Consider the following 144,179-nt stretch of genomic DNA (forward strand, 5'->3'; position numbering starts at 1 on the left):
CCTGTTCATCCAACAGAAACCTCTGCTTAACATAGTCAGCACTTGACCCCCCATTTCCTGAACTTGAGAAAACACAGGCTTCCCTTGCCTGGGTGCTAGGCCTGCCTGGCCGGCGCCTGAGGCTGCCCCCTCTCCGGTGCACCCAGCCCAGCAGGCAGCTAAGCCTCTGTGGTCAGGACCCCAGGGAGGCCTCCGGGTGATTTGCATATAATCACATACAATGCTGGGCACAACAAAGCCATTCCATACAGCAGAGCCTTCTCAGCTGAGTTTAAGGTTTAATCTCCTTAGTACAAAAGTTTCTGCTTTGCTTTGGAAGGCTTCTGGGACTCTTGCTAATGATGCTAAACAAATAATCACCCTTTATCCCCCTCCAGGATCTTTGCCCCTTGCATTGTGGCCCCACAGGCCCATGTTGTTGTGGTTTACGGGCCAGGCCTGCACCTGCACTGTTTGTGTGACATCACGGGGCACCCACAAAGCTCTTTAAAGGGAGCCAAGCACAGCAGCAGGGGAGAAGGCACCAGCCCAGGGGCTGCTTGAACCCAGGCCGGACACCAGCTCCAGCTTCCCACACTCCCACACCCTCCTGTTCTCCCTCCACCCAGCCACCCATTACCCCACTTCACTCACCCCCACACCCTCCTCCCCAAATCCACTCTTTTACTAATCTCCCAAGTTGATCCTCTTCCTCTTCCAGACAGTGCTCAGCCCCCTGCTTCCCCTCCCAGGCTCTCTCAGCCTCTCCCCTTAGGCCTTGGCTAGTCAGCTTTCTCTTCACTCCAGCACTTGGCCCAGGACTCACAGGGTTTGCCAAGCAGAGAGCTTCCAGGACATTTGAATTCATGCTTTAGTTTTGTCTCCAGCCCTCTGCCAGATCATTCTGAGAATGAACCATGATTCCTTGTCTCTTATATCATTAGAGGATATGGAAGTTGATAATCAGACAGTTATCTATCAATGTGTAATAACCCAAACCTAGAAGTATGAAATGACAATTACTTCATTATATCTCACAATGTCATCACTCAGAGACTCGTTTCCGGCAATTCTTCTCTGAGTGACTGACTTCCATGGGCACTGCTCATCAACGTGGCATTCAGCTGGCGAATGGGTTGGCTTGGCTGGGGCTGTTGACCAAAGGGCCTACAAGCGGTCGCATCAGCCTAGCAGTCTCAGGATAATGAGAGGCCTTCCATAACGGGTCAAGGCTGCCAGACAGAATTCCAAAAGCACTCGGCAGAAGCTGCAAGGCTTCTTATGACCTAGGCTCACAAATCCCAGAATCCCACTTCTGCAGGTTCCAGAGGAACGAATTTGCAGTTGTATTTACCTACCACACCAGCTAAAGTGGTCTTCTCAGGAGCCAGCAGACCCTGTGGCCAGTGCAGGAGCAAAATCCTGCACCCCAAGGCTGAATAGCCCAGCCTCACAAACAGAACCTCACAGTTAGCAGCCTGCAATACTGGGTGCTGGCATCATTCCCACTCTGTCCCCCCAGCCTCAAACAAACACTCTACCTGGCCCGGGGGCAGCATTCCAATTGAGCCACTGCTTGGCCTGTGGGCAGGACTTTTGTTTTTGTTGTTTCTTTTTCATCTACTGCCAGAGCTAGAACTGTCCTTTTCAAAGTTGTTGTTCACAGATAGCTGTAGATGGGAGAGTTAAGGAGGCTGAGTCCACTTTTGCAGAGCAAAGATGCTGCCACGAGATAGGGGAGTTCATGCCCGGACTTCAAATCCCAGCCCAGCCCTTGCAGAATAGCTCCAGCGACATGTCCCTGCTAAGGGGAAAGGTGGTCGCTATGTCATGCTCTGAGGCCCTTTGGGAGTCAGAATGTGCCTTGAGGGTGGGGGTGGGAGGATGGGGGGGAAGGAGGATGGGGAAGAGGGGAGGGGGTATAGGTTCCTATCTGCCACATCACTTTGGTATTGAGTAGCAATCACACAAAGCAATGCTGGTCAGACAGGCTCCGGCAGACCCATCTGGCCGAAACCAGCTGCATTTTTCCTGGCTCCAGGCTGTCTTTGCTCCAGGAGCTAGAGTGCGGGGTCATGTAAGTCACGCCAACATACAGGTCTTTTATATTTTCTGTATTAATATGTCTCAAGTTTTATTATGACACATTCATAATAAAGGAATGATGGATGCAAAAATAAACATCCCTGCACCCACCCGTCACCTAAGAAATAAACTGTTCCCAACACTGTTGATGTTCCCTGTGCCACATGTCTTTACAGGGCTCTGGAGAGAAGGGGAGGGAAGGGGTCTGCTCATTTCCACCCCGGAAAGGGGAAACTTGTTGATGGGGAAGAGAGAGGCTAACCTCAGCATCAGCAGTCACTGCTCTATCCAGAGAAGGCCGCTTATAAGAGCCTGGGAATATGTCTTCCTTTAACTTCCCCCCCACCCCCCCAGCTCAAACTCCCCAGATCCCACAGTTTGAATTAATCACTAGTTCCTTAGGGACTCCTCAGAGATTGACTCTTATGTTTCCATGTCCATCTATCTCCCACACTCGGCTGGAATCTTCATGATGGTGCATTATTCATTCTTGATCTCTGGAAAAGTTCTCATACAGAGGCAGGACTCTGTTGCTGAGTTGAATGTGATTACTTCTCAGGAAACCCCCATTGTCGGTGGGCAAGGAACACAAAACTTAACACACAGAGAAAGAAACAGTGGGTTGAAGAATAAGCGACCAGACACAGTTGGCCTCCAGAACCTGGTTTCTAATACCATTCTCTCATGAGAGGAACCAGGACTCCTGGGAGAAATGGTGAATTCTAAGATGGGGGAGGAAATATAAAAGTTGAGCATAGGGTATCTTCTAGTGCCAGAAAGGTTAAAAAAAAAAAAAAAAAACTTTTTTTTTTTTAAACCACAATGATGGGTTATGTCAAAGGACCCAGGAACCAACTGAGAGAGCTCCCAGTGATCAATGCTGGATCATTTTGAGAGGGGGGGGGGAAGGAAAGAAAGAAGGAAAGGAAGAAAGAGAGAGAGAGAGAGAGAACAAAAGAAAGAAAGAAAGAGGCAACCTAAAGTATGAAATCAATATCTATCAGTTCATTCTATACAAAAAAGTAACTGGCCCTGGCTGCTGTGGCTCCATTGGTTCAGTGTTTCCATGCTCCGAAACATCGTCTATTCAATTCCCGGTCAGGGCACGTACCCAGGTTGCAGATTCAGTCACCCCAGGGAGGCAACTGGTTGATGTTTCTTTCTCCCTCTCCATCCTCTCTCTCTCTCTCTCAAATTAATAAAAACATATCAATTACAAAAATAAATAACTGAATAAATAGGGAGAAGAGACACATTTCCCATGCAGAAGAATTCCATAGACTCTGTGTAAATCCTCCATGCACAGGGAGTTGGGGCATAGCTTTCTCCTTCTTACTAGCAAGTGTGGGCTGTACATAGTGACTTCTTTCCAAGGAATACAGTACAAAGGGGAGAAAAAGTAAAAGAATAATGTCACCATGGAGAACACCTGACAAACACTACCTCAGCCAGGTGATCGGTCGGCATCAGCAGGGATGTCTCATGGTGACAGCAGGCCCCCTCCATCCCAAGTGATGAAAACAGGGCTTTCTCTGTGGTCTTCTTCCCCAAAGCCCCAGTGCTAGTGCCATCATTAGAAAAGCATCAGCCAAATCCCAATGGAGGGACATCCTACCATATGCTTAGCCAGTGCTCCTCAAAACGGTCAGGGTCATCAAAAACAAGGGACAGCTGAGAAAATGCCACAACCGAGAGGAGCCTAAGGAGACATGACAACTATATATAACATGGGACCTTGGCACAGAAAAGGACATTAGGTAAAAACAAAGGCAATCTGAACAAAGTATGGACTTAAGTTAATAATAATGTATTGATTCCTTAATTATAACAAAGGTCTATCTCTCTATATAAAAGTCTAAGCTACAGTTACAGCGGAACAACCAAATGACCAGAACGACTGGTTGCTATGATGCACACTGACCACCCCAATCGCCTGATTGGGTCCTGCTGGCCAGCATCCCCATCCCTCTCCCAGGCCAGTGGGTGCCAATTGCCCAATGGGGAACCCGGAACCGGGGGGTGGGTGGCACCAGGCCAAGGTGGGTGTGGGCAAGGGGTGGGGCTGGCTGCTGGCAGCTGGGAAAGGAAGGCCCCTGCCGGCCAACCTCCAGGTCCCTGAAGGCTTTTGAAAAACCTCTTTCTGGGGAGGCTTTTCTCCCCCCCCCCCCCCTCCGCCCCCATCGGCACAATTCAAAGGCACTAGCTGCAGAGCTGCCCCCTGCAGCTCATTTTTCAATAGCACTTACGAACACGTGTTAAATGTATTAGAATGATTGTCTATGGGGATATGGAAATGAGACCTAAAAAATGGGAGAATAAATGGATTGAATAGGAAAGGGTTCCTGCCCAGAACCGAAATGAAAATGTGCCCTGAGCTGAATATGATTAAATCAAATCTCTACATGTGGTGTGTGTGTGTGTGAGAGAGAGACAGAGAGACAGAGAGACAGAGAGACAGAGAAGACGAAGACAAAGACAAAGACAAAGAAGAAGAAGGAGGAGGAGGAGGAGGAGGAGGAGGAGGAGGAGGAGGAGGAAGAGGAGGAGGGAAGAGGAGGGGGAGGAGGAGAGGGGAGGAAAGAGAAGGGGAAGAGAGAAGAGAAGAGAAGAGAAGAGAAGAGAAGAGTAGAGAGAAGAGAAGAGAAGAGAAGAGAGAAGAGAAGAGAAGAGAAGAGAAGAGGAGGAGAGAGGAAGGGAGGGGAGGGGAGGGGAGGGGAGGAGGGGAAGGGAGGGGGGAAAGGGGAGGGGTGGGGAGGAGGAAATCAGAAGAGCCATGTTTCCAAGAAGTAATAGAATCAGATTTTCCTCAAAACTGGAGGAAAGGCAGGAGGGAAGGAAATAGTGGGAAGGGAGAGTCGGGGATGCCAGAGGAGAAAGTCAGGAGAGCGGAGAATGGAAAGCCTAGTGGGGAGTTCTTTGTAGGAGGAATGGAGAAGGGGCGCATATCAAAGTGAACTGTCAACCTAGGAAGAGTGTTTTTGAAGCCACAACCTTCCCTGCCAAGTAGGACATTCTGATATTCGCTTAAAGGAACAGAAAAAGTAAATAAATATTGGTGCTGGGGCAAAGAGGAGAGACTTGGAGCTCAAAGGAAAACTAAGGTTCTAATCATGGTTTTGTGAAAAGTCACTGGTGGGAAGGTGGGTGCCTCATTCTGCCACCACCCAGTCATGTGTGTGACCTGTGAAAACCCCTTAACCTCTCTGACCTCAGTTCCCTCGCCTCTAAAATGAGGGTTGGAACCAATGTCTACACCCCCTTCTTTGATTTCACCAATTAGTGCAATTTGTGAGTTAACTCAGGAAGGACGAGAGCAGCATGACCTGACGGGGTTGGTGCCACACCATGGTCTTTGTCATCTACACTCCTGCTCCCGTTGCTTATTATGCCAACAAAGTCCAGGGACGGCCCTCTCTGTGTGTCCTTTCCTCATGCAAAGTCATTCACACACAGTAGCACATCCTTCACTATGCCCTCATCTGCCATATATACGGCCTATGGGGCCCGCACCCATTCGCATCTTGTGCTTTGTCTGGATTCTCACAGCGCTGGGGCAAGGAACGGAACTCATTCAATACTTTGTCACATACTTTGAAGTTCACCTATAGACCCAGCCAGGTTGCTCAGTTGGTTGGAGTGTCATCCTGTACCCCAAAATGTCAGGGCACATACCTGGGTTGTGGGTTTGATTCCTGGTTGGGGCACATACAGGAGAAAACCGATTGATGTCTCTCTCTCTCTTTCTCTCCCCCTTCCATCGCTCTCTCTCTCTCAAAAAAAAAAATCAATTAAAACATATCCTCAGGTGAGGATTAAGGGGGTGGGGGAGGGGGAAAGGAGTTCACCCATCTCCTCACAGAGGAAGGAAGGTTGATGAGATGAACCCACATTCTGCCACCTGGGAAATGTATGTAATTGATGTGGAAGGGACATGCTTGGGAGCCAGAATACCAGGGTTCTCCCCTTGACCTCACTTCCTGTTAGCAGTATGATCTTAAACAAGTAACTCTGCCTCATTGAGCCTCTACGTCTCACCTGATTAGATGGGGTTAACTGCAATGTCTGTCACACAAGATCTTTGTATCAAAAAGGATGGTGCATGTCAAAGTGCCTTACAAAACTTTGTTATATAAAATATAGTGACCATGGCTCTCTCTGAGAGCTTGTTAGGAATGTAAAATCTCGGGCCCACCCTAGTTCACCTTTAGTACTGAATCAGAATCTCCCTTTTAGGAACTCAAACAATTAATAGCAATAAATCAAATAACCCAATTTTAAGATAGGCAAAGGGCTTGAATAGACAATTCTCAAAAGAAGACATACAAATTGACAATAGATACATGAAAAGATGCTCAATATCATTAATCATCAGAGAGATGCAAATCAAAACCACAACGAGCTATATCATCTCACACCTGTCAGAATGCGTATCATTAAAAAGGACAAAAGATAACAAGTGTTGGCAAGGACGTGGAGAAAAAAGAACCCTTGTGCACTGTTGGTGGGAATGTAAATTGGCACAGGAATTATGGAAAACAGCATGGAAGTTCCTCAGAAAATGAAAAGTAGAACTATCCTTGGTATTAATCAAAAGGAAATGGAATCAATATGTTGAAGCGACACCTACACTCCCATGTTCATTGCAGCACCAATCACATTAGCCACGTTATAGAAAACCTGAGTGTCCATCAACAGATGAATGAATAAAGAATATATGGGATATGTATACGTATATATATACATATGTACATATCCTATGCAGAAATATGTTAATTAGCTTGACCAAAGTAATCATTTCACTGCATATCAAATCACCATGCTGTACAATTTAAATGTATAGAATTTTTATCTTTAAAAATGCATAAATAAAAGCAAAAACATAAAATTGAAATAAAAAATAAAAGATCCCCAGGTGATTGGTAGGGACAGCACAGTATAGCAGTACAGTTTTAGAGAATTGTTATAAAACATACACAGATGTTAATCTTAATTTCCACCAAAATAATTAAGGTAATGATACTCATTCACACACACACACACACACACACACACACTCACACACACTCCCTTGCAACTACATTTCCTCTTCTCCCTTCATCAGAACCCCACCACCACTAGCACCGTTTCCTGCAAGCTCACAGTGCCACCTTCTGGAAAGACAGGGCAGGACGACTGAGCCACTCCACAAAGCAGCCTGCGGAGGATGTGCTGGGGAGCAGGGGGCACCCTCAGGCCTAGAGGAGCCTGCAGGGAAGTGGCTGTGCTGTGGGACACGGTAACCACTAGCCACATAGGGCTACTGGGCACTGGAAATGTGCTAGTCCAAACTGAGATGAGCTGTAAGTATAAAATGGATTTCAAAGACGTGGTGTTAGAAAAAGAATATCCAATATCTTATTATTCATTTTATATTGATAACATGTTGAAGCAATATTTTAGATACGATGGGTTAAATCCAACATTATTAAAATTAATTCCACTTGTTTTCTTTTTTACTTTTAAAATGTAACTAGAAAATTTTAAATTACACATATGACTCACGTTGTACTCCTATCGGACAGCACTGAGACAAGCTACACTTTTTCAGAGGAGAGTTTCCCAGGGATCTTACTTTCCTCCCCCTGCAAAATGCCTGTACAGGGAGCCTTTACTCCCTCACCCCAATAATTCTCTTTCCAGCTTCAGCTTCACAAACAGCTTCCAACAATCCTGCAGGGCTTCTGGCACATTCTTGTAGGTCTCACCAGCCCCAGAAGAGAGTCAGTGCACAATAAGTATCTGTAGAATGAATGAATGAATGAAATGCCCTCAAGTAGAGGGACACCTTATCCTGAATGGGTGGGTCTCTTTTTAAAAGCAACCAAGTTTAAGCCATTCGGAGGAAGAAAATTTGGAGAATGCCATGGGACAAACCAATTCAGATACACCATTTATTATTGTCAAAACCAAGGTCTGAAGTACATTATCCATTCATCTGCTGATGGACACTCAGGTTGTTTCTATAACGTGGCTAATGTGATTGGTGCTGCAATGAACATGGGAGTGTAGGTGTCGCTTCAACATATTGATTCCATTTCCTTTTGATAAATACCAAGGATAGTTCTATTTTTAATTTTCTGAGGAACTTCTATACTGTTTTCCATACAACAAGGTCTCAGGCCTTGGTTCTGACAATAATGATCATTCAACAAATTCTCTGAAGACTCTCCGGACCCAGTACTAGTCACACTTGGAGTCAGAGGCCTCATTTACAAGTTCTTAGCTGCGCTTACAGGCTGGGTGGGCCTGCAAGGCTCAGTGCCTCAGAGCCTTTCCTTTGAAGCCACAGTTTCTTCCCAGCCACGCCTCATCCATTAGCACTTACTTCTGTTAGCACTTCATGGCTTTTCAAGTACCATCTCACCTCTTACTTGATTGGTTTTCACAACTGCTGTGAAGAAAGACAAGTAGTATTATTTATTACCACTTTTTTTACAATTGATAAGCCAACTGATTAATCAGTTTCCAAAGACAATAAATCAACAAGGCCGGGAACACACCCTTTTCTCTTCACTGGCTGTGTGCTTTATCCATTGCATCACTGGCTGTTTCAGTTTCCAGGTACTGGAATATGTGTGCATATTCATTTTTTTAAAGAAAAAAATGTTATCCTCAGCAAAGGATATGTTTTTATGATTTTAGAGAGAGAGGAAGGAGGAGAGAGAGAAAGAACATTGATGTGAGAGAGAAACATCAATCCGTTGCCCCCGTATATGCCCCAACCTCAAAGGGGGACTGAACCTGCAACCTGGATATGTGCCCTAATTGGGGATGGAACCGGAAACCTTTTGGTGTATGGGATGGTGCTCCAAACATTGACCCACCTGGCCAAGGTTCATGCATATTTTTTAGAGATTTGTCTGGGTGTGTGAATTTATAAAACTTCTCATCATGCTGATCTCTGTTTCCTTGTCTGCAAATTGGGAAGGTAGAACTAAATGATCTCCAAGGTCCTTCCTAGTGCAAATCAGATGGAGGTGAGAAACTTGGCTGACTGTGCACCAAAGCCAGAAGCCTTATGTTTCATTCTCTTTGCACCTGTCTTGCAGGATTTTGCACATACAGAATGCTTAAGTGAGGTTGACTGGCTTTGCCTTGAAAAAGGAGAGAGCTGGAATGTCCCTCGCCACCAGAATCCAGTTCTGCAGAGAGAGAGAGAGAGAGAGAGAGAGAGAGAGAGAGAGAGAGAGAGAGAGAGAGAGAGAGACCTGCTGCTCTAAAAAGGAAAAAGTGTGTGGAGAGAGGAAAGAGGGGAGTCAATATTTATGTTGTGTGAGCCCAAGCCTCCCAGAGGATCCATACCTCAGATTTCATCTTCATGAGATATTCATTGAGCATTTCTTGCAGCTCCCATGAGTGGCAGAGGCTGGCCTTCCTGGGTATTTCTCTCTGAGTGCAGATCCCGGGCCCAGACCTCCCTGTGCTGCTCCCATCCTGATCTTGTCCTCTCTTGCTGTTGTTCTGTCACTGTGTCTTTGCCTCCTTATCCTGTCTCTCCATCTGGATCCCAAAGGTGCCTGGAGGTCTTTCTCGGTGACCATCATGCCTGCCTCTCTCCATTCCACGGTCGCCCCTGCTCAGAGGTGAGGGTTTTCCCCTTTGGGACACGGGCCTGTGGAGCCATCTTCTGCTTCGTCCTCCAGAGCTCCACGTGCCTGAATAGGGAGGGTCCTCAGGACTGTGGGGATGAGAGGCCCTGTACAGAAGAAGAGCTGGACCAACCAGGATGTCCAGAAGGTTGGCCTGGGGCTGAATCTGCTCCAAAGGAGTTGGGGGTACAGTTGAGGAGTGAGAAAGAGAACCCGCTCTGAGAGGAGATGCTGAGGAGACACAGGCTGGTCAGAAGGCCCCCCGTGGGGAAGAGGGCAGTCAGGGACCCACGTAGGGCCACTGGGGAAATGCCCGGGGGACCCACAGCTCCCAGGAACTCAGTGTTAGCCCTAATTCCTGAGCTCTGTCACTCCACAGGTAGGCTCTGTCCTGGCCCACTGCCTGCTCCCTGTCCCCCCGGGATTCTTCACATGCCTGCTTTCCCTGTGGCTCCGAGGACACCCAGCCAGAAGAGGGCCAGGACGCATGCATCTGCTCAGGGCCTGGCCGAGTGTTCCAGGTGCGCCCTCTGGTAGTGGGACCCACGCGCAGGCTGAAGTCCCTAGACTGTTTCAGTCTCTACTCAAGTTCAACTCAGGTTGAACTTGACCAGGATTAGCTCAGATTTCCAAGTGATTTGGGGGTAGGGTTGCCATACAAAATGGGTGTGCCCAGTTACACTCGAATTTCAGGTAAATTATGGGTAAGTTGTTAGTATAATTATGTCTCAAATATTGAATGGGACACATTTATACTAAGAAACTACTCATTATTGAACTGAAATTCAATGTAACTGGGGACCCTGTAGTTTTACTTGCTAAATCTGGCAGACATTCATTGTTCTCCTCTAGGATCACTCCCAAAACGCACGCTGGCCCAACTCCTTCCAACTTGAACTTTTCCTGGAAGCCAACAGAGATGCCTGTGAATGCCTCCTTTTCTGTAACTCCTAAGTCTGCTAGACTAAAAGGGACCCTAGCCAACCTGTGCTGGGAACCTTCCCCTGTCTGACTCCTGTCCGGCCCTGTTGATCCTCACTTCCCCTCCCCTGCTCTCGTCTTCTGGCCCATCCCAGGCAGGGCCACAGTGTGCGGTTCACATTTCCTCCCTCTCCGACACCAGCCCAGTGATGGGCACTGCCCCTGCCTCCCGGACTACCAAGATGCTGGAGAGCCGAGGGGCTGTGTCCAGCAGGAACAGAAGAGCTGCGAGGATGGAGCCACGTGGAACCAGGAGGGGCTATGCTTGACCAAGGATCAATGGAATGACCACTGTGCCCACAAGGTAGGAGCTGCCAGTATATTGCAGCCCCTGCACTCTGGGCCCCCAACTGCTCGCTGCCCAACCTCCTGGCTGCTGGGCTCGGTCCACGAACCCCTCTCTGGAAATGGAGACACCTGTGCTCTATACTCTGAAACTGGGGAGAACTGGGGGGACCTCTCCCAGGGAGGCATCCCCAAGAAATGAGAGTCTTTGTGCAGGTGTGTGCCACACCAGGAGATGCCCGTGGCTATGACCCAGGCCTGGGCTCTGTCTGTGCTGGGAACAGCACTCAAGTGGAATGTGTGGCTCCCTGTGCCCAGGGGAACAGAGACACGTCCTACGGCTCAGCTGCTAGGAGGGCATCCCACAGATTTCCACCACTGAAGACCCGGGGGCCAGTGCAGTGCGCCCTGGGGTCCAGCCCCACACTGCGGGGCCACTGCTAAGAGCACAGGCCCAGTACCTCTGCCTCTGCCTCCCAAGGGGGGGGGGGGGGTTGTGTGTGTGAGATGCGTGTGCACGGGGACAGGTCCTGCTCATTGACCCACAGCATTGGCACAATCTCTGCTACCAGAGAAACGGCCCCATCGTCGATTCGATTTCATCCTATAGAACCCCTTGAAGAAGTCATCGCATTCATTAAAGAGGGGGCCCCATCATGGAAATCTTCCCACATGAGCACGAGACGTCACTGAATCGTGACCGCAGGTTGCACCTGCCCATGGAGCTCTTAGACCTATTCCCCCAGCCCTCCCTCCAACAGGACTCAGACGGGGCCGGAGAAACCTGTGCTCTCCTTACCCCGGACAATGTGCGACACCCAGTGTCCCATGGGAAGAGCTGACGCTGGACCTCCTGTTCCCAGGAGTTGTACCTTCTGGACAGGCCCTCGTCACCACACGCAGTGGGCCATCCCTGCAACTTGGACCAAAGGCAGAGCCTGTGCCTCTGTACGTGGTCAAGATGGGCGGTAAGAGAGCTAGACACAGGGAGGCCCAGGGAGGCCCACAGCTCAGGACCAATGCGGGCCAGCCTGCCCGTGCCCCGGGGAAGCGCTGCCCCTGCAAGCAGAGGCTGGGGGTGTTGGGCAGCACCTCGCCCAGGAGGGCTCCCAGGAAGCACACGGGGACCTGACCCCTCAGTGCTTTAGACAGCTGAATCCTTCCACGGGGAGATCAGGATGGACAGTGTCGGTTGTGTCCACGGGCCAGGAGAGCTCACTCCCAGGGCCCGGCAGGTTCAGGAGAGCCCTGACTTGCTCTAGGGACTGGCTGCCCGGGCCTGACCAGACCAGGCTGCAAACTGCTACTCGCCCTCGGCCTGCCCCTCGGGGAGCCCAGGCTCCCAGGCCAGCATGCAGCTGAGTCTCCCCATGACACCCTGCTGCCTCCCCCATCCCTTCCCCCACCCTCCCAGGTCCTGGCATGAAGCCATCTGAAGAGCAGCTGTTCTTCCTCATGTTCTGAATCTCACCAGGAAAGTCAAGGGAAGGACACCTGAGCCCTGCCTGGTCACCGAGCCTCAACTCCACACGCCTTGAGGATCTGTCGCCCCCAGAGCCGGGCATCCAAAACCCCACGGTGCCTCCAACTCAAAGATGCACTGGCCTTCCCGGTGAGCCGTGAGCATTACCCCGAGTATGACCTGTGAGCGTCCAGAGGACCAACCACACCATCGAGGCCTTGGAGGGAATGCTCCTGCGCCTGCAGCCACCTCTGGGAGACAACACCCCCTCCTTTCTATGTCCCCTGAGACAACACCCCCTCCTTTCTATGTCCCCAGGGGCCATAGAAAGGAGGGGGTGTTGTCTCCCAGAGGTGGCTGCAGGAGCGGGAGCGTTTGACTCTGGGGGCGTTTGACTGGGGACACTTCCGGGTCCTGGCGGAGGAGGCCCGCTCCATGATCAGAGCCCCTTCCTCCTTCTTCAGCAGTTCCAGCAGCCCGGGGCCTCTGTCTTCCATCAGAGCAGCCATCGGCATCGGAAGATTGTCTGTCTGTGATGGTTTGCTTCATTTAAGACATTATCCCTCCATCTTCTCTCCTTAAAAAGCACTGCCTCGTATCCATCCCAGGCAGATCTCCAGCCAGGAGATGCCTCCACCCAAGTTGCAGTCCTAACAGTTCTGGGGATGCCAACGGGCCGCGCCACAGTAGCCCAACCTGTGGTGTGTGAGTAGGGAAGAGAGTGGGCATAAAAACAGAATGTGCATGTGAGGACATCAGAACATTCCTCCCTCACAGCCCTCACTCCATCCCCCGTCCCACCCCCTTCCATCCCGAAGGCACACATCCCAGGCCCATCCACCCAGGCTTTCACTCCTGTGACCTGCTCGTGATGCACCACTGGCCCGGGCGCTCTGTCCTGGTCACACGCAAGATTCAGTGTCTCAGCCACTTCTAAGGGGCTGTGCTGACCCAGCCCAGGAGCATGCAGACCACTCCCCAGGTCTGACGTGAATTGTTTCCAGGGGAAACCAACTTCTGCTCCCCCAGGTTTGCACCAAGACCTGGACTAGTCAGTTAGTGTTGACAGGCCTGGGTGCCCAGTCTGCCCCTGGCCAGCCTCTGGCAGACAGCGGGACAGAGGCTGAACAGACTTCTTTCCATACAGTACATCCGAACCCTCCCACCAGGGGGCCGGTGCTTTGGGGAAAGGTTCTTTGCCCCCACAACCCCCAGGTATCTCACCCACACTGGCATCACCAGGACCCCGAGCCCCTGAAGAGGTCTGACTGGCCAGGAGTCCTGGGAGAGAGTGCCCTGCTCCTGGGGCTCGGCCTGCTTCTGTCAGTGAGTAAAGCCAGACAATGGACATCGTCACCACCACACCAACCCCGAGCACACGGCTCTGCCGGTTCCCTTATACAGTATATAGATGCTATAGTGGGCACTAGAATCGTTGCTAAGATTCTAAGGGGATGAGGGTATAGACTCCAGTGGGCAAAGCTTAGTAGGGAGAATATAGACAAGGAAACAAACAAATGTTGGGGAGTGATGGCGAGAGTGTGTCCAGAGGGACCTGGTTGCACAAAGGAGGAAGCTGGCTGTCCTCCCTGGGGGGTCAGGACAGGCTTTTCAGAAGAGGTCATCCCTGAAGGAGGCTTGCAATCTGAGAAGGTAAGAATGCAGCCCTTGTACTAACAAAGCCATTGGTGAGTGGGAGGTGGGAGGGTAATGCACTGGGAAGGAGGGGAGGGGAGGGGAGGGGAGGGGAGGGGAGGGGAGGGGAGGGGAGGGGAGGGGAGGGGAGGGGAGGGGAGGGGAGGGGAGGGGAAGGGAGTATTATGAGCAAAGGCAGGGAAGCATGGCACAGCATTCACCTGCTCAGGGAACCAAATGTGGTCCCCGGAGACTGCAGCTTAGGGGGCAAGGACAGAAATCGGGCTGAGATTGGGAGGGAGACCAAATTTGGATGGTCATGTGGGTCCTGCTAAGACATTTGGACTTTATCCTCTGGCATTGGGCATCCATTAACAATTCTGAGAAAGGGGGAAACCTTGGTAAGACTTATTTTTACTTTAACAATAAGGTGGAATTAGAGAGGAGAAAGCCACAAAGAGGTATATGGGGCACTCCCTAACCACAGCTGAGCGGGGATCTTCCTCCTCTCAAGACCTTCAAAAAGGATGCTTGTTCCCCACTCCCCTCTTTCCTTCACATCGCCCCATTATGTTCCCTGCAGATTCAGTGTCACAGCCTGAGCTGGGCCCGAAAGGCCGCTCCCCCCCTCACCTGGATGCCTACACTTGTCCAAGAACTGAGATGGAACTGGGATCAGTGAGGAGAGGGCGATCACACCAAGACTCGGATTCCCCCAGGGATGAGGAAGGTCATGGTGAGTGACAGACTTGGCCTAGAATCCCAGAGGAACCCCCAAATCCAAAGCCAGCTCCTGCTTCCTTTGGTCATCTTCCTAGATTACTTATTGTTCCATTCCTGTCCATTCATCCATTCGCTCAATAAATATTGATTTGGCTCAATGGATAGAGAGTCGGCCTGCAGACTGAAGGGTCCCAGGTTCAATTCCGGTCAAGGGCATGTACCTTGGTTGCAGGCACATCCCCAGTGGGGGATGTGTAGAAGGCAGCTGATCGATGTTTCTCTCTCATCGATGTTTCCAACTCTCTATCCCTCTCCTTTCCTCTATGTAAAAACTCAATAAAATATATTTAAAAATAAATAAATAAATATTTATTGAGTGCCATACACTGCCAGATTCTAGGAGTGCACAGTTTAAAGGGGGATAGAGACAGCTAAATACAAACTTTCAAAAAAAGGTAGTATAACCATGTACGAAGTAATCAAGTTATGAGATAGCCAGTACTTCCTAAAGGAACAAATTGCAGAAGACATTACGTGTCTGTCATGATGAGGTGTTTGACCTGCTACCCTTGCTACTTAAGAGTACGATCCTCAGATAGCAGCCCTGGAATTCTTTTGTTTGTCTCACACTTCAGAGTGATTACCAGATGCCCGGGGCTCTTCTGCTGCAATAAGTGTGGGGTGGGGCCTGGAATTGTGCATTCCCAATGGCTTTCTCAGCAAAACCAAGCTGCTCATCCAAGGACCACACTTTTAGCAGCACGACTGTTTTCTAGACCATTGCGGATCTGTAGGTAAGTTCATATTTGCACGTCAGGAGGGTAATCCTGCCTCCCATCCCTGCGTAGGTGGGAGCTGGGAGGCTGAGGAGCAGGTGACCTGGAGTGCTTTGACACAGAAACCTTCTCTGGCAGTCTGACACTGACTATTAAACTCAGCCAGGCCAGACCAAGGAAGAGGTAAGGGGAGAAGCTGGACAAGGAAGTGGAACTGGAAACAGATTCGCCTCTGGGAGAATTGCTTTTGGAACACAGAGCCTAAAGAAATCCTCAGTCATCAATAATGACTCAGAGAAAAGGAGAAGGGAGGTAGGAGAGTTCAGAGTAAATGTAAGATGGAGCTGAGAGACCTAGGGCCTCAGATCTCTCCTCAGGTCCCCATTCCTGGTCCTCAGTCGTCCAACGGGGTGAGCAAATTCAGGCAGCAGATGTAGACACTGGGAGCAAAAGAACACACTACAAGTTCAAGTATGGAAACTGGGACAGGGGTTCCCCAGGCGGAATTTGCAAGCTGGAACTTGCCAGGACCTGCCTCAGCAGGACTTGGGCAGGTCCTTACGCATTTTGCCCTCTGGAGTTCCTCCACCAACGGGTAGTGGGGGCGGTGCGGTCACAGCAGCCACAGTGGCTGGTGGCTCCAGTTCACAGGCTGCTCCACCCTGTCCCACAGCTCAGACTCCTCTGCCTCAGTCTTGTGAGTGAAGCCTGTTCTCTCCGGCAGCTCAGGGGTGCTGGGCGAGGCACCCCAGTCTTCATCGATCAGCTTCTGGGGAGTCCTGAGAGGGAACAGCAACAGGTTGGGCTGGTCCCCTTGCCTAGATGTGGTCACCGTGCCCCCCCCCCCCCCCCCCGCCCAAACACACACACACACTGAGGCCCAGGCTTTGCCCTGAGCAGCTCTCCCACCAGTTCAGCTCCCAGGCCCCTGGGTTTTTAGGCCCACCCCACCCCTGGGGATTTTCCCCCCCTTTCCACTGCCGCCATGCCAGCCCAGAATGCACTGCAGTTCCCAGGAGAAGCTGGGTGTCCAGTGCCCGAGGCTGCTGTCCTGGCCACTGTAGCCCCTGCAGATAAGCCTGCAGTTGTCTCTGACCCCAGGCTGCCGAAGCAGCTGCCAGGGCTGCAGAGGAGAAGGCCAGGCAGAGGGGGCACCTGGCAGATGAGTGCGCAGCAGCCGTAGGCACCAACTGAAGCTCCTGCACCAAGACCTCCATGCCAGGCAGGAGCAGTGGGCCTCCTTCTGCTCAGCACTGCTGGTGCCTCGGTGGCTGCTGGAGGCACAGACAGACTCCTGCCGGCCTGCGAGGTCCTCCCAGGCTGGGCAGGGCCCACAGGGTGTGCACCTGGCGAGTCTGAGTCAGACTCAGTGAGACCTGCACCAGGGGAGGAAAGAGTTGGTTTCACAGGTCCTGGAGCTGACCACCCCAGCCTGTACCTTTCCCACCTGGAATTGCCACACACACACACACACACACACACACACACACACACACACACCGCCCCCATGAGCCCTCCATGCCACGCAAGGAAATCCCCCAGTTGGACGCTGTGCTGGGCCACCTGTCCTGGGCCCTGCTGCAGGAGGGCCACTGTCTGAAGGCCTGGGGTGTCCTGGGCACAGGCCCGGGGGTGGAGCTGCTGCAGCCAGGAGAGCCTGCTCAGTTTCAACCAGGGCCCAGGAAGCCTGGCCCTGCCTCCAGGGCAATAGGCCCTGCCTCCAGGGCAATAGGCCCTGCAAACTCAGTTCCACGCCCCGGAGACACTCTGCAGGGGAGGAGGGGAGGAAGGGAGGCGGGAGGAGGGGAGGAGGGGAGGAGGGGAGGAGGACAAAACAACATGGAAACCCCCAGGTCAGGAGGGGCTTCCTGTGGAGAGCTCTGGGCGAGTCCGATGTCACAGAAGAGGGAGCCTCAGAAATGGGAGGAACAGAGAGGGAAACAAACAAAACCACCAAAACGCAGAGCTATGTGTATGAGCAACACTTCCTGAGAGCAAAAGCCTGGGGATGAATGCAAAGGCCACACCTGGGAAATGCCGGACGTGCCTGGGGAGGAAGAGTGGGAGAGACCCCGTGGGCACCTCGTGGGCCTGCTGAGCTCAGGGCGTCCCCCAGCCCCATGTCACCACCATCTCCCAGGGCTGTGCCAGCTGCTGCGGCCTGTAGTATGATGTCACGGTGCCATGTTTTGAATGTGGAGTCCCGCCCTGGACTCAGCAAAAGAGGAGATCCCCTGCCCTCGGAAGCACCTGCTAGGGGTTGCGGTGGGCTTCTTGCCAACTCCTCCCAGTCACCTGCCACAGGGCCTCTGGCCTGCTTCGCTGGCCTCAGCCCAGGGGACTGAGCAGGCCTTCGCTTTTCTGCAGCTGCCGCAGGCCCTGAAGGGGGCGCTGATGACATCAGTGTGAACCCCGTCACCAAGTCCATGGTCCCTGGCCCCATTGCACAATGCTTCCAGCCAGTGGCCACACAGGACCCATACCCCCAGACGACTTCATCCACCTCAACCGACACTGGCAGGTGCTGCCTCGGGCTGGAAATCTCAGATACGATCTGCAGGCAGCCACCCTAGTGTCCACCACTGACTTCTGTCCGGGTGAGACCCTGACCACCAAGTCGCCCCCATGCAGCCCAGGCTCACTGGGCCCTCTGGAATGAGTCCCTGGGGCACAGCACAAGGAGCAGGGCTCTTGGGCAGTGGGGCTCAGTGACCAACTATAACATGCTTGCTGCAGAGGGCGCCCTGTCAGGGAGCTGCATCAGCGGTTCTCAATCTGTGGGTCGCGACCCCTTTGGGGGTCCAACGACCCTTTCACAGGGGTCGCCTAAGACCATCGGAAAACACATATATAATTACATATTGTTTTTGTGATTAATCACTATGCTTTAATTATGTTCAATTTGTAACAATGAAATTGGGGGTCACCACAACATGAGGAACTGTATTAAAGGGTCGCGGCATTAGGAAGGTTGAGAACCACTGTGCTAGATCAAAGAAAACAGGTGCCCCAGGCCACTCTCTGCCACTGCTCTGCAGGCAAGGGAGGGAGGCTGGCATGTCTAGGGTCAAAACGTCTCCCTGTCTCCTTGTCCAGGGGGCGACTGCACATCAGAAGCTCCCATCCTCCCTGATGTGCCCTATCCAACCTGCCCCACCCCAGGCTCCCCTCCAGCCACCAGTCTGCCAGTCCTGCAGCCATGGAGGACCTCATAGCTGGGAGCCCTCATGACAGACCCCGTTACAGGCATCGAGGTACCCGTGCTGGCTGTGACTCTGCACCCCCAAACAAGGCAGCGGCTCACTCTTGGAGGGACATACTGCAATCCCCTCACCAAGACCGTGGCCCCTCTGGAGTTGGGGGCCCCGTGGAGGATCCAATCACAGGAGGCATCTCACCAATCCTGGGAGTCGGGCTGGATGAAAACACAGGTCTGGCAGCCCTAGGTGCTGTCCTCCCATCTCTCCTCCCTGCCTGGCCCGGCTTCCCAATCCCCCTCTCAGCCCCCTAGACCCTTGTATTCTGGCCCAGGCTGCAAACTGCACCCCCGGCCCCACATTTCCACCCACCACCCCACCTTCCCTCTCCTTGCAGGCTCCCCTCCCACTTCCCCACCTGAGGCGCAGTGCCCCAGGGAGGAAAAAGAGAGCTGAGCTGATTCTGCAGTCAAAGTAAACGGATGTTTTCAACCAAGAAGGGGCATCATTCCCTCTCCTGCCACCACCAGGCACTGTCTCCCTGCTCTCTCCCTCACCCTTACTCTCCCCCTCCTCTGCTGCTCACTCTGCCCTCAGGCCCTGGTTCTCCCTCCTGCCTCATCTGCCCGGCATCTCTGTTGCATCCCTTTCACACCTCAACCTCTTGGGTTCCCACTTTGAGGTCAGGTGCTGGCACTGGGAGGGCTGCGAGTTGCCTCGGGGAACCTCGTGCTGCCTGGTGACAGCTTTGTGGGCCGCTGAGCAGGAGGACAGTCCGGCTCCAACGGGCTTCCCCACAGGAAGGCGGGACCTTGCCCCATGGGGAAGGGTCACAGGCCCTGCTGGATGCCAATGTGCTGGTGGCCCAAAGGCAAGTGATTGCAGTGCTATGACTGTACAAGCAGAGGCCAGTATCAAGGGGACAGGGGCTTCAGGAGGCTGCCATCAAGGACATGAGACAGGCACTGGCCTTGAGTCTGCACCAGGTCCTGCAGCAGGCTCGGAGACTGGAGAGACGGCTGGAGGCAGCGCATGGCATCGAGGCCAGTGGTGGCAAAATAGGTACATGCTGACCTCGGCTGAATGCTCTCAGGACCTGAAACCCCAGGCCCAGCATGACCGGGTGCTTCAGTGACCCTCAGCCTATAAGCCCGGGGACTGGACTGCAGCCCTGCACACCGGTGACCCACACAAGAGAGGAGAGAAGGAATTCAATGACTTCATGCCCTGACCCCATGAACACTTGGCTATATCCCTGTCATTTAATCTCTTGCCAACACCACTGGGTCTTACACTTTATGTTTATAAAGTGTATATTCTCATTATTCATATACTCACCAAACACCATAACAGGTGCTATGATGCCCATTTTATTGGGGAACCTGAACTTCAGGGAGTTCATGTGAGTTGCCCAGCCACAGTCTCATATCTAGTTGACAGCACAGCCTAAAGCCTGAATCTCCCGAGTCCTTAACTCTCTTCTCACTTTGATGCCTGTAACAGCCTTCAACTTCCCATCCACAAATTCAGGAAAGGAGCCCACCCAGCTCCTCCAGCTCTCCCACAGCACTAATACAAGGAAGGCTAGGGGGAGGAAGTAGGAAATGGCATCTTCCCTCCCTCTTTCTAGAAGGCCTTTCCTCTGTCCAGGGTATGACAAAAAAGACCCAGGTTTGGGGTCAGAACTGACTTGAGTTTGAAGACCTTCCTCACCATCTTTGACCTTCGGCAAGTTACTAAACCTCATTCTGCCTCTGTTTTACCATCTTTTAAAAAAATATTTTTAAAATTGATTTCAGAGAGGAAGGGAGAGGGAGGGAAAGATAGAAGGATTTATGATGACAAAGAATCATCGATCAGCTGCCTCCTGCATGCCCCCTGCTGGGGATCCAGCCCACAATCCGGGCAGGTGCCCTGACCGGGAATTAAACAGTGACCTCCTCATTCATAATCTGACGCTCAAACACTGAGCCATACCAGCTAGCTTGTTGTATCATCCTTAAAATGAGGATTAAAATAGTACATACTTGAAGGCATTTAGTTGTGGGACCAAATGTTATTTATATTGAGTCTTAGCTCAGTTTCTGGCACATGGTAGGCACTGACAAACGTTTGTCCTCTTCTCTTCCACCTTTGTAGTGTGGCCTAGAAATTGTCCCCAGCTCCCCCCAAACCCTGACACCACTCAGTTCCTCCCTCCTGAAGCCTCTCTGGTCAGAGATGTAGCCCTCTGAGCCTGGACAGACCTTCCATGTGGCACTTAACCCTTAACTTCTCTTCCCTGGGCCCCTCCCCCTGTGTTAGGCATGATGTGCTCTCCTGGGACAGAGCTATTGGTTCTGGTCCTGTTTGGGATGGAGATTCCAGACCCTGAGGGCTCTGGGCCCACGGTGCCCTTCCTGGGCATGGAATGTGATGGAAATGCTACTGATGCCACACTCTTGGCAGATCCAATGGAAGATGCCAACGGCAAAGGTAGGAGGAAACTTGGAGCCTCTGAAAGTCCTAGGAATGTGACTTAGCCCAGGAGAGAAAGCCCAGTAAATCTCAGGAGTACAACCAGTCTAGGAATAGGATCATTCTGATGCTTCTGCTAAGGCTGCTGAAACCCAAATTAAGGTGTTCAGAGATTCCACAACCACAGGACCCTATGTCTTTAATCCCCCACTGAGAAAACTGAGTCCTTTCAAAGACCAGTGCTTCAGAAACTCACTACCCACCCCCACCCTCAGGGTCTGTGGCCATCAGGAAGCCCTCCAATCCAGTCCCTCGAAGGGTAAGAGGGTTCTGAGGGCTTCTTCAGCTCCCTTCCAGCCACCTTTCTTTCTTCCCATGGCTGCCTCTTCCTTCTTTCCCCATCACTGGTTGCTAAAGCCAGTGGTGGTCTTGGCATCCCACAGGCCTTGTCCCAATCTCTATTGGGGCTCAAGCTGTAGACCCCTTGACTGAGGAACCTGGTCCTGTCATTGGTGCTTGAACAGATCCCTCTGCTGGAGTGGTGGTACCCATTGTCCAGGTGCTGGAGGCCCTGCTCAGGGAGCGAGGGACCCTTGGCTGGTATGTAGGAGGAGTTTGCTTTATCCACTTAGCATCTACATATGGAGGACCTTCTATGTTCCAGCACTGTGTTAGGTGCTGAGACACAAAGACAGCTAGACAGAGCTCCCCTCCTCAGGACTGGTAGGTTCCTTCTGTGATTGTGGTTTCCAACGGTGTTAAGGGAGCTCAGATGAGAGCCATCTAGATGACATGGAGAAGCACTCAAGGAAGGTCCCCTAAAGAGGCCACACCTGGGCTAAACTTGAAGCAGGCATCAGAGAGAGGCTGCAGGAGCCAGCAAGTGCCAAGGTGGCAGGTGTGAGACCACAGATGCTCCAGGAGAATGGAGGAAGGGGTAGGGGCAAAGCAGCAGGTGAGAACAATGAGGAAGGCAGGAAACAAATTAGAAACAGCCTTGTGGGCTTGGCTGAGGCCAAGAAATACAACTTTTATCATGAAAGCCATGGGGAGCTATTGAAAAATTCTAAGTAGATATAGGGCATGATAAGATATGAATATTTTCAAGACCTTTAAATTTGGAAAATATGGAACAATACAAAAAGAAAATAAGTTACTCATAATCCTACCACATTTTAAAGTATGTACATGAAGAAGCAAATCTCCCTCCTCCCCATTCCTCACTCCCTCTGCCATCAGCACCCCATATCAGGACTCCACTCACTCTCCTCCGGTCTCTCCCACCAAATGCAGTCTCTAGTAACAGGTTGGCACACTTCCTCTCATACAGTTTTATGCGTATGCATGTGTATAAATAACCAGCATTCCAGAAAGTTCCCTCTAGCAGCAGTGCAGAAGATGCAGGGGAGCAGGGAGCCCATTAGGAGGTTACTGCAGTAATCCAGCCCTTGGCAGATCTTCAGGAAATGAAAATGATTGAGGGTCCTCCCATACATTCTCAATCTGGTACAGCTTCAGAAACAAAGATGGATATGTTGTAGAATGTAGAAGGTCCTGTTAGAAGCCAAGAAATTTACATTCAGGCCCCTGTCCTAGCCAGTTTGGCTTAGTGGATAGAGCATCGGCTTATGTACTACTAAAGAGTCCCAGGTTCGATTCTGGGCAAGAGCACATGCCTGGGTTGCGGGCTCAATCACCAGTAGGGGCCATGCAGGAGGCAGCCGATCAATGATTCTCTTTCATCATTGATGTTTCCATCTCTCTCTCTGAAATCAATAAAAATATAAAATATAATTAAAAAATAAATCAATGAATAAATTCTAGCCCCAACTCAGTTTCACAGATGAACATGAAGGGGCGATACAAGGAAGTGGGAACAATTCCCCCTGCCCTGTGCTCATCTCACCTGGCCTCCCAAGAAGAAGCCGGGAAGAGGGCAGGGAACAGGTGACTGCAGAGTCCAGGTGTTAGAAGGAGGGAGAGAGTGGGACTAGGAGCTTGAAGAAGATTCATGGTTATTATTTTTCCACTTACAAACAAGTCAACTGCCTCACCAAGCTTAGTTGTGGATGCCCAGGGGTGGGGGAGACCCATGTCTTGAGCAGCTTTGGGCATCTTCAACCAGACCACCTGGGGCTGTGAGGAGAAGCGCTTAGGAGCACTCAACGAGCTGCATGTGGTAGCTGGACACCCTGGAGCGGGAGCTGAGAGCCCGGGAGCAGTACTGGCGCCACCGAGAGCAGGAAGAGGTGTGGCTGGCGGAACACCTGGGTGGACCTGAGCCAGGGGCTCCTCTCCACTCCAGGCAAAGAAGCCAGGCAGCAGGTGAGACCCAGAAGCACCTCCTCACGGTCCCCACACACCTGTCGGCCCAGATGGCACACGTTTTGCTTGGAAGTGTGGAGCCCTTGTCTCCCCCTGACCTCAGGAAGGGAACCCGTCTCAGGACAGACAAGGCTCAAGGCTCCCCAGCTCCAGGTCTTAGATTTCAGTCACACCTAAGTGTCTGAGCAGGATGGCGAAGCCGGGAGGGGCCAACATGAGATGACCCAGCCAGCCCAGGATTCCTGCCTTCTCCGTGGCCCGTTCCTTTGTGCTTCCTGTCCTGTGTAGCTGAGGGCTGTTGAGGACGCTTGCCTAGCCCTGGAGTCCCGCTGCCTGCAGGAGACAGAGAGGAGAGACGAGCCCTGAGCCCACAGAATGGCCCAGAGCAGGGCCTAATCTCCCGAGGTGCCAAAGCATCCCTGGGCCCAGATCCCCGAAGCAGAAATCTTCTGGGAGTGGTGCTATCAGCCTCAGCTGCCCAGTGAGGACTCCTCCAGCCCTCTGAATGGCTCATCTCCCCGGCTCCCAGCCAGGCCCTGGCTCTGACAGGCAGCTTCCCCTGCCCCAATAAACTACTATCTTTTCTTCTCCTCCCTACCCCCGGAAGTGGCCACTGCCCTGCAGCCCTTCTTTCTGTCCCGGCAAGAAGACAGAGAGGAGTGGGAGCAGGAGGCGCAGGTGGCACTGGCCATGTGGGAAGTCCTGCAGAGTTTAGGACAGGCAGCAGAAAAGCTCAGACAAGCAGTTGGCCGGCTGCAGGGCCAGGAGAAGGAGATGTGGCTACAGCAGAGCCACAGACCTGGAACCGGCCCAGGCAGCTGCGGCTCTGAGGCTAAGAGGACCCATGTGGGAAGAGCACGTCCTCCCACATCATCAACGTGGCTTTTCAGGGCAATGTAATACTCAGGGGTAGGTGGGCCCAGGAGCAGTGGATGGTCCGGGAGGGGCGCAGGGGGAAAGAGAAAGAAGTTCCATTTTAATTTGGACATTACGTTTTCTGAGTTCCAGGTGGTTCTGCGTCTCTCTGATGAGTTTCAGGCAGTGGTGAGGGAAAAACAGACTTCCTGGATGGGGCCCTCGGTCAGTTGCAGTACCAATGGGAACTGAGCCGTCTCCAGCTCTTGCACATCCGGGTACTGACCTCTGGACACGGCACAGGTGGCACTGGGCATGAGGAGATCTGTGCATCCATCTCTGATGGGGGCATCAGAGAGAAGCTCCCCAAAAAGCCACGTGGGACAGATGCAAACCAAGCGTGGAGCTAAGATTCTATTTCATCCTGGATTGTTGCCTCAGAAGCCCCCGTGTGTTTGGAGAATTGCCCTGGAAACAGATTTTATGGAACAGTCACCACCAATTCCCTCAGGGACCAGACTACCGCCTCCCCATCATTGATCCCATTCCTGAGGAGCCTCACCGCAGCACTAGTGGAAGCTCAAGACCAAGGCCTGGGATTGGCGAATCGGGGGCCAGAAACAGGTAAGGCTGCTCACTGGCCCCACATTTCCTTCTGCTGCCAATCTGGGTCATGTTTTGCTAAAGTTCTAATGCTAAATGAGGGCTTCAGACACCATAGGGGTGTGGCCAAAATGGGTTCTTTAAAAGGAACATAGAGAAACCTCATGTATTAGTTATACATTGCTGCATGACAAACTAATCCAAAATTCTGTGGCTTAAAACAGCAAACACTTACTACCTCACAGTTTTGGTGGGTCAAGAATCTAGGTGAAGCTTAGTGAGGACCCTGGCTCAGGGTCTCACACGGGCTACATCCAGGTGTCGGCCAGGGCTGCAGTCATCTCCAGGTGTACCTGGGGAGTCCAAGTTCACTCTTGTGGCTGTTGGCAGACCTCAAGCCCTCATTGGCTGTTGGCCAGAACCATCAGTTCCTTGGCATGTGGGCTTCATAGGGCAGCTCACAACATGGTAGCTGACTGCCTTCAGAACAAGCAAATGGGAAAGGGAAAAAGGAACCAATGGAAGCCACAGTCTTGTTGCATACTGATCTTATCACCTTTGCCTTATTCTATTCATTAGAAGTGAACCACTACATCCAACCCACACTCGGGGGGTGGGGCATTTCACAGGGGCATGATGCACATGGGGGCAGCCTGAAGGCTGTCTTAGAGGCTGTCACACCCCATGCTCTGTCTGGCTCTTTTAACTTTGGCCACAGCTCTCTGCCTTACTGCAACAACTATTTTCTTCTCCTCTGTTCAGATGCAGATGAAGTGGACATCATGTGGACCTTACCACTCGTTTCTATCCTGAAGAAACTAGGCATCCGGTCCCAAGCCTGCAAGGAGGGAGCTGAACTGCAAGGACAAGGACATCCTATTACCAATAGCACCCCGTGGAACTGTGAGTCAAAACAGAATGTGGCTGGCCTTCCCTGAAGAGCCAGGTCTATTTCAACTTACCCATCTCCCAAGTGAAAGAGGAGTAATAGAAAATCAGGGCATTCTTTTCAGCTGACTATGATGCAGGCCACTGGTAAGCACAGCTCCATGAACATCTTTGAACTTGACCAGGGGTCAGCAAATTATGACCCACGGACCAACTCCAGACTTCTATCTGATGTTGTATGGCCCACAACATAAAAATGGCTTTAATTTGTAAATAATGCAAAAAAAAATGTCAAAAGGAAGAATAACATTTCTATGGAGTGCTATATAATATGCCCTATGCAGGTCTAAATCTTTGGATAAATTAGCACATTTAATCTTTACAACAACCCAGTGAGGTAGGCACTATTACTCATTCTATAGATGAGGAAAATGAAGTTTCTGAATAGGTCAAGTAGGTAGTGAAAATTATATTGCTCATTAGCAGTTCAGCTGGAATTCAATCCCAGGGACTCTTACCCCAGAGCCTGTGCTCTCAACCTGCGTCCCCAGATGAAAAATGATCCAGCACTAGGAAGGCAGTGCCAACAGGGAGATGCAGATACCATATGCTGGTGAGTTCTCAGGAAGGCAGGTCACTGTGTATCAGAGAAGCAAGGGATGGTATTGTAGATGAGTTCACATGATGATGGGGAGCAATAAGGGTAAACCCCGATTTTGTCTCTTGGCTGGCACAGCCTAATATATTTACTCTCTGACCCTCTACAGAAAAAGTTTGTGGACCCCAGAACTTAACCAATCTTAGTCTTAATTCTGCCTACGTTTGGGGGAAACTAAGCAGATGATGGGCAGAGAGGTAGACCCTCCTTTGAGAGCTTCCCCCACTACTTCAACCTTCTTTGTCTTACGAATGACATTGACTTTATAATGTTGAAAACAACTTTGCATACACTGTCTTGTTTACACTCAGAAACCTTGTAAGGTAGTGAAAGATTATTAACTAATTTTTATATAGATGATAAAACTGATGTTCCTAGAAGTTAAGTGGCTTTCCCAGGGTCTTACAGAACCTGGGCCAGAACTCAGGTCAGTCTTTCCTACGCCATGCTACCCCAGCCTTTTGTCCTTGTGCTCTCACGAACAAAATAAAAATAGAAAATGTTTAAAGAGCCAAGGCCCATTAGAGACAACTTTAAGGGGAAGACTAATACAGCTAACATTTACTGAGTGCTTACTGTACACCAGACACTGTTCTGAATATAACACATTTAATGTCCCAAACAACCTTATCAAATAGAAGAAACACTGTTGCCATCTTTTAGGGACTCTCATTCTGCCATTCTGGCTCCTCTGTTCCAATTGACTGAGACTTGGTCCCTTTCCATGAAGATGGGCAGGAAAGCCTAAGGCACAGCGCGTATGTAGCACAGGATGATGGATGGGTGGGTAAGTGGATGGATGGATGGATGGATGGATGGATGGATGGATGGATGGATATACACCTTTTCCCAAGCTGAATTGTGTTGTTGTTGTTGTTAATATATCACCACTGCACACAAAAAAGTTAGTGAAATCATTACTGGTTTCTCTTGATCTCTGTAGCCCCACAGAGCCCTTTGAAGGATTTCCCAAAACCTCAGAAAATGCAGAAGGAAGAGCTGATAACTGTGAACCCACAGACCTTTCTGCCAGGGAGTTTGTGGTTTACCAGTATGGCCTTTCCATCCTGCACCTCCTCATCCCTCAGCTTCATGTAAGTGTGGCTTCTGACCTCTCTGCGGAGTTGTCATCTTGGAGCCAATAAGATCAGGTGACCAGGAAGGAAGCTTTGAGGTGGTAGCTATTCCTTAGGATTACACACCTAGAGCAGGGAACTTGCTAGTCTCTCCTTCAAGGGGACTGACAGGAGTCATTTTACCAACCTAAAGGCTCATCTCTCAAATGATATTCACAATAAATAGAATGAATTAAGCACTTTGTACATGTCAGGAAATGTTCTAATAATTTACATGAATTAACTCTTTTAATCTTCATAAAAACTTATAATATAGATACTGTTATTTTTTTCTCATTTTAAAATTGATGGGGAAAGATACAGAGTGGTTGAGTAAACCTACCCAAGACCACTCAACCAAAAGTTTAGAGCCAGGTTAGAATCCAGGCATCATGTCTGGGGAGCCTTGATGCCACTATAGCCTACATCTATTTAGGAAAGGAGTAAATTAATTCTTGAAGTTAGCATAAATGTCAAACACATAACTAAATATTCTTTACACTTCCCTATAGAGCAGGGTTCCTCAGACTTTTTAAACAGAGAGCCAGTTCACTGTCCCTCAGACCGTTGGAGGGCCGGACTATAGTTTTTAAAAAAACTATGAACAAATTCCTATGCACACTGCACATATCTTATTTTAAAGTAAAAAAACAAAACGGGAACAAATACAATATTTGATTTGCATGTGGCCTGCAGGCCGTAGTTTGAGGACCCCTGCTATAGAGTATACTGAATCGACTTAGCCTATTACAATTTAAATTGATATTCCAATGCATTTACTTCCCATTTGTTTGGTGGTGCTATGTAGATGAGCTGCATGAGTATTTTTAGCAAAAGGATGGGTTTTGTTTTCTTTGTCTCTTATTCTTCCCAGGCTCCATAAATAACACTGCAGGTTGCTTCCCATCTTCCTGCCGCAGAAGCCTCAGACACTGCCTTCCGGGGTTCCTTCTTCTATCAGGTGCTGCAAATTGAGTCCCGGGTGTGGGGTTATAGAGTTCTGGGGTATATAGTAAAGATGGAGGCAAAAAAAAGTTATAAAACATTTTTCTCTCTCAAGTACTGACATATTGCATTCCCTCTAGGAGCAGGGAACTTTCAAAGTCATTTAGCTAAGGCACAATAAATGTCAGCATGGAAGACCTTTCTCCAATCAGTAAATTGAATACATCCTGGCTTGCACCCAGTGAATCATAGTAGCTTTGTGCCTGTTAATGACTCTCTGTCATTGTCCAAGTCAGTGGTCCCAGACTCATTTTTCTCATAAGAGTTCTGGTTCCAGCTCCAGGAAATCCTGCACAATCAGCATCTTTTTACAAAAGGGAATCTAAATTGTTCCTGTCCCAGTAGTTCCTCACATGTGTAGATTGGCGGTGCCTTGGTGGAAACTCTAAGCTGGTGTATGTAGACCTGAAACACTGGTGAGAGTACATTGGTAAACAAGGATTGTGGGAGGAGGAACTGCTAATCAATGTTAAAGGACTAGGAAATGGCTTATATTTGACTAGTAGGTTGTAAGGGGATTTAGTAAGACCAAAATTACTCATATATGGTACTTTCCAGGCACTATTTCAAGTGATCTTCAAGCAATCTATGAAGTAAGCAAGACTTTAATCCCATTTTACTGATGGAATTCATTGATTGCTGTGTGCCATGCACTTGGCCATGTGCCTACATGCATTACCCTAAGGCAGCGGTTCTCAACCTGTGGGTCTCGACCCCTTTGGCGGTCAAACAACCCTTTCACAGGGGTCGCCTAAGACCATCCTGCATATCAGATATTTACATTATGATTCATAACAGTAGCAACATGACAGTTATGAAGTAGCAACGAAAATAATTTTATGGTTGGGTCACAACGTATTTAAAGGGCCAGAAGGTTGAGAACCACTGCCCTAAGGGGTAGGCACTCTGGTTAGGTATTCATTTTATGAATTAGGAAACTGAGGCCCAGAACTTGTCCAAGATTACATTGTCAGCAAGAGTTTCAACTTAGGTCCAGGCGTATTTGACCCAAACTCATTTTTTTTTTTTTTTTAAATATTTTATTGATTTTTTACAGAGAGGAAGGGAGAGAGATAGAGAGTTAGAAACATCGATCAGCCGCCTCCTGCACATCTCCTACTGGGGATATGCCCGCAACCCAGGTACATGCCCTTGACCGGAATCGAACCTGGGACCTTTCAGTCCGCAGGCCGAGGCTCTATCCACTGAGCCAAACCGGTTTTGGCCCAAACTCATTTTTTAACCACTAGTCTGTGCTGCCACCATAGCTGATTCCAGGAACAGCTCTCAAACTGCCTGATTCCAAATTATCTAAGGCTTTTCCAGGCCAACCTATTGCCTCTTAAGAGAATGAACGAGGGAGTTATTTCAAATCAATGAGGCAAGACAGGAGATCTGAGAGCCTGATTTCAATAAGGGCATGAAAGACAGAGCCTGCGAGCCCTCTAGGACAACGGTTCTCATTGTGTGGTCCTTGGGCCTCCTGCAGCAACCACGGAGGAGCTTGGTGAAAGTGGAAACGCCGAGGCCCCACCTAAAGCCCCTAGAACAGAATCACTCCCATGTGATTCCTATTCACACTGAAGTTTGAGAACCGTTGCATAAGGAGACGGTGACTAGAGGATATTGATAAAAGAACAGATACTTGAGTAATTGGCTCTGAATTTCCAAAAGTTTGTTTTCTATAAAATGAGGTTGGGTAGCAGAAAATCTGGGAGACATTAGAGAAAATGATTTATTCAGAAAGTTGAGCTAAAACAATCATTTATCCTTTATCTTCCGATTCTTCACTTCAGTAAACTTCCATTAGCCCAGGGAGTTATTCAAAGTTATTTTAGATTCTATAAAAGTAGGGAACATGAGTCAGGGGAGCGGCTGCCTGAAGTGGACATCTCCGTGTTTGGGTATTTTCTCCATTCAGAGTGCTGAAAACACGCTGCTTATTGGGAGAGAGTGTTTGGCATCTGTGGGAAGCTTCCTCCTGCTGTTGATTCACTGCCTGGCCCACATCACTGCCGAGGACTTCCACCAGAACTCCAATCCCTCCTTCCTGAGGTCATTTTATAAGGTATTTACAACACACACGGGGCTGTTTGCTTCTCTTTCTCTGTGACGCAGACTCTATTTCCCGGGATCGTCAATGATATAAACTTTGCAACATGTCAAATGGACTGAAGTCTTCTTGGTAGCCTATGGTTCCTACTGCCAGGCCAGAAAGAAGATTTCCTGACAGCATCTAACAAAGCGCATGCACCACTCTGTAAGAATTCTGGAGAGAAGCGGTCTTCCTATGAGACCTGCTTCCCATGGCTACTTCATTGTCAACACATAAGCCTCACCACAATTGCAAATGACAGTGGTAACCCATGGTGAGGACAAATAAGCATGATACATTTCAAACCCCATTTTTCTTTCAAATATTATTTTAAAGCCTTAATAGCAATTGCCTAAAAGTGGCACTGAACTACCCCTCACCGTGTCCTTGGCCAGGGGTTGAAGGCCTTTTTCAGGGAAGCGTTCCCTATCACACTGCAACTATCAGCAGCTTCCCCGGACAGTAAGCTGGACCACAGTATAAGTGCTAGCCCGCTGGGAGAGCAGCCCAGCTCTGAAAGAGGAAGTGATGTTCTCTCTAAACTCATCAAAAGGAAAGAGTCTCACTTGGAGCCCGAGGCATCAGAAAGGGTAACTAACTAATGTACGTAGCACATGGTCTTGATTAAAATGGACTTCATCACAAAATCAATGCTTTATTGCATGACCTTTTCAAATATTTCTGACCTCCCCAGGTGGTACACTGCCATGACACTCTGCCTGCTTCTCAAACCACATCTGACAATATTTTTTTAAATTCTCTGTTCAGCAGGGAAGACAGTGGGTACCTGGCTCTTTGAATCATGTTAGTGGCTCCATGTCCCACTCGCACATTGTCAATAAGGAGGCAGAATCCCACCTATAAAGCTCACTGTGATTCAGAGACTAAATTCAAATGCCCAAGAGTAACCTATCTACCCAAACTGACAGTGTGCTGTTTTCTGTGCAAACTAGACAAAGATGTTCTTAACACTGTGTTATTTAAAGCACTTTGAGGAAAATATGATCTCAGCTTTTTAACTATTAAAAATAAAATATCGTAAAATTTAAAGCTATGATCTTAAAAAGCTCATCCTCCAATAAAGGTCAATTCCTTTTTAAGTTATAAATAAGAGCATATCTTTATTCATTATTTTTATAAAACTTCATAACTTTCAAGGCACCTTTATATATATTGTCTCATTTGACCCACCCAGCAATCTCAGTAAGATACATGTGTGTAGTCACATTTTGTGCCTAAAGGAGAGATTAAGTAATTAGCCAGAACCATGGAGCTGTTTGTAGGGGTAGGGCTGAGACTGGACTCTAGATCTCCTGACCCCTAATTTGGTTCCATTTCTCTATAACCAAATCTCCACTAGTTAGAGTCAGAGATGTATTTTGTGATTGTTGATGCTGATGGTGATGTTGACCATAGATCACAGAATTCTGTTACACCCTAGTGCCCACAAATCACAGGAAATGGTCAGTTCTCTGCCCTCATCTAACAACAGCAATTGGCACCCCTGGCTACTTTCTCCTCCTGCATTTTCTTCACCGGGCCTCCTCCGGTTTTCCTCCTACCTCTCTGGCTGTTCCTTCCCAGTCTCCTTCACTGATCCCTCCTCTTCTCCCTGGCCTCTCAGGGTTGAAGGGCCAGGATTAAGTCCTGCCTCTTTTCTTCTCTGTCTATATTCACTCCCCTTGAGTATCTCATCCAGCCTTCAGCTTTAAATTCCATCCGTAGATCAATGACTCTTAAATTTTTATTTCTAGCCCCAACCTAACTTTCTAACTCAACTCATGTATCCAGATGCTTACTGGCCATCTGCACGTGGATGTCTACTAAGTACCAAACTGTAGCAAACTGAGGATGCCCAATAAATATCTCAAACTGAGCATGCCCCTAATTTACCCTATTTCTAAACCTGCTCCATTCAAAACCTTCCCTGTATCAGTTAACATCAACTCTTTTCTTCTGGTTTTTCATACCTAAGTCTTCCTTGAAACCTCTCTCTATTATATACACCCCACAACCAATCCATCAGGAAGCCCTGTTGCTCTATGTTCAGAGTATACCCAGAATCTGACCACTTCTAATCACCTGCACTGTTACCAGCCTGGTGCAAGCCACCATCATCTTTTGCCTGGATTAATATAAAACTTACTACCTCATCTCCCTGAGTCCAAACTTGTCTCTTCAGTCTATTCTCAACACAGTAGTCAGAGCGATCCTTTTCAAATGAAAATCAGACCCTGCCTGGGTTGCTCAGTTGGTTAGAGCATCATCCTCTACACCATGACGGTGGGGGTTCAATTCCAGGTCAAGGCACATACCTAGGTTGCAGGTTTGATCCTCAGTCAACGTGTGTACAGGAGCAATTTTCTCTCTTTCTCTCTCTCTCTCTCCTTCTCTCTCTCTCTCTCTCTCTCTCTCTCTCTCTCTCTCTCTCTCTATATATATATATATATATATATATATATATATATATATATATATATATACTTAAAACACATATACCCTCCAGTGAGGATTAAAAAAAAGAAAAGAGATCAGGTCTATTCAGAATCCTTCTGTGGCTCCCTATTTCACTTAAAGCCAAAAACTTAAAGCCCAGTCCCCTTGTCTCCCACCTCTTCACCTACTACTCTTCCCCTCACTCACTCAACTCCACCACACTTTCCCCTGGCTATTCCTCAGACTCAGCAGGTACACTTACTCCCCTCTTAAGGGTTCCCTCTGCCTCAACACTTTAAGGCAGTGGTCCTTAACCAGGAGGGATGCATTCCTCACATCATCTGGAGACATTTTGATTGTCCTGACTCCAGAGAGGGAGCTGCTACTGTCAGCTAGTAGGTAGAGGACTGAGATACTGCTGCAATGCAGCTGATAGCCCCCACCACAACAAGATTGTCCATCCCCAGATGTCAATAGTGCTGAGGTCAAGAAACCTGGTCTAAGGAGTGTGAGCATACCTGAGCCTCCATCCCATCTTTGTTCAAGTGTCACCTCCTCAATGAGGCCTCCACTGACTAGCCCAGCAGTTCTCAACCTGTGGGTCGCGACCCCTTTGGCGGTCAAACAACCCTTTCACAGGGGTCGCCTAAAACCACCCTGCATATCAGATATTTACATTATGATTCATAACAGTAGCAACATTACAGTTATGAAGTAGCAACAAAAAATAATTTTATGGTTGGGTCACAACATGAGGAACTGTATTTAAAGGGCCAGAAGGTTGAGAACCACTGGACTAGCCTGTCTTAATTTTAAACCTTCTTTACCCCTCTCCTTTCTTTATATATACCACTTCTTAACATGCAGCATAATGTACTTACTTATGCTTCTTGTTTATTATTTTTCTTCCCCTGATAGAATGTAAGCTCCATAAGGGCGGAGATGTTTGTTTTGTTTCCTGACACGGCCCATGTACCAGGCTCAGAGTAGGCTTTTGATATATTTACTATGCTAATGAATACATAGATTTATAAGGTCCTGATACTAAATAGTCAAACATTCCAATCTACCAGAGCGAACTACAAGGCAGATAATAGCACACATGCCTTACACACGGGCCAGACACCAGATGTTCTGCCAAGAGAATTATATGCATTATCTCATTTAATCTTCCCCATGCCCTTATACAATACAGGCTACTTTTATTTCTAACTTACAGATGAGGAAACTGAGGCTTAGATGTATAAAAATAATTTGCCAAGACAGAGGTCACTGTGGGGCTGGAATGTCAGTCCTCTGCCAACCACCATCCATAAAGAAGTCTTAACTTTTCTAATCCCGCCCAAGGATGTTTCCTTTATTGATTTTAGAGAGGAAGGGAAAGGGGGGGAGAGAGAGAAACATCAGTTAGTGTGCTGGATGACACTCCAAACAACTGAGCTACTGCCAGGCCTGGTTCTATTTTGAAAGCAGAATTACATATAATACTTTCTGGTCAGCACACTGGCTAGGAAGATCCAAAAGTCCTTAAAAGAGATAGGAGCAAAAGTATTGATTCTGTCCTCCACACTCTGCACAGTATATTATGACAAACAAAGATCTTCTCCACTTCACCAATATGGAACATTTCCTGAAAAGCATCCTTGCTACAGAGCAACAATTCCCAAGAAAACCAAGAGATCAATTTGGGGATGATGATAAGATGAGGTGCCCTTCAGATCTACACTATTCAGATTGTACTCTGATGCATACATTGAAGCTTTTTATTGTGTGTTTGGGACCATGTCTATCATTGAGCATGTAAGCAGAGCAAAGGATTGGAAATGAACGGTGTTGTGAATAAGTTAGGTCATCAGCACCTTATTTAAGAGCTTCCCAAGTACCAACAGATATGGATCTTAGATCTAAGAGTTGGAAAGGATCCAAACAATCACAGAATGTATCCCTCTGCCCCGAGGTAGGTAAAGTATTAATCCTAGAGAGCAGAAACTGAGACTCAGACTTGCCCCAGTTCACCCAGCTAGAAGAGGGCAAAAAGTAATTAGAGCCCTAACCGGTTTGGCTCAGTGGATGGAGCGTCGGCCTGTGGACTGAAGGGTCCCAGGTTCCATTCCGGTCAAGGGCATGTACCTTGGTTTCAGTCACATCCCCAGTAGGAGGTGTGCAGGAGGCAGCTGATTGATGTTTCTCTCTCATAGATGTTTCTAACTCTCTATCCCTCTCCCTTCCTCTCTGTAAAAAATAAAATATATTTTTTAAAAAGTAATTAGAACTTGGATACACCACTTCTTATTCAGGTTTTCTTTTACTATACCATAATGGTACCTACTGCTGCTCAATAAAAAGTTATTTGTAAGCATCTTAAATGTCATATCTTTAAAAAACAATAAATATTGGAGATGCTCAACTTTAGTAGATACTACAAGTCAGACTTCCAAAGTGATTGCATAAATATATACTGCCACCAACAATGGATAAGAGTTCTGGTCCCTCTTCGTCTTTACCAGTCCTTAGTACGTTGCATTTTTATTTTACCCATTCCCCTGGGTATGTGGTTTTAATTTGCACTTTCCTGGTGGCCCGTGTACCTGAGCATCTTTCATATATTTGTACACCATTTAAAAATCTTCTCTTGAGAAGTGTCTAGTCAAGTATTTTGCCCATTTCCCATTGGATCACCTATTTAATTGATTTGTAGGAATTCTTTATTCTGAAATAAATTTTCTTCATTCTGTGGATTGTCTTTTTATAAAAATAACTACATATGTCTCTCTTTTATTTTATTTTTTAGATCTAGAAAGAAAATAGTGATTTCATTTCAGGCTGCATAATTAAATGGTATTAAATATGTCAAAACAATATCTGATGAAGCTGATAAAATATTTTAAATAGCTATAATACTCATATATGATTCACATTAATGTATATTATAATCATGGGTGATATATAAAATAACAGGGGCTAATATTTAGCACAGAAGATAAAGAACATACTGACATTTTCACTATGACTCATTAGATCACATATCTTATTAAAATATCTGTTAAAAATATTGACTGGCCTTCTTTCTATGTAAAATTTATATATATTATCAATTGTCCGACTGACTAACATCTAAAATTGTCTGTTTCCGAGTCACACAAAGTAGTTAGATATATTTGCACAATATTTAGTGATCAGGAATAAGAGTACATAAAATGTAGTCCATGTGGCATATACAAAGTTCACTTTGGAGGCCCCAGTTGGAGCACCTCAAAGAGATGAGCAGTAATCTGAAACTAAAGTTTCCAGGTGGATTTGAGTGCTACTCAGGAGAGACACCACCATCACATGAACCAATAGAAGCCCCCCCACACACAAATTTTCAAATACAAAACTCAAACCAAATGCCTGCTCAAATTACAAATCCAATGCCAGCAATTCAAACTGCTTCTCACAAGGATGCTTCTCTTCCTTGTGCTCCACGATGATTCTCACTCAGGGTTTTATATTACTGTAAAAAGGATTTTTTAAACTAATATAACAGTTGTTACCGAGTCTATTGAGCAATGCAAAGAAGACAGGTTAGTAAAGAAACACTATGTGGGTAGATAATGAATAATAACTAATTAGTGAATGCAGTATCCAATTCATATTCAACATTTTTTAGCCCGGCAGGTCTTTTGTTATAATTAAGAAATTTCTTCACATGGCTGAAGATTTAACTCTAACTCCAATCAAAATACTAATGGTAAACTACTTTAGGGGAAATAAGTTAAAGTAAAAAACACTGTGAGAGAACATGACAAGAAGATTTACAATTAAGGTTATCAAAAAGTTTTAAAGCGGGTCATAAAGAATATCTGCTCAGAATCAGTTTACTGCATCTAACTCCTCTATTTCTACCATCTTACACTGACCTTCAGTTCTCATTTCTTTGCTGCTAGAGTTTGCTCACCTAGTCATCTTAAATAGCCATTCAGATTAAATTATTAGATTCATATATACACTCACACCTGCAATAAATGCACAACATTACAAGATTAAAGACTTCTCCAGTACTTTGAGATGATATGATAAATAATGGAGTATGCACTTAAGGATTTTATTGAACTATTTATATAAATTATTAAATGAATTTCCCAGTGAGTAAAGTGAAGATTAATTATGCCAGACATGCAATACTATTTAGGATACTTAGGCAAAAGTCCAGGGCCTCTGAGAGAGGTGGTAAAGAAAATGCTATGCAGAAAGTAAAGCTCTTTCTTTTGTATTCTTAGTTTTGGCTGAGTAATGCACCTACCCAAACATGATCCAACTTCCTGATTTCTTGGGCCCTGCACCTGATTCCATTAATACATTAACAGCTGTAAGTTTTTAGTAAGCATGAACTTTTTAATGGAAATGCCACAGACTACAAGGCAGGGACCATGTTCTCTTTCCTGCTGTCTTATGTGTATTTCTTGCTGAATTAAATCAATAAATGTGAGATTAAGTTTTGATATTCGAGTTATCTTTAAGGAATTAGCCTGTATGCACACACATACACACACAATAATAGCCCACTGAGCAGAAAAGGATAAGAAAACCTCAATAGGTACAGAAGCCATATTTCACCAATTATTATCAAAAAGAACCCTTTCCCCAAAATATAATACTTAATTGTTTTAAAAAAAATTTGGTTTTTAACTTCAAGAGTAGTGCATAGACTTCTGTTTCCAGGAAGATGAAGTGGCATACTTTTCCCTACTCCTTCCACCAAATACAACTAAAATCCCTGGGTATTATGTATAAAAAATAAACAAGAAGATCTTGAAAGGTGTCGAGAAGAAAACAGAACAGCCAGGGACCTCTGAGCCCAAGGCAGCCTGTGATGGTAACCTCCACAGATTCTCTTTTTTCTTCCTGTTTTCCAAACTTAGAAATAAACCCCAGCAACCCACAATCACCATTGAGCACAGACCCAGAGAGCTCCACAAAAGCCTGCTCTCTTCAGCCAGAGGGCTGAGAACGGAGCATCCCACGAGGACAGGAAACCTTTAGACAATGACTGCTTTACTCCAGCCAAACACCACAGCCCAAAGTACAAACAAACAAACCCCCTGCCTCCAACCACACCCAGAAAAGTTGATTGGGGAGTCTAGACTTCCCCCCACTCACCAACCTGTAACAAGGCACCCCAACCTCCTCCTGTGGAGGTGCCAGAAAAGATGAAGTAGCAAGCAGGGGGTTTTCACCTTTCATCCCCACAGGGCAGTTACAAACCCCCCTCAACCCCATGATGTCAGTGGAGACCATGTGGCAAATCTAGACATCTACTAACAATATGGCAGCAACAAGTCCCCTCACCACCACCCTCCCACTGGAGTGGCATCAGCAGAGGCCAAGAGTTAGGTTAGAACTTTCACTACTGCCCACTGGTAATAGGGCCACCGTCACCAAAGCATTACTCGAAACAACATGAGAAGCTGGAATTTCCATTCCAGTCCAACAGCTATGAGGAACCCCTTCCTGAGATGGACACAAGACATGGCACAGACATTGCACCGAAGAGAATATATAGATGGTAAAACTACAATGATTTGACACTATTTTTTTTTAATTTAAGTAATTCTGGTAAGTGGGAAGAGACCTAAACCAAAGGCAGGCACCGATATGAAGAAACTACATCCTTCATACATTGCTGGTGGGAGTAATGGTACAGCCACCCTATAAAACAGTGTGATAACTTCTTACAAATCCAAACATACAACAATCATGTGACCCAGTATTAATTTGCACTCTAAGGCACTTATCCCAGAGAAACAAAAACTTACGTTCCCCGTCTATGTGCATGAATGTTTATAGCAGTTTTATCCATAATCCCCCAAACTAGAAAACTCAGTTGTCATCCTTTGACAGGCAAACTTTTATACCATCCTATATAATAAAGAGGTAATATGTAAATGGTCATTATGCCGTGACAGTAACGACCGATCAGCAGGAGGGCGGGACAGCGAGCTACAGTGCAGTGGAGAGCTACTCGTGCATGGATTCATGCGCAGGGCCACTAGTGATATATAATAAGGAACAAACTACTGATACATGCAACCACCTGGGTGAATCTTCATAGAACTTTGCTTAGTGAAAAAAGCCAACCCCAAAAGTTTACCTACATATGATTCCATTTATAACATGCTTGAGGTGGCAAAATTATAGAAATGGGGAACAGATTAGTAATTGTCAAGGGGGTTAAGGAAGGGATGATAGTGGGAAGGAAGTGGGTGTGACTATTAAAGGCAACAAGAGGGATGCTGGTGGGTGATGCAAATGTTCTGTATTTGGTGGTGATGTTATAGTTTCACAAAATGTTACCTTTGGTGGAAACTGGGTAAAGAGTGCACAGTATCTATTTCTTAACTGTATGTAAATTTACAATTATCTCAAAACATTTTTAAAAAAGAAAAGCTGCTAAATCCAGTTCACCAAAAATGAATCAAAATAGATTTCACAGTATAGAAAAGTTTATTGATGAACATTGAATCAGTTTTAACATTAGAACTAAGAAAAAAACTATAGGAATAATTGTTTTAGGACAGAACATAAATATTAAACTGTAACATTAAAAAGGCCACGTATTTGAAAGTTGCCAAGAGAGTAAATCTTAAAAGTTGTCATCACAAGAAAAATTTTGTAACTATGTATGATGGTGCATGTTAACTCGACTTACTGTGGTGATGATTTCACGGGGTACACAAATACCCGAATCATGTTGTATACCTGAAAATAATATAATGTATACCTGAAAATAATATAATGCTATCTGTCGATTACACCTCCGTTTTTTAAAAAATGACATGGGAAATAAGGGACAAAGAAAAACTAAGAGTGCTAATTTCTGCAGCTTATATAGCCACAAGTAACCAATAACTGCATAAATTTTTTAAGTTTTGAAGATTATTCCAGCCTCTTGGTGTTTTCCCTTTAAAAAAAAAAAAAAACATAAAGAAGTCTTTCAGGATATAAGATACTTTGTGATAGAAAAGCTGATGAATATTTCAACAATTCTGTTTCACTTTAGGTTTCTTTGTTTTGCTAAGATCAAATAAAGTTAAATCCAAATATTTACAAGTGGCTCCTGTAGCATGGTTTTCTTGTTAAATTGTGTGTGTACAGATCCTTACATCTGTATATAGAAGAGGATGACTGGAATGATGGTCACCTTTTAATGTGAATAACGGTAATTTCTGGCTGGACGTGATCGCATTTTATTTTCTTGGTGCTGTTTTTCCACTTAGCTTGAATTCTTATGATGAGCATGTATCGCTCTTATAAAATAAGTCATAATTATTAAGTCTATTACGAGGTTTAGAAATAAAACCAATTTTTTTTATAAAGGGAATTATGTATCTTAAAGAGCAATTTTCAAACAAGCTCTCACTGGCCTTATGAAATAAAAGTGATGGCAGGTAACAAAGTAGAACCAGAAAACTATATTATGAGGCTCACTCTTCCCTAAATGAAGACCTGCTTTTTTTTTTTTTTAATGGCTAACGAAGAAAGAAACTTAAAATTTTCTTGCAACAAACTGAACGAGGAATATATTAAAAACAACACGTTTATTTAAACTGTTACTTTTCATAATTCACTAAATCTTATCACAGGTTAATATCTTCATTCTATTACCTTCAGAGTACATTCATCAATGTTATCTAAAACTTCATATAAAATTAAATAAGAATTAAAAGTACAGCTAAGAACACTGTCATGATTTGTGTGAGAGGATTCCCATCATGCACCCTGGTCCCTAATGTTACTTTTTCTGTTTCATGAGCCTCTCAACCTCAGACTAGTTTTGTTTTAGAGAAAATAAAGTGGCCCCTCTGAGCGCTATGGCACTGAGTGCGCAGCCACTGCCTTACGGGTTGGTGTTGACCCAGTGGTACCTGTCCACCAGGCACACAGCCGCAGGCTTATGGCCCCTGCGGTTCCTATGCAGTGCGTGATAAGCATTTCTCAGGTGGCCCAGACCGCCATCCAATACGTTCTTTTTGGGGGGGATTTGGAACCAAGTTTGAAAGGGCCGTTTCAGGTTTTCAACCTGGAAAAAAGAAGAAAAAAATGATAAAAAGGTGCATAAAGATCTTTTTTAAACTAAGAAGCTAGCTCTAAGGATTAAATAAAACTTATAACTCAGAAGTTAAATGTTTCAAAAGCATAGGAAGTTCAAATGAAGAGAAGTGGATAATCATATTTGGAAAATTGGCTAGCATTTTCAAGGGTATAAAGCAAGTCAATTTCATACCTTTAAATAAAAATGTTTTAATCTAAATAAAATTTTTTAAAACACATTTATGCAAATGTCTATATATTTGTACATTCTCCCCTACCTCACCCCACCCCACTGGTGGGACCCAAAACTGTCTAATCATGATCTCTGAGTGGAGGTCTAGAAATATCCATTTTAAACATCTCAAGTGACCAATACAGATGTTTTATAGACTATACTCTGAAATGATATTGTCTAGAAGAATATGGCTGATCCCTAAATGGAAGATGGCCTTTCTAAGCATAAAAATAGAATTAGATCTCAATCAGGAAGAATCAAAAAACCTGAATAGGCCGATAACTACTGAAGCAATTGAAGCAGTGATCAAAAATCTTCCAGCAAACAAAAGCCCTGGTCCGGGATGGCTTTATAGGGGAGTTCCATCAAGCATCCAAAGAAGAACTAAAAACGATCCTCCTCAGACTATTTCAAAAAATTCAAGAGGAAGGCACACTTCCAAGCTCTTTCTATGAAGCCAGCATTACCCTAATTCCAAAACCAGGTGAAGAGAGACTAAGGAGAAAATAAACAAATGGGACTACATCAAAATAAAAAGCTTCTGCACAGCAAAAGAAACCATCAACAAAACAACAAGAAAGCCCACTGCATGGAGAACATATTTGCCAATGATATCACCGATAAGGGTTTAATCTCCAACATTTACAGGGAACTTTTAATTTAACAAAAGGGAGATGAACAATCCAATCAAAAAATGGGCAAAGGACCTAGATAGACACTTTTTGAAAGAGGACATTCAGAAAGCCAAGAGACACATGAAAACATGCTCAAAGTCACTAATCATCCGAGAGATGCAAATCAAAACAACAATGAGGTACCATCTCACACCTGTCAGAATGGCTATCATCAACAAATGACAAGTGCTGGAGAGGATGTGGAGAAAAAGGAACCCTCGTGCACTGCGGGTGGGAATGCAGACTGTGCAGCCACAGTGGAAGACAGTATGGAGTTTCCTCAAAAAGTTAAAAATGGAACTCCCATTTGACCCAGTAATCCCATTTCTAGGACTATATCCCAATAAACCAGAAACACCAATCAGAAAGGATATATGCACCCTATGTTCATAGCAGCACAATTTACAATAGCTAAGATTTGGAAACAACCTAAGTGCCCATCAGCAGATGAGTGGATTAAAAAGCAGTGGTGCATCTACACAATGGAACACTACAGCGCTATAAAAAAGAAGGAACTTTCACCATTTGCAACAGCATGGATGGAACTGGAGAGCATTATGCTAAGCAAAATAAGCCAGTCAGAGAAAGATATCACATGATCTCACTCATATGTGGGATATAATGATCAACATAATTTGATGAACAAGAACAGATCCAGAGACAAATGGCGGGGGGTGGGGGTGGTTAGAGAGCAACCAAAGGACTTGTATGCATGCATATTAGCATAACCAATGGACACAGACACTGGGGCGGTGGGGGCTTGCCTGGGGTGGGAATGGCTGGGGTGGGGGGTCAAGTGGGGAAAATGAGACATATGTAAAACTTTCGACAATAAATTAATTAATTTAAAAAATAGAACTAAGGGCAAATATTTCATTATATAATTTTAAACTTTTACACACATAGAACTATGTACAAACTATCTATAGAGTTTAGAAAACTAAACAAGCTGGAGAAGTAATATTTTCCAGTAAAATGACAAGTTAAAATACTCTTAAAGTTTGAAGAGCCTATACTAATACATTCAGAACTTAAATGATAAGTGGATAAAAAAGAGGAAATTCATTAAGATAGTAAATACCTAAAACATTTGGGGACATGGAGATTTTTAATTTTTAAACTTTAATAATATCTGTAATAGTATTGTTATCAAAACTATTTTTAAGTGAGAATACTCAATTTTAGAAAAAATGGTAAACACTTTGTCACATAAAGCTGGTTAGACTACAAATAAATATAATTTTCTAAAAGGTACTTTGGCTGTACATTGAGAATGAGTAAAATGTCCATACATTTATTAAAATGTATGGACCTAGTAATTCCATGTCTGAGAATCAAATCTCCAGAAATAATTTAAAATTCAGACATCTTTCTGTATAAGTTATCAGCTTTTTTTATATAACAATGTGGAAATAATTTATTATTGGCAGGTATCTAGAGTAACTGAGAAAATTACTAGGAAAGCAAATGAATATTAAAATTTTAAGTATTTAAATTACTTTAACATGTGAATACATAAGTGATCATTTTATTTTATTTTTTTAATATTTTTTTATTAATTTCAGAGAGGAAGGGGGAGGGAGAGAGAGATAGAAACATCAATGATGAAAGAGAACCATTGATTGGCTGCCTCCTGTGTGCCCTCCACTGGGGATCGAGCCCACAACCCGGGCATGTGCCATTGACTGGAATCGAATCCGGGACCCTTGAGTCTGCAGGTCGATGCTCTATCCACTGAGCCAAACCAGCTAGGGCCATAAGTGATCATTTTAAGGAAACATACAAGTATACACATACAAAGTGTCAACACAGATCTCCCTAGATCACTGTTTTTCAAACTGTGGGTTGCCACCATTAATGAGTCATGAAATCAATTTAGATGGTTGAAATCAATTTAATTTAATTCAAAGCGTTGGAATCATTGTACCTACTAAGGGTAAGTAGTGTTTCATGAAAACTATTTCTAACATATAGCTATGCGGGTCTTTCTATGGGTTGTGGTAAAAAAAAAAAATTTAAAAATAAAATAAAAATAAAAAAATAAGAAAGGCCACTAATTTTAATATTTAATTCTGAAGAAATTTAGGTGAAAGGAAGTTTATGTCCAAATACTATATGGAAAAATGGGACTGCAGATGATAGTCTAGATCCTGATCATTCAGCCAAGTAGAGGAGCTACATATAGAAGGAAAAAACAAAACACAGAAAAACGTTTTGCCAGAATATTAATATTGTGATTTTAAACTTTGTAGTTTTGGTTTTTTCCAGGTTTTCCAATTGTTGTTTCTTTGCTTTTACAGTCAGCATATTCTTTTTAGAATCAGAATAGGAATACAAGTAGACAGGAGACCTGGAGCACACTTTACCTGATAAATACTCCTCGGATTGCTGACTTTAGGAATTTTCCGGGGCTCTCTGCTACAACTCTCTTCATCGGAGGAAGTGCCTGAGGAGTAGTCTAGTGAGGCTCTACTGACAGCATCCAGGACTTGTCGGGAGAGCTCCCATTCCTCCCATCTGCCTTTGAAAGAAGCAACTGTAAACGGGTGATTTTTCTCACCATACCTAAGTAGGAAAAGAAAATAAAGTATTTGTTTGGGATTCAATGTCTCACAGCTCATCTCTAATTTCTTCTGGAGACAACTCACTAACTTACAAAAAGAGTTATTTTGAAAAACAAATTGAAATGACTTGACAGCAAAGCAAGTTGAGAGACGTTATGACCTTCAGCTACTGCACTGTTGTAATTGGTGGGGGTGTTCCTTAAGTGCTATCTTGGTTAACTGCTCAGAAAAAGACAAAGACTCATTTCTTTTGAATGAACTGATGGCCTGAATTGCCCCATGGTAGATAACTCCTCTTCCCCCTTGATACTGCCTGAAGGACTTAGACATAATCTACTATTGGCAGAAATTAAAATCAAATTTCAAATATTATGCAAAATCGTTGTGCTTCCCACTCCTCCTGGAAGTCTGCGTTGTCTAATAAAGTTTGCAACTAAAACCTTAACCAACCATTGCCCTCGCTGTTAAGCCAGGGCACCATCTTTCACAAACGTGTACAGAACTGACTAACTAACCTAAGGTTTCCACCTGTCAGAGGGAACGCAGACTCTTACTTCCAATGAGGTTACTCACCTGCAGCAAACTTCAAAGGGATCTACCCATATGGTCATCTCCTTTGGAAGTCCCAGGTGAGAAAAATTCACTTTACTTTCATCACAAGCCCTCTGTAGAATGGGATCTTTATTCTGATTATTATTTATCCGGATACACCTTAAAAAGCAAGGGAAGGGAAACAAAGGCATGGCAACAGGCGCTTTAGCACGAGGATCATAGAAACTATCAGACATGAATGTCACCATTACCAGCCACTCCAAGGGCACAGACAGGCATTGTGAGAACCACCGCACTCTGTTTTAGTTAGGACTTAGAAGAAATATGGTTCTAGGCTTCTGCTGCAATACACAAAGCTCCCACCTCACCCCTGCTTCCCCCACCCCTTCCCCACCCTCCAGTTTTACAAATAAGAGTGAAACCTCAGCTTTTCTCACAGCAACTCAGAATGTGAGTTGCATCCCTGAGTCACACAATTCATTCACCAAGCGTTCACTGCATATCTTTCACCGTTAACACCAGTTAGAAATTGCTCCATCCACCTCACACAAGGGGGTTTGTGCTAAGAATATTCATCTGCACTGTCACTAAGTATCTCTTTCAAGCAAGCCCACATTCAGTCCATACAACTTGCATTCCTCACAGGGTGCCAACAAAATCATTGCCAGTGCCTGTTCCCCCCGCTTCCCCACACCCCGCACCAGCTCTCACCTGAAGGCTTGCCCTTTAGAGGGGCACTCAGAGTGCCAGTGGCCTCTGTATGTTTTAAACAAGATAGTCATCAGCTTTTCTGCAAAGTTTTCTATTTGCTGTTTACTCAGCTTGTCATGCTTTTTCACCAATCTTGTGACAAAGAAAACTGCTGTTGCAATTTCATCTCTCATGATTCAAGGAGAAAAATCTATGAGGTCTGCAACCATTAAAAGGAAGCAAGAATGAATGAAATAGAACCGCGAGCCTCACTTACCAACATGTAGTCACTCTTTGGAAATTGTATACACCTTACATTTTAATTAGAAATTATTTGCTAGTTTTTAATAACTAAATAAGCACATGAGTACTATCAACAAAACAGGCAAAAATACCACCTCTTCAACTAGCCAATTTTTAACAAATTTCAAAGGAAAAATATCTTTTTTAAACTTTAATACACCTAAGAAGCAAATAAAACTTCATTATGCAACTTGAGTAAAAGAAAAAGTCTTTATGTTGGACAGTAATTACACCAAGCCCCACTTTTAAAAAACATATTTATAGAGAGCAAAAACATTTTAAAATGTGGCTCTCAGGTTGCATGCTTTAAATAAAAGTTAATATTAATAAAAAATTATTGTACTTACCAGCAAAAAATCTTCAGCCCCAACACGAAGTGGGCCAGAGTCAGAAGACCAACTATGCTTTTAGTTTCCGACTCTCGCTCACACATGTTCTGTTAGTTTCAGGCGGAAATTTATAGTAGCCTGGGCCCCAAAGCCTGGTATGGGTGTTTAGCCTGACACAGGTGCTGTCATTCAGGATGCTCAGCTTTTTTCGCGGCCCCCATGAAATTGCTCCTTGTCTATGTCGACAGGGTTCTCTGTTTAAAGATTTTCAAACTGCATTTGTAACTTCCATTGCACTTTTTAAGTCTTACCTGACAAATTGAGAATCAAGCCTTCTCCTTCCATATTCTAATATCCTACATTCCAAATAAGTTCACTTCTAATTGTAACTGTCACCATATTAAAGAATTTTGTCTTGAATCTTTCATAGAACTTACAACTTTCTCTGCACAGTCCATATGTTGACTACAGACATTAGTTACTGAAATGTTTATTTGCGAAATAAGTGGAAGAGATTTCAGAGTTTATCAGCCTGACTAGCTCTCAAAGTGTGGGCCCTGACCACCTGGTTTGGATCTACCCGGCTGCTTGTTAAAAAGGCAGAGAGTCTTGGACCTTCAGCTGGATCTACTGAGTCAATACTTCTAAAAGTGAGGCCTGGAAATCAGTGCTAGTTACCAAGTTCCCCCATGTGGGCCTTATACCACCAAAATGTCAGAACCACCACACCTGACTTATACGTCTTCACACACCCACCGTAAGAGCTCATCCAGGTTCTGATCAGTGAAAACAATTTCACTCTGACAAGGAAGCCCATATTCTTTCTAAACAGCTCCAAACACCAGGTGGGCCTCCCTCCCTGTGAGGAGCCAAATCCACTTCTTTGATTCTCTGTCTATGCAGCTTCATTCTTCCCTCTGGAGCAGTGGTTCTCAACCTTGGCTGCACATTAGAATCACCTGGGAATCTTTTTTTAAAATCCTGATTTCTGGGCCTCATCCTCCGGAAATTCTGTTTCTTTGTTACTAATGTTGTGGCCTCACCCCATAACAAAGAAACAGAATTTCCGGAGGATGAGGCCCAGAAATCAGGATTTTGAAAAGATTCCCAGGTGATTCCAAGGTTGAGAACCGCTGCTCTGGAGTGTGTCCCATCCTCCACCACGTGAGGACACTTTAAATACTAGCTATTCAGCCTGCACGGAGACTACTCTCAGAGTTTTAACAGTTCTTCCCTGAGACATGTTACTCAGCGCCTTCCCCACCCCACTGGGCGCTCCCCTCGGGCTGGGCTTCAGGTGAGTCCGTGACCCTCAGAGTGTGGGGCCCACGCGCGCACAGCGCTCCAGGTGGGCTCCATCTCCGCGGGACCAAGTGGGACTGTCGCCTCCCTTGCTCTGAACACTGTATTTCTACAGCGCAGCTTCGGGTAGCACTTACCTGGTGGCAGGAGCATCAGACCACTGCCTCACATTGAACCTGCAAGTCGTCTTTTCATCTTATCATCGTTATCTTCTTGCACAGTACAGGACGTTCTGCCTGCTTCGGAGGCAGACCTGGTGTGAACGGCAACTTTACAACTCGCTATCTGTAAGCTTGAGCAACGTGCTTAACCTCCTGAACTTTCAGAAGGAAGAGGTCTGTGAAACTGCAATCTGCTATCAAGATTACCACCAATATCGTTTAAGCACCTGATCTAACTACTAGTTACTTAGTAGTTTTACAGGAAGGCAGTACAGCAGAGCAGTTAAAAAATCTGTTGTAAAATCAAGCGCCGTGGAATTGAATCCCAGGCCTTAGTTTACTAGAAACTCGGGGAAGTTTCTCAACCTCTTGAATCTTCAGTCTCATCGGTAAAAGGAGGAAGAATACGCATGGCCTTGGAAGCCGACTGCCAGATTTGGATCCTAGCTCCATTTCCTGTCTGAACTAGGCAAGTTACTGAACTTCTCTGTGCCTCGATTTCCTAATCTATATAAAGGTAATAATAATAGTACCCCATTTGAAGGCTTGTTGTAAGAATTAAGTCTAAAACAGCAGCTGGTACTGAAGAAATGCTCTGTAAATGTTAGCTATTACTGCTGTCGTAGTACAAATGTCATACTACTGCTATTGCCTTATGAGGTTCTTGTCAAGTTTAAATTTAAAAATTATATGAAGCATTTAGCAGAGTGCCTGGCATCTAATATGTACTCAAAAAGTGGTAGCCTTTCTTATTAATAAATTTAAGTTTGTACTTATTTTAATATAATTTTCTATTTTTTATTAAGTGAATATAAAACAACTACATAATTGCAGCTATACTTATCATATTTTATTGTATAAAACTTAGGCCATCACTATAAAGAATGGAGATTTGTGACCCTGATTTTTGTTTTCTAATACATTCTCTTATCTTTTGGGCTACCTGTTATCTGCAAATTTGACAAGAATGTGTCCTGCTACAAATAATGAATTAAAAGGTTGTAGAGGATACAAATCAAGCAGAGTGCGCTCACAAAATCTAGTGACTCTGAAACACATCGGAATATATTCTAGAGAGCTGCAAGGATATATTTTTAAAGTTATTTTGTAGCCTAATTGTTTGCAGTAATAGCAGTATTACTGTTTTCAAACATATATGGGAAGAGAATAGGGGAATACAAATATTTAATGTTGTTATGAACTAAAATTTTTAATGTAAAGAAAAGGAGATAAAAAATCTTATAATGTTAAATTCAAAATGGCAATATTAATATGAGTCTGTGATTTTTTTCCTTTCAAAAATATATTGTTTTAGTTCTATCCATTGAAAAGGCCTAGAATTAGCCCTGGCCGGTGTCTCCGTGGTTAGAGCATTGGCCAGAGCCCCTGGTCAAGGGCAGATACCTGGGTTTTGTGTTCCATCCCCACCCCCCAGCCCTAGTCAGGCTTGGTGCAGGAGGCAACCAGCCCATGTGTCTCTCTCACTTCAATGTTTCTCTCTCTCTCCCTTCTACTCTTTCTGAAAATCAGTGAAAAACATATCCTCATGTGAGGTTTAACAAAAAAAAAAAGAAAAAAAAAGAAAAGAAAAAGGAAGAAGAGAGAAGAAAGAAAGAAAGAAAGAAAGAAAGAAAGAAAGAAAGAAAGAAAGAAAGAAAGAAAGAGCCTAGAATTAATAAACAACCCTAACATTCATTTTGTGGTTGCTGAATACCTCTTTAAAAAAAAAAAAATCCCTTGGAGAAACTACTGATTCCAGTTCTAGTTCAGGTAGAGCCTGGAATTTTTATACCAAAAAGCAAGGAAGCGCTACAAAACCAATAGGCCATGTCAAAAGATTCATGAACCCACACAAAGTATTGGCCAAAGATAAGTCATTTTGAACTTTGTAATAGATACTGTGGTCCTTCAACCAGTTCCCCTCTTCTAGACCAACAGTCATCCTCTAGCTCAGTGGTTCTCAACCTTCCTAATGCCGCGACCCTTTAATACAGTTCCTCAGGTTGTGGTGACCCCCAACCATAAAATTATTTTCGTTGCTACTTCATGACTGTAATTTTGCTACTGTTATGAACCCTAATGTAAATATCTGATATGCAGGATGCATTTTCATTGTTACAAATTGAACATAATTAAAGCATAGTGATTCATCACAAAAATAATATGTAATTATATATGTGTTTTCCGATGGTTTTAGGCGACCCCTATGAAAGGGTCGTTCGTCCCCCAAAGGGGTCGCGACCCACAGGTTGAGAACCGCTGCTCTAGCTGCTGGAACTGCTGCAGCCCTCCTTGAGAGTAGCTCTGAGAAAAGCCTCAGAGTCAAATTATCTGCCCCTCCCCCAAGGGGGAGCCTGCAGCCGTTGCCCAGCTAATGTAGGAATACAAACACCTGGCTCTCTTGCCTCAATTTGTAACAACTCTGAAGGGCTATCCATCTGCAGGGCTCCTTTTCAGATAGGCTGAGGCCTCAACTGCAACCACCTCGGTGGTCCATCTCTCCCTCTGCCCAGTCCTATCTTTCTCACTCCCTGTGGGTATATCTCTCAAGAGGACCCCCAGTAAACCTTCTGCATGCAACTCCCATCCGAGAGTCTGTTTCCAAGAAACTCCATTTGATACAGTTTGTACCAGGAATATTTTTTTTTTCTTTTTGTGTGTGTACCAGGAATGTTTAAAGGAATCCTGATGTGGATGGCTCCTGGCACACTGGAGTGTTATAACTGTTACAAACTCTCATCCATGATGAAGATGAAGCACAGCTATCAGGGTGTGCGTTGGCTAGTGTAATATCTTGGATGCTTAAGAGATATGAAAATGATAATGACTATGGAAATGGGTGGCTGAGTCATCTACTAATGACATGATTTAATAAGGCTAGTTCAATTCAGTAAGTATTTAAGTACCTTGTATACCCAGAACATATAAAAAGAAAATAAAGGTGTGACTAGGACCTTTATGATCTTCCCCTCCCACACCATCTTGTTTATTTCAGCTTTCCATGATATGTTTCTCCTTGCCCTTACTCAGTTGCGTGGGTTCCCAAATTGCTGCAATTTGGAATCACCTGAATATCTTTTTAAAATACTGATGCCTGACTCCTACCCTCAGACATTCTGATTTAAGTCTGGTGGAGTGCAACCTGGGCATCAGGATTTTAAAAGCTCCCCAAGTAATTCTAATGTGCAGTAAAGGAGGGAGATCATTAAGAGAGATCTCTCCTAGTTGTCAAAGAAATTGGAAATGTATCCTACACTTATAATTGCTTAGTAATGCCTTAAGCTTAACAAAGATTATTACGACAAATTTGCATTCCATCTTTTTATTCTCATCTTTTCTAGCCTTTGCTGGGATAGCTTTGGAAAAGTTTGCTTTTTAAATTTATATTGGAAATAACAAAATTGAAAATCAGGACAATGCTCATATATGCTGAAATAAAATTTGCTTCAGAACTAAAGGCAACGCATGCATTAGTACATACTCAAATATTTCCTTTTCAAATGATTAATGTTTATACTTATACTAGAGACCCAGTGCATGAAATTCATGCACAGATAGGGTCCCTAGGCCTGGCCAGTGATCAGGGCTGATCAGGTTCCCCGCCTCCCGGCCTCCCTGCCTCCTTCTTCCCTCGCTCCCTCAGCACCCAGTCACCACTGCTGGTGGCCTGCCATGTTCCGTGCCGCTCCCTGGTGGTCAGCCCACATCTTAGTGAGTGATCCAACTCCTGGTCTCCCAGTCGAGGACAATTTGCATATTAGCCTTTTATTATATATGATGATGATTAAAATCCTATCAGATATTTAATAATTCTTTGATTATTTCACCTTCCAGGATGGCATACTGTTCTACTGCACTTTGAGTTAGTGAATCATGTTAACTGATAAGGCTTTGAGCCCTCTCCTAGCATGATTTTTTGCAACAGGCCCAGGCAGGCCTTGGGAGTATGAATAGAACTGTAGGATACCAATGTACTTAGATTTCAGGAAAGAACAATCAAATAGAAACTAAACATCATGCAAGACTTCCTTCAGTTACTTGCTTATGATGATTTTAAACGCCTTATTTAAATCACCTCCTACACATTAATGACAACTATACCTTCTGTTATAATTAATATTCACTCCGCGACTATTCACTGACCATCTGCTACATATCAGACGCTGCTGAGTGCCATGGAGTTGGGAAAAAACAACTGCCTTTTAAGAGGTTCCTAATCTAGAGAAGGAAATCAAATATGTACACAAGTGCTATTTGGATACAGAGTTTGAGAAATAGGATACCCCAAATTACTCCATGTTTCAAGCATTAGTGACCAAGACGACAATGTCATCATTGACATAATCAAGTTCAGCGGAAGAGCCAGTATAAATGGAACGATGGTTGGTTCAGGTTGAGGTATACTGAATTGTGTGTTTTTTTTGACAATGAAGCACCCAGATAGTGATGTCCACTGCAAGGATACAAGAAGTTAGCGGAAGGTCTTAATGGGGCCAGCCTCAGACTTAGAGTAGAAAATGGCCGCTGAAATGTGAAGACTAAAAACAGCTCTTCCACTGTTTTTATGTGATGTCTAAAATTCCTATTATAAGATGTTGTCTTTCCAGGATTTCCTTTTGAAAGTGTCAAATGGGTTGGTTATCCATAGTAGAGCAAAAGGCTCATGGGACATTTGGAAGAGGAGAGGAATCTGGGGGAGGCATCACCGAAAACGGGAATCGGGTTTCTGGCCCTTAGGAATGAGGATGCAGAACAGGATGAAGGCGACCATCAAAGACATTTTACCTTTTGTAACAGGAAATCAAATGGTATAAAACATTAAAATGACCTTGTACGAGGTCATTTTGGAATTGCATTTCTTCATTTTAACAAGAGTTTAATTTGATTGCTACAGTATCTTCAAGCCCCACAAAGTCATCAATAAAGGTAAGCCTTGACATTTGTCTTCTTTATTTTATCTAAACTTCAGCTATAAAATGAAAATGTTTTTGCATACAACAGTTTAAAATAGGCAAAATAATTTAAAGTATCATCTAAATTGAACATTAAATTCACTGGATTTTTGATATCATAACCAGTCTTATAATCAGACCTGTTTGATTTCAGTAGCTTCATTTCCTTAAGTTGTAAATTACATCCGTAGGATCATCCATCCATTTACACATGCATGTCATTGCTAATGAGGGGGAAAATACAGATGTTTTAGCAAAAATGCCATTTTTGACAGAAAGTACATTTCTTTTTTTATAAAAGCAAGTAGCACCATTTTATATAGTGATGAACTATTCTATACAACCCATGCATGAACTCAGTCCCATTAGGTTCAAACCACATAATAAGGAAGTTACATTAATTATTAAAACAAAATTCATACGCCAACATGTTACCTGGTAAAACTGTACGTCATGCAATGTTGATTTGAACCCAAAAGAAATTTAGTTTAGAGCTGTCTTATCTACATGAAATTCATTTAATGATAAAATTAATGAACCTTAAACATGATGCTTCTTTTTCATAAAGTTACCATACAAGTGCTTTATTTATGACAAGCATTTTTCGGACTTTATTTCTATTTTCTTTTTTTATTTTTATTTTTTGAGGGGGAACACTCACATATTTTTGTCATTATTTCTAAAATCTAAATTTTGGATATTCAAAAGTGTAACAGTTATTGTACCTCTGGATAATATCATAGTTGAAAAAATATAAATAAAGACAGTGATACAGCTTTATTATAGATGTTTTAGCAGTAGTCCCCAAGTCTATATAGAAATATATATGTACATATTGATGTATAACCTCATTTTAAGTTATGTCTCTCTCCACAAAAATAGGACCATTTCATTACAAATTGGCAGACCACGTTTTAAAGACATCATTGGCTATTTTAAAAGTCAGAGATTGTGTTTCTTGGGCCAGCTTTGATTGTCTTCATAAAAATAGAAAGCAGGACGGATTGGCAAATTTTCATCTGGGGTCTTTGCAGGAGGCCATAAAGGAAACAAAGCTGTGAGACATTGAAAGCACTATTGTTGTTTTTTTAATGCAGTTACATACAAACTCAGGGGGGACATTCATTATAACTGGAACCTGTAAATTATTGAGCACTATAATGTAAGTGGTATTGTGCTACAGAGTGCAATAGATATATTGCATCAAGCTGGAAACCAAGCTAGCCTACTAAGAAAATGTATTTTCAGTGCTCTGTGCTAATATAAGAAATGTGTGTTATATATGGCATCACACTCTACGAGTATAACAAAATACTTTTTTTCAAAATGCAATTACATATTGGAAAAAAGTGCTCTTTTACTAATGGAGAATACTAATTGTAGAGTAAATAACTAAGTGCAAAAGGAGTTAGAGAAGGGAATGGGCAAGATGAGCTAAAAAGCACCAAGAAAATGTTACCATAAGTAGGTTTTGAGCCTGAGATGAAAACAATAGATGAGAGCTAAGAGGGGAAGGACAATGTGAACTTTAGTAAATGTAATCCTGATGAAATTCTTGAGAGATAGTCTATGGATATAGAGGAAATAAAAAATAACAAATAAGAGCTATGTATTTTTTTTAACTAAAAAGTATAAATCTACATAGAAAAAAAAGATTAAGTGCCAAATTAGGGAGAGTGAAAATAAGAACAAGAATAAGTAGACATAGAGTAATTCTTCAAAGAATAGCATAAAGTATTTTCATTCTTATAAATTAATCCGTTAACAAGATAATCAGTGAATTCTCTTATGGAGAATAGACTTTCTTCAACTGTGCACCTAGATGACTTGTTGGTTGTACTGAAACCCTAAAATTACCTCTCATAAGAGGTAACCCTAAAATTACCTCTCATAAGAGGTAACCTCTCATAAGAGGTAGCCTCTTTTTGTTTTGTTTTGGGTTTTTTTGTTGTTTTTGTAGAGGGGACAGAGTTTAATCAGTGGTGAGAAGTGGCCAGGAAAGATCATCTCTTTCCTAGTAGCCAGAGCAGTTTACGGAGCCTTTACTGACTGGCGGATGAAGCACTGAGGCAAAATGTTCTGACAGAGCCAGTGCAGTGGTCGGCTGCTCTATGGGCAATTCCACTGACCATAGCTTGTGACCTGGCGGTGCCCAGGCAGCAGTTACCCTTGGGTTCATAAGTGCGTATGATCCTGTTGAAAACAGCTTGGCTTCAGTGAGCATCCTCTCTTCTGCTTCTCCTTGCGGACTAATCATTCTCAAGATTTACTTCCTCTTGCCAGCCCCTAAATAGCAGATGGATGCTCTCAAAGTTGGTCTTGAGGCCTCTGCTTTCCTCATGCTATTCCCTATTCTGCAAGAATAACACGTTGCTGTTAGTCGTCTTCTGTCCCGAGTGAACCATAGCAGGTTAGTAGGTGCTGCAGGATCAATAAAAATAAGACAGCATAGCTCTCTTGGAGATCTCGCTTATCCTCACAACTTCAACTCTTACAGATTCAGGAAACTACGAAATCTCTCTTTTCAGTTCAGGTCTGGAGTTCCAGCTCCATATACCTAATTCCACCACCATGTTCTTTCACCACCTAAAACTAAACATGCCTAAACCTAAACACATCATACATAAGTTCCATCTTGGCACTTAATATAATTATATGTAATATAAATATACAAATAATATCTAAATTATCATATTGGGTATATTAATGTAATTAATATACAGTCAGCCCTCCAAATCCATGGGTTCTGCATCCTCGGGTTCAACCAAACTTTGATCAAAAATATTTTAAAAAAATGTTACACCGTGTATTTCGGGTGGTTGCATCTGTACTGAACCTGTACAGACTTTTATCTTGTCATCATTCCATAAACAATACAGTATAACAACTATTTACGTAGCATTTACATTGTATTAGGAATTACAAGTAAACTAGAGAGAATTTAAAGTACACAAGAAGATGGATGTAGGTTATATACAAATACGGCACCATTTATATAAGGACCTTGAGCATCTGCAGATTTTGGTATCCGTCAGGGGTCCTGGAACCAATCCTCCAGGGATCCTGAGAGATGACTGTGTAACTATCTCGATTATCTATATACTAGAGGCCCGGTGCAAGAAATCCATTGAAGAGTAGGCCTTCCCAGCCCCAGCTGCCTCGGCCCTTGCAGCCCCGGCTTTGGGAGGTCGTCGGGACGGTGGTTCCACTGTTCAGCTGTTCAGTCAATTTGCATATTAATGCTTTATTATTATAGATACAAATTGTGTCTCTCTCCAGCTAAACCATAAATCCCGAAACTGTGTTCTCTGAAGACCGTAAATATGCAACATGTTTACTCCTTCTGCTAAGAGCTCAAACAACTTTAATTAGAAAGCCTATTTTTAGATTGTTTCTGATTTACTAAAAGATTAATTTAACATTTTCATATCAAAAGCAGCATTATTGATTAATCAATAAACATATACAAGCTAATTAAGAATCTGGTACACTCTTACTAATGAGAGTGCAATAAAATGGACTCAGAACTATAAAATTATAAAAGCTGCTGGCAGTTCATTTTAGTTAGAAAGAAAATCTCTCAGAAACAGACTCTTTGATGCTTGGTTCTTCAAGGCACTAAACTGACTCCAATCTTACCTTGCTTTGACACATAAACTAGTTCCTAAATGTAGTATCATGAATGTTAATACGATAATCTGGCATTTATTGATATATATATATAAAAATCAAAATATGGTTTTATATTTCCTAAGAGAAAATGGGCATTTTAAAAAAACAGGTCTAAAAAGAAGTTGATAAACTCCAATCATTTCTAATCAGTCTAATTCTTCATTTCTTCCTTTCTAACATGCTTCAAAAGCTGTAATAAATAGAAAAAGCTCAGATGGTGTTTATGTGTTAATTCCCAGCTCCCGGTCACGTTAGTCTTTTATGTAGGAGTGGTAAATGTAGCCAATACAAATTTGCCAAAGCTACAGCAGAAGGTGTTTGTTTTCTAGCCTCATCTTGGTTTCCTTCTCATCACTAATCTCACCTCCTTTCCTTAGTGCTCCTTCCCCATCTCCCTATTCACCCAAAGCCCAGAAATTAAATAAAACAGTAAATAATTCCCGTGAAAGGTGCCTTCCTGGTACTGTCTAAAACAAACACCGTCTTCTGTTGGGGCATTTGAACCACCCCCAGCATTCTTACTTAGATTAAATCGTGGGTCTCCTGGTCTCCAGGCATGCCTAGACATGAACCATAAAGGGAACGAGATCCGTGGAGTTTCTCTAGTAACTGCCGGCCACATCAACAGCAACCCCGAGAACAAGCATTCTTTAAAACAGACACACACAGAGCCAGGCCACACATATTCTCCTCATTATTGAACTGCTTTAGTTGTACTATCCACAAGATAAATGGCATTTTAAAAATTTATTTCAGTAGAAAATGCATCCTGATGACTTTTATATCTATGTTTTCTTTATTTTTTATTATATTTGAAGAGAAGTTTTAAAAAATCTAAATTTCAAGGCATCTCCTGCAACTCATGCCTTGGATGAGAGCAACCCAGCTCAGGTAAGACGTGCAAGATGCAACTAAAAATCATAAAACATCAACCAGGAAGAGGTAGTAAATCTTGTAGTAGGAAAAATGACTAGCCATTCGAAAGAACAGATTTGTTTTTGTAACTGTGACCTAATCAAGACTTAAAAGTCGGCCTATTGCTAATGGAATGGCGGGTATTCGGCTCCTGATTTTATTCATGTATGTCTATTTAACTGTAAAATACAAACTTGGCTCTACAGTTATCTCTAGAGAGCTCAGAGGTTAATTAGCTATGATTTCAGTGTGTTGCTTGGTATGGCTTAGTTTATTGTACATTTCAAAGGAATACAAGGGATTGTGTAGTGTGTTCTACAATATTGTGCCTCTCCCCAAAATAAGATGGACACAAATTACAGTGAGTTGTAAATGACTTGTGTTTTGCATTTTAACTTAGCAGGTTAATTTTTACGTTCATGTTTTCTGTACTGTACATTTTATACTTCATTTTGGTTTCTTACTCTTCACTTTGGTGTTCACAGAACAAAGAATAAACTTAGCAAAAATACTTGTATATTCAAAGATCATACTGTAACTTAAACTTATCCTTGGGAAGTCCTGGCATTTTAATAGTGTGGGTTTGGAATGTGTGTTGATAAATTTCACAGGACTCCATGGCTAGCACTTGCGGGAGGCCTCCTTTCCATGTTATTGATGGCACCTATGAGACCATTTGCTGGTTTCGGGAATCGGTCTGTAGCTGGGAAGCTTATTTTGGTGGAAAATAATTTAGAACTAGGCTTTCAGGGTCAACAGGGAGTGCATTATGCTGGGTTCATGAAGTCTATATTGGGGGGTGGGGAACTTCCAATTGAGTTCCACACAGGGTGTAATCAGAAAATATGCTTTATCTTCTTCTGACTCATTTATTGAAGGGAAAGGGGGGAAGGAGTGACTAAAGGAAACAATTATTAGTGAAGGTCTACCAGAAATCCTCTCTAACTGTCCTCTTTGCCCCATCTACTCCAAACACACACACATAAACACATCTCCGTCATCAAATGTGAAATTGTGAGAATAAGAAAATGGAACTGGTCACAAGACATTGCTTCTCTGGCCTTCACAGCCCTCACCCTGAATGTCCAAACTGAGTCTTATTTCAAGTGCCTGCCCCATGAACCTTCCCTGACCAATCACAGTTCTCAATGTCCCACCCTACTCCCTTCTGTCTCTACCCAGTTTAGCGATTGATTGTATACTGTCTCCAAAGGTAACTACGTTCACTTTTTTGTTGCCACCTATGACTTTGGGGGCTGAACACATAACTGGTATTTAAATAAAGATGTGCTGGAAGTAGGAAGCGTTTTGCCTCTCATGGGTCTTGAGAGTGTAAAACCGTGGCCTTGATCTCATGAGGGCCAGACTTTGATGTAAGTAACAAGCTTCCTGGCTCCCTTTTTGACTAAAGATCAGCCTTCCACCTCACCCCATGGCCCTCCCAGCGTTTAAGGGGCACACAGAGTGCAGATGAAACCCTCAAAGCCATTCCTCCGCCCAGTGGCAGGGTCCAGGCCTACGTATCTCCATTTGGAAAAGTCAGCCTTCAGTTTGGTACCAGGCCCGCTGTCATCCCGAATGGGGATGGGCATGAAAGGGGGCTCCTGGGGCTTCTTGGGGGGGGGGGGGGGAGCTCTTAGTCCCCCCAGTCTCATCAGGTAGAGGAACTTTTTAAGGAGCTGTGCCTGGGTCTCCCGGCCTCTTCCCTCCCTCCGGGGCCGCCACCCGCCCCTTCTCAGCTCCCTTCGCGCCCTCCCGGCCCCTCCCCCACCAGCCCCGCGTGCCCGCCCCGCCCCCGCCCCGCGGGGTTCCGAGGGCCGTTGGCTCGCCGCGGCCACGGCCACAATCACTTGGCGGCTCGGAGCTGCGGGGCGCACGGGGTTGGGAGCCGGCTCTGGGGTCTGGGCTGGGAACCGTAGAGAAGTCGTCGGGCCGCCCGGGAGTGAGGGCGGTGGGAGCCGCGGGAGGAAGCGCAGGGGCCGGGAGAAGAGACGGGAACCTAGAGGAGGCCCTGGGCGGTGCGGGAGGCTGCGGGGCGGCGGAGCCGGGCAGCCGGACTCTGCGGCAGAGGTGAAGCCGGCCGGCCGGGCGCTCCCGGGAGCCCCCTGGAGTTGGGGGGCCCGGCCCGGGAGGTGCGGGTCCCCTCTGGAGCGCCGCCCGCTGGCCGTGCCACCCGAGGTGTGTGTATGCGGCGAGTCCTGCGGGACAGCGCAGCCTGCGAGCCGGGCTGGGGTCCCAGGTGGGTCCCTGGCGGCTCCGGTGGCGTCGTCCCGAGAGCCCCCCCGGGCCTCGCGCCCGGGCACTGCGGGCATGGCCCGGGGGAAGTGTGGGCGGTCGAGGCGGGTGGCGATCGCGGGCCGCCGGCTCGGGGACCCCGCGTGGGCGCTGCGGACCGCCCGGAGCTGCGCCTGCGGGCGCCGGTGCTCGGTTTGCAGGCAGTGTAATTAGCTGATTGTGCTCTGTGCTGGCAATCACTAACTCCACTGCCATCAAAACAAGGCACAGCATCGCCGCCGCCGGGAGGAGAGGACGCCGCGCAGCGGCCCAGGGCCAACCCCAAGCGCTGGAGCAGAGCGGGCTGCGCTTTGAGATCTGATGCGTCAGCATTTGATGGGCCTGGCGCTGCTTGGCGAGCAAGTTGTCCAAGTGCCAGGAAAGCCCTGAAAATTGGGGGGGAGAGGGGGGAAGGGGGGCTGCTGCTTCTAGATACACTTAAACTGTTCCCCTTTCTAAGAGTAAAAGCAAGATTATGCAATCCCATGTGAGGAAAGTGAAATATGTGGGATTTAATGGCTTTAACTGTAAGGTACAGACTTTTAAGCCGCTGGGAGGACCCCCACCCCCCACCCCCGCCCCATGTAACGACGTTTAATGCTGCATAGCTGTGATTAATCGTGCCGATTTTTCATTACTTAGTAGGGCATTCACACACCCACCAACTCAAGTGAGCTACAGCTGAGCCAACGGCGTACCCGTCACAAAGCCTGGGCGCCAACTTGAGACGCAGTTTGTGATGAAAGGAGACTGTTTTCTGTGAGTCTGGTTACTAGGCAGTGTAGTTAGCTGATTGCTAGCAGTACCAATCACTAACTACACGGCCAAGTAAAAAGATTTGGGGCTTCATCCGAAGGAGGCGCCTGTGCACATCCATGGACTTGGGGGAGGTGGGGTTGGAACACGGAAATATTGCCAGTTCTCTCAGCCAAGAGAGAACTCAACATTTTAGCTGCTAAATATATGTTTGTAATGAAGTATATGTGTATTTTCATATAAAAATTTTCAGTATTTCATCAGGCTCTTAACCCAAAAAAAATTTCAGGTAGATTGGGTAATGGTATAGATTTGTGATGATCAACCTTTGAAGTATCTTTTCCATGAGACTATACTAGTGTTTTGAAAGAATAAAGTGCCATGCCGACATAGATTGCCATCGGCGCGTGTTCATTTCCTAAGTTGCCTTTATGAGGATCATCTCAATTCCTGTCACAGTAATTACAACTTTCCTATCTCTGAAATGGTTAAATTGTTCCTAGATTAACAACATCTCCCAGGAAAGCTATTCACAAGCACTTGTTAATATTTCTGTAAGACTACATTAACAAAATTTTTATTTTTCATGAAAGGACTGAGTCCACTCATCAGACGTCTTTAAATAATCATTTACACTGTTGCAATCTAGGCAGCCTTTAGGGGACCCATGAGTAAATGCAGTTAATCTAAATCCAGCTTCTTTCCTAAGATTTGTCTTAAGGGATGGGGGTAGGGGAGAGAGAATTATAACAAAAATTATATACATGGGTACCCATTGCCCCAGTTTAGACCTCTAGCTCCCAATAGAATGGGATCTGCCCTATTTAATTCTCCAACCAAAGCTGGCCTGTAATGAGCTATGACAGTTGGTGTGGAAGGGGGAATTGGGGCGGTAGGGCTAAGGAATAGAAAGCTTTATTGGGATATCTTTGGGGGAATGGAAGCTGGAGACTAGGGGAGGCAGGTAGAAGGCTGACCCACAATATGAGCGCTGAAGTGCTTCCCCACTGACCCCAACAGGACAAGACACGCCCCCAGTTGATGTTTTGACTCTCCTATCTGGACTCCATCTAAGACTGGTCCCGAAGCCTGCGGTCACTACGGAAGTGGGCTTCAGAGGGCCCACCCATGCGCGCTGGACCTCAGCATCTACGGAGGAAACTAAGGGTTTCCGGCCTGGCCTGTTGCTGCCAACTTGAAGGTTCTCTGAGAGGCGGGGCTGGGAGAGGGGCCAGGGGAGCTTGGAGAAGCGTCCTCAGTTGCCATGGAAACAAGGCCTGGTGCAGGTCCTAGCCCTGGAAAGAAGTCCTGTGGAATTTATCCCCAGGGATTATTAGTATTCAGTGGCTCCTCAGAAAAGGACACCAGCTTGGCCAAGCAGTTTTGGATCACGGCGTCAATGTATCCGCCTAACGAATCCCAGTTGGTGCTGTCGGGCAGTAGCAGTCAGCGTCTGCCCGTGGCCAGGTCCTCTAAGAGCAGCACCCTTGGTGAGTAGCTGCCTCCAGTTCATCCTGTCTACCTCCACCTCTCCACCTCAGTCAACATGGAAGATACCAGAGCCCCTCCCAGGAGAAACTGCTGAACATAATGCTTTTTCTTTCTTTCCATGATGGTTGACAGTCAATATTAGTTTCAGGTGTACAGTGTTGTGATGACACACTTATATCACTTCGTAAAAGTGATCCCACCAACACAAGTCTAGTACCCGTCATAGTTATTACATTCTTCTTCACTATATTCCCTATGCTTTCCTTTACAGCCTTGGCTGTTTTTATAACTGGCAATTTGTACTTTCCAACCCCTTCCCCTTTTTCATCCATCCCCTAACACTCCTCCCATCTGGCAATCATCAGTTAGTTTTCTGTATCTATGAGTTTGTTTCTGTTTTGTCTGTTCACTTATTTTGTGCTTTAGATTCTACATGTAAGTGAAGTCATATGGTTCTGTCTTTCTCTGACTTATTTCACTTAGCATCATACTTTCGAGGTCCATCCATGTTGCCCCAAATGGCAAGATTTCATTATTTTTTTATGGCTAATATCCCATTGTATATATGTACCACAACTTTATCCATGCATCTATCAAATTTAATTCTAAAATAAGAATCTTTCATTTGACATGTCTAAAACCCTATGCAAATAGTTCTTAAAACTTCTCATCAATTCTTCTACCCAAAAGGATCAGTGGTGTCTTTGTTATATCTAAAAGTACATCAAAGTATCCTCTATAGCAGTGGTCAGCAAACTGCGGCTCGCGAGCCACATGCGGCTCTTTGGCCCCTTGAGTGTGGCCACGCGTTTCAATCACATTGTACATGTGCACCTGCACGTGGTATTTTGTGGAAGAGCCACACTCAAGGGGCTGCAGTTTGCCGACCACTGCTCTATAACATCTATTTGGCCAAAGGGTATATAGAAGCATCTGGGGAAATGTTATTGTACCTTGGCTGAAAGGATATTAAGAACAACCATTTAGCCCTAGCTGGTTTGGCTCAGTGGATAGAGCGTTGGCCTTCAGACTGAAGGGTCCCGGGTTGGATTCCAGTCAGGGCCACATGCCTGGATTGCAGGCTCAATTCCCAGTAGGGGGTGTGCAGGAGGCAGCTGATCGATGATTCTCACTCGTCATTGATGTTTCTACCTCTCTCTCCCTCTCCCTTCTTCTCTGAAATCAATTTAAAAAAATTTTAAATAGTCATTTACATAATTGAGTTCAAACATGAAATCCCTAGTGAAAGTTGAAGACAGAGTTAACATTAGGAACCAAGTTCCTGGCCTGTAAGACCTTAGTAAGGCCTAAGGAAACTATTTTTATAGGTATAGAAAGCTTAAATACCTTTAATGCTGTTGTTTTCTAATGACATATTCTTTTGTTAATTTTAGAGAAAAGTTTCTTGCGGTCTCTTTCTCTTGAGAAAAACAGTAAGTATCAAGTTTTATGCCTCTCAACATTCTGATTCCTAGATTAAGAAAATGCAAAGTATAAAGATACAACTTTATACTTTGGCATAACTCTGCCTCGGGAACCACCCTATTTACTCAGAGGAAAATGCCTCATTTCCTATAACATCTTGAATAGAGATGTGGGAATTGGAATCTCTGATATCAAATACCTTTTTCTTGTCTCTGGACTCAAGTGTACTCATCTTCTAAAGATTAGAGGTTTTCTGGAGCCATAGCTAATTAATTCCATCTCTATTTATGAATCTGGTTTATAAAGTTTTAAGACATAGTACATATTTGTGTTTACCTTCATACTCTATGTATTAACTTTTAATCTTTATGCAATTTTATATCAATATTATTGTAAAATCAAGATAAAATTATTTCAGATGGAATATGACTTTATTTTCTTTAGAGGGAACAGATGCCATTGATGAAACCCTAAAGATGGAGGAGAAAAAAAAGTATCTGGAAAAGGTAGGTCAACATTTCAGAAGGTCATCTGATTTTCATTAAGCTTTTTAAATAATCCCAATTATTCTTTTTTAACATCTGTATGTAAAATTTTTCTACATCTGTATGTCTGCTTGAGCAAATAGAAAACTTTTGCTAGAATTTTAATTGAAGATTAAAAAATTCTATTAAACTTGCTATTCTCAGTCTCTGCAAAAGCCCAAGGATGTATAGGAACACAGAATTAGAGGGAAATGGAGAAAAATGGATTCACATACTTTCCCTCCAATAAGGTCCCGAACCATATACAATGTCTTAAGAACAGAAATATTATAAAATCAGGGAAAACTGAATATGACTATCTTAATAGATCAAAATTAAAAGAACAGAGGAATGAGTCTGTCCCCATTTCCACTAAGGGCTGAAATTACTCAGTGAACACACTGATGTTGTCAAATCAACTAGACAATTCTCTTTTTGGCAATATCTTTTGTTTGCTTTTCATGATGTGGGCACAGCCTTTAAGTCAGCAATTAATACAGTGATTTATAGAAATACTTTATTTAGTTAATGGATAAATTCCATTCCTGTAACTGTTTCTGTACTCTAAAGGCAAAGACAGAGGATTTGTTTTGGCCTAATGTCTTTAATCATTGCACATATTGGCAAACTCTGAAAGACTTATCGGGAATTCTGCATAAATTACAAAACAATGCATTTGAGTTTGCTGATCACATTAATTCTCTTTGTGGACTATTGCTGATTCCTCCAAACAAATTAGGTAATTAGAAACAGTCAGCATTTTCTTCTCTCTCGAGGATATTAGGTACAGTATATTTATACTAGGACTTAAAGTGAGGGAAGGAGCCTCATTTTCATTGAGGCAAAAATCATTAAAAATCTATTTCTTCAGCACTTTTGGAGTTACGGTTTCATTTAATATCATTTTGGAAGGGATTAGAAATAAAATGTTAAAGATACACTATTATCAGTTTTTAATCTTTTGTCAAACAATTAAGACAATATGGTACAAGCTACTGGTGGATATTCTGCTAATGGACTATTACATTAGTATCTTAGAACCGGTTTCCTTGCCCCAGGTTCTTCTATTAACTTATGAATTATTAATTCCACAGGTATTTATTGAGAGCCTCCTCTATGCCAAGTACAGTACTAGATGCTGGGAATGCAAAGATAAAATGTGGTTCCTGATCTCAAGGAGTTTACAATCTAGTGGGGGAAATAACTAATTAAAGTCAAGAATTATGATACATTATTATGATAGATGTATTCACATGATACTATGGGAACATGTTGAAGGACATTAAAATCAAGCTTAAGGAATCAAGAACTCTTCTCAGAGCAGCTGGGTTTCAAAGAATGTATAGAGTTGACCAGACAAAAAATATGCAAAACAATTCTCTGCACTGCACTAGTTATCTTCCCAAATCCCAAATCCAATCATGCTGATGTCCTGCTGTATTAGTCTGCTGGGGATGCCCTAACAAAATAGCACAGACCGAGTGGCTTAAACAATAGAACTTCATCTTCTCAGTTCTAGAGGCTGGAAGTCAGGGATCAAAGTGCAAACAGGGTGGGTTTCTGCTAAAGTCTCTCTGCCTGGCTTATCGATGGCCACCTTCTTGCTATGTCCTCACAAGGCAGAGGGAGAGCTCTGGTGTCTCTTCTTATAAGGTCACATCTTACCACATTAGGGCCCCACCCTTATTACCTTCCTAAAGGCCTTATCTCCAAATACAGTTACACTGAGGGGAGGGGGAGGGCCTCAACATAGGGACTTGAGAGGGATACAGTGCAGTCCATGCACCTACTGTCATTCTTTTCCATGGCTCTCCACATCTGCGGGGTCAAGACCAAGCCCTTCAACATGGCATTCAAGTTCCTTTCCAATCTGACCATGACCTGACTGACTTCTCCTGCTACTATCTTCCTTCCCTTGTACCCCTCCCCCATTCCCAATGTACCTACTCTCTGCAGTTGGTTCTCAACCACCAGGCTAGGCCACATAATACACCCCTCCCCATATGTGCTACCAGAGTGGTGACTGGGTAATTTTTGCTAAACCTAAACAAACACATTATTCTGTATATCTGCCAAACTATACATTTAATCAAGTGGGTCTTGCAATGCAGTATAGAAAATTATGTTTTGGAGAGTAGAAGAGGCCTAACAAAACAGCAATCCAGCAGAAAAGAAAGAGAATATTGCTGAAACTGTGCCTGGTGGGTATATAGGAGAGTTTAGTTAATACTGTGTACAGTACAGTTCTCTTCCTACAGTGCCATGGTGCAAAAAGTGACCAAGAGAATCCTGCAATGACTGAATGTATTACTGGGATGTAGCATCCTAACAGCCAATTTAGTGAGTCGATGCTAAGCAGTTTACATGTATCTACTCATATTCTCCTTAAAACAACCTCATGATGGGTATCCCCGGTTAACCAAACAAAGCTTCCTAGTAAATGATTTCCCAAAGGTCCCACAACCAGGAAGTGGCAGGCCTCAATTCAAAGCCTGCGTCCTAACTCCAGCCCATGCATTCATTGTGCTGTAATGACTGCGGGCCATGGCATTGTTCAGGCATGCTTCCAAATATTCTAAAATTCCAAACTAAAGTATGAAAACAAGTGTGGGACATCTTTCCCAGCCCCGCAGTACTATAAGCTGTTTCTTCAACCTGCAATGCACTTTTATGTCTCTTCCTGTAATTCTCCTCCCCATTTATCTTCAAGATCACGCTCAAATGCCCCTTCTCTGTGAAGCCTTCCCAGCGTGGCCTCGAGACTAGCACAAGAGCTTCCTTCTCTCTGCTTCCAGAGCAAGGGCCGTATGCCTCTCTCCTGGGGTTTGTCACAGTCTCTTATCTGTGTTGCAGCTACTTGTGCATGTTTCTGTCTTTCCCTCTAGATTACAAGCCCATAGCGTAGTGAGCTTTGGAGACAAAGTGTTTTGGAAGTTGAACTCTGCCACTTACTATTTGTGTGACTTTGAGCAACCTGTTAAACACCCACGAGGCCCAGCTTCCTCTGATATAAAAGGAGAAATGGTAAAAAATATCCACCTCAGAGTTGATATAAGATGCAAAGTGCTTGGCCATAGTTTTCCCTCAACAAATGTTAATTTTCTTCTCTTCTATGAGGACAGAAGTTATTTCTTATTTGCTTCACCCCATGCCTTTCCAGATACTGAAACTCAAATATTTTTTGATTGAATAAATAAATACATAATTGAAGTAATAAATGAATGAAAGTATGCTCTCTACAGTCATATTTCCATTTTGTTTAGCCTTAAAACATATATTCATCAGGAAATTTTTCTAGAATGATAATTTTTGCAAGAATGTTCCCAAAAGCTAATCTGTTTGCAAGCCTGCTTTAGTAGGACCATTTCTAGCACCTCACCTCTTTTCTTGGTTTTGTTTGTATCTCAGTCTATATATGATGAGAGGAAAGATGACCCCCTGTAATTACTAAAACATAAAATCTATTTCGGGTACAACTGTTTTTCTAAGTGCATAGTACTCTCTCTGCATTGCTACCACCATTATTCTAGAATTTTTAGCTTGATGACAGAAAGTAAATGGGAGTAGAAGTTCTTTTAAAACATTTACAATAATCTATTTGAGAAAATCTTATACATGTTTTGAACATATACATGATAAGTACATTCCTGGAATAATATTCATTTTAAAATGGGAAATAATATTTCCCATCAATTCTCTTAAAGGTTTTTTTTTTTTTCTTCCACTATCTCCTTAAAATTAACGAAAATCTAAAAATGTATTTTCCATCTCTCTTAAAAGTACCTTTATGGCTTTCTCTCCTCAACTGATATTGATTTTTCAGTTGTTGAAATTTTTTGAAACTTTAATGTTATCCTCCATTTTGGAATATTTTCCAGGTATACATTATAAATGTTTTTGGTTAGTGGACAAAATGCTATTAATCACTTCTATTTCTGTGATGGATGTCCATGGCAGGAAATCAAAAACAATTGTGTCTGTCAAGATTAGATGGCTTACTCTGCCCATAAAGGAAACCTGATAGCACTATATGGACCATTATTCTACCTCTGAGAGTTCTAAAGTAGTCTGAAAACATTCTAATAAATGAATAGTCAGCTAATTCTTTGAAATCATAAAACTAATTTGCTTTCTAGTTTTGCCACCTTTTTAATGATTATCTCTTTATGAAAAGAATTATAAATGATGCATTTGCTTGGAGAAGGAAGAAGAGATCAGAGCAGTATTTTAAGGCACATATATAGATGACATATTTGGAAATATCCACCTGGAATCAAAGTTTTAGCATGAGTAAATATAAAATCCTTTTACAAGGAAATTATTCAGTCTGCATATCAATATCTCAGATAAACCCTTTATTGGGAATGGGGGTTTAACCTGTCCTTTCACCCAACCTATGCAACCAGTACTGTAAGTCTAAACCAAAAGTGAGTTTTCTATCTGTTATTTCCAAATTGCACTATGATAAGAGTATTCTTTGAAGAAGAATAAGAAGAAGATAAGAGTATTCTTTGAAGAAGAAGAATCTATGAGGCTTCACAGGGTGTTTTCTTAGGCATGGAAGCATGAAAGTGGAAATAAAATTTTAATGTTATTCTTTGTTATCCTACACCAAGCATGTCAAACTCAAAGGCTAACATGGGCCAAATAAATAAGGTTTAAGTTTATGTGGGCTGCAAAAAAAACAAAGGCTTCAATTTTCATAGAAACATAGGTTTATTTCGATAGAGACATGCTGAATACAAAGACCTGAAATAAATTAGTAATCATTAACATAATAGAACATTTTAATAAAAGTTAATATTTTTTCTTAAACATTAACTTACCAGACACTGACTAACACACAAATTAATAAGCATAACACAAATAAACCTATTTTTCTTGTTCTCCAAAAGCGAAGTATTTCCTGTTGCACACACCAAATAGGTCAGTCCAAGACTAATGACGTGGCAATCGGCTGCTAAAATATTCACTGCTAATATTAGTGGAGAGAAATGGTGCGCCTGTGTGTAAGGCAAGTATGGGAAATGAATGCAACATGATTATAGTGATCAGCCATTAGCGAACGTTGTAGTTTGTTATTAGCAATTATGTATAACAGGATATTGTAAAAATTAAGTTACGAAACTTTCATTAAACCTTTCTTACATACTGTTATATTGGCTGGGCCATGAAAATATTCATTGTGGGCTGCATATGGCCCACAGGACGCGAGTTTGACATGCCTGTCCTGCACTTTCAAAGTGAGTGCCCTAGAGTCAAACCAGAGATGTAGGGAATTCAGATAAGGAAAATTCTCTTTGGTGTCAAATTTATCAGGATTGGCTTCCCAGACAAAGCTAAATTTTCTCAGTAACAGTGTTATCTGCTTTATTTTAGTTTTGTTTTTCCACCCCAATGTAGTATTATCAGAGTTCCTTTCCCCCCATAAGACAAATACTCTATTTGGTGAATTTCTCTTTCACCACCAAAATATACTTAGTCACTTAAATTCTTGTTCCTAATTTATCAAGTAATTCAGGTGGAAGAATTATAAAAACAGACTGGGCATTCACAATAACAAGCAAATGTTTTGGTAGCAAATGATAGTGAAAAGATTATATGAAGACTAGAGGCCCGGTGCACAAAAATTTGTGCACTTGGGGGGAAGGGGGGGTCCCTCAGCCCGGCCTGTGCCCTCTCGCAGTCTGGGACCCCTCGGGAGATAACGCCCTGCTGGCTTAGGCCTGCTCCCGGGTGGCAGAGGGCAGGCCCAATCCCTAGGTGCAGCCCCTGGTCGGGCTCAGAGCAGGGCTGATTGGGGAGTTGGGGCACCGCCCCCTGTCATGTACAGAACAGGGCGGATGGGGAGGTTGCAGTGCCACCCCCAGTCACGCTCAGGGTAGGGCCGATTGGGGGGTTGGGGCACCGCCCCCTGTCACACACAGAGCAGGGCCAATCAGGGGGTTGGGACGCCGCCACTGTCACACTCAGGGCAGGGCCAATGGGGAGGTTATGGCTCTACCCCGTCACACACAGAGCAGGGCCCATGGGGGGGGGCGGGGGTTGTGGCGCCGCACCCTGTCACACACAGAGCAGGGCCGATCAGGGGGTTGGGGCGCCGCACCCTGTCATACACAGAGCCGCAGGGCAATCAGAGGTTGGGGAGCTCTCCCATATCAGGCACAGAGCAGGGCTGATCAGGAGGTTGGGGCACCTTCCCCTGTCATGAACAGAGCAGGGCAGATAGGGAGGTTGTGGCCCCACCCCCTGTCACACACAGAGCCACAGGGCGATCAGGGGGTTTGGGCACTGCCCCCTGTCACACACAGAGCCACAGGGCTATCAGGGGGTTTGGGCACTGCCCCCTGTCACGCTGATCCCGGTGCTGGGAGGCATATTACCCTTTTACTATATAGGATATAGGCCTAGTGCATGGGTGGGGCTGGCTGGTTTGCCCTGAAGGGTGTCCTGGATCAGGATGGGGGTCCTCACTGGGGTGCCTGGCCAGTCTGGGTGAGGGGCTGAGGGCTGTTTTCAGGCTGGCGGGTGACAGAAGCTCCCAACCGCTCCTTTTTTTCTTTTTCTTTTTCTTTTTTTTATTCTGGGCCAGCTTTAGCTCTGAGGCTCCAGCTCTTAGGCCTCCGCTGCTGAAAGTAGGTATCTGGTTTGTTTCGGTTCGAAACAATGTATAACTCCAGCTCTGACTCCAGCTCTGAGATCCCAGCTCGCTGAAAGCTAGTTTCTGGGGGTTTTTTTTAGCTTCTATGTTTGTTACAATGTTCAAACTGCAGGCTCAGAGGCCAGCAAGGCAGGTGGGAACATTGGTTTCCTCCGTCACTGAAGCAAGCAAGCCTCATGTTAGTTTCAAGCTGCCTGGCTGCCGGCCGCCATCTTGGCTGTCAGTTAATTTGCATATCTCCCTGATTAGCCAATGGGAAGGGTAACGGTCGTACGTCAATTACCATGTTTCTCTTTTATTAGTGTAGACTAATTACTCTTTTATATCATCTATGGTACCACTTTGTTTTCAAGCATTATTTAATCTTGGAGAACATGTTCAGTTGAGAGATGAAGTCCCCCCCAGCCCCCTTAATCTTTAGTAACATCTACAGTCAATGAAACATACTTGGGGAAAGGAGTGAGATTTGGGATCAAGTAGCTGAATTCATTGCCCCAGACAGCCCCAGCCTCAGAGTTGGATAAGGCCATGCCCTCAGCTGAATCTCTTCCTCTTTTTTCCAAAGGTCTGTATACTTTATTTTCTATACACATTCACCTTAAGAACAAAATTAAAATTGTACCCTACTGTACAATTGGAAAGGGACTCATACTAGTTTGCAATGATTGAATGAAACTATCAAATGCAGAATGAAGCAAAAAAAGGATCATGTATTTTTTAAGTGAATGCAGAACTATCCATTTGATTTCAGTTACATGAAGCATTATTGTTCAAATTAGTTGCTACCTTAAAAGCAGCAGGAGTTATTAGGAAGCTGTATTATTCTGTGGATCAGATGACTCAGAAAAGAATTATGGCATACCTGAAATCAATAAAATAGCATTCTTTCCCTTTGCCTCTATCAAAGACAAGATGAAAAATCATGGGCAAGTTATATTGGAGCAGATAATAAAGTTAAACATAATAAAGTTAAACAATTTATGTATCTATATTTACTTCATCATTTGACCATTTTTCTATGAGAAGGCATGTTAGTCACGTGAAATGTAGTCAAGAATGCCCTCAGAGCCCGAGGTGATACAATCTTTCATCTGTTTGGCTTGAGATTTTACAGTCACTCTGTTGGTAATTGCAAATTCACTCACTAGCTACAACTTATCTGTAACTCCAGAGTCAATGCTCGTGGTGTTTCCATGGTCATTGGTGGACGCCCAGAGAACAGTGAACACTTTGCGTTGCCCAAACACGTTTCTAGCTGAGGATGAACAAGGTGATGGTGCTCTGCTTCCTGTTTCAGCTCTTATACTATGAACAGGTTTCCTTTCTGCAGTTTAGTTAGTGCCACGTCTTTAGCTTTTTGAAAAATGATTTCACTGTTTAAGAAAAGCCCCCAAGTGCTGAAATGCTGTCTAGTGTGTCTAAGTGCAAGTAGTTATCATGTGCCTTATGGGGGAAATACATGTATTAGATAAGCTTTGTTCAGACATGAGTTATAAATAAATGATGCTGGCTCTGGGTTCTATATTGATAAATCAACAGTATATTTTATTTTTTTTTTTTTTTTTTTTTTCTTTTTCTTTTTTATTGCTTAAAGTATTACAAAGGGTATTACATATGTGTCCATTTTATCCCCCCGCCCTAGACAGTCCCCTAGCCTCCCCTATCCCCCCATGTCTTATGTCCACTGGTTATGCTTCTATGCATGCATACAAGTCCTTTAGTTGATCTCTTACCCCCCTACCTCCTGCCCCGCAACCCTCCCCGGCCTTCCTGCTGCAGTTTGACAATCTGTTTGAGGCAGCTCTGCCTCTGTATCTATTATTGTTCAAAAGTTTATAATGGTCTCTATTATCCATGAATGAGTGAGATCATGTGGTATTTTTCCTTCATTGACTGGCTTATTTCACTTAGCATAATGCTCTCCAGTTCCATCCATGACGTTGCAAATGGTAAGAGTTCCTTCCTTTTTAGAGCAGCATAGTATTCCATCGTGTAGATGTACCACAGTTTTCTAATCCATTCATCTACTGATGGGCACTTAGGCTGTTTCCAGATCTTAGCTATGGTGAATTGTGCTGCTATGAACATAGGGGTGCATATATCCTTTCTGATTGGTGTTTCTGGTTTCTTGGGATATATTCCTAGAAGTGGGATCACAGGGTCAAATGGGAGTTCCATTTTCAGTTTTTTAAGGAAACTCCATACTGTCTTCCATAGTGGCTGCACCAGTCTGCATTCCCACCAGCAGTGCACAAGTGTTCCTTTTTCTCCACATCCTCTCCAGCACTTGTCGTTTGTTGATTTGTTGATGATAGCCAGTCTGACAGGTGTGAGATGGTACCTCATTGTTGTTTTGATTTGCATCTCTCGGATGATTAGTGACTTTGAGCATGTTTTCATATGTCTCTTGGCTTTCTGAATGTCCTCTTTTGAAAGGTGTCTATTTAGGTCCTTTGCCCATTTTTTGATTGGATTGTTTATCTTCCTTTTGTTAAGTTGTATGAGTTCCCTATAAATTTTGGAGATTAGGCCCTTATCGGATATGACATTGGCAAATATGTTTTCCCACACAGTGGGTTTTCTCGTTGTTTTGTTGATGGTTTCTTTTGCTGTGCAGAAGCTTTTTATTTTGATGTAGTCCCATTTGTTCATTTTCTCTTTAGTTTCAAGTGCCCTAGGAGCTGTATCAGTGAAGAAATTGCTTCGGCATATGTCTGAGATTTTGTTGCCTTTGGATTCTTCTAGAATTTTTATAGTTTCCTGTCGTACATTTAAGTCCTTTATCCATTTTGAGTTTATTTTTGTGTATGGTGTAAGTTGGTGGTCTAGTTTCATTTTCTTGCATATATCTGTCCAATTTTCCCAGCACCATTTATTGAAGAGACTATCTTGGCTCCATTGTATGTTCTTGCCTCCTTTGTCAAATATTAATTGAGCATATTGGTTCGGGCCGATTTCTGGGCTCTCTATTCTATTCCATTGATCTATATGCCTATTCTTGTGCCAGTACCAGGCAGTTTTGAGAACAGTGGCTTTGTAATACATCTTGATATCTGGTATTGAGATCCCACCTACTTTGGTCTTTTTCAGGATTGCTGCAGCTATTCGAGGTCTTTTTTTATTCCAGATGAATTTTTGGAGAGTTCGTTCTAGATCTCTGAAGTATGCCGTTGGTATTTTAATGGGAAGTGCGTTGAATTTATAGATTGCTTTGGGTAGTATGGACATTTTAATGATGTTGATTCTACCAATCCATGAACACGGTATGTTCTTCCATCTGTTTATGTCTTCCTCTATATCTTTTTTCAACGTCCTGTAGTTTTCTGAGTAGAGGTCTTTTACCTCTTTAGTTAAGTTTATTCCTAGGTAGCTTAATTTTTTTGGTGCGATGGTAAACGGGATTGTTTTTATAATCTCTCTTTCTGAAAGTTCACTATTGGTGTATAGAAATGCCTCGGATTTCTTGGGGTTAATTTTGTATCCTGCTACATTGCCAAATTCATGTATTAAGTCCAGTAGCTTTTTGATGGAGTCTCTAGGGTTTTGTATGTATAATATCATGTCGTCTGCAAATAAGGACAGTTTTACTTCCTCTTTTCCAATTTGGATGCCTTTTATTTCTTCTTCTTGCCGAATTGCAATGGCTAACACTTCCAGTACTATGTTGAACAGGAGTGGTGAGAGGGGGCATCCCTGTCTTGTTCCTGTTCTTAGGGGAAATGGTGTTAGTTTTTGTCCATTGAGTATGATGTTGGCTGTGGGCCTGTCATATATGGCTTTTATTATGTTGAGGTATGATCCTTCTACTCCCACCTTGCTGAGAGCTTTTATCAAAAATGGGTGTTGAATTTTGTCAAATGCTTTTTCTGCATCAATTGATATGACCATGTGGTTTTTTTCTTTCAATTTGTTTATGTGATGTATCACGTTTATTGATTTGCGGATATTGTACCATCCTTGCATCCCTGGGATAAATCCTACTTGGTCATGGTGTATGATCTTTCTGATGTACTGCTGGATCCGATTTGCTAAGATTTTGTTGAGGATTTTGGCATCTATGTTCATGAGGGATATTGGCCTGTAATTCTCTTTCATTGTGTTGTCTTTACCTGGTTTTGGTATTAGGGTGATGCTGGCTTCATAGAATGAGCTTGGAAGTGTTCCTTCCTCTTGAATTTTTTGTAGTAGTCTGAGGAGGATAGGTTTTAGTTCTTCCTTGAATGTTTGGTAAAACTCCCCTGTGAAGCCGTCTGGTCCTGGGCTTTTGTTTGCTGGAAGCTTTTTGATGACTGCTTCAATTTCTTCCATAGTTATTGGCCTGTTGAGATTTTTAGATTCTTCCTGATTGAGTTTTGGAATGTTGTATTTTTCTAGGAATTTGTCCATTTCCTCCAGGTTGTCTAGTTTGTTGGAGTAGAGCTGTCCATAGTATTTTTTAACAATCATTTGTATTTCTGTGGGGTCTGTTGTTATTTCGCCTCTATCGTTTCTGATTTTGTTTATTTGGGTCCTCTCTCTTTGCTTCTTGGTGAGTCTGGCTAGAGGTTTGTCAATCTTGTTTATCCTTTCAAAGAACCAGCTCTTGGTTTCATTGATTTTCTGTATTGTTTTTTTGGTCTCTATGTCATTTATTTCTGCTCTAATCTTTATTATCTCCTTCCTTCTGCTCACTCTGGGGTTTTCTTGTTGCTCTCTTTCTAATGCTTTGAGTTGTAGAGTTAGATGATTTACTACCATTTTTTCTTGTTTGTTGAGATAGGCCTGTAGAGCTATAAACTTCCCTCTCAGGACTGCTTTCATTGTGTCCCATAGGTTTTGGATTGTTGTGTTTTCATTGTCATTAGTTTCCAGGATGTTTCGAATTTCTTCTTTGATTTCATTGGTAACCCAATCAATATTTAATAGCATGCTATTCAGCTTCCAGGTGTTTGAGTATTTTGGGTTGTTTTTATTGTAGTTTATTTCTAATATTATGCCATCGTGGTCTGCGAAGACGCTTTTTATGATTTCAATTTTCTTGAATTTGGGGATACTTTGCTTGTGACCCAATATATGGTCTATTTTTGAATATGTCCTATGAGCATTTGAGTAGAATGTATATTCCCTGGCTTTCGGGTGAAGTGTTCTGAAGATGTCTATTAAGTCCATCTGATCTAGTGAGTCATTTAGGATTGCTGTATCTTTGCTGATTATTTGTCTAGAGGACTTATCCAGTGCTGTCAGTGGTGTATTAAAGTCCCCTACTATGATTGTATTGTTGTCGATGTCTCCTTTGATATCTTCCAGGAGTTTTTTTATGAATTTGGGTGCTCCTGCATTGGGTGCATATATGTTTACCAGGATTATATCTTCTTGTTGTATTGATCCCTTTAGTATTATGAAGTGGCCTTCCTTATCTCTTGTTATGGCCTTCACTTTGAGGTCTATTTTGTCCGATATAAGTATTGCTACCCCAGCTTTCTTTTCCTTTCCATTTGCCTGAAAGATATTTTTCCATCCTTTCACTTTCAGTCTGTGTGAGTCCCTTCTAATGAGGTGGGTTTCTTGTAGACAGCAGATGTATGGGTCATGTTTTTTTATCCATTCAGCCACTCGATGTCTTTTGTTTGGAGCATTTAGTCCGTTTACGTTTAAAGTTATTATTGAAAGGTAGTTGTTTGTAGGCATTTCTGTTTTTGTGTGGCTGTTTCTTTCTGAGCTTTTTATTTCTTATTTTTATACCAGTCCCTTTAGCATTCCTTGCATTGCTGGCTTGGTGGTGATAAACTCCCTTAGCCTTTTTTTGTCTGTGAAGCTTCTTATTTCCCCTTCAAGTTTGAATGATAGCCTTGCTGGATAGAGTATTCTTGGATTCAGTCCTTTGCTTTGCATCACTTTGTAAATTTCCGTCCATTCTTTTCTGGCCTGATGTGTTTCTGTTGAGAAATCATTTGACAATCTAATGGGAGATCCCTTGTATGTAACTTTCCGTCTCTCTCTTGCAGCCTGTAAGATTCTCTCTTTGTCCTGAACATTTGCCATGGTAATTATGATGTGTCTTGGTGTGGGTCTTTTTGGGTTCACCTTGTTTGGGACTCTCTGGGCTTGTGTGACTTTTTTCTTCCCCACCTCAGGGAAGTTTTCTGATATTATTTCTTCTAATAGGTTTTCTAATCCTTGTTCATCCTTCTGTTGTTCTGGTACCCCTATTATTCGTATGTTGTTTCGTTTCATGTTGTCCCAAAGCTCCCTTAGGCTCTCCTCCTGTCTTTTCATTTTTTTCTCCAATTGCAGTACATTTTGGGTGTGTTTTGCTTCCTTGTCTTCTAAATCACTAATTCGGTCCTCCGCTTCTCCTAGTCTACTGTTGATACTTTCAATGGAGTTTTTCATTGCAGCTATATCGCTCTTCATATCTTCTTGGGTCTTACTTAAGTTGTTGATTTTTTCATCTGTTTCTTCTAGCTTCTTCCATATGTTATCGATTTTTTCATCTGTTTCTTCTAGCTTCTTCCATATGTTATCGATTTTTTCATCTGTTTCTTCTTGCTTCTTGCTGAGGTTGTCGATTTTTTCCTCCATCCGGTTTATGCACTCTAGGACCCTTATTCTGAATTCTTTTTCTGTCATGTTGCATGCCTCTGTATTACTTAGCTGCTTTTCTGGAGAGTCCTCCTTCTCTTTCCTTTGGGGGTTTCTTTGTCTACCCATGTTTGATCTCACTGACATATCTAGACGTTGAGTCGTTCAGTGGCTGCTCCCTTGGTGGCAGTGACTCCTTGGTCTGCGGTTCCTCTTCGGGCGGTTGCGGTAGCAGCTGCTCTTCAGTTGGCAGCAACTCCTCTGGTGGGTGCTGTTCACAGCTGTGGTAGCTCTTCTGGCTGGTGGGGCGAGGTTTCACGTACAGCTGCTGTTCCTCAGCAGAGGGTGTGGTGCTCAGGAGGTTGCTGTTGCTTGGATCTGCTGTGTTGATTTAAAGGCACAAAATACAACACAACAAGGCACCACGTACCAGGCACTATACACAAATATATTCACGATATTAATAACCCCAAATAAAGGTGACCACCTGAATTAAGAGAATTAGGGGATAAGGAAGAAGGAAGAGAAAAAGAGAAAAGAGAAAAAAGAAAAGAAAATTAGGGACCAAAAAAAGGAGTGCAAAAATGAAAGTGGGAAAAAGGAGGGGGGAAAGTAAAAGCGAGAAAAGAAAGGAAAAGAAAAAAAAAGAGCGAAAAGAGAGAATGAAGTGGAAGAGGGGAAGAGACTTTTTATATGAGGAGAATGCTCCTATAGAACAGCCATTAATCCCAACAAATTCCAGCAACAGCTCCCTGGAGATAAATGCAAACTAGAAACAACCAATAATATAACGATGAAAATAGAATGGAGAACACTAATCCCAAAATAAAATAAAGAGAAAATAAAATGGCACTTTAAAAAAAATGGTAAAATGGTAGCAGTAATAATACTGGTTAAAAATAAGAAGGTAGTAATTAAAAGGGTAAAATCAGGTAATGGAAAAAAGAAGAAAAAAAAAAAAAGAAGAAGAGGAAAAGAAAAAAAAAGAAAAAAAAAAAAAGAAAAAAAATTGGTTTCTTAGTTAAAAGGTGAAAAAAGAAAAAAAAAAAATATTGCAGTAGTGAAGGTCCTTCGGTTCTTCTATTCTTCAGTGTGGCTCGCCTTAGACCTGCCCAGTATTCAGGAGAGTGTTGAGTTTCCCTGCGATACACTGTTCCTCTGTGTTGTAAACCACAGTCCTTATTTTAAAGCAAGCCGCATTTGTTTCCCAGACTGCCTTATTTTATGTTTAGCAAAGAGTCAGTTTGTGGGTCAGCCTCTGGGTGGCAGTGTTCTGGGGTTGGCCTCTGAGGCTACAGGGCCTCTCTGTCCAGTGGAAGTTCACTGCCCAGAGCTGGCTGCGTAAGAGTTACCAGTGCTGTGTTGCTGGGATTGAAAATCCCTCTATAGGCCAGACCCTGTTAACTCCCAGGGACTGATCAGGTTATTTTAATCCTTGATCTCCTACAGGGTGGAATCTGGGTGTGGCTGTGCTCCTTGCCTGGGGGCTGGGGGGAGGAGTCTCACTCTCCGGAGAGAATGGCTGCCTCAGACCTGGGCTCAGGGGTGTCTCAGCACTCAATTCGCTGCCACCTCTCCCGGCCCCCCTTCTCTCCTCAGTCTCTCCCCAGATTCCACTCCTCCGCACACTCTCCCTCTCTTCAGCACAGGTGAGTGTCTGTATCCGAAGTGTCCCATGAACAGGGTTCAGTGAAAACAAACAAACAAACGCCGGCCGCGGAAACGGGGAAGGCTTGGTTTCTGTAAGCTTCTTCTCTTACCGGGACTGCATGGTCTGGTCAGCTCTTCAGGCTGCCCCCTTTAGGCTCAGTCCTCTGTGATCACAGACCCAGCTCTCAATTCCCCCGGCAGCGCCAGGAATCCCGCGGTTCTCCTTTCCCCCGTCAGGGGCTGTGCCTGTCCCAAGGGACGCGGCTGTCTGCCACGCGGTCTCCCTCCGACTCTCTGGGCTCAGAGGTCTGGCAAACTTTCCTGCCCAAATCCCTGGTTTTTTTACCTTTCCAGGGGAGTTCTGCTCTTCCCGGCTGTAAACTGTCTCGCCAGCTGAGGAATTTCGCCAATTCGGGGTGGATGTTACTAGTTTCAGCTGCTCACTCCATTTGCTCAGGGACACGACCTGGGACGCGTCTGCCTATGCCGCCGCCATCTTCCTCTCCTCAACAGTATATTTTAAACTAGAGGCCCGGTGCACAAAATTTGTGCACTCAGGGCGGAGGGAGTGAGGGGGAGGTCTCTCAGCCCGGACAGCGCCCTCTCACAGTCCGGGAGCCCTCAGGGAATGTCCAACTGACGGTTTAGGTGATACAATCATTCATCTGTTTGGCTCAAGATTTTACAGCCACTGTGTTGGTAATTTTTACAAATTTACTTACTAGCTACAATTTATCAGTTTGACATCCTTAGCACTCCTGTGGAGGTGGGAGAATGATGATCTCCTAACTTGTCAAACAAATACAAATTAATAGATGGGTGATTTAACTTGTCTGAACAAGGATCCTGCGTGATAGCTTAGTTCCTTGAGTTAGATGTCATATGAGGTACTCATTTCATAAGAGGACAATGCAAAATAGGATTGGCCAAGACTCAGAGGCCTCACAGATTCACAGGTACTGAACAGACCTGCAGGCCGTTGTGCAAAAGGATGTGCAAGCAATAGACAAGAGTGAGAATACATCAATGTGAGAGAGAAACTTTGGTCACAAAAGAAAGTCACAGCAGATGAGCATTGTATGTTCCCTGAAGGAAGTGATACCAGAAAAAGGCAGTAGTTAGACATTTAAAATCATGGTGTCCAGTTGCAACCACACGTAAGAGAAGCCTTGATGTGGTGATTAGGACATGGGGCCAGGAGAGGAAAATAAGACAGGCCCGCTGTCCCAGTGTAGCTGAGACGCTAGACGAGGTGCTGGACACAGGGACAGACAGCTTTCCATGTACTAGAACTTTGGAACAAGTGAGAGGCCTGACCATACAAAAGAAAGCAAAGTCCTAGAAGTATGTACTCTTCCTCCAAACTACAGTCACATTGTTAAACGGCTGAGTTATTCTCTGAAAGCTACTTTAAAGCCATCAGTATTTAAGACAAACAAATTAAAATAACTATGGTAATTTGGGGTAGAAGGGAGTGCAAACCAAAAAATATTCTTCAAAAATCAATTTAAAACAGTTGATTCTATTATTGAAATAAACTTTTTAAAAACATATTTTCATTGTAACAGTAATTTATTTTAAAAAAACAAACCTAGAAGTTATTTAGGATACTACAGTAGTCCCCCCTTATCCACAGATGTGTTCCAAGACCTCCAGTGGATGCTTAAAACCACAGATAGTACTGAGCCCTATCTATCCTGGGGTTTTTTCCTAATCATTCATACCTATGATAAAGAGTAATTTATAAGTTAGGCACAGTGAAAGATAACAATAACTATAACTATTAATCAATTAAACATTTATAACAATATACTGTAATAAAAGTTATAGTTATGTGATTGTGGTTTCTCTCAAAATATCTTCTATTTTTTTTGAGGGAGCACTTGGATCAAAATAACTTATTATACCTTGTTCCTGTGATTTTGTGAGATGATACAATGCCTAAGTGATGAGATAAAGTGAGGTGAATGACATAGGCATTGTGATATTATAAGGCATTAGGAATTAAGATATTATAAGGGTTACTTGCACACAAGCACTGCAATATCATGACAGTCAATCTGATAACTGAGACAGCTAACTAACTAACATGTGGGTACCGTATACATCATGGGTACACTGGACAAAGGCATGATTCATATCCCAGGTAGGACAGATGGGGAGGGCATGAGATTTTATCATAACAGCCTGCAATTTAAAACATGTGAGTTGTTTATTTTTGGAATTTTCTATTTAATATTTTCAGATCAAGGTTGACCACAGGTAACTGAAACCATGGGAAGCAAAACTGCAAATAAGGGGTAGGGAGGACTACTGTATATCTAAACTTTGAAACTTTCATTTATATAAAGGATAAATTTTTAAAGCACTGAGTAAGTTAAAACAAAGAAAAACAATTGTGTTAGGTACTGGAGCACAATGATGAACAACAACAACAACAAAAACATGTTTTAAATACACAAATTCTGTCTTTTCATGAAATTTGCAATCTAATCAGAGAGAGATATTTATGAACGAATTCTACATGGTGTTAGGAAAACACTTAATAAGGCAATATTAATCCAACCAAGAAAATTAGGGAGGATTTCTGAGAACTTTAAGCTGAGATTTGATGGAAGAGTGGACATTAATTAGTCCAAAAAGAGGGGTGAAGGGAGCATTGGGAGAGCATTTCAAGCACAGAAACAGCCATGCAAAGACCCTGTGCTTCAGAAGGCTAAGCACCTTTCAGAAGCTGAATGATCAGTATGGTAACGTGAAGCCATTGAAGGCCTTTAGGTTCGGGGATGATAACATCAGATTTGTTTGAAAAAGTTCAGGAGATGTGGTATGGAGAATGGGTTAAAAGTGCAGAGGAGAAGGGAGGAACCAGAGTGGAAGCCATTGCAATCATCTAGTTGGGAGGTGATGGTAGCTTGGATTCGGAAAGAGAGATTTGAGAGGTATGTAGCAAGTAAAATAACTGGGACTTACATATTGGATATGGAAGGGGAAGCATGGCAAGGTATCAAAGATAACTCATATCTTTCTGGATTGCTGCAAGATTATGGTGCCATTTTGTGAAACAAGGAACATTAAAGGAAGGTCAAGTGTTGACATTTACTGGAAAGAAGTGAGGGGTTAAAAGTTCAGTTTAGACTAGGGGTGGGGAACCTTTTTCTGCCTAGGGTCGTTTGGATACTTATAACATCATTTGAGGGCCATACAAAATTATCAACTTAAAGATGAGTCTGCTATATTTGGTCAAACATTTAATTAACTCACCCCTAATGGCTTGGCAGGGCCAGACCAAATGCTTTTGTGGGCCTTATACAGTCCACAGGCTGGATGGTCCCTACTCCTGGATTATTAGACTTACTGAATTTCAGGTACCTTTGAGATAAGCAGAGATAAGCCAATTTGAACTTTCAGATAGGCCTGTGAATATATGGGCTAGCGCAGTGGTTCTCAACCTTCCTAATGCCGCAACCCTTTAATACAGTTCCTCATGGTGTGGTGACCCCCAATTTCATTGTTACAAATTGAACACAATTAAAGCATAGTGGTTAATCACAAAAACAATATGTAATTATATATGTGTTTTCCGATGGTCTTAGGCGACCCCTGTGCAAGGGTCGTTCGACCCACAGGTCGAGAACCACTGAGATAGAGTCATCTGGATGGGGAATCCCCCACCCTCTCCTTACAACTTAACAGCAAGGCAGGGAAGACATACCTGAAAGATGAAGTCAGTCCCATTCTCCCATTCATCATACCTATGCAACATCAACACAATGAAAACCTTAATTATTTGTTGGCCTTGATAATTATTGCAGACTGAATCATCAATAGTATGCAATCAATCATATATAGAATTACCTTTAGTATATCTATCTATAGTTTATTGAATTTTAAAACGTAATGCTCATTTTATGCTCATGTTTTTTTTCTCAACATTAAAATTCAGATCTCACTTAATTGCTTTAAAAAATAAGTGCATTCTAAAGCAATATTAAAGCAGTTTTTAAAATCACTTTTACTTTTATGTATTTGTTTTGTGTAAGTTCTTTAAAATAAGAGCTATGTTCTTGAAGTAATTATTATTGGTTTTCCATTAAGATATATGTAATAGAACTAAGAAAAAAATATGTAACAGAACTAAGAAAATACACATTTTCCTTCTTCAAAACAGATAAAATTCATATTTTGTTGAAACATACATTTAAGAAAAATGTTATGGAGTCCCTCTTATGTAATGACTGATATGTTTTTCTCATTTTAGTAAGCTGTCATTTTTCCATGAAAATTATATATGTCAGAGCTGGGAAATGAGCCAGGGTCAAGTGATTTCCAGGAAGTACAGAAAGGTGCTTAGATATGCATTTTTTTTGCAAGTCAGCATTCTTCCTCTCTCCAATTAATATTCCTCTAACATCTTTCATCCACTCCCATACATTACTGTGATAGGTCTTCCTTCTAAAAATCAGGTTAGTGCTAGAGAAAGCCATTTCACTTATTATTCAGACTATCTTTTAAAGTGCACAGCAGATCATTTGAGGTCTAACAGTTCTGTATCTTATTGTAATAGATATAAATTTACTATATTAAAATTGTAGAATGTACATATCAGATTACAAGGAATAAACACAAGGAATGGCAGTAAATTCACAGAATATATTCATAGTTGAAGCATTCTGTTATCAGAATCAACAAGCTAAGAGGTGCATACTGCCTTTTGGAATCAAGCCCAAAATGAGGCTTTTCACTAATACATAGTTTTACTGTAAGCAAGAAAAAGTCTCACTTTCCTCATGATTGCATTTGTAACATAAAATAGAAATAGAACCCACTAAGAATTAAGACTGTGCAGGTGTTAGGTGCTATCTCATTGTAGTTTTAATTTGCTTTTCTCTAATGATTAGTGACCTTGAGCATCTTTTCATATGTCTATTGGCCATCTGTATATCCTCTTTAGAGAAATGTCTATTTAGGTCCTCTGCTCATTTTTTTTTTTACGATTGTTTTTTGGTGTTAAGTTGTTTGAGTTCTTTAAAAATATATATATATATGTTTTTATTGATTTCAGAGAGAGGGAGAGAAATAGAAACATCAATGGTGAGAGAGCATCTATTGGCTGCCTCCTGCATGCCCCCTACTGGGGATTGAGCCTGGAATCTGGGCTAGTCCTGACCAGGAATAGAACCCAAATGTGACTTCCTGGTTCATGGGTTGATGCTCAACCACTGGGAAATGCTGGCTGGGCAAGTTGTGTGAGTTCTTTATATATTTTGGTTATTAATCCCTTATTGAATGTATCATTGGCAAATATCTTCTATTCAGTAAATTGTCTTTTCATTTTGTTGATGGTTTCCTTTACTGGGCAAAAAAAAGTTTTTAAATAGTTCCATATAAATTTTAAAATTATTTATTCTAGTTCTGTGAAAAAATATTGGTATTTTGATAGGTTTACATTGAATCTATAAATTGTTTGGGGTAGCATGGACATTTTAACAATGTTATTTCTTCCTATCCATGAGCACACTATATGCTTCCATTTATTTTGTATCTTCTTCAATTTCTTTATGCAATGTCTTATTATTTTCCAAGTACCGGTCTTTGAACTCCTTGGTTAAATTTATTTTTAGGTATCTTTTTAATCCTCACCTGGGGACATGCTAAGAGAGAGGAAAGGAGAAGGAAGGGAGAGAGAGAGAGAGAGAGAGAGAGAGAGAGAGAGAGAGAGAGAGAGAGAGAGAAGAAGAAGAAGAAGAAGAAGAAGAAGAAGAAGAAGAAGAAGAAGAAGGAGGAGGAGGAGGAGGAGGAGGAGGAGGAGGAGGAGGAGGAGGAGGAGGAGGAGGAGGAGGAGGAGGAGGAGGAGGGAGGGAGGGAGGGAGGGAGGGAGGGAGGGAGGGAGGGAGGGAGGGAGGAAGGAAGGAAGGAAGGAAGGAAGGAAGGAAGGAAGGAAGGAAGGAAGGAAGGATGGATAAACACTGATTGGTTGCCTTCTGTATGTGCCTGTCTGGGGATCAAACCCAAAACCCAAGTATGCGCCGTGCCCTGACCAGAAATAGAACCAGCAACCTTTTGGTGCATAGACCAACACTCAACCAACTGAGCAACTCTTGCAGCTGATATCTGGGTATTAATTTTATACCATGCTAATTTACTAAATTCATTTATCATCTCTAATAGGTTTTTTAGTGTGCAGTCTTCTCTATATGTGGTATCATGTCATCTGCAAATAATGACAGTTTTACTTTTTCCTTTCCAATTTGGATGCCTTTTATTATGCTTTTTCTTGTTTGATTTCTGTGGCTAGAACTTCCAATACTATATTGAATAGAAGTGGTAAAAGTTGACATCCTTGCCTTGTTCCTGAGCTTAAGGAAAACACTTTTAAGTTTTAATGTTAACTGTGGGTTTGTCATATATAGCCTATATTGTGTTGAGGTATGTTTCCTCCTGAGAGTTTTTATCACAAAGTGAGTTTGTCCAATGCTTGCTCTATTTCTATTGATATGATCATATGATTTTCATCCTTCATTTTGTTTATGTGGTGTACCACATTAATTGATTTGTGAATATGAAACCAATGTTGCATCCCAGGATAAATACCACTTGATCATGGTGTATGATGTTTTTAATGTATTGCTGAATTCAGTTTGCTAATATTTTGTTGAGGACTATTCTTTACTCTTTAAGTTTTTGTTTGTTTGTTTGTTTTGTGTATTTTTTTTTTGCAAAGTGCTACATGATACCATAAAATAAGTAATTAACTTTGAAGAAAGCTGGCCCTAAACTGGATTAGCTACCCCTGCTGTGTATTCCCATAGCACACATTTTCTATTAGAATATAAATTTTTCTGTGAGAGCAGAGACTTTATCTGTCTTCTTCACCATAGTTAACCCTAATTAATTCTTCCTTTTCAGAATAAAGAAACCATTCTGTAAGTGTGTGTTAGGTGTAAATATACAAAAATCTCTACTATGGGTTTGAAGTAGATCAGCAAAAGAAGCATAGGATATGGAGTCGAACAGAACTGGGAAACTACTAGTTAGCTAAGTAAAACGAGGAAAGTTGCTAATTTTTATGTGGTTGAGTTCATCTTATCTGTAGAGGTAATAATATCATCTACCTCACTGTGTTAGGAGGGTTAAATGAGTAATTCCTCACACAGGGTTGATACCCAGAACTTACTCAATGAAACTGTTTTTATCTTCTCTGTTTTCTCTTTCACCATAATTGAAAAATAAAATTTTAGCAGGAACAAAATAAGCTTTAGTATAACTGAAATGCTTTGATTAAAGTGGTACATTTCAAAGGTGATGAGTAGATTACTAGAGGCATAGTCAGCCAAGTGTGCACATCTGATTAAAGATACAATCAAGATTGGCTTGCTTATACTGTTAGAGAGACTCTCCTGTTATTTTCCCTTAATTCTCTTTATGTATCAACTGCAAAAGAAAAGTTACCACTAGAGATATATTTTAACTACGGAGCAAAAATTTGTGGGCAAAGTTGATTTAACACTTGCAGGTAAATAAAAGTCATTGAATTTATCATAATGCCTCTCTTTAGATTAAGAGGTGAATGCCATAATGATTCTGAAGGTCTGCGTCATGGCTCTCAACCAGACCCTATCAAAAATTAACCAGGAAAGGAATATTTGAAAATACACATACCCTTTGCAACAGTTGCTAAAAATATAGACAAGGACGCCAGTATAGAAGCTAACTTACTAAAGCCAAAGCACTATTAGAAATGGTAAATAATACAGCAAGTAGACCCAATTCCATCCAAAGCAAGCTCAACTGATGAGTCAAATGTTGAGTAAAACTGAAGTTATTAATATGGCCCTAATTTGCATAAGTACTATAAGTCTGATTTGATTGTTAATTTTGTTTTTGTGTTGGAGTAAATGTGTGGTACTATTTTTTAAATTCTTTTTTTAATATTATTTTTTTATTTTTAAATTATAATTGGCATACAATACTATATTAGTTTAGGTATACAACCCAGTGACCTGATATCCATATAACCTATGAAGTGATCACCTCAGTAAATCCATGACTTGTCTGGAACCACAGGTAGGCACCACAACATCATTGACTATGTTACCTATGAGATACTTTACATTCTCATCTATTTTGTGAATACCAATTTGTGCTTCTCAATCCTTTCACCTTTTTTACTCAGAGTCTAAACCCCCTTCTTCTAGAAACCATCAAAATGTTCTTTGCATCTATGAGTCTGTTTCTGTTTTGTTTGTTCATTCATTTCGTTCTTTAGATTCCACAGATAAGTGAAATCATATGGTATTTATCTTTCTCTGCCTGATGGATTCACTCAGCACCACACCTTCTAGGTCTATCCATGTTGTCACAATTGGAAAGATTTCATTCTTTTTTTATGGCTAATATTCCATTTCAAACATACTATATCTCATCTTCTTTATCCTTTTGGCTATTGATGGCACTTAGGTTGCTTCCATATCCTGACTATCCTATATAATAAAAGCCTAATATGCAAATAGACCAAATGGTGGAACCAGTCACTATGATGCACACTGACTACCAGGGGGCAGATGCTCAATGCAGGAGCTGCCCCAACCCGCAGGCCCCAACCCGCAGGCCCCAGGCCAGCCAAGGCGGGTGCTAGCGAGGGCCCCCTGATTGCCCCACAGGTCACCCCACAGAGGGAGGCGACCCATGGCAGTGGCAGGAAGCAGGGCTGGCCAGCAGGCAGCACCAGGCCAGCCAAGGCGGGTGCCAGCGGGGGCCCCCTGATTGCCCCACTGGTTGCCATGCAATTGGCCCTGATTGCCGGCCAGGCCTGGGGACCCTACCTGTGCAGAGATTTCATGCATCGGGCCACTAGTTGTAAATAATGCTGCAATGACCATATGAATGTGTATGTCTTTTTGAATTAGTGTTTTGGGTTTCTCCAAATAAGTGCCCAGACGTGGAATTGCTGGAACCTTTTTGTCTCTTATTACAGCCTTTGTTTTAAAGTCTATTTTATCCAGTATAACTATTGCTACTCCAGATTTTTGATTCATTTTTATTTTCATGAACTATCTTTTTCCATCCCTTTTCTTTCAGTCTGTGTGTATCTTTTAATCTGAAGTGAATTTCTTTTATACAGCATATGTTTGGGTCTTATTTTCTTATACATTCAGACACCCTGTGTCCTTTGATTAGAGCACTTAATCTATTTGCATTTAAAGTAATTGTTGATATGTATGTACTTATTGCCATTTTATTTATTTATTACTTATTTATTTATTTAGATCCTCACCCAAGGATATGTTTATTGATTTGAGAGAGAGAGGGAGAGGGATAAAGAGACATCAATGTGAGAGAGAAACATCAATCTACCACCTCCCGTACGCACCTGTCTGGGGATTGAACCTGCAACCTTTTGGTCTAACAATCCAACTAACTGAGCCAACAAGCCAGGCCTGCCATCTCTAATACAAAAGGCCTGTGGCCATCACAGTGTCACGCTATAATGACCAAAGAGCAGCAGCTCTCGCAGCGGGGCGCGAGCTACTAGCAGCAGAGAGCTATGAGTGGCGGAGGGCTACAAGCGGCGGAGGGCGGGGCAGCAAGTTATGAGTGGCGATGGCCGGGTGGTCAGCTGAGGCAAGCGGAAGCAAGATATTTACGCACGATTTCCTGCACGCTGGGCCTCTAGTTTTATTATATATTTGATCTTCATTTTTCTTCTTCTTTTTAAAAAAAAGACTCTTTAACATCTCTTGTGATGATGGTGGTGGTGAACTCCTTTAGCTTTTTCTTGTCTGGGTAGCTCTTTATCTGTCCATTGATTCTAAAAATAGCCTTGTTGAGCAAAGGAATCTTGGTTGTAGGTCCTTGCTTTTCATCATTTTGAACATTTTTTGCCAATTCCTTCTGGCCTTCAAACTTTCTGTTGAGAAATCAGCTGATAGTCATATGAGCACTCCCTTGTAGGTAACTAACGGCTTTTCTTTTGCTGCTTTTAAGATCCTCTCTTTGTCTTTACCCTTTGGCATTTTAAATGTGATATCTGTTGGTGTGGCCCTCTTTGGATTAATCTTGTTTGGGACTCTCTGCTCTTCCTGGACTTGTGTGTCTATTTCCTTTTGCCATTTTAGGGAAGTTTTCTATCATTTTTTTCAAATAGGTTTTCAATTTCTTGTTCTCTCTCTTTTCCTTCCACCACCCCCATGATGTGAATGTTGATATGCTAGAAGTTGTGCTTTATTACCTCTTTCATAATATTGTTGGTTTTATATTATTAGTTATTTCTCTCTTCAATTTTTGGTTGATTCTTATTTTCCTTCTAACTTTCTTCCCTTTTCACTTGTTTCTTAATTTTCCATTTTATCTTTTTTTGTAATATAATAATTTACAGTTATTAACATCTCTCAAAGTACTATTTTGGTTGTATCTCATAAGCTAGATAATGTTTCATTATTATTCCATTTTAAGTATTTTTAAATTTATATTTTGATTTATAATTTGCCCATGAATTATTTTTAAGTATGCTCTTTAATCTTCCAATGTATGAAGTCTTCTTAAATTATGTTTTTTTATTTATAACTTAATTATGTTGGCATCAGAAACAGTTCCTATCTCCTACTAAACTAAGAGCTATCTTTATGTCAAGATCCTCAATATGATGTCATTCAAATCCCCTGTCCTGTGTACTTCTATCCCAGTCAAGTCAGGCTTATCACCATCTTTAAGCAACTTTAAGCTCATATCCACCTCCATGTCTCCAATTATTTTTAATTGGACTAATAAATTCTTTTCATCACTGAAAATGCTTTTATGTTATGATTATTAAATTAGCCCACTGCTTCCCTAGCTGCTTTTCGCCATTTGATGCATTATTTTTAATCCATAGATTATTTATTTTGAAACTTCTTTAAGGTTCTAAAATTTTTGCATGTTATAAAATTTTAAACTTATACTAAGATTCAGCAATGGATTTGTGTAAATATTATCTTTCATTATGTGCTTTCTCTCTCATTCTCTGATGTTTGTGCCATGAGCATATATTGCATTTATATTCAATGGGAGAAATAAAGAATCTGCTCCTCTCACTATATAATAGAATTGAGTACTAACTATATAACATTTACAATATAAGCCCTTTATTCACATTTTCATTTAGTCCTCAGAAAAACTCTGTGTGAGAAGCATTAAATTGCCTCTATTAGTTAGGAAGCTGAAGCTGAAACATGTAAGTAGCCTTTTCAAGGTCACACATCTAAAATATAGTGGAGATAGTTTGGACCTGGGTCCATCTGACAATGGAGCCAAGGTGCTTAACCTCTATATCATACTGGTTTCAAGAGTTTCTAGATTCTCTAAGTATTGGGATGGTTGCCAAGTAACTAAGCAAAGAGATGATTTTGGAATCAATTCAATACTGCTGTAAAATATTTTAAGATCAAATTAAGTGAATTAGCATTTATACTAGGGTAGTCAAAAGAAAATTTCTATTGGTATTGTAGATAGTTATCAGAGAAATAAACACTACCATATGCTATTTTTGATGAATGTTTCTGTCAAAAAATGTCAACCATAATACAAGGAAGAAATGCATTTTTTTAATATGAGAACCAGGTCTTAAGAAGAAAAGACCTTTTAAAAAAAGTCTTGTGTGTATTAAGAACTTTATTATACCTGAAGATTAACTGAGTGGAAAGTTTATAATAACGCAGGAGAATTTGTGGTCAGAGGACTTTGCACTACATAATTCAGGGCAAATACTATCTTAAGTATCACTCTTTGTTTCTCCTTTTTCCTTCTAACTCTATGCACCAATTCACCCATAGATCAGAGGTTGAATAATCAGAAACCCTCTATGCCTATATAAAGAAGGTAGGCAAGCCATCCTTCTCTCCTTTTTCCCACTTTTTGAAGGATTGGAAGAAAAAATTTTCTCTCATCACCATCATTACCACCACAATATAATAGCTACAATTTATTAACTAGCCACCACATGTCATACATTATGTTAAGCAATGTTTGTATTATCTGCAAATTTCACAATGACTTTTCTTATAAATGAGCAATCCAAGATTCAGAGAAATAGTTCTTTGATTTACCCAAGACCACAAACTTCTAACCCATGGGTTAGTGAGTACAGTTGGATGGAAGAAAGGAGGAGCCAGGAGGGATAGTGAAGATATTACTTGCCATTAATCACACAGCAGAAATGGGATTCAAACCCAAATGTATCTGACTCCAATAATCTATATTTCTACCCAATTTGTTTGACTTTGAACAGGCAAAAATAGAGAACTAAGTAATTAAATTCTAGAAGTGACATTAAAATTCAGTATCCTTCGCTGAGACATTAAATTGGTAAATTATCATATTCTAATTTTCTGTAATCAATTTTTGTTATATAATTTATGTTTTCAATAATATTATTTAAATATAATATAAATGAAAATATAAGAAGATAATAATATAAAAATATTATAAGTATAAATCCTGACCCCCATTTAGTATATTTTTAAAGTTAATACATTAAGATATCATAAAATCCCACCAATGGGCACAATCAAAACACTATGATTAGAAATGAGAATTTTGTTATGAAATTAACAAGTAAGTTATTTATCCCTACTAATGAAGTAATTGCAAGAATTTTCTCTCGCCACTGAATTTATTTAGTTACCCTGGCAGAGATATCTTAGACTCGGTAATGTTCTTGTTCTGATGATACAGCTGCTTACAGTAGTTTTATTATTCATTCCCAGGAAACATGTCCAGGAAGCAGAAGTCAAATCACATTTGAAGGCTTTGTTTCTGGTGTATTATATTATATTATAAAACTTATTAGGCACTAAAATCCATTATTTAAAAAGGACCTGAAATAAAAATAGAAAATGAATTAATTTTTTATGTTAACATAACATTTTCCCTTTATTTTACTTTATTATTTTTCCCATCACCATTATGAATTTTTAATTCATATTTTAGAATCTTGTAATTAAATATTTGTCTTTTTTATATTAGAAGGATTATAACAACATAACTTGCTTATGACTACCAAATGGCTACACAGAAAATAATCATGTCATTTTGTCCAAAGGGGATTTTAAGAATTAAATTTGCCCCTGTTTAAATTCACCTTCTAAAACATTTTATTTTTTTGCTTAGGCTAATAATTGTGTATTAGTCAGTGTAATGATTTCATTCATATATCAGGACTCAATCAATTTCAATTCAATTCAACAAAAAAAATCATTGAGTATAATATGCAAGGCACTGCTAAGCTCTAAGGAAGGATAAAGGATGAGTAAGACTCTGAAAGAGACCAGGTAGCAACTATGAGACAGAGCAGGGAACGTAAGATCAATACCACAGTAACGATACAAGGGGCGGTGTAATCACTGTGTGGCAGCAATGGACTCCAGTTCAGTACGTGTGCAATGGAAAAGTTGGAAATGAAACTAACATTGAGTAGCTACATTGAAAATATCCCATGTCTTTATCCACAGACATTTTATTCAGTCCATAGCAAGTGAACAAGTATTATGAAATTCAGCTTAGTTTTTAAAATACCCTGAATTTATTTTCTTTCAGTAGCTGTAATATAGGATGCCTAATCCTATCTAATAAAGAGGGAGTATGCTAATTGACCCTCACACCATCACAAAGATGGCGGCACCCACAGCCAATAAGGAGGGAATATGCTAATTGACTGCCCACCCTCAAAGATGGCGGCACCATAGCCAATAAAGAGGGAATATGCTAATTGAATGCCCCACCCTCAAAGATGGCGGTGCCCACAGCCACAAGATGGCAGCTCCCAGTCACCTCAACCCCGCTGGGGTGTCAGGTGCGAGGCAAGGCCAGGCGGGCCCGGCCGCTTCACGCGCCCGCCTCCAGAGTCCCCCAGTCCCCCTAGCCCCCCAACCATCCAGGGCTGACCCAAGGCACAAGCAAGCCTTGGATGGCGGCTGCCCAGCTGCCCAGGACTACCCAAAGCTCAGGTAACCAGGGCCGGCCAAAGCTTGTACTGCCAGCTGTGGCAGCAGCAGAGGTGTGATGGGGTGTCACCTTCCCCTGATTGCAGGGTGGCCTCCTGCCCCTGAGGGCTCCCAGACTATGAGAGGGGGCAGGCCGGGCTGAGGGACACCCCATTCAGTGCATGAATTTTCATGCACCAGGCCTCTAGTATTCAAATAAAAGATAGAAATCTTGTCCCAAAATAAATAAAATAAAAAAGTTTGTAGGCTCATATAAGATAAAATTAACATGACTTGAGCAGAACGATGCCAACCAAAGCACCATTGTTCTTGGTTCGGTTGCTGATTACTCCTCCCCAGCATGGGTTCCTCCTCGTGTGTGTCTCAGAACATGCCTGAGGGTTGTGGCTTCTCTTGCAGGTATAAGGGCTGGAGAATCACCTGGAGGAATCACTTAGCAATGCAGCAGCTTCTGGGACTTTGCACACCCTGTTTTCTCAAAAGCTTTCTTCCCATCCTATCTCTATTGTTATTGGTTGATGATAACTTTCAGGTCCAAGCTTGGACATCACCTCCTCTGGGACATCTTCTCTGACTTCCCTGACACATACATACACATTCTAGTCTTCATTAAGGATCCCTCTTTAGTTTTCTAATTGCACTTTGTATACTGACCCCATCATTGCACATTTGAAATTATTTACTTGTCTTTTTCTCCACAAATCTGCAATCACTTTGCAGGCAGGGATTGCGTTTTGTTCAGCCTCTTGCACAGTATTGTGACATCATAGGTGCTCATTATGGATTGAAATGTATCCCCCAAAAAATCTGTGAGAAGTCCTAATCTCTGGTACTCAAAAAGTGACCTTGTTTGGAAATAGAATCATTACAGATGAAATTAGTTAAGAAGTTAATACTGGAGCAGGGTTAGCCCCTAGTCCTATATGACTGGTGTCCTTATAAGACAGCCGTGTGAAGACAGAAATACAGTAAGAAAGCAATGTGACCATGAAGGCAGGGATTGGAGTTATGGAGCGGCAAGCCAAGGAGAGCCACAGATTGCTGGCCCTGCCAATACCTTGATTTGGGACTTCTAGCCTCCAGTACTGTGAAACAATGAATATGTTGTTTTAAGCCACCCAGTTTGAAACTTTGTTACAGAAGCCCTGGGGAAAATAGTGCAGTGCTCAATAAATTTGAATGGACCAATGGATGACTTAGGAAAACCCACTGGAAACAGCTTGGGTAGACCTGCAAGTTTGTGGGGTGGGGTCTCAGGGAATCACCAGGGTGAGGCAAACAGTGATAGTCAGGTGATGGAGACTCAGATATGGTGCTTGCCTGCCTTCTCTGTGGGGAAAGGGTTCGGCAAAGGAACAATGACCTCTGCCAGCACTTCTATCTGGGTGAAAGTGGTCCCTCTAGTTCTCAAACTGATGTCAGACTCTTTAGTTCCTCCCCATACATCCTGGATGCCTTTGGAGATCCTGCTCCAGCATTGAGGCTCAGAGGGAGTAAGTCAAGTAAGTCTGCTCATGAGCCCTTTAAGAGGAACTGCCTGCGACTCCAGCACCCTCCATTACACCCAACCACAATATCTGTTGGTTTTAACAGCCAAAAGTTATTGGGACTTCTCTTCCTGGTACTGGAACCCTAGACTTGGGGGTCTGGTATGAGGCTGGGAACCATCAATCCTCAAAGAGTCTTTTGCAGCCAAAATATGCCTCCTGATTTTTGTCTACCACACGTGAGTGTGGGACCAGCCTGTTCTGTATCTCTGCCCCTCCTGCCAGTCTTGGCGTGGCTTCTTTTTTTATATTTTTAGTTTTATGACTTCCATTCAACTAAATTTCAAGTGGTTCTGAATGATGATTGTCCTGTAGTTTACTTGTATTTTTATGTGACTGTGGGAGGATGAATACCATATTTACCTTCGCCATCATCTAGACCAGAAGCCTCTTGCTTCTAATCTTGATCTAAACAGAGCTTCTTTCATTATTTTTGGCCATTGAAGTCACAAGTTTTATTTGTCAGATTCTCAGGTTTTTCTTTTGTTCTCAAATACTCCAGATGCAATTTTCTGCCTGGCTATCTCCAAAACTGAATATAAGTGATTCTATGAAAAAAAAATTTGTACCTATATTTGCCTCTTTTTATATAGTCTATATCTTGATAAATCTTCATGCCTGCATTAAATTAGTTTTTTACACTTAGGAAAACTTGAGAAAGTGCATGTCTCAATATCTAAGACAGGAGAGATGAGAGAATAAGGCTCTGTTTCATGCGCAAGCTACTAGAAAGAGCCCTGTTATAGTACTTAGGCATGTGGTTTGAGCTTGCTGATTTTGTATATTGTCATCACTTAATGGCAATTTCGTGTGGTGGTCATTAGCTTGGGATTTGTTGTCAAATACAATTGGTACCAAATCTAGTTCTGCACTTAATATCCTGAGTAAGTTACTTAACCTTAGTAAACTTCAGATTCCTCATCTATAACATGGTATAATAGTAGTCAAACTTATGAGTTATTATAAGAAAATAATTACATAACGTATATAAAGTTCTTGGCATAGTTCATGTATTAAAGTCTTAATAAAAGTTAATCATTAGATGCACAAGAAAACCCCTTTTATTTGGGATTGAATTGTTTTGCAGAGCACCATCCTCTGGAATAAAAACTGCATTGTGTTACAAATGAAAAATATAAATCTATAATGGAAAAAAATATTTTTAAATTCTGCCCCAAAATGCAAGAAGAAAAATGGAAAAAAATCTACTCTTGATGGACACAAAAATTGCATTAATGAGTCAAAAGACTCAATCACTTCTTCCCTCTTTACACAGGCTAAAAAGAGAGATGAGATTCTCCAACTCTTTAAAAAACAAAGAGAAGAAAGGATCTCGGTGAGACTGATAGTAGGCATTTGGATAAATCTATCTGGGTGAGGGGTGGTGAACTATCGAAAATTCTCCAAGATTGACCCCTTGAATCTAGGTAACAAGGTCCTGAGCCTTTTATATACCAGAGGGGGGCAGGGTATAGACATCAGATGATTTGGCAATCCTTGATAAACCAAAGATATCTCCAGGGTGTGCCAGCTCTGATGCCAGAGAAATTAGATGCTATTGTCAGTGAGCTGATTATCACATAGTTTAAAGCTGCAGTATTAACATGGGCTACTTCGGTGCTAATATTTGTTTTATGATGATTGATCTTACTTAGATCATGCAAAAACAAATGCTAAACGATGATAAACAAACAATAAAAACAACAACAGGACCCTGTAAACTTATGAATGTATAAACTCTCCTGAATGAACCCCAAATTCCCTAATCTGGAACATTTTTGACCCCACAGTCTCCAGACTTAAGAAGCTAGTCTGTATAAACTCTGTGATAATTTTACCTCAAAATTTTTTTTCAATTAAATTTCAGTCAGTGCAAAAGGTAACACATTTCCTTTTTGATTTTTTGTTTTGTTAGAAAGAACTGATCTCCCTTCCTTATAAACCAAAGAACAAAGTCTGCAAAGCAAAGTAAGTTTACTTCTGTCAAATATTTTTACTTTTTTAGTTACCCCATAAAAGCGCTTTTTTTCTTACTCACTTTGCCCCCCTATACTCAAATCTTCTAAAAACCCACCCACTGATTTAGAGATTTCTTGCCTTGAATAAACTTTCTTCTTTTCTATATTAAAGCCTGTGTGTCCACTTCCATATCTGTGAAATATGCAAGCATAAGTTAGTGTAAACAGGAAAGTAAATCAACCTTATATCTCTGTACACATTCTCTCCCCCTCCTTTCTTTTTTTTAAAAAAAATATATTTTATTGATTTTTTTACAGAGAGGAAGGGAGAGAGATAGTTAGAAACATCAATCAGCTGCCTCCTGCACATCTCCCACTGGGGATGTGCCCGCAACCCAGGTACATGCCCCCTGACCGGAATCGAACCCCGGGACCTTTCAGTCCGCAGGCCGACGCTCTACCCACTGAGCCAAACAGGTTTCAGATACCCCTCCTTTCGTAACCTGGGCTATTGTATCCACCTGCTAGTGACCTCTCCACTCCCCTTTCCCCTACTCACACCTACCCCCACCATCCTTAGCAAATCAGTAGGTCTTTTATTGTCAGTGCTGACACCACCAATGGCATATCTGTAAATCCATGTAGCAGGGCTTTACCCTCACAGTGATGAGCTAAAAGCCTTATCCCTAGAATAATATTAGAGCAGGACCAGGCACAGGGTCCAGAACTATTGAAAGGAAACCAGCTGCCACTAGTTAATCATTTAAGAACTCTCAGAGTTTTTTTTATTTTTTTTATTTTTTTTTTTATTATGACTGAAAACCAATGTGGCTATCTCAATATTTATTTTAAAAGTATTTATTTGCATAATAGCTTCAGGGAAGAACAGTTAGAAAGTAATAGAATTCCCATGTTGATCCAAGAGTAAAACATATTTCATAGCTTACTTTTTTTTTTTTTTGTATATCAGCTTGCTAATTCTCCCTCCTCTGTCCTGAGGCCTTGAATTTCTTTCCATTTCACTGTGACAACTTCTTCCTCTGAGCTTCTTACACTATAACCATCTTTTGGCAATTGATCACACACTGCTCTGTGCCCACATTCTATTATTATTCAACTCATATTATGTCTTGAGTTGTTATTTAACTTTTCACATATCTTTACCTTGTCTATGACTGTATTGTAAGCTCCATTAGAAACTGGGTCACCCAAAGTGCCTAGCATACTTCCTACATGTAGTAATGCAGAAAATATTCAGAAAGATGTTGTTCAGTATGTTAATTTAGAAAGTGATGTTTTTATACGTACATTAGTTTATAACATTTTTTTAATTTTGAAATATTTTAGACACATTGTAAAATACTTTAATTTTGCCCTCTTTTACCTCCCTCCATTCTTTCCTATCTGTCCCAAACCCCTTTGGGTACACAGATACAACCTTACCATCCCTTATCCAACAGATCTTAAGACAATCCAAATCCCCTACTGTCAGAAAGAAAGAGCTAGAAAGTGTGTACAGAGTAAGATTTTAGTAGCAATATGTTTATTATCCACTCCAGGAATATTTGCATTATAGAGGACTGATTAGAAGGAACAATAGATAACCCATCATAATCAGTTAGCAATGATGAAATCTCCCAAGTTTGACTCTTGGGTGAGCAAAACATATTTAGGGTTAGGAGGTCTTCTCTCACGCTCTTCAAATCACACTTTACAGTAGAATTACAGCTCCTCCCACATATAAGCTTACACTTGGTTGCAAAATCTAATGCGTTGTCAGAATCCAAGACAGTAAATCTTTATTGGGAAAACTTTCGAAAGTCGTTTCCATGCTACTTTGTGTTCACAACTACAGAGTTCTGTGTATGGGAACTGACCTATGTTACTGCCAACAGGAAAGTGATTCCAGAGTCCAATAAGGAAGACCAAGAAGAAGTCAAAGCCTTGAACTAAATTGGTTGACACGTTCTAGAGGATGGCTCACTTAGATCTTCACTTTTGGAACAACCTAGTCCTACATCAGCATCATTGGGATCATTTGTTAAAATAGGCAAAGAAATAAAAGTTAAGTATGCAGACTTCCAGGAATTTTACCAGTTATTGAATATTTGGATCTATTTTACTTATTGGATACCACTGTATTTGACACCACACAATAACCATCTCTCTCATCTTATATATTCTCAAACTCCTATTTCTCTTGTTTTTATTTGTTGTCTCCAGAATTGTTATATTTGATCTATGTTATGAATATCAGATAAACAAGAAACAGGGCTTTATGTGCCCCAACTACTAGACCAGTAATAAAAACAATAAGCAAATAGAGATGAAAGGGCAATCCTAAAAACTTTAAAGTTTTCTTCATGTAAAAAAAAAAAAATCTGTTTTCCAAAATTTGGTTTCTGGGACATGTCTGCAGTCAGGAATGAATTGCTCTAGTTCTGTGACCAGCTGGCTTAGCATTCCTATGTCTTACACACATGTACATCCCAGTGCCAACCTCCCTCACTTTTAAAGATCATTCTCTTTGGTGTATATTGGAAACGAGAAGGTTAAGTATTTGCTCTTCGGCATTGTCCCACTGGCATTCCTGCTCCAGTGCTCACAGCTCTATCTATGACCACCACTCACTTCACTTGGCCTCCGCCTGCAGCTCCTGGACATAGCCTCCTTCAGATGCAACTCCTACTCCGCAGCGCCTACAGAACTTAATCACAGGGACACACCGAACTGCAAGGGAGGCCAGGAAATAGGCTTTAAATGGTGGGCGGGGGGGGGGGGGGGGCGGGTGGATGGAAATACCCAATTAAAATTCAGGACTCTATCACTAAAAGAAGTAGAGAATGGATATTAGTGGAAACTAGCAGTTTCCACCACAGCACTATTTGAAGAAAAGTGTTTTGAACAGAGGTAAGCCTTGAAAAAAGAAGTTTAAAAAGTTATAAAATGGAAATCTCATATCAGCACCATCAAGAATAAAAAGGCCCTAGCCAGTTTTCTCAGTGGATAGAGCGTCAGCCTGCAGACCAAAGAGTCCTGGATTCGATTCCAGTCAAGGGCCAGTACCTGGGTTGCAGGCTCCTCCTCGGCCCTGGTCGGGTTCGTGCAGGAGACAACCTATCAATGTGTTTCTCACACTTCGATATTGATATTTCTCTCTGTCTTTCTCTCTCTCTTCCACTTTCTCTAAAAATCAATGGAAAATATCCTCAGGTAAGAATTAAAAGAATAAAAGGGACCCTATCAGGATGATGTGTTTGTCTGCCAGACAGATAGCTCTCTTTAGTGATGACATAGCACGCTATCAAAGCCTAAACTTCCAAATCATGTAATTAATTCCCTTTCTTCTGATCCCATGCTCACTGAGTAATCTTTTGCCCAGAGGGAGAGTATGTGCTCAACAGGCCAATGCAAACATGAGCTTACCTGATGATTGTATTTCTCAATGTGTAAAGATATTAGTCTCTTAGATTGGGTTTGAGTTTGTCAAACTAAGGATTAGACCCTGGACCAAGATAATTTTACCGAGAAAAATTCCACTTTGTGAGCTTTCTTGGCAACCAGCCTTTCCCTGGTGACACCTGCCTGCATTGCCAGGTGTAACGGTTAGGTATTACTGCGACAATACTGCATGTCAAAGTGAGCGTCAACATTTATTCTTGCTCACACATCTATGGGTCAGTTGGGGGTTCAAACACAGAGACAAGAGGGAGGGAAACATACTCTGCCCCCTGAGTAAGAGGAGCTGCAAAGTCACATAATAAAGGGTGTGGATACAGGGGTGTGTGAAGAATCGGGGTTGTTATTACAGTCTACCACATTAGGTTGACTGCATGCCTCAACGAAGTCTCTCTGGACCAAGGGCCAGCGTATCAAAGGGAGAACTCAGGGCACAATTTAATTAATTGGACCAAGGTAACAGCTTCTCTAGGTTGTAACGATGCTGTAATATTGGAAATAAATATTTTGCAATTGACATTAAGTGCCCAGCTACCTACACACTTGAACATCTGTTTGTCTTATCAACCCTTCACAAAAGTTGAGGTAACTTTTAGTGTTACCAAGATTTAGTTGAAACTTAGGCCAAAACAACAACAACAAAACCCACACAATAAAACTTCTCAAAGGCCACCCAGACATTAAGTGAAGAAAAACAGGACTGGAAACAATGCCCGGTGCCAAATCAAGGGCTGATTTTCACCAGAGCAGCTCTCTCTGATTGTTTAGATAATGAGGAATTTCTAGAAAGAATGTATGCTGGATACGAGATATTCTAATTCGGAGATAAAGACGGGTGGTACATGAACTTGCCGTAAGTTCCTTCTGTTGCTACTGGTTTCTGCAGTAGCAGAGCTTCCCCGTATTACCAGCTGGTACTCCACACCCCCACACACACCCCGCGCCCCCACACACCCCCTGCCTGTATTCAGACCTATGTGTCTAGAATTGCAGTGGCTCAAGCTGAGGCCCGAAACCGAAACCAGAAGTCAGCCCAGATGGAGCTTCTGCTGTGCTTCACAGAAGGGCAAAGGCAGGGAAATCAGACGCACCTCTGCCACTTAGTGCGTAGTTTTTGGAGGCTTACATTATTGTCTGGATGTATTTGAAGACCAAATGTAAAACACAGCTGCTGTGGGAGCTTAGAAGAAGGAGCTCACATTGAGGGCTGGGTTGTGAGGAAAGCGTTTCCAAAGGAACTCGGGTCACTGTTTCGTGGGGGGCGGGGCCATCTCCTTTCTATCACAAGCTCAAGGCTGAACAAACATGAGCCCTGCAAAAAGCAGGGCGATGTTACTTCCTCGCTGAATTCAGTCATCCTTTGGCCTCGGGCGGAGCTGCTCTCCGCTCAGCCAGAACTTCAACTTAGCCTCCTTCTAGGGACGCGATCCGTGCTGTCCCTCACGCGCCCGGCCAGCCCGAAGCCTGCGCTGCCCCCTACCAGCCCCAGGCGGTCTCCGTGCTGCCTCTCCCAAGTGCATCTGGCCTGTCCCCAGGAGGGGGGGCGAGGCGCGGTCCTGTTTTTAGCCACAGTGCCCTCGTCATCAGACTTCAGCGAAGCCAGGCGGGTTTGCCCCGGCCCTGAGCTCTAGGCAAATGCGGGATCTCCTCGGGAAGCTCGGAGTGGGGCGGGAGCTGGCTCCCCTCCCCTGCTCGCTGCCCCCGGGCGGGCCGGGTGTCTGGCGCCCAGCCCCGGAGGAGGCCAGGGGGGCGGGCCAGCTGGCGGGGCTGCCCTCCCCGCAGTGACGTCCCAGGGGGCGGAGGGGAGACGGGCTGGCTCCGCGCCCTCCCCACCTCCTCCGGGTGCCAGGTCTGTCCTCCGGAGATGCAGCTGCCGGGTGCAGTGGTGCGGGCTGCCGAAGGTCCACCCGCTCCTCCGCGGTAGCGCCCGGGGTCCGAGGCTCACGGGGCGGGCCATGCAGCTGGGGGCGCCGCAGGCCGTGCTGCTGGCCGTGCTGCTGGCGGGGCTCCGGGGCCAGAAGGGTCGCCTGCTGAGCGGTGAGTGCGCGGGGGCCGCTTCCCGGGAGGCTCGGCTGATGCGCCCACCGCACCCCAGCCACGGCTGTCTTCAGGGCCACCTCTTCTCAGGCCCTTTACAGAGAGGGGGCTGCGGGGGTGAGGGCGGTGGCGCCCCAATCTAACTAGTGGACTCAGCCTTTCTGGGGGAGCAATCGCCCGCGGCTGAGCCCCGCGCGGGTTCCCTGATATCCTGGATCTCGCCAAGTCTGTCCCCAGCCCAGCTCGCGGAATGCGGGAACGTGGGCTGGTGGGACAGTGGGCCCAGTTGGCCCGGCAGGCACAGGCCCGGGACCCCCACGCAGATCGGGCTCGCAGACTCCCGGTCCTGCCCCCCTGGGAAGGTCTGATAGGAGAGGGCGGGTATAGTAGGGGTTCCGGATCGGCTGTGCCCCGGGAACCTAGCCAGTTACTCCTGGTCTTTTGCGGGGAGGGGGCGGGATGGCTGAGTCCAGCGCTCGGAATACGCGCTTGGAGATCGGAAAGAAGCCTAGTGTGCTCGGGACAAGTCCCGCCTGACTCTGAGGAGTGACTCTCTGCTTCCTTCCTCCCCCGTGTCTGCAGCCTCGGACGTGGACCTCAGAGGAGGTACAGTGCTTGGGTTTCTTGCCTCTTGCATTCGTTCTGCATGTGGGGGTAGAAGGCCCGCGCTCCTGTCTTTCTCAGGCCGCCTCGCAGGCGACCGCATGGCCCCAGAGGGACAGAGGCGAATGGAACCCGCACCCCTTTATCCTGCTGGCACCGCTGATTGAAAAAATCCTAAAGTTGGTTTCCTGCTTGCACAGCTGATTGAAAACATCTAAAGTTGGTTTCCGGGCGAGATTGGGTGCGGAGCGGCCAAGGGGAGGGTGAACTGAATTGGGCTGCTTGGCTCTGTCATCAGCCAAGGGGAACAGACGGCCGTCCCCCCTTCCCCTTCCTGCAAAAGAGAAGAGCCGGACACTTCCTGAGGCCAGGGAGCCAGACGCGCCCTGGGCCTCCTGCCAGCTCTGGCCCTGGGGCCACTCACCTGCTGACTTGGGAGGTGTGGCCTGGCTGGACCACATGGGGAACTTCTTCAGGGTGTTACCTTTTCCCTTGATCATCCAACAGTGTTCAGCGGGCACTACCAGTAAATCAACTCCAACTTCTGTTTTGCTGATGACCAGCTGGGGAGCGGAGGGTGGAGTGGGGGGCCTAGGGCTCATGCATTTGTCTTTTGCTCATTTGGAGCCACCTCTAAGGACTCCTTGAAGCAGAGCTGGGCCCAGTCTTCTCCCAGGCAGCAGCCCAGCCACAGTCTCTCCGGCCAGTGATCCCAGTTTCTCTGGAATACCTTTTCGGTGAAATACCACTTTTGAGGCCTCCTATTTCTCTGGAGGACCAGTCCTATTAGGGTTTATTTAGCAATAGCAGAATGACACCTAAAGAAAGAAGGTACAAAACTCTTCATAACTGGCTGCTTATTGAGACTTTCTCTACCAAAGCAATGAAAGAAGAAACAGGAAATAAGAAATCACAGCCTTCTGGATTTGTCCGTATGTGCGCTGGTCCCGTTAGCACTGTATGCTTATGATGGAGGATAATGAAGGCTGTCTGGCTCCCAGCACAGCTGCAGAATAAGTTAGGAAAGTGAGAGCATTCCATGAGGGCTGGGAAGAGGCTTGCAAACCAAAATCCGTTACCCCTGGCTTTATGCAACAAGTCACACCCACAGCCCAGTATCTGGCTCTTCACTGAAAGGGATTCCCCTTGTACTCTGGATCCAGAAACAGATGCTGTCTGCTCCCGTGGGCTGGGACCTGGCATCTGTTTCCATATTCCCAGCACTTACCACAGTGCTAGGCATAACTAGTACACTCAGTACATGATGATTAAACAGAGGAGTAATGAGGCTCATGCTTCAGGGGTAGTAAGGCTCCAGGCACCGGGACCCAAGCTAGAGCGATGTGTACTGGTGAACAATTTGTTATTTGCTCCTCAGTAGAATCCCATCTACTTGTCTCAGATGGTCTTCTGCCCTTCAGCTGTCAGTCAGTTGGAACACGCCTGACTGTGGGATGGGGAGTGGGTAATACAGTTCGCTGGTTACTGGCATGACTTTATAATTAGGGCTCTGACTTAGGCAATGCTGCTGATAGCTATGTGGCCTTAGCCAAATTCTTTACTTTCTCTAAGCCTCGGTTTTCTCATCTGTAAGATGGGCATAAGCAATATCTACATCAGGGACTTACTATGGGAGTTCAATGAGATAAATGATGTATGTAAATGTAAAAAAACCCAAAACCTTGGCATAGTTCATGGCACATAGTGAGAGTTCAGTTAACCTTAGTTGAGCTTAGGCAAGATCAGTAGCAGAACGGCGCACAGAATGGGTGAATTCTGAGTCCTGCCACATGGGCAGGGGGCTCCAGGGTAGAGAAGTCCACACCCAATTTCAGCATGCCTCTCTTCCCTGAAGGAAGCACCAAACAGATAACTCACTTAAAGCCACACTAAAGAAGTAAGAAAAAATAAAAATAAAAAATATAAAAAAGCCACATTGTCCCCTGAGACTCCCTAATAGCATGAAAGTGATTTGTGTGCCTTTACGTGACACCATACGCTTTCATCTGCCTCTCTTTAGAGGAAAGCCAAAAATCTGCTGTCCAGGAAGCTGCGATGGGACAAACAAAGCATGGAGTCCCTACGTGATAGAGTCTAAGTCACCACATCTCCTGCGGGCAGGCTGTTAACTTTTCTCAGAACCCTAACTGATCTTACAACAGTCCACTGATGAGTCATCAGAAAGCCTGCCCTAGGGACAGCTTCATTCGCATGCCTCCAAGTCCCTGCTCTAGTGTACTTTGGGTTCACTGACATGGTTGGAATTTTTTTTTTTCTAGGTCAGCCAGTCTGCCGGGGAGGAACACAGAGACCTTGTTATAAAGTCCTTTACTTCCATGATGCTTCTCGAAGACTGAACTTTGAGGAAGCCAGAGCAGCCTGCCGGAGGGATGGGGGCCAGCTAGTCAGCATTGAGTCTGAAGATGAACAGAGGCTGATAGAAAAGTTCATTGAAAACCTCCTGGCGTCTGATGGCGATTTCTGGATTGGGCTCCGGAGGCGTGAGGAGAAGCAAAGCAACAGCACAGCCTGCCAGGACCTTTACACTTGGATGGATGGCAGCATATCAACATTCAGGTAAATGTGGAACCCAAGGTGGCTAACCCACTTGACATAATTCCAAAAGGAAGCAGGTTAGACCCATGGTGCCAGGTGAGTGAGAAGGAGGAGGAGGCCGATCCAGACAACAGCTGTGAAGAGACGGCAGCGGAGTAGTGTTGACTAAAGCAGTGTAGTGAAGGTGGCGAGTCAGCCTTGATCTGGGCCCAGCTCTTATCCAAAGAACTCTCTTCTGAAGGGTGTGGCCCCAAAGCGTTGTTCCAATGGCATGCAATGCTTCCAGTCAATCATTCTGGCTACCTGGCTTTTCAGACTAGAACTCCAGTGAGAGATGGAAGGTCTATGGGGCTAAGACTGAAGGTAGATCTCCAGATCACAGGGAATCATAATGATGGGCAAGAAATCAGAGACAAGATCTAATTCTATGGATTGGACAAGAGAGGGCTGAAGGGAGCCTACAGTTTATAGAACCTTCCTAAACCCATGCCCTCCCCTGGCACCATGGTGTTGCCATCGCCTCCACCCCCACCCCAAGAAATGCAGTGACATGGACAAACATAAAAAAATATCAAATTAAAAGGCAGACATAAGACTGGAAAAAATTGTAGAAAATTTAACAAAGAGTATATTTTTATGAGTTTATATAAAAGTCAATAAAACACTGAAAGTTTACATTTATAATAATAAAAGCATAATATGCTACTTAGACCGGACAGTTGAACAACCTTCCAGACGTCATTCCATACATCCTTCCCAAAGAAGCCACGGTGGTGGGGTCGAGGCAGAGGCAGTTAGAGGTGATCAGGCAGGCAAGCGAGCAGTTAGGGGTGATCAGGCAAGCAGGCAGAGTGTTTAGGGGTGATCAGGCAGGCAGGCGAGTGGTTAGGGGTGATCAGACAGGCAGGCAAGTGGTTAGGGGTGATCAGACAAGCAGGCAGGCGAGCATTTAGGAGGCAGCGGTCTCAGATGGTGAGAGGGTGCAGGCTGGGCTGAGGGACACCCCCCTCCAGTGCACGAATTTTGTGCACTGGGCCTCTAGTAAGTTAATAAAACCTCAAAAGATAAAGAGGCGAAGGACCTAAGCAAACATTTCAGGAAATACAAAATCTAACTGGTAAACAATCACATGATAAAAAAAAGTTTAAACTCATTATCAATAAAAAGAATGAAAGTTAAAATATATCTTCTTTACCCATTACATTTAAGACAGCATGTCAGCATCTATCAAAGTCTACCCATTATGCTGATCAGACCCACATCTTCATCTAAGACAGCAGTTCTCAACCTGTGGGTCTCGACCCCTTTGGAGGTCGAACGACCCTTTCACAGGGGTCGCCTAAGACCATCGGAAAACACATATATAATTACATATTGTTTATATATAAACACATATTGTTGACAGTAGCAAAATTACAGTTATGAAGTAGCAACGAAAATAATTTTATGGTTGGGGGTCACCACAACATGAGGAACTGTATTAAAGGGTTGAGGCATTAGAAGGTTGAGAACCACTGATCTTAGTTCTAGGAGTACCTCCTTTGGGATCCTCATGGGCTTCTCTTCCTGGGAGAAACTTAAAAGGGAAGGTTAATAGGATGAACTGCACTTCTCACCACTGCATCTCCCTCCTCTGCTATCCAGTCCAGATTCCCTGCCCCTCTGCTCAGGGACTAGGAGGCCCTAGTCACCTTGCACTTTTCCATTTACCATCAAAATTAGGCATATGAGTACTGACAGGTATCCAAATAGACAATCTGGGTGCCGTACATATTTCTCTCTGTTCATAATGTGGAATAGCAGAAGTACTTCCTCCCCATGATTAGGGTGAGTTAACTCTTGCCAAGATAATAGTCTTCTTCTTACCTGCTGGTCCCTGCACACAGGGACCCCAGAGTGCCCAGGTGGCAGCCAAAGCTCATAGTTCAATAAGGCTTTTGCTGCATCTTCTAATGGGTACCCTTTGGGTCCCAGGACCTTTAAACTCAGAAAGCCCAGCATTGCAGAGACAATAGGTACAGATTCTCCAACTGGGCCACTACCAGTGATAGTAATCAGGACTTCTTCTGCTTCCATCCTTAGGCTCCCAGGCCTATGTAGTCTTACTCTTGGAGACACAGGACGATACAAAGGTCATTGATTCAAAGTGTACACTGCATCTTGGAGGATGATGCCCTGTTCTCACAAAGTATTGCCTCTAAGCTAGTGCTTCAAGCTTTGTTTTCAATGGCTCTTCCATAACTCTGTCAAGCTGGCAGCTTCAGGATAGTGAATATATGAGGTGATTAGCAAATCCCATGGCCAGGTTCCTACTCCCACTCCTTTGCTATAAAGTAGATCCTGTGGTCTGATGAGATGTTACTTGGGGTACGGTGCTGGTAGATCAAATACTGTGTGTGTAACCCTTTGGATAGTGATGCTGACTAAGGCCCTGGGGCAGGAAAGGCAAACCCACACCCAGGCTGTGTGTCTATTCCTGTCAAAATGAGTCACTGGAAGGAGTCCATTGTAGTCAACTTGCTGGTCTCCTAGGGTAGGTACCCTTTCAGGGACTTAGCATTGGTCTCTATTGCTGGCAGGTTAGGTAGTCCTTGGGGAGTGTGGACCGATACTGTTGAGCCCATGCAATTTCCATCCCTGCCACCATGGCTACTCTAGTGTGTAGCTATTGCACCAGCACTGGGGCAGCTGACAACAGACTAGCTGACGTCAACTGGCCAAGTCATTTTGTATCCCTCGTTGTTAAGGGTCTCTTCCATGCTAGATACTTTCTGGTGGGCTTTAACATATAAAAGAGTCTCATACTTCATGCCTATTCCCATATGTCTAGTCATAACACTCTATCCAATAGCTCCTTGTCCCCAATCTTCCACTCTTTCTCCTTTTAGAAAGCTTTTACCCCTGATCAGCTGGCCAAGCTCTCTGCCCTACCCCTGAGTCCTTCTCTCTTCTAACCTCCACTAACTACCAACAAAACTCTGGACATTGGGAGGATGTCCCCTTAACACTTGACCTTTCAAGACCACCTCTGAGTGGGGCTGTAGTGCAGCTGTTATCCATTTGGAGCTGTATGCCATATTTGGCTGACTTATCCACAAACCAAGCTCAGGCTGCCTCTATCAGCTAGTTGACGCAAGGGATTCCCTTCTACAGCCATAGGTGTAAGCTGAGAAAGAGACACTAGTACAACAGTGGTAGATGTCATGGCAGTCTGCTCTGCCTATTCATACAGTGCTCTTTGCCCTACTCATACAATGCCCTTCAGTCATATATATCTTCCATCTATAATGGATTGCTTCTAGGCCTGCCTGGCCTGTGACTATGTGTGTCTGACAGCGCTTCACTCATGATGGGCAAGTTGGATTGAATGATCTCTTGGTGCTCTTTTTATAGTAGCAAGCCAGGTGGTTCTTTCTCAGCTATAGATGACAAGGCCTTGCTACAGAATCCTAGGGGTTTGCCTTGTGATTCTCTCATTGGGGCTTGTCACAAATTCTACATGGCATTATTTTTCCCACCATTGATACCTCTAATAATAGGGTCTACTTGATCATATGGCCCAAGTGGTAAGTCTCTTTGCACCACAGCCTAGACCTGCTTCAGGGTCCTTTTCGGCTATAAATCCCACTCAAAGCCAGCTGTCTTTTGCGTCAGCTGGTTTTCGGGCCAGAGCTGTATTTCCAGGTATGAAATATGCTTCTAGAACCCAAAGAGACCTACTAATGCCATGGTTCCTTCTTCAAGTTATTGCAAAATGCTTCAAATTACTGCTTTAAATCCTTTCATTTGAAAGGGATGTTCTGGCATTCCCTAGATCACTAGACACCTATACATTTTCATGAAGTGGCAGGTCCCTGAATCGTCATAAGGTTTAGCTCCAACCCATGGAGCACATGAATCTTACTAAGCCTCCATTTACTAGCTGTTTCTTGTTCATCTGCTTCACTCAGCATGTCAGCAACGTAATGGACTAGCATGATTTTCTGCAAGATGTCTGGGCTGCTCAGGTCTCTTCATGCCATATTAGGACAGAGGGCAGGAAAATTAGTGTCGTCCTAAGGGAAGACTAGAGTGTATACTGTTGTCTATTCCAAAGAAATACAAACTGTTTCTGATTCTTTCCCTGATAAAGATGAAAAAAAAATGTGTTCACCAGATCTGCATACTAGGTACCAAGGGCATGTTAGCCTGCTGTAACAAAGATACCACATACGGGAAAGCAGCTGCAATTGAGGCTTCCACTTGGTTCAGTTTACACTACTCCAGTCTTCTTCAGGACCTGCCTGCTTTGTTGCAGACTAATGAATTACACAGAGATGTGATGGGGAATACCACCCTTGCAGTCTCTAAGTCTTTAGGGATGCCACTACTTTCTGTCATCTTCTCCTGGATAAGATACTGTGTTTACTTACTATCTTGAAGAGGGTTGGGGAAAGTGCAGTTTCAGAGGCTTCCACTTGACCTTCTCTGCTATGAAAGCCTATAGGCTTTCAATTTGTATATTTGGGGACTCAAAAATGAGCACTGGATGGGTCCCACTGTGAGCTGGTCCTGGGCCAGAATTTCACTTGATACCTGACCTCAGTATGCACCCACTCTAATGGGCAGCCTTGGTGTCACTTCAAGTCTTTGGGCATCAATGTCGACTTGCACCTTGTGTCCAGCAGGCTCTATAATAGTTGGGTTTCCTCTTCTCCCACTGCATGGCTACTTGAGTAAATGGCTGTAGGCCCCTTTGGGAGAACAGAGGAGATTATCACCACTTGTACCTGCCATGGTGTTGCAGGGTCCTTCCTCCTTGGAACCTAGCCTCTCCTATCAAAGAGTGCTCAGCTTGAAACCAGGTGCAAGATGTAACATTCCATCTAGTCTATCACCTGTGAGATGAAATAACATAAAGCCATAAGGCCAGTGGAAAGCCATAAGACCAATGGCAAGTCAGTGTAAGAGGCCCACCTATGGAGTTGGAAAATGGCCTGGAGGTAACTAATGAGGAGCAGAGGATCCAGGCATAGTATCCAGTGGTATTGCAATGCCAGCTATTGTCCAGGCACATAAAACCCAGTGGGTGCAGCAAAGGGTCTTCCTTTTGGTGGAGGGAATACAACACTGAGCAGAGCCATAATGGGGTGCTATGAGGCGACCTGACTCATAGCTGTTTCCTAAGGAAAGGCTCTGATGAGAGTAGGCAGAGCTGCAGGGCCCAGTAATACTCTGAGCATCAGGGCAAGCTCTGAGTGCTGGAAGGGAACAGCTCAGGTGCGTAATCTGGTAGACTAGAGCCAGCCCATGGCCAGTGCATGGAGTGGGTGCTCAGAGCACTTCGACGCTTTGTGAAATCCAAAACCTGGCACCCACGTATCCAGCTGGGTGGCAGTGCCGTTTAATTCCAAGTAGCACTGGATAGTGACGCTGAGGCTGCTAATGCATCCTACCCAGGAGCCAGGGAGACCAAGACAAGAAATGTAGCAGTGAAGGCCAACCAAGGGGCTCATCAGCCTGAGGAGCAGGAAAAAGCTGGAGACTATGTGGGCCCTCTGCTCTTGTCCCCACCCCCTCACCTGCTTTGACAGCCTCTATATTCTGGAAAGTCTTCTCAGGGCTGGAAAAGTCAGTTATGGCCAATTAAAAAGTGTGAGGAGATGGGAGGAGGACATGAGATGAGTCATGCCTCTTCTCAGCACATCTGACTTACAAAAGAAGAAAAACAAACCCAGTTATCGAAAAGCAAGCAATAAATAAGATTGTTCAGAATGCGCTGCTAGCTGTTTTTTTTCCCCATAATTACTTCGCAGAAATCATATGGTAATATATTCCTTCCTTCCTGCAAAAAGGTTGTGGCAAATGTCAGATGATTGATTGTGCTGTCCATATTAGAAAGCCTGGCGGTACTTCAATTCCTCCCTTTTTCTATATCGTGTTCTTGAAGCAGAGTCTTAAGTTTGTGGCTCAGTAGGATTTGATGGACAAACAAAGGCTTTGAAGGCTGCTGGTATCCTTCTCCAATTGCCTCCACTGTTGACCCCTTTCCTACAGGAACTGGTATGTGGATGAGCCTTCCTGTGGCAGCGAGGTCTGCGTAGTCATGTACCATCAGCCATCTGCACCCACCGGCATCGGGGGCCCCTATATGTTCCAGTGGAATGACGACCGATGCAACATGAAGAACAATTTCATTTGCAAATACTCCGATGGTAATGATCCTCTCCCACGTTAGGTGGCTGAATCTCTCACTTTCTCTCTCATTTCATGAGCAGCTTGCTGGTTCCAAGAATTTATTATGTGGTCTCCAAGAAAGTGTGTTGCACATGCCAGCAATGTGCAACATTGGGAATCCTTGGAAAGGGACACGTAGAGAGCCTTCCTCCTTGAGGAATAGCACTAGCAAAGGAGAGGGGTATCAGATGCTAAGAGAGGGATGAAGCAAAGAAAGGGTCTAATTTATGTATAATAAAGCAAGAATTATGAGAACTCCGGGAAAAAAAAGTTCTCTAAGTGGACAATTACAAATTCTGATTCTTTCCACATGTGATGTTGGCTGTAGGAGCTTGGAATAAAGAAGAAATATGAAAAGAAACTGGCCATTGTTCCTACAAGTCTTCTAACAGCCATGTGAGATTATTTTCTGGGGCTTTAAGGAAACAGAATTGTGACCTGAGGCGGTAGATGATAAAATACACCAGTTTCTCTGGTTTGGGGCAAAGAGTAGACACACTGATGAGCTCGAACTCCCAGACCACCCTCTATATGTACCTTGCAAGTGCAACGGGCGTTTGCTCCTAGGTCTGTAGTCTCATTGTGCTGGAGTTTCCCACACTCCTCCATTATGACTGGCTTGGGTCTAAACTTGAAGTGAGTTCTGATCTGTCCCTCAAGTTTCTCACCTCCATGAAGCCAACTGCTTGGCTCCCGTTCTGCACCCTTTCCCGATAGGAGAATGACTTAGTTCTAGTTGGTTACTAAGTAATCCTATCATCCTTTAATTGTTTGAATCGGACTATGCTTTTCTGCTAAAAGGTTTCTTTTCTTTCTTTCCACCCTCTCAAGTGAATTATGTTTCCCAGGACCTGTTTCCCTAAGTCCCATGCAGCGTTGTCTTAGGCAGGTGATCGCAAAGCTGGAGGCTGTCTGAGCAGGTCACCTTCCAGAGCAATGAGAGAGAGAGAGAGAGAGAGAGAGAGAGAGAGAGAGAGAGGAGAGATTAAAGAGAATAAGTAAATAAATGAAATATGATAAAATTATAACATTTGGGTGGAGAATATATGAAAATTATTTGTACTATTCTTGCAAATTTTTATAAATCGGAAACTACTTCAAAATAATAAATTTTAAAAAATGATAATTTCCTCTGGGAACCTTCCAGGGCCCCTCAAACTAGGTTAGGTGATCCTCCCATGAGGATCATAGCTCCTCACACACCCATTATTTTAACAGCCTATTTACAAGTTTGGCTCCCTCCCTACATGTTTGGCATGAGGTCCGGAAATATCCACGTTTGACCAATTAATCCCTGCACTTGGTGGATTAGGGAAAGTTCATCCAGTGTGGTTCCAACAGGATGGCACACCACTCATTATGCCAGCGTGGCAAGGGACTGATTGAATAACATCCCAAACTGCATTTGACAACATGACCACATAGAGCAGGGCGCATACTAGCCGGATCTGCACACTTGATTACTTCCGGGTATGCTAAAGGCATGGGCAGGTTCAGTGACAATCAGAGACAATTCGTCACAGGCGATGCATTGCAGACACACTGCAGGACTGGCGCAAATGCTGCGTAACTATGCTGACTGCTGCAGGTTTGCACAGTGGATTACACCACAGAAAGACAGGAAAATGAGTAAATCATGTAACGTTATTGAGTATACTTTGTATTATAATGTAACGTTACAAAATTTTAAAAAATATTTATTAATATTAAAACATTTATTTTTATGTATCAATATCTATTAATATTGTCCTATATTTCCAAGGATGGGACTATTTCTCATTTGCTATTTTATCTCCATTACCTAGCACAGTTTGTCTCCTTATGATTTTAATTTTTATTTGAATTTATTGTTTCAAATTCCAGTTCAGCTATTACTTAATAGCTGAGGGATTTGGTCAAGTTATATAATCTCCCTGTACCTTGGCTTCCTCATGTACAAAATCAGAGTAATAATAGCACCTACCTCATGAGGCTGTTTTCAGGATAAATTGTTTGTCTTAGAAAACACTTAGAACATGATGATATTTCTGTCAGATGACATGCACTGTATAAATGTTTTTTTAATAAATTAATGGATTTGAGTCATCTCTATAAATTCCTGAACTGATGAGAAGATGATTAAAAGTTTTCTCTCTGAATCACTTTGACATCCTGGCCTTAGGACTGTGAATTCTAAAATCTTGCCCTTGAGGACCCCATCCCCATGAGCCCCAGACCATCGGGTTGGCATCAGAGAGTGACTGCCAGAAGAGAGCACACACATTTGCTATAAGTTGTCTGTGCAACCTGACTTTCCTGAGGTTCTTTGAAATATGTAAAATGACTCAGTTCTAGACCACCAGCCTCTACCTAGGGGCTCCCGGCCAGTAGACTACTTAGCCCCCCAACTAGTTCCACTGTGTGGAGATCATTGTCTGTTGCTTTCTAAAGCATCCCAATAGGAATTGTTAAGACGACTTGGATTGCTTTAAAATAACCCAGGCCTGAGTGTAGTGGGGAAGGATTACTGCTGAAACTAGATTAGCCACATGTTGATAAGAATTGCAGCTAACAGTGGTACATAGAGGTTCATTATACCAGTCTTTCTATTTTTGTGTATATTTGGTAATCCTCATATTTAAAAATTTCAAAATACTTTTTAAAAAAGAAAAAAAAGTGCACAAGCAAAGCTGGGGGAGGGCTAGTCTTCGTGCACAAGTTGACTAACTTCAGAACGAAGATGGTTTGTTGGTGACTGAATGAGCAAACAACTGGATGCCATGAACTGGCCAATTTCATTAAGGCAGCATGGAAATTTAGTTATTATTTTCGTTTTTGTTTCTTTCTGCTACAGAGGAACCAACAGTTCCTTCTACGGGGCTGGGAGGTAAGCCTGTCTTTTGAGGTTTGGGCTAATTTGGGCTATTTCACAGCCCTTCTTCATAGGTTTAGAACCATATGATCTTTAGTCCAGATTGTTCAACAGAAAGATGATTGCTAACCCAGAACATTTAAACAGGTATATGCCATATCCAGCCATGGCGTGTCATGGAGAGTCTCGCTCTCTAACGTTGTCTGTTTCTCTCAAAGCTGAAAAGGAACCGTTGAAAATTCAGTTTGAGATGTCACTTGTCATGATTGACAATATGAAAGGAATAGCTCATCTGTTTAAACAAGTGGGCCAAACTGATCATGTTTGGCCCTAGAAATAAGTCATTGACTATTCCCCTTAGCACCTGCGTACAGTATGTGCCTTGATGCCAACCACCAGCTGGTTGTTGCAGTACGTGATTCTTGGAGCAAGAGTCTCACCAGAAAGAAAAAGACAATTAAACCTCTATCCCAGCAAAGTCTACCCTTGTTCTGTGTCTATAAATGGCAATGGTCAAACTGCTACTGCCTTTTGGCACTCCACCTTGAACCTGGTAGGATTTCAGAGAATATCTGTGTTTCGATGCCTTTCTCCAGGTTCTCAAGTTCATGTGTCTGTTTCCAGGTGAAAGGACAAATCCAGCCACACCCATACCTCCAGAAAACACAGAGAAAGAAGATGTCAAAGAAACATTTAAAGAAAACAAAGGTATATGCAGAACTCTCCTGGGAAAAATAGATAACGGGACTCCCTTGATCACACATTACCCACAGTTACATTTCTTACTTTTTTCCATCCCATAGCTACCTAACAATGGAACTAGACAGGGCATTTGTGACTTTGCAAAAACTGCATCAAATGTTAGCTTTCATCAGTGAACTATGCTGATGGAGCTGTCCTAAGACAATAGGGGAAATTAGGCTGCAGGGGAGGAAAAATCCGCATGAAGATGGAGCCTTGGGAACCACCCAGAAGTCCTGGGGCGGGTGATGGGGCAGAAACTGACAGAATGGATGTAGGGAAATAAGAGCAGAGAGTCGCAGACCATGCTGCATAGTATCCATGATGAATATTAATTGTGAAACAAATAAAGGAAATGGACAAAAACCGTTTAAAAGTTAAATCATAAAAGATAAAAGGAAATGGGGTGATGAGTTGGCGTGCTAATGGACTTTCAACCTGGACTCCACTTTGAGTTGTTATTGTTTTGTTATCCCCACCCCAGGATTAGTTGATGGATTTGAGAGAGAGAGAGAGAGACATTGATGTGAAAGAGAAACATTGATTGGTTGCCTTACGTACTTGCCCCAACTGGGAATTGACCAGAAACCTAGGCATGTGCCCTGACTGGGAATCGAACCTCCACCTTTTTTGGTGTGTGGGACAATGCTCCAACCAACTGAGCTACCAGACGGGGGCTCCACCTTGAATTTTAAGAGGGAAATTTGGGTTTTTTTGTCGCTGGGCAACTTTAAAAAAACCACAAGTTCTCTGTGCTTCAGTTTAATCATTTCCATAATGGAAGTAATAACGTTTTCCTCACTACCTGAGAAACGGTGTCCATAAAATAAAACAGGATATTGTGATATGGTGGTTAAGTTCCGACTCTAGTCCTCCAAGTTAGCACAACCCTACAGGTTAAGGTCTCAGGCCCCAACAAGACTGCCTTCCCTTCAGACATCAGCCACAAGTTCTGGGATCCCCAGGCCACCTGCAAATCTATCCAACTGGCTATAAATCCAGGGGGTGCCCACCACTCCCTCAGGTTCATTAATTTGGTGGGACAACTCATAGAACTCAGGAAAATGCTATACTTATGACTACATGTTATTATAAAGGATACAAATCAGGACCAGCCAAATGAAAAACACAGCAGGTGAGGTCTAGAGAGGTCCCACACGGGGAGCGCCTGTCCCTCTCTCTGTAGAGTCTGGATGCCTTCTCATGCTCCTGACACATCAGTGTGTTCACCGACCAGGAAGCTCCACTGAGCTTTGGTGTGAGAAGTGTTACTGAGGTGTCATGACATTAGTATAACTGATGTGGTCATTGGCCATGTCATTGAGCTCAATCTCCAGGCTCCACTGCCTTCCCACCAGCCCCATTGTGAGACATCTCTGTCAGCATCAACTCTGATATGGTCTGAGGGCCTTGTGAATAACAATCACTCCTATTACCTGAGAAATTCCAAAGTTTTGGAGCCCCTTCCTCCCAGGAACCAGGGACAAAGGCCAATCAAGTGTGTTATTCTACAACAGATAATACAAGGAAGTGTTGGGTAAAAGTACACAGTACTATGCAAAGATGGGTGGCATTTTTATTGCTCTTTGTTATTAAGGTGGTATTTAAAGTGGTCGTGTGTGTGTGTGTGTGTGTGTGTGTGTGTGTGTGTGTGTGTAACAGATTCTGTGGAAAAACAAAGCAGCAGCCTCTGGATGGATGGGAATCTTGAACCAGTCGGACTAGGGAAGGGGTCAGTCCCCAATCCTTGATCCTCCCAAAGCCCCTTGAAAGAAAATTCTCTGGTTCTGAGACTTAAAGGACAGAAGAAGTCACTGCTCATGGGCCCAACTGGATCCAGTTAGTCATAGAAAAGTTGGGAAGCGTCTGCAGTCTGAATCGCGTGCTTCCTGTGACTGTCTCTCCTTCCTCCCTTTCCCTCGCCCCGCCTGGGGAACATCCACACCGCCTAACAGCCCCTTCTTCATTAAGGGAGAGGAAGGACAAGAAGAGAGAATATCTTTCAACTGGAAAAAAAATGTAATTACCCAAACTGCCCTTCTGCTATTGTATGAGACCCAGACTTTAAACTTCTCTGTTACCTAGAATAATTGGACAGGGAGAAAAGACTCACTTTTTGAAAGGAGATGCTCTTTGGAATACTCTGTGTCGATTATGTGGATTATGCCTTTTAAAGCCTGTTTCGAAGCACAGAACAACATCATTAATGCGGATACCGTGCATTTTTCTTTTCAGAAGCTGCCTGGAACCTTGTCTACCTCCTAGTGCCCGGCATCCCCCTCTTCCTCCTCCTGCTGGTCACCACAGTTGTCTGCTGGGTTTGGATCTGGAGGCGGAGGCAAGTAAAACCTTGGTCATGCAAACTTTTGTCTTCTGAACTCTCAGGTTTGGACATTGCCCTATTTATTTAACTAAAAGCCATGGCAGTGACAAGAGAAACACCACTGCAGTTTTGAGAGTAAATTCTCTGCCATACTCTAGGCGTTCTGAAGTACCAAGCATGTGTGCTTAGCTGTGGTTGAGAGTGATCTTGCATTCTTTCTCTTTTTTTTTTAAATGGCTTGAGGGGTGAAACTGTGTTATTCTGCATCCACTCAGCCAAGTGCTCTCAGAAACTCACGCTCTCACTCCAAAGTGTTTGTTGAGTGAGTGGAAGGGTGAATAGTGAGACACATGGAAAACATCTCTTTCAGAACATTCTGGCAAACATCTGAAACTGAATCACTCTATTCAAAATGAAATAGCCAAATACTTTTAATTGGCTTTTCTTTCCACTGAATAGCAATTGTAGACTGCTACAAAACACCGCACTAATAGCCTAGCGCAGTGATGGCGAACCTTTTGAGCTCGGCGTGTCAGCATTTTGAAAAACCCTAACTTAACTCTGGTGCCGTGTCACATACAGAAATTTTTTGATATTTGCAACCATAGTAAAAAAAGACATATTTTTGATATTTATTTTATATATTTAAATGCCATTTAACAAAGAAAAATCAACCAAAAAAATGAGTTCGTGTGTCACCTTTGACACGCGTGTCATAGGTTCGCCATCGCTGGCCTAGGGCCACTCCACTGATGGATCATGTTCCACACTTTTGAGATGCCCATGGCTTCCCAGCTACCTTTCCCCCCATTGTCCTGGTACACAGAGGAGAAGGTTGGTGTGCCCACTCTACAACAGGAAAACGAAGGTCCAGTTTCAGATGTGACGCCCTTTGATGACCAATTTAAGATGAATGAGTAAGAATAGAACCTGCTGCATTTAATAACGACTTCCTTAGAGAATTATTAGCATCAAAGCAGTTAGTACAGGCAGAATGGGCATATAGTAAGCACTCAAAAATGTTCGCTCTTATTACTGTGCTCATTGTTACTAGTTAATTCCTTTTCATCTAAAAATTGAATTCAGTTTAAAAAAAATTACAATTGTGTTTTACGGCTGCTTACTCTGCGATTGGTTCTTGATTTCTCTTCCTTTCTCTGCCTATTTAGCACCTCATCTGGTCTGGTGAAGCCTAGCGATTCCTTCCTGGAAAAATATTTTTGACTGCATAAAATAAAATGCATTGAATGCAAGGGAAGCGATTATACAAATATATAGTTTAGCAAAGTATTTCCCCAAAGGAATGTGATACAGTAATACATGTGCTCCTTGATTGATGCTTCTTTATTTAGTGATGGGTGTAATTATTATCATTTTGAAGTTATTTTAAGGCATCTATTATTACTGTGATGTTATAAAATCATGAAATCACAAAAATATCTATGATTTCTCTTGTTGATCAAGTCAGAGATTTACTAATTCTATTCTTGTTTATTTTCCTACACTTAGAATTGAAAGACTGGCCTTTTTCACTTAGAGAAGAGGGTTTTTTTTTAAGTGAAATCTCTCCCCATCCCATTCTATCATGGACCCTTTGGGGGCTCTGAAGGTCCCAGGACAGACACCTCTGTTCCATGCTCCGGCAGCAGTGAGTGGTAGATTTACAGTCGCTTTGAGCCCAGCAACACGCCCCTGTTTTGCTCCCCCTCGCCCCGCAGATGCCTGACTGTGGAGTCAGGCAGGTGAGAAGCACAGCTGTGTCTGCCCAGGATGGCCTCCTGCCCGGCCAGGGGGCACAGGGATGGTCGGGCCCAGGGATGGTCGCAGTCCCCGCGTCTGAAAGCTCAGCCCTGTCTTCTCTCCTAGGACACGGGAGCAGCCAGACCCCAGCGGGAAGGAGCCGCGCACCATCTGGCCCTCGCCCGGCCCCGGACACAGCCCGGACCTGGAGGTTTACAGCGTCATCCGGAAACAAAGCGAAGCCGATTTGGCCGAGACCCGGCCGGACCTGAAGAACATTTCATTCCGAGGGTGCTCGGGAGAAGCCACTCCCGAGGACATGTCCTGTGGCTCCGACCACAGGGCTGTGAACCCGTCCGAGAGCGGGTTCGTCACCCTGGCCAGCATGGAGAGCGGCTTTGTGACCAATGACATTTATGAGTTCTCTCCAGACCACCGCCTGGGGAGGAGCAAGGAGTGTGGGTGGGTGGAAAATGAAATCTATGGTTATTAGGACCCGGGAACGACACGTGAACGGACAAGAATGGGAAAGAAAGGAGAAGCAACAGCCTCCTATTCTCTAGAAGGAAAACACTCAGAAGGCCTGGGCTGAGCATGTGGCCCCATCACCGCTATCGCCTCCTTATCCCAGCCTTGCACCAGCTCTGGCCGGTGAGGAAGCAGCTTGCCCAGGCCGGCCGCAGAGGAGGAAATCAATGGCAGTTGATTGCTTGTAGCAGACCAGCCAGGGACAGCGCTCTCCTGGGCAGGGCCCCCGGGTGGCTGCGGGACTGGGGACACCCATCTCCAGGACACCCATCCCCAGGTCTTTTTCCTTCCTCTGGACAACAGCCCTGGTGATCACCACGGGATGGGACGGAAATGACAGATGATTTCAAAGCCTCATGTGCTGGCCTGGGCTGGCCTGCGCACCAGCCATTCTTGTATCTGTGTTTTTCAGACTGAAATCAAATAAAAAGCAGGAAGCCGAATGTTAGTCAGCCTGCGCCGACAGCCCTTCCTCTGCATGTGGCCTCGCGGGACCTTTCTTTCTTTCTCCCCACATCCAAACCGGGGAATATTTTGGAAACTGGAAATGAAATTGGAGCCTCGGCTTCTTGGCTTCTTTGGGTCCCCAGCCCCACACTGCACGTTGTTCTGTCTGTGTGTTTGTTCTCGAGCAGCATTGACGTAAGGTTACCGGTCCTGATGATGAGTCTTCCCTGTTGTTTTAGGAACCTGACAATGTTTTTGGGCTCAAATCCAGAGAAAGGTTTCGTGGCCTAACATCCGTCATTTACCGTTTGGAGGTCTGAAGGCCGTTATCTAAGTCACCAGCAACCTCCCTCTCTCCGTTTAATGATCTTATTATTGTCACCATCCCTCGTACATAGTATTTCTGAAGAGTTTGTAACTTTGCCTCCCACATGGAGCCCCACACTAGATAAAGTGAACCAGTCTGGGTCGGAGCCGTACCCAATGCAGAGGATTGTAACCGCAGCTCAATGGCCTGTCCAGCTGGCATAGGGAGCAGGGTGGATACAAAAACATCATTTACGTCTGCTTCGGGGGAGTGTATTCTGTGGAGTTACAACATTTCAAGCAAAACAGTGACCTCGTGGTCTGAAGGACTAATCCGTGGGTCTAAAACAGTGGTTCTCAACCTTCCTAATGCCGCGACCCTTTAGTACAGTTCCTCATGTTGTGGTGACCCCCAACCATAAAATTATTTTCGTTGCTACTTCATAACTGTCATTTTGCTACTGTTATGAATCATAATGTAAATACCTGATATGCAGGATGTATTTAGGCGACCCCTGTGAAAGGTTCGTTCGACCCCCAAAGGGGTCGCGAGCCACAGGTTGAGAACCACTGCTCTAAAATACTGAAGTCCCCATTTTGCTTCATACATCTTGGCTCTGTGATCTGTGCCTCAACTCTGGCCACTATGAGGTTGCCAATTCCCTGAGGGTAGGGATCCTAACCGCCCTCTCAGCATTGTCCTTCCTACAGCCAGGGCAGCACCTTGCACAGAGCAGACAATCAATTCTTGTTGAAGGGATGAACAATTCATCGTTCAGACTGATGTAAAATAGCCTGCGTACTTCAAAAGTCTGCAGGACCTGTTTCTCATACTGCACCTGCTGGGGGAGGTGATTAATTACTATTTTAGTTGGAAAAGCACTCCCACCGCCTAGGAAGAAGGAAGAGTAGTAACAAGTAAAGGAAGCTGGTGAATTGTGTTAACGGCTTGCTTTAATTATGCCACTAAAACCTGGAAAAGACCCATTCTTAAAGGTTATAATGGGAGTGACTCCTTCAGCACCTTCTCTTTGCCGTTCCTGTGTTTCCTGCACAGATTTCTCCCTTCTGGGTTTTCATGCAGCCAGTCTTACCTACCCTGCATTTAAATTAATCCATTCCTTTTCCTCCTCAGATTTACTAGCCTGAATTTATCCAACTCCATTTCTATCTCTGACAATTACGTTTCACTAATCTAACAAACGTTTATTAAGTGTTTATGTTCAAATTGGACATTGAGTTGATCTAGGTATTGTTTTAAAATGTAATATACTGCCTGGCCGCTGTGGCTCAGTGCTTGAGCATGGACCCATGCACCAAGAGGTCACCAGTTCGATTCCCAGTCAGGGCGCATGCCCAGGTCTTGGGATCTATCCCCAGTGGGGGCCATGCAGGAGGCAGCCAATCGATGATTCTCTTTCATCGATGTTTCTCTCTCTTTCTCTTTCCCTTTCTCTCTCTCTAAAAATTAATAAAAACATATTTAAAAACATAAAAATGTAGTAAACCTGTTTCATCTTTTAAGACCATAATTCCCAGGGTTTTTTCCCCCCACTGTGACACACACAATAGATGAAATATATATAAAATAATTCCTTGTGTCTCTTTTATGAGTCCACATGATATAAAATGGTAAATTGGTATTTTGACAAGGTGTGGAATATTTGCATAGTTTCAAAATATCTCCCCACAAAATGCTCACGCATTACAAAGGAACACTGCCTGCAGACACGACCTGAAATCAAATGATCAGTGTGAACATCGCCACTAATGGGACAATTGAAATTACATACCACCTAATCAGGTACAATCAGACGAACACATAATATTTTTGCCAAAGATGTATAATATGAATCTAATTGTGAGGAAGCATCATGTAAAAACATCTGTAAAATAACTTCAGCCCTGACCGGTTTGGCTCAGTGGATAGAGCGTCGCCCTGCGGGCTGAAGGGTCCCGGGTTCGATTCTGGCCAAGGGCATGTACCTTGGTTGCGGGCACAACCCCAGTAGGGGGTGTGCAGGAGGCAGCTGATCAATGTTTCTCTCTCATTGATGTTTCCAACTCTCTATCCCTCTCCCTTCCTCTCTGTGAAAAATCAATAAAATATATCTTTTTAAAAATAAATAAATAAATAAATAAAAATAACTTCAGACTTCAAGTGTCAAGATAAGGAAAGTCAAAAAAGACTGAGCAACTGCTCTAGACTGAAAGAAACTAAAGAGGGGACAACTAAAGTCACTGTTCCATTCTGAACTGAGTCTTTTTGCTATTAAAGAAATTACTAGAATATCTGGAAAAACTTGGGTGGAGTGTGAGGACCAGATAGCAGTGATGCATTGGTGTTAGTTCCTGATTTTGATAGCTGTGTTGAGGTTATCTAAGAGGATGTCCTTGCTTGTGGGAAACACATATTAGAGTGTTAAGGGATGATGGGACATCAGGTTGGCAACTTAACTCTTAGATGGTTTGGGAGTGGAGGGCAGGGGTAGGAGGTCTTTGCACTGTACTGGCAACTTTTCTTTTAGTTTGAAATTGTTTGAGGAAAAGCATTTGTAAGTAGTGGTACTAGACTTATTAGCAACCTATCACTGGCAGTATGCCGATGTGGTTGAAAGCGGCTGATCCAAGACCAAAAAGCATCGTTGTTAAAGCTGTCAATCAGAACTCCCACCCCAGGCTCAGGCTCGGTGCCCAAGCCCCACGTTGGCCATGTCCTTGCAGGTTACAGGGAGCCATGATGAGTACTTTCTGACTATGACCATCACCCTCCGAAAGTCAACTCAGCCATCCCTTTCGTCCAGGATTTCCCGTCGTCTCGCTGTGAAAATACACACAAGTGGTGGGATCTAGTGCCATCCAGTTCTAAAAGCAAGTGATTTCAATACGATTTTCTAGCTTATTTTTGAGCATGTTATGCTGCCTCACTTCTGAACTTGTGGTAACACGTACTGGATGGTGGATGCAAACTGTGGAGAGAGGTGCCACATAAAGTCCTCGGAAACTGTAAGCTCAGAGATGAAAAAGCAAAAGAGCCAGTTCTTCTGGACAGCCTCTCCTTTTCTCGTTCAAAGAGCAGTTAATGATTAGGAATTGCTAATTAATCTGGTGTTATTTTTTAATACTAAATTTGAACAGCAGAAAGAAATGGTGTCTGGAATGAGTCATCAGAACAAGGGCTTCAGGAGAAACCGGTTTTCAAAACAGAGTAAGACCAGCTTAGGCCTAGAAAATACAAACCTTTTGAAAACATAAAGCTGTTCAATATATATTATCACAAAATGGATACTAGCATCATCTATGGTGAGTTCCATATTTTAATCAGCAAAATTTAGATCCATTCAGAACAGCTCAAATTTTTGCTGTTCTGTTCTTTTCTCATATGACTTGTATTTGGTTCCAAGCAGGATCAAGCAGAATTCATAATTACTTGACTGTATTGGTGTAATTAGGGGGAAAGGCCAGTGAGCATTTCATGCAATGCATTTGGGCCAGAAAGTTGGAAGCTGCTTTAAATTTTTCACCGCCGGGTGGCAGTGTTAGGCTACCACAGAAATTACTACTCATGTTAGAAATTACTACTAGTGTTCCTTAGTTTCTGGCGAGTAACTTCCTGCAGGCAAGGGGACTGAAAAGGATATAAGGAGAAATAAGACAGCATCAATCAGACCGTCAAACCTCAGAGGGAAGGTAGGGGAGGGTGGGGGTAAGGGGGAGAGATCAACCAAAGGACTTGTATGCATGCATATAAGCCTAACCAATGGACACAGACACCAGGGGGGTGAGGGCATGAGCGGTGGGGGGCGGGGAATGAGACTCTAAGGACACATATGTAATACCTTAATCAATAAAGAAAAACATTTTTTAAAAAAGAAGTTGTTAAAATCCTGGGTTCGGGAATCAGAGTGTCTAGGTCCTAAATCCTGTTTGAGCCAGTTACTGGCTGTGCAATCAGGAACAAACTACTGAATTATTTAAGCCTCAGTTTCCTCAACTTCCAAACAACTACCCTAAGGCATTGTTGTGAGGATGAAATCACAAGATATATGCAGAGCATTGGCACAGGCTATGGACATGGTGAAGTCCATCCCTTGTGTTGACAGTCAAACCCCCAGTAACTCAAAATGCAATCTTCTTTGAAGAAAGGGTCAGACGTAATCAGTGAACATGAATGAAGTCATTCCAGTGGGCCTAATCCGATATGGCTGGTGTCCTTATAAGAAGAGGGGAGTATGCCCTGGCCAGTGTGAGTTCATGTTTAGAACATCAGCCCTCACATCACTGAAGGGTCTAGGGTTCAATTCCTGGTTAAGGGCATGTACCAGGGTTGCAGGTTCTATCCCCAGCTGGGTTGGGGCATGCAGGAGGCAACTAATCAAAGTCTCTCTCTCTCTCTCTCTCTCTCTCTCTCTCTCTCTCTCTCTCTCTCTCTCTCTCTCTCTCTCCCCACTCCTTCATTCCCTCCCTTCCCCTCTCTCTGAAAAGCAATGGGAAAAATATCCTCAACTGAGCATTACAAACACTAAAGAGGACATTAGGACACAGAGACATGCGCACAGAAAGAACATCTTGTGAAGGCGATGGCAGAGATTGGGAGGATGCTTCTGGGAGCCAAGAAAAGCTGAAGACTGACAAACCAGCAGAAACTAGCCAAGAAGCCAGAAACAGAGCCTCCCTCACAGCCTCACCTGCGGACACCTTGCTATCAGAGCTCCAGCCTCCAGAACTGTGAGAAAATAAATTTCTGTTCTTGAAGCCACCCAGTATGTGGTGCTTTGTGACAGCAGCCCAGGGAAATATACAGCACATGATAAGTCCCAAAATACTAGCTGTTATTTGCAGCTCTGTACACTGTTAATCTAATTGTACTAAGGCAACAGACTCTTTCTACTGAAAATAAAGTGCAACAGAAGGCAAAATTCCCAACAGAGAGAGGGTGGTGATGAAATGCACGGGGATGTGTGCTAACAATGAGAATCCTAAGGTCTTCCCTGAAGAGGGCTACACAGAGGCCATGAGAACCATAGAGGGAGTAGGATTTGGAGCCCCAAGATGTGGATTTGAGTCACTTGAGCACTTGCTTGTATAGGGGTTAGTTCTCATTCAAAGAAGGGCTCCTGCCCTGGCCAGTGAGGCTCATTTGCAGCAAAAGCAGGTTCCATTCTGGTCAGGGCACACACTCGGGTTGCAGGTTCCATACCCCATCAGGGCGTGGCTGGGAGGTAACTGATCAATGTTTCTCTCTCTCTCTCTCTCTCATATCCATGTTTCTCGCCACTCCTCTCTCTCCCTTCCTCTCTCTAGTAAAAAAATTGAATAACTTATTTTGAAAGCAAAGAAGGGATCCTGCTGGTTGGAAGCCTGGATTGAATAACCTGTACCATCTTTCTGAAACTCGGTGGCATACATTTCAGCCATTTGCCTTTGACCATACAGAAGCTGGAAAAGGACAGGAGGCAAAGAAGCTTGTGGTAATTGGTTTCTTTTTCTTTGCTAGAATCTAGAATCTCCAACAGCTAATGTTATTAAAGGCTAAGATCAGCTGGTAGGATTAAGGCTGAGGAACTGCCCCAGGCCCCCCTGGCCCCATGCCAGAGACCTCTTCACCACTTTACCCCCAGCCCTACCCCACAAGGCAGTGAGTAAAGTCCTAAATAACTTGAGCTGGAATAGGCAGCACTACAAGTTTCCATACTTGAGAGGTGACCTTGAGTCTTTCTCAGACTCAAAGAAGAAAATCAACCCCACTGGCTGCCCTGGAGGGCTGTCTGCAGGTTGGGGAGGGGCGGGCATGGAGCTGCCTCTTGGGTGCATGATAAAGAGAACAAAGGAGGGGCTATTACCTTGAGAGTGTTCCTAAATGCCCCACACCCAGGTCATTGCCACATCCCACCACCAGGGCAGACAATGCCCTTAGGTCAAACTGGATTTTAACTAAAAAGCATTATAGGTGTGGGATCCCTTTGCTTGCTGATGTGAGCAAACCAATCAAAGAAGACATTTTGAGGCAATTGGGAAAATGAGAACATGGACTGAGCATTAGATAAACTTAAAGCTTTCTTTGTCTTTATTAAAAGGGATCATGGCACAGTGCTTTTTGTCAAAGATAAAAGGTCTTCTTCATGAAAGAGGTCCACAGTAAAATATCCTGTTTCTGGGATGAAGTTTGTTTTTTTCATATTTCTTCAAGGCACTGTGCTGCTTGGCCACGTGGCTGGGGAACCCACTGTTTTCTTCTTGGAGTAGGTGAGTCTTGATACTGTTTGCTGCCATTTCCCCTCATACTTTGATTCCTCGCTTTTAAAAGTCCAGACATTTCAGAATCCTTCTTATGTGGCTTTTGCTGCAGTGGTTGCCTGTGCTTTACCCACTGGTCCCCAGAACTTCAGGAAATCACTGCCCACTTTCTTAAAAGACCACGCTAGCAGGACAATCATGAGCAGCTGCTTTATTTCCTTTCCTGTGTGAAATGACCAGCCTGATTGGCTGGGTACCCTTGAACCAGTAGTACATTTTCCAGTGTCTTTTCAAGTATAATTGCATCATATATGGATACTCCCATTTTTATTTCCTCTAGTCACCCAAAACTTTTTCCACATCCTCACCATGAAGCAGCAAAAATGAACAGTAACTGAAGACAACTTTAGCAAGACCCCTTATCCCACATGCAGTTAATTCCAGTGTGTTCTGCATGTAGAAATCCAAGTAAAAACAACGGGCAAGTTCAATCTGAAAACACAATGAAACAGCATTGTGTGCCGGGAATGTGCAAAGTAAATTGGCTTCAGAGAGCTTGTTTGGAGGTTCTGGCAGGGGAGCAGAGCAAGTCTTATACCCATGAGAATTGCTTGACAGCTGGAAGGAAGAGAATAATCCTTAATGACCAGAGTCGCCCATGTAGAGGGTCTCAGGGCAGAAGCAGATTTCGCAGGCCCCTCCAGCAGGATATGCTATTGACTTTGCATAGTGCTAGATGGTAACTAGACTTATTGTGATGATCCCATTGTACTGTTTATAAATGTCAAAGCACTATGCTGTACAACTGAAGTTAATATAATATTGAATGCCAACTATACTTTAATAAAAAATTCTTTAAAGGATAGATGAACTGATAAATAAGTGAATGGATGGATGAATGGGTGAGTGGATGGGTGGGCAGGTGGACAGGAGGTGGCGAGTGAGTGAGTCCTGGGATGGAAGGTTAGCCCAGAAAATCCTGACCATCACACTGACATTCCTTCTTGCTGTCAGCAGCCACCACCAGTGTTGTGGGCCTGCTGCTTTCCCTACCAGCCTGGCCTCCCCATTTGCCCAGGAAGCCCATGGAGCCACATCTGTGTAAGATAGGGGACAGTGTCACCTGGGCTGGGGCCTGTGACAACCATTCTCAACACAGTCCTCACCAGCTTCCTGCCGGTGATCAGGTGGCCCCACATGCCAACATCCAGGGAAACACTATCTTCTTCTCTTCATGCCTATGAGCTTCTGATTTCCTTGGTGGATTTAGTTTTTTTAATAAGCCTGGGTTACTTTCCTGTTTTAAGAAATAAAAACAATAATGAATTTTAATGAAAAGTCATAAGTAGCCCCAGATCTTGGCTTACGGTCATAAAGCACAGATTCTAGACTCAGAGAGATGTGGGGATGAGTTCCCACCCAGCCACTGACCAGCTATGGGCTTTTAGCAGTGAGGAACCCTTCTGACACTCCATTTCCTCTAGAAAGTGATAATACTACCTTGGTATGTTGTGAAGGACAAGTGAGATGACATTATTTACTGAAGGGCTCAGGAAAGAGCCTGGAATACAGTAAGTGCTTAGCAAATGTCCTCTATTATTATCATTACTATGATTGCTATCTGATGGTCAGTTTGAGCTGGAATAAGTTCCCAGGTGGACATGGTGCCAGTTGCAGAGCCTGCAGTTCCAGCTGGGCTCCCTGGAGCCTACACTCTGCCATTGCCATGATGTCCTACAGACCCAGCCCTGCCCAAGCGCCAGCCACCTGTGCACGATGCTGCTCAGCTCCTCCAGGTTGGTGGGCATGAGATACCAGTACATGTGTTCACACCTCTGCACGTACATCTCCATGCAGTGCAGGTTCAGTGTGTACACCTCCAGTGGCTCCACTGCTCACTGCAGGGGGGGAAGAAAAGAACAATTACACCCCAACTCCTCACAGCGGATTCTCACTTTATAGGTTCTCCCTCCTCCTCCTGGTCCTCTCCTGTCCTCACTGAAAAGAACATCCTCTACCTGGACCAGTCAATGTGCGATTGGGTTTTGTTGTCGTTTTCAAAGAAACTCTCTTTCACTTTGTAGGATGAATATTTTTTAAATATTTTCTTTGCTAAAACAATCCTCTGGGGTACATAACTGTAGCTGTAGCTGGAAATGCATCCCATTTGTGACTGGCCTACAATGTGCATGAAAATGCATAGGGCAATCCAGAGAGCAACTAGGAAGAATGGCAGTTGACGCTGCAGAGGGAGAACTAAGAAATTCAAATGGGAGAAGAATACCTTTCATCATCTAAGATTATGCGCACATACTTTTTTTTTTAAAGTTCAGTATTAGTTAACAACATAATGATCAGGCCAAACAAAGCATTTTATTTCCAAGTGGTTGACTATTATGGATCAATTTTCAAAAGTAGTTAGATGTACAGCTGATGCTTGAACAATATGGAGGAGCACTGAAGCATCCAAGTATAACGTTGATTTCCCCAAAAACTTAGCTCTGAATAGGCTACTATTGACTGGAAGCCTTACTGGTACCATAAACAGATGATTAGATCATTTTGTACATTATATACTGTGTTCTTACAGTAAAGTAAGCTAGAGAAAAGACTTCGTGAGAAAACCAAAAAGAATATATGTATGGCCCTGACTTGTTTGGCTCAGTGGACAGAGCGTCGACCTGCTGACTGAAGGTTCCCAGGTTCGATTCTGGTCAAGAGCATGTACCTTGGATGTGGACACATTCCCAGTAGGTAGTAGTGTGTAGGAGGCAGCTGATCAATGTTTCTCTCTTATCGATGTTTCTAACTCTCTATTCCTCCCTCCCTCTCTGTAAAAAAATCAATAAAGTATATTTTTAAAAAAAGAATATATATACACTTATAGGGTTGTATATATTTATTGAAAAAAAATCCATGTGTACGTGGACCTGTGTAGTTCAAACCCATGTTGCTTCAAGGATTAACTACACATCAAGTACTAAGGAAAAGTCTCCAGATTACATATCTAAAGGTTTATTCATGGTTCTTTGTATCCTTAGGCCATTACCCATCAAGAACAGACAGTATAAGTCTATGTCAGTTTAAGTAATTTTTATTGTGTCGTGATGTCACCAACTTCACTTACTGTTAGTGTCAAATGTTTCTGCCTTTTAATTTTGTTTTAAAAATGTATTCTTATTGATTTCAGAGAGAAGAGAGAGGGAGAGATAGAAACATCAATGATGAGAGAGAATTATTGATTACCTGCCTCGTGCATGCCCCATACTGGGTATGGAGCCCACAACACAGACATATGCCCCAACCTGGAATTGAACCCTGACTTTCTGATTCATAGGTCAATGCTGAACCACCGAGCCATGATTAATAAAAAAAAAAAAATTCTTATTAAATTATTTATAGGATGTAAAAAACTTACCTAAATCCAAAGTCAAAACTAGCAAACAAAGTACATTCAGGGAAACGTACCTCCTTTCCCTCCCGCACCTCTGTAAGTAACCATGTGATTAGCTTCTGGTTTTTCCTTCCATAGTTCCTGAAACAGAGACAAATAATGTCTTCTTTTTACACACAAAGTGACATAATTTGCACACTTTTTGCATTTTGATTTTTAAAATAATGTTGATTAAGACTGAATTAGCCTTTTGTTTAACTGAATGTAATGGAAAGTTATTGAACAATACATATTACTGTAGGAGTTTTGAGATTGGCTAACCTTGCAATGTATTTTCTGCATCCTGTCTTCATACTTCTGTGTATATAACACATACAAAGGGGTCTGGAAGGATACATGGCAAACTGATGATGGCAGAGCTATTTCTAGGGAGGAAGTGGGGATTAATAATGGCCAAAGCCTAATTTAATGTTCTCTGCAATATTTTAATATTGTTTTACAGGGAAAGTTGATTCATATGATACCTGCCTAACTAAAATCTCAATTTAAATACTGGTATAAAAGCTAACGCCTAGGTGATCTGTAGATGATGGACATCCAAGTTCACTGTTACTCCAGGTGGCAGGGAGGGGCAAGGGCCTCGGGCAGGTCACCTGTGAGCTGCTGCTGGAGTCCCTCTGCAGGAGGATGTTCTGGAGGCCAGAAGGCAGCTCTGGGAGGCCTGGGAGATAAAGAGGCAGGAGGGAGCCGGGGGAAGGCTGCATCACCCAGGCTCAGGGCCCTGCACTGAGCTCAGGAGGGCAGTTGGGCTGGGATTCAGGAAGCCGAGTTTTATCTCTGTTCCTGAAATCAGCAAGTCCCCTCTCAAGGCCTCAGGTTCCTATATGTAGAATGAAAGGGGCAGAGGTCTCACTTTCTGCTCCCTGGAGCCTCTGCAGAGGCCATCCCAGCTTCTGGGCCTCCACTTTCCATCCCAGCTATAAGCAGAAACCCCCACCTCTAACTGCTCAGTGCTTGAGACTCTGCCTGACATCTTAGTTAGATTCAGACTAACTGACTGTATGAAGGGCCTGATTTTTTACTCCCTTCTCTGCATATGAGCCTTTTGCCCTGTAACTTCTAGTCGTTCCCGCCTACTCTGATGCTAGGCTTGGTCATGTGACCTCCCTTCGCCAATAGAATGTTAGCAAAGTGCCCAGGGCTGAGACTTTAAAAGAGCTTGTGTATGTCTCTCTTTAGGATCTGACTTCACTATGAGAACACACACAAGTTAGCCTGATGGAGGATGAGACATGGAGTTCAGCCAAGTCACCCCAGGCATGTGGGAGAGCCCCATGAAGGTCAACAGATGTTTTAGCTGACCTTCAGGGCAGAACTGCCCTCTGACCCAGTGACTCAGGAGGAGAAGGGAAAGTATGATGCTGGAAGGCATTGCCCTTTGGGAGTGGCTTGTTAGGCAGGATTAGTGTGGCCATTGATGGCTGACACATCACTTGGGAAGAGAACCAACTCCTGCTTTGGGCCCCTAAACTGATTACTCTGTGAGAACAGAGATGTCGGAGTGGGTCACTGAAGTATTCCTGGCCTTCCAGGACATTCCGGACAGCACCTGACATACGATGGGCACTTCATAAGGATGTGTTTAATAAATGAAAATCTGACATTGTGCTAGATGCTTTATGCACACTCTCTTGTTTAAGCTGCACACCAACCTCTCCTCTAAATGATTATTTCCATTTGATAGATGGGGAAACTGAGGCCCACAAGTGTGAGAGCTTGCCTGCAGCCTCAGAGCTAGGAAATGGTGGGTCTGGAGTGCAAATGCAGGTCTGTCAGATTCCAGAGTCACTTTCCACCTAAAACCTAGGGGTGAGACACTGTCCAATGCCCCAGACACCTAGTCCTCACCATTCCTACCACAGCCTGATGGAGGGAACCCCAATCCCTGCGATAACCTTCCCGTTACCTGGTGGCTGATAGTGGACTCCCAGTGCATCATGCACTGCAGGTGACCATCCAGGCTGGCCCCTGAAAAGCAATGAGCTAGGGCAGCTGCGTGGGACTGCATTAGGCCACAGTCTGTGCATAGCAGGCATGGATCTGTTCATCCACCTGGAGGGCAGATGCAAGGTCACCCACAATGCTGGGATCCATGGGAAGCATCAGTCAGACAGAAAAAGGTCCATCTGGGACACTGAGCCCTCAAAACTGCTTCTTACTATTCAGCATACATGAACTGAGCACCTACTCTGTGCAGGGCACTGGCTAAGCCCTGGAAATACACAAAAGTAAGCAGGCTACTTTTTTCTTTCAATCAATCCTTCCTTCCCTGCCTCTCTTCCTCCTACTTTGCCTCCTCTATCCTTCCCTTCCTCATTCCCTCCCTGTTCCCTTCCTTCCTTCCTTCCTTCCTTCCTTCCTTCCTTCCTTCCTTCCTTCCTTCCTTCCTTCCTTCTTTCCTTCCTTCCTTCCAGCACAAATTCAAATATTGTTGATCGACTATTCTATTCCAGGCAGTGTACAAAGTCTTTGGGATATTGAAGTGAGAAGACAGATGCTTCCTTCTTTATTACCTTCCTTCTCACCTTTCTCATTCATTCATTCATTCATTCAGGTATTTGTTTAATTTGAAAAGCACCTACTATGTGCTAGACACCAAGCCAGGCATATGGGGTATAAGATGAGTAAGATGTTTCATTGGTCCCTCCATCCATTCACCCATTGTAATTACTGAGGGCCTGCACATACCCAGCATGGGGCTGCGTGGAGGATGTAAAGATGAAGGAAACTGACTGCTTCCTTTACTTTCAGCAGTGACCTGGGAGAAGGGCAACAGATTTCAACCATTTTCCCTGTGGGATTTCACCATAGGGGAGGGGAGTTTGAGTTGTTTCTGAATCTGACAGACCGCTGGGCACAAATGGAGCAGATAAGCTGATAGGAGCATGTGAAGGGGAAGGAAGGGGAAGAGAAAGGCAAGGAGACTGTCCTGTGCCAGAGTTGTGAGCTGGGTAGGGATGAGTATTCATTTACCTCTTCAAGTCTTTAGGAAAAAGGTTCTGCATCTCTCCTGAGTGGCTTGCTCTCATCAACCTCCTGAAGACTCATCCAAACCGACCTCCCCATTTGCACCACCATCCTCGGCTGGGTTTCCATGACCCTGTACCTGGAGGGCCCCAGGAGCCTCCTTCCAGGCCCTGCTTGTCCCAGCCTGGCGCCTCCTACCATCTACCATCAGCAGCTTTAATCCTTGTTTCCTCTCCAAGCATCATTTGATTTGTTGTTATAATAGCTATATGAAGTAAGCATTAGTGTCCCAAGTGGTGGTGGAGCAAACAGAGGCATATATGGTTATCATTGAGTAATATTTCTGCTATCTTCCTTCTAGGAGCATGGGGTGGGGGGCTGCACTTCTTGGCGCCTTGTGCTTGGGGCAATGAATTGTGAATGGAAATGACAGGTGGAACATTTAATTGTAGGTGTGAGTCCCTCCAGGCTACCTTTTCCTCTATCACTGTGATTGGCAATATTCAATATACATGAACATCATTCTCACCACCTCTTCCTGCTGCCCCCACTTCCCTTGCCCCTTATTTGTCTCCCCTCATCCTTCTACCTCTCCCCACCAAACACACATGTACACACACACACCCCGTTTCATGGAAGAGCCACCTCTAGGGCTTTGCTCTGCTGACCCCTCTTTCCAGAGGCCCTTCCTCACCCTCCTTCCCGGGAAACAACTACTTCAAAGAATTTGGGTAGCCTTCTGCCCGGCATAGGTGCCTTGTCTGTGACCTCACAGCCCCCAGGTCTGTCTCCACCTGACTTTTCACAACTCCACTCACCTGGTAGGACTTCCCCTAATGCAGCTTTGGGTCTCCAGTCCTGGATCAGGACTCAGCAGAGTGGACTTCTCAGTTACTGTCTACCCAGGGACCCACCAGCATGGAGTGAAGCACGGAGGGGCATCAGGCTGGTACCAAGATGATTTAGACAGTTTACTGGCACAGGAACATCATATGGATCCGCAGTGTGAGAAAGTTCCCATTTTCAACTCTCTTTCAAATTCTCTCATTAGCAGGGCATCAGTCCGGTGGTGCTGTGTCTTTAATGTCTCCTTAACAATTTATAATCTCCCAAGTTAACAAAGACAGTAGGCCTTAGACAGAATACTACACCTGGATAGAATAGAATTATATCATGTTTTCATATTCTAGTTATTTTTATAGTTTCCTCTTACTTAAGGTTCCTCTTATTTAGTATGGTATTAGCTGAAGATTTCCCATTGATGGCAACGATATAAAATAACTTCCTAAAAATAACAGAGTAAAAAGGCTGAGAGATGCATCTACCAAAACCTAAACCAAATTATGCTCAATGTGTATTTTTCACTTGGAAAAAAACAACATGTAGATCATGTCTAGTTGAAAACATTTTGTTTTAAAAAGGGGGCCAGTATATATGGAACTTATTTTTACTTAATTTTCAGCCAATTATGTATACTAGGCTTATTTGAGAATATTATCTTGGAGTTTTTAATCTTGAGTAAGCTCTAAGAAAGTTGTTTTAAAGCAAACTAATGAACTGTGAACATTTGCAGCTGGTCCTGCATACACTAATAATTTGGGGACAAACTAGGATGACTTTAAAAACTCTTTGTTCTATTGTGACATCCATTTCTCTGCTTTCTTTTCAAATTCATTTTCAAGTAAAGGCTTTGCAATTACACATTCACTCTGGGGGAACAGCAGGTCCCATTCATGTGAACAAGTGTGTGTGAGTGTGTGTGTGTGTGTGTGAGTGTGTGTGTGTGAGTGTGTGTGTGTGTGTGAGTGTGAGTGTGTGTGTGTGAGTGTGTGCGTGTGTGTGTCCTGTTCCATAGCGGTGTTTCCTGCACAGCAGCTCTTCCACCTTAGTGGCAAGTCCTCATAGCCAATGGCCTGATCAATTCATCCCAGTGACACTAACAGCAATCAAGGCTCAACTACAACAAGACTGAGCACACAGTCCACACAGGTGTCCAACTAGAGTGCCCAGCTCAGATGCCTGGGAAGGCTGAGCTACTGGGCCCTAAACGACACCTACTACAGAAGGCCACTCTGCCAACTCCAGGAGACATAGCTACTCAACCTCATACATAGAAACAAACACAGGGAAGTAGCCAAAATGCAGAGTCAAACAAACACACATCACAAATGAAAGAAATAGAAGCAAGCAAACTTCTGGATACAGAATTCAAAACTATACTTATGAGGTTGCTTAAGTATTTTACTGGGAGCTTCAAGGGACTTAATGGGAGCTTCAAGAGACTGAGTGAGACTTTCAAGGATCTTAGTGAGAATTTGAAAGACATTAAAAAGGATTAGTCAGAAATTAAGCATACACTAACTGAAATAAAGAATAATTTACAGGGATTCAACGGTAGAGTAGAGGATTCTAAGAATCAATGATTTGGCATTTGAGGAAGCAAAAAACAACAAATCAGAAAAGCAAAAATAGAAAATAATACAAAACTATAAAGATAGTATAACTAGACTTTGGGACAACTTCAAACACACCAACATTCACATTCTGGGGGCACCAGAAGGAGAAGTGAGAGATCAAGATATTGATAACGTATTTAAAGAAATAATAACAAAAAACGTCCCCTATCTAGTGATAGAAATAGACTTACAAGTCCATGAAGCACTGAGAGTCCCAAACAAGAGGAACCCAAATAGGCCCACACTAACACTCATAATAATTAAAATGCCAATAATTAAAGACAAAGAATCATAAAAGCAGAAAGAGAAATGATATCTTTAAAATTTGAACTGTAAAATCCTCTGTCATTGAGAGTCAAACTTTAGACAGGCTCCTCTGAGTCCTGCTTTTGAGAAGGTCTCATCCTTTGGTGCTGTCCTCCATCTGTTTGCTCAATTGTGGCAAGAATCTTACTGCAAGTTTAGTGAAAATCTCTACCTGATCATGTTCCTCATCACCAACCTTTGATGTATAAATCTTTGGCCTGTCTTTACCAAGAACCCTCTACCCTTGGGATTTCCTTTGAGTAACTTTCCATCCATTGGCCCCCTCACTCTGTGCATTGGCCAGAAATCAACAGCTATCTTTACTGTGTTTGGAATTCAGCTAAGTTCTATTTTAAGCCTCCTTCCCTTTTGCAATAGTATTGAATAAAATCAGTTTAAAGAGCCAAAAGCTAAAGATAAAAATGAAAACAATGTTTTTTATTCTTTACCCCTGCATTCTTCATTTTGAAATGTTACAGTGAGTAGTTATTCGCCCATGTAAATTAAAAAAAACAACTATTTTTTGCCACCCCCCACCCCCACAAAAAAATGAAACAACCTCTCTGCTGTCCAAATGTGGGAACCAGTTTGTTTTTCTCACCAAGTCCCCTGATGATCCCAGATCAACACACAGACACAGCGCTGTCCCCCAATGTGCAGGAGCCCGCCTGACACAGACGCTCACCAGCTCGGCCTCCCCAGGGCCTGGGTGTAAAGGCGCCCAGCTGCCCGAATCACTAGGTTCCTCCATCTCCTTCAAATGCTGGCTCTTCGCAGCAGTTAAATTAGTGTTTCTCTAACTGAATTCCACCTTCCACAAGTCATGGCAGGTACTTTTCCAACAATGGTTTCTGTGGGCAAATACATTTGAGGGAGTGATTCCTTTGCCTCACACATGCCCTCAGTTTCCTGAGAGTGACAAGCATATTACAGTCAAGGTTTTAAGATCTACAAGACACAGAAAGGTGTTTAATTGTGTTTCCCAAATTATTTGACTATGAAACATTTTTAAAACATAAACATTTTCCTCCAGGGAATGCGTATTCCAATAAGAAAACCTCAGAAATCTTTTTACTTGAACCAGTGTGAAGTCCGTTTCTGACGCTTTCCAGAAGAGTTCAGACTTCTCAGGAGACGCAGCTGCAACCAAACTGAGCCAAACTGGCATTCAGAGTCTGGCTGATTGCAAAGTACAGGTGATGCCTCAGAGACACTCCTCCCACGGGAATCTTCTGGGCTCTTTTGCTGAAAGGGGAAGGGGAATAAGGCCACAGCATTGTTGGAATAAACAAGAACTGCTGAAGGAAGTGTTCTTGCAAAGAAGAGAATAGAGCAATATCTGCATATTCATCAGCAGGACATACAGGGGACATCCAGGAAAAAGCAGGCAGACTGAGGAGGAGGCATGGCTGAGGTCCTCCAGGTAAACATGGAGGCTTTAAACTTTAAAGTCAGCCTCTTTGTACCCTCAGGTTGGGGAGGCTCAGGCTTGCTCAGATGACATCAGTGACAGCTGCCTCATAATGTACTGAGCTATCTGCCAGGTGGTGAGCTCCCTGTCACCAGAGGGATGTGAGCAGATAGCGTGAGCGGGGAAGTAGGTTTGAACATCATTCTTCATCCCTGGACCACCAGCCCATGAATTTCTCCACCATGTGGCAGCCTGGGCCCCACACAAACCTACCCATTCAGGACCTCTAGGAAGCAGTCCAGGAAGCAGTCGGTTTTGCTACTTTAATGACGCCCATTAACATGTGGGACTTGTCAGTTGTATCAGCACTACTAGGCCTTAAAAGTATACACATGGCCTTGGATCTTGTTAAATGCAGACTCTGCCTCAGTGGGTCTGGGATGAGGGACTGATAATCTCCTGGGGTTTTAATGTTTCTGGTCCACATGGCTTAGAGGACGTCAGAAATTTCAATCCAGCCCTCACATTTTATGATGCTTTAGCTGAAGACGGGACCATCCATTGGAACAGAAGCCTAACAAGGAAAATATGATTATATTCTGAAAGGCAGTCCAAGTCAGCAGGAAACAAAACACTTCTTGTGAATGGGCTGAGTAGTCTCAAAGGGACCAAGCCCTATGTGCCAGGAAAGAGTTTTAATATTATAAAATAAAGGTACCATATGCTAGACACTTTAAAGCACCATTAGATTTGTTGTTATAATAGCTCTATAAAGTAAGCATTAGTGTCCCATGTGGTGGTGGAGCAAACAGAGGCATGTGTGGTTATCATTAAGTAATATTCCTGCTGTCTTTCTTCTAGGAGCATGGGGGTGGGGGGGGCGGGTCTGCTCTTCTTAGCCCCTTGTGATTGAGGCAATTAATTGTGAGTGGACATGACCGGTGGAACATTTAATTGTAGGTGTGAGTCCCTCCAGGCTACCTTTTCCTCTATCACTGTGATTGGCAATATTCAAGATGGTGCGGCTCTATCAGTGGGGCCCTTTAATGTGGAGAAAGCAGAGTCCCCAGGTGACCTATAATAGACACACAGCATGCATGATAAATAATCTTTGTTATATAAGCTACTGAGATTTTAGGACTGTGTATTACTGTGACCTGCCTTGTTTATCCTGACTGATAAATGCAAGGAAGCTGCAACAACTAGGACTTCACAGGGGTAAGATTTCATGTAGACTTGGCTAATTCCAGAGCCTCTGAAGTCAGTGCAAGGCAAGGAATGGGTATCTCCAAATCTCTGGTAAAGCTTCCATTACCTCTATCCACAGCTCAAGCCCCTCATACGTCCATGTTTGCAGCCATTGGTTGAGACACCATCAGCCGGGCCTCTCCGTGGATAAGATGAGCACGTGAATTTGCTGGGACTGAGTTGCCATAGGAATGGCAGCTGGATCACAAAGACATCCATCAGGTCCTAGGGCACTGTGGTGGGTAGAAGAAGCAGAGGAAGATCCTATGTGGGTCACAGAAACCACACTCCATAGCAAGCCACTCACCACTAGCTCAGCACAGAGATAGGAAAAGGCCCTGAATCTCAGAGTAAGAAACAGCGATCCCAATCACTGTCTGACTCAAGTCCTTGAGCCCATCTGAGCCCATAAAAGCCACCACCACTATATGGAGCCCCTAGGAAATAGGAAGAGCTGATGGCCATGAAGAGAGGACAGAACTGAGAGAGAAAGATCAGAGCCAAGAGACAGGCCCAATCCCAGACCAAGGGGCCACTCTGCTGTCCTCACAGGAGGCTGACATGAAGGAAAGGAAACTTACTGGGATCTTCTTCAGAAGGCTTAGGGTCTCAAGTCGCCAGAGATTGACTCTCAGGGTGAGAGAGTCTCTGGTGGTAAGACAGAGGGAGCCTGATTCATCGGATGAGGCAGGACACACAAGGCCAGGACACAGTGGAGTCCCCCAGTGATGATGGCACCTGCTCTGTCCTGGTCCTTAGTCACCAAGAGGGTCTCAAACTGGTTGGCCACATTCTGGAAGCATGAGGGAGACTTATTAGAAAGCCAGAAGCCTGTATCCCACCCCTGACCTACTGAATTCAAACCTCCTGGTGACACAGCCCTGGACTCTATATTTCAAATAAGTTTGATGTAGCAGCAACATTTGAAAACCAAGAATGCACGACTTACCCAACTCCTGGACACTGGTGACTCCTGACCAACTGCTCCTGGGGTTCAGCACTTACAGTTTCCCTTAAGTTGCCTTGCTCAGCTCCATTAAGACCGCAGCTTCTGCAGTGCTGCAGGACACACAGTAACATGTGCATCGCAATTTCCATAGCTAACTTCCTGGCCTCTTGGCAATTCCAGTCAGGTGCAAACCATTATTTTCTCTAGAAGCCTCAGGAATTATTTTCTGTAAAGCATCAGACAAAAAATGTCTTTGGTTTCGTGAGCTATTTGGTTTTGTGAGCTATTGTAACCACTCCACTCTGCTGTCATAGTGCAAACATAGCCACAAACAAAATGTAAACAGAAGAGCATGTGTGTGTTCCAATAAAACTTTATGAGAACTGAAAGATGAGTCATATCATTTTTACCTGTCACAAAATATTCTATTTTAAATTTTTTTTCAGTTACTTACAAACCATTCTCGGCTCATGGGGCCTACAGAATGACACTGGATTTTGTCTGCAGACCATAGTTTGACAATCCTTGCTCTAAAAGGGGTACATATTTAAGAGGGGTACATATTTTCTCCTTGGGCCATGCCTCTTCAAGGATGATTGTTAATACCTTGCTCACCATGGGCTCCAGGAGAAGTGGTATTGTGGTGAGTTGTGTACTCAGCCCCACTTGCCATCAGAGCTCAGTAGCTGACAAGGTCTGCCCACATCCAATGACAAAGTAGGAATATGCCTTTAGGATGAGATTTCGGAGGTCACCAAAAATGTTACACTCCTCCTCCCACAGCAGACTCACCAAGGAGCTGGCCAAGAAAGACCCACAAACTCCTATAAACTGTGCTAGAAAAATGGCTGCAGAACTTAGCCAATCTCAGGGAAGGGTTGCACCCAGTTGTGGCAAGCAAGCCTTTGCCCCCAGCCCCTCCCATTCTGCAGACATCACCAGAGGATCCCTTCTCTACTGAACCCACAATGCTCTCAGCTAAATCCTGCAGGGTGGTGGCTGAACAGCATAAAGGCATCGATTAGTTTTCCACCTCCATCTCCACTGAGACCAAGACTTAAATGACAACAAAGCAGAGGTAGCCCCACCCAGCCCCAGAGGTGAGGGCATCCAGACATTATGAGGGCTGCTGGGTCACGCCTGCTGCCACGAATGTGCTGTCCCATCTGCTTTGCACACCAGACACAGGGCCGTCCCAGACACGGGGCAGTCTGAAAATGCCCTTCTCTGACTGTGAATCTTCTGAGGTTGTAGAATTTGCCTTTGCCTCCTCTGTGCACCAGGGACAGGCAAAGAATGAGGTGGTGGAAACAGGGGTAAGAACACACTGAAAGGGAGTTTAGAACCCTCTGTGGCCACATCTTCCCTCCCACAGGCTCCTGCAAACTTTTTCTGTAGACAGAGACTAAATATTTTTGGCTTTGTGGGTCATACATTTGCTGTCACAACCATTCCTCTCTGCTCTTGAGGCCTGAATGCAGCCAGAGATAAAATGTCAATGACTGGGTGTGGCCATGTTCCAATAAAACTTTATTGACAAAAACAGTCAGTGGGTCAAATTTGGCTGACAGGAGTTTGCTGATTTCTGATTTAGGCTCTTCTCCTAAACAGATTTCATACCTCTCACAGATGAAATGCATAAGCCAAAAATTGTTTCCGGTTAACCCTGTGTGGCTCCAGCCCAGGAGAAAAATTACCCAAGGATGGGGTTACCGTTTCCACGGAGGCTGAATGTGACCTTGAGGATGAAGGAAGTAAAACCAGAACGCCTTCCCTCACCAAATAATCTGCATGGTGTGGTGGAAAGAGGCACATTCTCTGGAGCCAAACTACCTGGGTCCCAACCCCACCATGCCAAGGACCAGCTGTCCAGCCCTGGACCCGTTTCTTAAGCTTCCCGGGCCTTAGTTTCCTCCTCTGAGCAGTGGGGATGGTGATGGCAGGGGCACCTGTCTGGGATAGCTGTGGTGAGGATTAAATGAATCAGGACACAGAGAGCACAGCAGTGGGCATGACACACTGTGGCACTCAATACACGACACCTACTATTGCGCATGGAGCACTTGTCACATTAGATGGTTGCTGTATCTTCACGTGAGTCCTGAGAGCATGATCCTGGCTGGGGTGCTGTTAACCCCATTCTACCGACGAGAAAGTGAGCCTGGAGAGGACAGGTTGCTTGGCCCCATGGCAGCGGCAGAGCTGAATGCAGTGATGTGAGCTTTTCTCTGAACCAGTGGTTCTCAGACCGGGACAGTTGTGCCTCCAGAGGACGTTTGGTGACATCTAGAGACACTGCTGGTAGCCACAATTTGGCAGATTTTCTAGTAGGTGGAGACCAGGGATGCTGCTCAATATCTTACAATGGACAGGACAGCCCCCGTCACAATGAGCTGTTGCATCTGAGAAGCCCTGTAATAAAGAAACAGGTTAGCTGGGGTTTCCTCAAAGGCAGATAAGGATTCCAGGGCATGGAGTCCATCTGGGAGGTGTTCCCAAGGAGCCCGGGGAGGGGAGAGCTGAAGTGAGACTCAAAGGGGAGGCAGAGAGTAAAGGCTTAGTTATCACTCCTGTTACCACTATGGGCACCGGGGGCTGGATCTCCAGGAGGACCTCTGGGAGACAAGCAGATCCACATTTCAGAGATTTCTCAACTGAGGGTGAGGGAGCTTGGTGCCTGTTCCCCACCTCCTGCCAGTCACTGGTGAGGGCTGCTCAGGGAGCACTGATTCCCTGACACTTCTTTTGTGCCAAACCACTGGGAAGAGATATCTTAGAAGCCAGATAAATCTCTCAGGAAAGAGACCCAGCATCTGGGGCCTGGCATTGGGGTGTTGTGCGCAGAGCCAGGGATGTAGGCACAGTCAGCAAGTGTTCCACTGGGACATGCTGGACCCCCAGAGGCTAACGTTGACATCCCACAAATAAGGGATTTCCACACCCAGCCCGGCTTCCAGCAAGAGCCTCCAGTAACGTGTTGGGGGATGAGCCCCTGTGGAGAGAGCTGTCAGGGAAGGTGTCACAGGCTTTCTGGACTTGCTAATGATTCAGCTCTCTGGTGGGCCTGTATGCCATGGACAGGCTGGGTGCCCCAGACCCTGATCCAGGGCAGGAATGGGCATGGCCATCAACACTTCAGGACACTCTGAGGCTCTTAATGACACAGGAACATGAGATTTGTCTCCCAACTGGCCATGAAGGACTGTATGGGTGAAAACACACTAACCCCAGCCATGTAAGTCCTTACCACATAGCCTTCCCCACACAGTGGTCCAACTCAGCGATGGACGAGAGAAGGAGCACTACGCGGCCGGGCACGGTTAGCTCAGCCTCACCAGGAAGGACATCTACTTCCAAAAGGGCCTCTCTCTGCCCAGCCGAGGTCACTTTAGCAGAGGGAGGCTCAGAGCAATTATCCCTCTGATGGTATCAATGGGGCCACTGAGGGTGAAAGAAAATGAGGTTAACAGAATGAACCTGTAACTGATACTGATCTGTTTAACAGACATTCATACTGTGCCTAAAAAAATGCCAGGCCTCCTTCTAAGAACCTTTCAAATATGATTCCACTTAATCCTAACAATAGACCAGGGAAATGCTGATCTTAACAGCAAAAGCCTCCATTCACTAGCATCTGTCTCAGGGCCGTCAGCAGCAAATTACTGAATATATTATCACATCCTGTGTTAATGCCAAGTGCTTCCTTCCTCTCTGCTGCTTTGCCGACCACTGATTGAGTGTCGACCTGGTGCAAGGTGGTATTCTATGGGCTTTGTATTGAACACGTCATTATCTCATTGAGTCCTTTCAACAATATCTTGAAGTCTAGTAACAGCTTAATATCAGCTAAGAGTCCAGTGTTCTCTCTGTGCCAAATACCTTATCTAATTTAACCCTCACAAAAGCTCTATTAAATGGGTGCTATCAACATCCCCACATTACAGATAATGAAACCAAGTCACTGAGGTGAAAAGGGCCAAGTTCAATCAGGATTCCAGAGCCCATGTCACTGCCACTACCCCATGCCAGCTGCAGGCCAGCCAAGAAGAGAGGGGTTACTTATTAGCTCAGAAAAGAGTGGTTATTTCTCATTGGAGGGAAACTGAGGCCACTAAGATAAACACTTCCTGATTCCACATCTCCCCCTTGTCCCAGAATCCAGACCTCTTGTCCTCTAGTTCCAAACTGCTGGGTCATATTGGGGATCAGGTGCACCAACAGGGCAGCTTACCAAATTCGGACTGCAGCCTGGGGGAGAGGAACCTGAACAGGTCATCCGCAGCCTGATCCTCTTCCTTGTCTGAAGGTGTGGACTCGGTGAAACCCCAATGGCTTCACGTGTGCAATTTGGGACGTACTTTGACCTGAAAAACATGTCTCAGTGCAGGCTCTCTGGGACCCACCTGTTCCCCAACCTGCACAGCCTGAGGCTCTCGATGGGCTGTCCGTGAGCTCACAGAGCCACACAAGAGCCGGTTGGTAAGAATGACCCCTCCCCATGGCTGACACCACCGTTAGAATCCTGGATCCCCTCAGTCACTCACCTTCCCCCACTGACACCAGAATGGTGGGTCCAGCTGCCCTAGAGGAGCAGCCTGTCCTCCAGAGAGGAGAGAAACTGAAGGAGGTGCCCTCCGCTGGGCAAGTGGAAGGGTGGCCTCTGGATCCAATCCTGCTGACGTGCACCACTGTCCCTCTGCTGTCCGTTGCACTGTGACCCGGCGACAAAACACCCAACAGGAAGTCATTATAAAGCAAGGCAATGGGGACCCTCCCGGACAACACATCCCCCAGGCATGCCGAGCCAGACCCTGGACCTGCTCTGAAAGCCTGGGAAAGGCCTGGGCAGAAGGTCAGGGGCAGGTTTTACCTCTCCCGGTCCCTCTCATCCCACCTGGCATGGTTGTTGAC

The 144,179-nt window shown here is 43.9% G+C and overlaps 3 protein-coding genes across 8 annotated transcripts; 2 read left to right on the forward strand and 1 right to left on the reverse strand.

Annotated features, from left to right (window-relative positions):
* Window positions 1-44,467: 44,467 nt before the first annotated feature.
* BTG4 (BTG anti-proliferation factor 4) lies at window positions 44,468-46,167 on the reverse strand. The gene is made up of 3 exons (XM_036323922.1): window positions 45,995-46,167; window positions 45,305-45,442; window positions 44,468-44,732 (listed from the first exon to the last, which is right to left on the reverse strand). Exons 1-3 carry the CDS (start codon window positions 46,165-46,167, stop codon window positions 44,468-44,470), a joined length of 576 nt encoding a protein of 191 aa, XP_036179815.1.
* Window positions 46,168-61,901: 15,734 nt separating this feature from the next.
* Window positions 61,902-98,386, forward strand: HOATZ (HOATZ cilia and flagella associated protein). Its single transcript, XM_036323944.1, has 6 exons — window positions 61,902-62,127; window positions 63,523-63,561; window positions 63,998-64,059; window positions 95,752-95,811; window positions 96,391-96,443; window positions 98,329-98,386. Exons 1-6 carry the CDS (start codon window positions 61,902-61,904, stop codon window positions 98,384-98,386), a joined length of 498 nt encoding a protein of 165 aa, XP_036179837.1.
* A 3,158-nt stretch (window positions 98,387-101,544) lies between these two features.
* On the forward strand, window positions 101,545-119,935 carry LAYN (layilin). 6 transcript variants are annotated; one of them, XM_036324558.1, is made up of 7 exons: window positions 101,545-101,929; window positions 102,512-102,535; window positions 104,812-105,109; window positions 111,125-111,282; window positions 114,780-114,863; window positions 117,132-117,234; window positions 119,086-119,935. In XM_036324558.1, the coding sequence occupies exons 1-7, from the start codon at window positions 101,848-101,850 to the stop codon at window positions 119,450-119,452; spliced, it is 1,116 nt and encodes a 371-aa protein (XP_036180451.1). In that variant the 5' UTR covers window positions 101,545-101,847; the 3' UTR covers window positions 119,453-119,935. The 6 variants fall into 6 exon arrangements, with proteins under 6 accessions (XP_036180451.1, XP_036180453.1, XP_036180455.1 ...); XM_036324559.1 differs by lacking the exons at window positions 101,545-101,929; window positions 102,512-102,535 and adding exons at window positions 102,801-103,464; window positions 116,852-116,915; XM_036324560.1 differs by lacking the exon at window positions 102,512-102,535 and having other exon boundaries at window positions 101,548-101,929.
* The last annotated feature ends 24,244 nt before the right edge of the window (window positions 119,936-144,179 follow it).

This window comes from Myotis myotis, unplaced genomic scaffold (genome assembly GCF_014108235.1).
Source record: "Myotis myotis isolate mMyoMyo1 unplaced genomic scaffold, mMyoMyo1.p scaffold_m19_p_10, whole genome shotgun sequence".
NCBI classification, from domain to species: domain Eukaryota; kingdom Metazoa; phylum Chordata; class Mammalia; order Chiroptera; family Vespertilionidae; genus Myotis; species Myotis myotis.

Excerpts from the sequence above, each read along its gene's own strand:
- BTG4 (XM_036323922.1), bottom strand. The coding sequence starts at position 46,167 with ATGAGAGATGAAATTGCAACAGCAGTTTTCTTTGTCACAAGATTGGTG. Across the intron at positions 45,443-45,994 it reads TCTAAAGGGCAAGCCTTCAG|GTGTATCCGGATAAATAATA; the intron begins GTGAGAGCTGGT and ends TTGCTTTTTAAG. Across the intron at positions 44,733-45,304 it reads CCCTTTGAAGTTTGCTGCAG|GTATGGTGAGAAAAATCACC; the intron begins GTGAGTAACCTC and ends TTTCCTACTTAG.
- HOATZ (XM_036323944.1), top strand. The coding sequence starts at position 61,902 with ATGGAAACAAGGCCTGGTGCAGGTCCTAGCCCTGGAAAGAAGTCCTGT. Across the intron at positions 64,060-95,751 it reads AAAAAAAGTATCTGGAAAAG|GCTAAAAAGAGAGATGAGAT; the intron begins GTAGGTCAACAT and ends CTCTTTACACAG. Across the intron at positions 96,444-98,328 it reads AACAAAGTCTGCAAAGCAAA|GAAAGTGATTCCAGAGTCCA; the intron begins GTAAGTTTACTT and ends TACTGCCAACAG.
- LAYN (XM_036324557.1), top strand. The coding sequence starts at position 103,344 with ATGACACCTAAAGAAAGAAGGTACAAAACTCTTCATAACTGGCTGCTT. Across the intron at positions 103,465-104,811 it reads ACAGCCTTCTGGATTTGTCC|GTCAGCCAGTCTGCCGGGGA; the intron begins GTATGTGCGCTG and ends TTTTTTTTCTAG. Across the intron at positions 105,110-111,124 it reads GGCAGCATATCAACATTCAG|GAACTGGTATGTGGATGAGC; the intron begins GTAAATGTGGAA and ends CCTTTCCTACAG.